The 144,179-nt window shown below is 37.2% G+C and overlaps 1 protein-coding gene and 1 pseudogene across 1 annotated transcript in view; one reads left to right on the top strand and one right to left on the bottom strand.

The window, feature by feature from the left end:
- The window catches only part of LOC128031219 (G patch domain-containing protein 8-like), a 96,454-nt gene extending 58,938 nt beyond the window's left edge, over positions 1 to 37,516 (top strand). Inside the window, exons 2-4 of the mRNA XM_052619501.1 lie at positions 16,558 to 16,701; positions 32,800 to 32,930; positions 33,083 to 37,516. Coding sequence (XP_052475461.1) covers positions 16,558 to 16,701; positions 32,800 to 32,930; positions 33,083 to 36,509 — 3,702 coding nt within the window. The 3' untranslated portion in view covers positions 36,510 to 37,516. The remainder of the gene's footprint in view (positions 1 to 16,557; positions 16,702 to 32,799; positions 32,931 to 33,082) is intronic.
- A 33,241-nt stretch (positions 37,517 to 70,757) lies between these two features.
- On the bottom strand, positions 70,758 to 143,339 carry LOC128030157 (uncharacterized; annotated as a pseudogene).
- Positions 143,340 to 144,179: the final 840 nt, after the last annotated feature.

Below are 144,179 nucleotides of genomic sequence, written 5' to 3'. Positions count from 1 at the left end.
GGGGCACTTATTTGTCTTAGGAACATCTACACAAAGTACATCAAGCATTTGAGCAGTCTTGTAATCTGTACAAGATAGGCTGACAAATACACTAATTATAACATATGATTATTTGTATTTTAAAATACCCAGACCTGTTAGATGTGTCTGCGATTTCACCATTTACACAAAGATTTTCCATTTATTTTCATTTCTGAATGTGAATATTTATCTGAAGACCATTGACAGAATGTCTTCTATAAAAAGTCTATTTAAGAGCCTTCGTCTCCTTGACTCTTTCTCTCTTTGTTACTGTATTTAATTTCTTTAAAGCTGTGCTAGTCCAGAGGACAGCTTTTAGTTTATCATTACGGTCTTGATTTTCCTTTAAGGTCCCTCGGTGTCACCTAGACAGTACTACAGTACTAACAGCAGTCGCCCATAAAACTGAACAGGCACAAAGCTCTAGGGTTATCATCTCCACCAAAAGCCTTTAGACTGTAGGAAAGACTGTTTATAGCAGGTCATGTGATTAACTCACATGAGCTAAAGCCATCTGGCTTCTCTTACTGATGCTTATAAAGTTGTGCTGAACTCTAGCTAAATGCGTGAGTTTGCTCTTGTGGTAAATTGCTGATCTGATCTGTGCGTATGTGTGAGTTTGTGTACACCGTGCATTATTATGTTTTGATACGATCAGGAACAGAGAAGGTCAAACTCGAGCGAGCTTGCTTTACGCACATTCGGAGACACGCACTCATGTTGTGCCACCCCTGTGAGGTATATTAAGCTGGTGAATAATTGGTTCATTTCCTGTGTCTGTGGTTCTTCTGTACAATCTATCACCCCAAGCACATAGACTCTCAGCTACAGTTTGACACATCAGGGGGCTTAGAAAGTGTGTGTGTATTATTCTATTGTCTTTATGCTATATTTTCGACGTTTTTACATATATGTGTATATATTTTATGCATATGTGTGTGTGTGTGAGAGAGAGAGGCCCCTGTGCAGGCCGTGTGAAGCCCATCTGGGTGTATGTTAGTGCAGTATTCATCAGTCTGCCTGTAGCTGGGGCCAGATGGTCGTGCCTCTGCAAGCCACTCAGTAAGTACATCACAGATCTGGGCATGTGGGCCAACCGCTCTACTACATCTTACTTAAATAGTCCCTCTCTCTCGCTCTCTGGCTTCCTTTGTTCCCTCATCTCTCTTTATATGTACAGTATATATCACTGTGATACTGATACATTAGTATACATTAGGGAAAGCATTTGTTACCCACAATGCAAACACATCACACTTACAGTAAACACAAGACTCATTTCTCATCACTTCTTCTTTTTGTAGTGATCAATGGGGGGGCAGTTTGACTGAAAATCTCATTTTAATCTGGAAATACATGTGTAGATTCTGACAAATGTGAAATAATGACATGCTGTGATGTAAGATGAATATAAAATATTTTAGATTCTGCACTATTTCTAGGCCAATGTGACAATCAGGGATGTAGTCAGGGTTTTATATCTACAGAGGTCCCAAATTCTGTCAGTCATGTAACATTTCTTTTATAAAACAGCTGACAAACATGAAATGCTATTTACATCTTATCCCACACTTTATGGGCGCTAACTGAAGCGTTGCATTAAAATTCATGCTATGCAGCCTTTGTGAACATAAAGCCCACCTACTTTGATTTGATTGGTCATCTCAAATATTTTTTTACATTGATGAGCGGTGACTGTCACTGTGAGTGACAGCTGAGGCAACTCAGATTAATCTTCATGCTTGGTATCTTTCCAGCACCAAAGAAGAGTTAATAGTATATATATATATTGTTACGACCCTTCTTTAGCTCTTAATAATCTAGGGATTGAGAAGGGGAACATTAAACCAGTTCGGGCACCTGTCAACCATATCACTGAATGAAATGAGAAAACAGAGAGACACGAGAATCACATGAAGTTAATTTTAATAATTGTAAAATAACCATTTTACATCAAGAAAACCAATATTTAAACAAAGATAATTTTTAGGAACTGAGGAGGACAAAGGGGAAACCTGGATTGTGCCAAATAAAACAACAATCAAAAAGGAAACTAACTAAACCATTTCCATCTACTCCTAAACTAAAAACAAAAGATCAAAGAAAAAGTCTTCAACGTCCGTGACGTCGTAACTAAACTACTCTAACTAATCAAACCAAAAATACAGAGGGTGGCACAAATCCCTAAACTAGTGTGCATAGACAAAATTAACTCTAAATGTGTGCAAATGTATGTCACGTGACATGCTTACCTAAACCCCTTTTTCTCCTTCCAACTTAACCCAGCTTTGAAGAGTTTTTTAAAACTTCAAAAGCTCACACATAAGGAGTTAAATCACAACAGGCAATATTCACATGACAAACTTACTTAACAAAAGGCACAGCACAAACAAAATCAAAGCAAAAAGTCTCTCTCTTGCACTGGCAGTAGCATCTCACTTAAATAGCTCTTCTCCAGGTGTCAGGCGTTGGGATGATTAGGATCACGCCCTCACAGGGCACATCCAATCAACTCGTCACAGATGATTGACAGGCCAAACAGCAAATCAGCAACGGCCTGTTAGCGACAGTGAAAGAGAGGCAAAAAGACACAGAAGAGAAACAAAACACACAGAAATGCTAACAGTCCCTAAGGACGTAACACCCCCACATTTAAAATCAAACTCATTGTTTGATAAAGAAAACAAAAAACACTAAACAAGGGAATTCCTATCATACCCACATACCTAAAAATCAACCCCTAGAAAGAGCATCGGCAAGGATGTTCTCCGAACCTTTCTTGTGATGAATTTCCAAGTGATAATTCTGAACAAACAGAGCCCAACGCATCAATCGTTGGTTTGCATTGTACATGCGAGACAGAAACACAAGGGGATGATGATCAGTAAACACAATTGTAGGTAAACTGGAAGAACCCAAATAGACTTCAAAGAACTGTAAGGCTAGTAGCAAGGCTAGGGTTTCCTTTTCAATGGTAGAATAATTTCATTGATGTTTATTGAATTTACGTGAAAAGAAACAAACTGGATGGTCCACACCATCTTCACCCTCCTGAATCAGGACTGCTCCAGCGCCTACTGCGCTTGCGTCGACCTCCAGCTTGAACGCACGATCAAATTGAGGAGCCGCCAGAACTGGACTGGTACACATCAAAGCCTTAGCATTCTCAAAGGCCACCTGACACTCTTCAGACCACACAAAAGTCTGCTTGGGGCTGAGGAGGTTAGTAAGAGGAGTTACTACGGTGGCAAAATTCTTACAAAAACCTCGGTAGTAACCAATCATACCCAAAAATCGTCTTAACTCTCGCCGTGTAACAGGTACAGGAAACTTAGTAATAGCCACCACTTTTTCTTCTACCGGCTTTACTTGCCCATTTCCTACCTGCTTTCCTAAATAGGTCACAGTGGCTTGACCGAACACACACTTAGCGAGGTTAAGTGTTAAAGACGCATGTTTTAAACGTTCAAACACCATACGCAACAATGACAAATGCTCTTCCCAGTCATTAGAAAAGATCACCAGGTCATCCAAATATGCCTTACAGTTTGGTACCCCAGCAAGGACGATCTGAATCAATCGCTGGAACGTAGCAGGGGCATTTCGTAACCCGAATGCCATAACCTGATATTGTAAAAAGCAATCCGGAATTACGAATGCAGATATGTCGGATGCCTGTGGGGTTAATGGAACCTGCCAGTAGCCTTTAAGTAAATCAAGTTTGCTAACAAACCTGGCAGAACCAATACTGTCGACACAATCCTCCATTCTAGGGAGCGGATAACAATCAGGCACTGTGATCGCATTGACTTTTCGGTAATCCGTACAAAAACGAAAAGAACCATCAGGTTTCTTAACGAGAAGACATGGGGAGCTCCACGGACTATAACTATGGCGAGCTAAATCATTCTCTAACAAATAGTCAGTTTCTGTCTTCATAGCAGTTCTCTTAATCTCGTTAACTCTATACGGATGTTGTTTTATCGGTTTCGCACCTCGAACATCAATATCATGCTGTAACACCCTAGTCTGGGAGGGGACATCAGAAAATAGAACGGGAAATGAGGTGATGAGAGCTGCCACATCATGTCTTTGCCCATCAGGTAGAGAAGATAACTGAGAAGTCAGATCGGATAGAATAACGGAGTTATCCAGTTTACTACACTGTTGAGGAGTATTTCTCACCACCAATCCATCCTCATCAGCATTCATGTCACCTTCTACAACAGACAAATCTTTTGATGTTATCAATACGGCTGAATTGTCAGTGACCAGCTTAACAGGTTTACATACATCCCGATCATGGTATGCTTTAAGCATAGTAATGTGGCAAACACGAGTCTTGCGCCGCCTTTCGGGAGTGCATATAACATAATCCGTATCACTTAGTTTCCTAACTATGTTATACGGACCAGTAAATCTAGCAGACAATGCAGACCCTGGTATTGGTAATAATACCACCACCTTGTCATCAGGTTGAAAAGACCGCGCAACAGCGTGTCTGTCAAATCGAGCCTTCATCTCCGACTGCGCATTTTTCAGGAACTTACATGCAAGATCACATGCACTATGCAGTTTCTCTCGAAATCGACTAACGTAATCTAGGACATTCGTTCGTTTCTCCGTTTTACTCTCTGTCATCTGTTCTTTTAAAACCTTTAAAGGTCCCCGAAGAGTATGTCCAAAAACCATCTCAGCCGGACTAAAACCAAGCGATTCCTGCACACTCTCACGTACAGCAAACAATACTAAGGGAATTCCTTCATCCCAATCTCTACTTGTGTCCATACAGAATTTTCGAAGCATGGATTTTAAGGTCTGATGAAACCTTTCGATTGCACCCTGGCTTTCTGGGTGGTACGCACTTGAAACCCGATGTTCAATAGACAAAGACTTTAGTGTTTGAGTAAAAACTCGCGACAAAAAATTTGTACCTTGGTCTGTTTGGACAACTTTAGGAAGTCCAAAGGTAGAAAAGAACTTAGTCAAAACTTTCAAAATGACAGGAGCCGTAATCTTCCGCAATGGAATAGCTTCAGGAAATCTGGTCGCTCTACACATTATCGTACATAGATATTGATTACCTGCTTTCGTTTTCGGTAATGGTCCGACACAGTCAACCAGTACCTCTTCAAACGCTTCTCCTATAACCGGGATAGGAGACAGTGGAGCAGGTGAGATAACCTGATTCGGCTTTCCTGCAATTTGACAAGTATGACACGTACGACAAAATTTGGCGACGTCCCGCTTCAACCCAGGCCAAAAAAAATGCTGAAGAATACGCTGGTAAGTTTTCGTTACCCCCAAATGTCCAGAGAGCAAATGTTCATGCGCCACACACAATACATGAGAACGATATTTATTTGGAACTACCACTTGATATACCACATTCCAGTCCAAATCCTCCTCTACCTTAAAACACCAATTCCGCATAAGTAAACCATTGCCTATGAAGTATGCAGTATTTTTTTTCTTTGCAGCTTCGGGGCTAATTACAGCTGATAAACATTTACTCAAAGAGGGATCACCGTTCTGTGCAATAACGATTTGAGAACGAGTAACAGGCAGATCTAATGAACTACAACTTTCAAGTAAATTATCAGAATTTTTCACCTTAGAAACATTTTCACCATTTATCTTAGTTCCACAGGGTTTCCCATCACCTGCTAACGCCGATCCCATCAGTGAGTCAGCCAAATCAACTTCGTCCAATCTTTTACCTGACTGAGCACGAGTAACTGCACAAGCAGAAAACACATCAGGATGCAAATCAACCACATCAACAATTGGACAAACCTGCGGAACATCAGTCACCTCTGGAGCTGGCAACACTTTGCCTCCAGCCAAATCGTTTCCTAAGATGAGTGTAATTCCTTTTATAGGGAGTGAAGTACGAATTCCAACTCGCACGACACCTGAAACTAGTGTACATTGTAAATGGACACTATGTAGAGGTACAGACACTACCTGCATTTCTATCCCACGAATCAAAATGTTTGAGCCACAATAGGATTCATCCGAGAACGGTAATACATCAGACAGCATAATTGACTGCATAGCCCCTGTATCTCGGAGAATGCAGATTTTTCTCCGATCCTCTTCCTTTCCAGATAACGAAACAAATCCTGGCATAACAAAAGGTTTATAATTTGTGTCACAAACATCAGTACAACATGATAATTCAGACGGTGGTAAAGTCTTCACTAATGCAACACTCTTGGGGTTCTTAGACTGCTGCTTACGTATAAGCACCGGGCAATCAGCAATCAAATGTCCAGGTTTATGGCAGTAAAAACAATCCCTTAGCTCTTTCGATTTCGACATCCCAGACTTCTCCCGAACACCCTGAGTTTGAGATGGACTAACAGTCACGCTCTTTTCAGTGCGTGTCACAAAAAAGACACCCTTATGAGTGAGCATGAACTCATCTGCTAAAACAGCAGCTTGCGACAACGAACTAACCTTCTGTTCGTTCAAATAGACAACCACACGTTCGGATAAACATCCCTTAAATTCCTCAAGCAGAACTAATTCTCTTAAGGAATTAAAATCATCAGTTTTAGTTGCACTACACCATTTATCAAAGAGAAGTGCCTTCTCTCGGGAGAATTCAACAAAGGTTTGAGAAGAATTCTTCTTATGGCCTCTAAACTTCTGCCGATATGCTTCTGGAACTAACTCGTAGGCACGTAGAATTGCTAATTTTACAGCATCATAGTTCAAACTGTCCTCTAAGGAAAGGGTAGAGAAAACCTCCAATGCTTTACCACATAAGCGACATTGCAATAACAAAGCCCAACATTCTTTTGGCCACCGAAAAGACATAGCAATGCGCTCAAAGGCACTAAAGTATGAATCTACCTCAGTCTCACGAAAATGTGGCACTAAGGTAATATTTTTACCAACATCGAATGACTCTGTTGCTACGGATGAAGCAGACGTCGGGGTAACAGTAGGAGTAGGCACTACAATGGGAGAACGTTCAACAGTGGCAGCGGGACTAACTCGAGGGAGATCTGGTAGCACAGCGGACCCTCCCACAATTCGCATTGCGTCAAGCTCCAGCTGTCTCATTTTTACCTGCGTCTCCGCCTCGATTTCAAACTTACGAATTTGTAACCGCAAATTCATCTCTGCCTGCTGAGCCTGCACCTTTTCCTTTGAGTCAAGTTGCAAACGGGCCAAACGGACCTTAAGTCTCGTTTCCTCTTTTGAGCAGACAGACATAGGGGAGAATGGTTCAAATGGAGGCAACCCCTCTCTGACCTCAGCCTCCGCCATAGGCGTTAGCTCCTCCTCACTCACATTCTCACTCCTACCAAAAGTATCCACCTCTACACTGTTCCCAACTGTAGCATTCTCCGGCAACACAAGCACATTCAACTCCACCAATCGATTATATACCACAGACTTAATCTCTTTTTTAAGAGCATTTTTATTTACTGAAATCTGAAAATGACTTGCTATCATCACCAAGTCATCCTTCCTACAACTATCTAACTCTTCTAGCGAGGGACTTTCAAGAAACCTTTCCAAACTAAACATAACCATCCTGATGACGCTGTTCAACCGCCATACAATTTCTCAATACACACAGTGATACAAGAGACGGTGTCCTGAACTGGTTCCTTATTAATTCAGTTGAATCCCGGACGAGCCCCCATTATGTTACGACCCTTCTTTAGCTCTTAATAATCTAGGGATTGAGAAGGGGAACATTAAACCAGTTCGGGCACCTGTCAACCATATCACTGAATGAAATGAGAAAACAGAGAGACACGAGAATCACATGAAGTTAATTTTAATAATTGTAAAATAACCATTTTACATCAAGAAAACCAATATTTAAACAAAGATAATTTTTAGGAACTGAGGAGGACAAAGGGGAAACCTGGATTGTGCCAAATAAAACAACAATCAAAAAGGAAACTAACTAAACCATTTCCATCTACTCCTAAACTAAAAACAAAAGATCAAAGAAAAAGTCTTCAACGTCCGTGACGTCGTAACTAAACTACTCTAACTAATCAAACCAAAAATACAGAGGGTGGCACAAATCCCTAAACTAGTGTGCATAGACAAAATTAACTCTAAATGTGTGCAAATGTATGTCACGTGACATGCTTACCTAAACCCCTTTTTCTCCTTCCAACTTAACCCAGCTTTGAAGAGTTTTTTAAAACTTCAAAAGCTCACACATAAGGAGTTAAATCACAACAGGCAATATTCACATGACAAACTTACTTAACAAAAGGCACAGCACAAACAAAATCAAAGCAAAAAGTCTCTCTCTTGCACTGGCAGTAGCATCTCACTTAAATAGCTCTTCTCCAGGTGTCAGGCGTTGGGATGATTAGGATCACGCCCTCACAGGGCACATCCAATCAACTCGTCACAGATGATTGACAGGCCAAACAGCAAATCAGCAACGGCCTGTTAGCGACAGTGAAAGAGAGGCAAAAAGACACAGAAGAGAAACAAAACACAAAGAAATGCTAACAGTCCCTAAGGACGTAACATATATATATATATATATATATATATATATATATATATATATATATATATATATATATATATATATATATATATATATATATATATATATATATATATATATATATATATATATATATACGATTGAACACATCCTTGATGAATAAATGTGTTTATTTATTGAAATAAAAATCTGACTATCCCCATACTTTTGAACAGTAGTTAAGAAATAAATGCAGCTGCATGGGGCATGTTCTAAGCCACATTTAAACATGCATTTCCCATTTGAGCACAATGGGCCCACATCACTGCACCACGGCTCTTCTTTTTATTTTTTCTTGTTTTCATCACCATCTCTCACCATGTTTCTCTCTCTTCTGCCACTCTCATCCTCAATCTAAGCTTTCAGGTTAGATTTGGTCTGAAGATAATTGGCAGGTGTTTTTTTGTTTTATTTTAATGCATTTAAGGGGTTGATATTGTTACATGATTTTGGCAAGAGAGGCCATTGGCATGTAGGAGATTCAGCTGGCTGACGAACAAACACACACACACACACACTCACACACACACAAGCTGAAAAACACAAACATACAGAAAGGCAAATTACCAGGGAAATTAGGGGCAGTTCTGGGCCCTCACCACTTAACCCAAAAGCCAATGAAAGAGAGGGAGTTAGGGATGAAGAGATGGAGCAGAGGCCTGAACCTGCTGTCCATGATGAAACAAGCCAGTGGAATTTAATTTCCCTCCGGTCAAGAGATGCCAATAAACACTATTGAATCCTGTTCCTGCCCTGACATGATAGGAATTTAATTTGAGACCCACAGGGATCTTTCTCTCTTTCTGTCTGTCTGCTTTACTGGAACACTGCCCCACTCTCTGTTCTGGATGTTTGCATGGGCTGACAAAGGACAGAAATGATTGAAATTCCTAGTATGCATCCAAGAACACACACACACACGCCCCACATAGGTTGGAAGGCATCTCACAACATACCCCTCAGAAACTCCAGTGATGTAGCCTTGATCTGGGCCCTTCAAAGTTGCAAAGAATGTTTTGCTCTGATATGATCTTGCTGCGAAAGTAAAGGGTGAAAAGCAGAAGTCAACCACAGAATATCAAGGAGAGCGACTAACTATTTTGTTTATTATTATTATTATCATCATCATTATTATTATTATTTTAATTATTATTTTAAAAGTGCATGATTACAAAGAGGCACTGTACTCTGTCTGCTATACTACTATGTAATTTTCAGAAATGTTCATGTTATGACTGACATTAAAATTATACATTATTTTGTCTAAATTATTATTTTTTTTAATTACATTTTAAAAATGTCAAATGTGAAAAAAAAATATCCAGTATCTTTAGTGTCACATGAAATCATATCCAATATGCTGATTTGATACATTTATTATTATCAATGTTGAAAACAATTGTACTGCTTAATATTTTTATGGAAACTTCATGCATCCCCATCCCCCCAAACTCCCGGATTTCTGATGAATAGAAAGTTCAGAGGAACAGGATTTATTTGAGATATAAATCTGTTACATCAATTGCATTGTCATTATTTAATAATTTTGTAATTAAAGTATTGTAGTTTTCATGTGGAAGATGCTGAAAGGGGGTCACTGTGAACCAGGGGGGAATGTTTCAGTGGAAACTAGTTCCTGTACTGGACTGGACATCCATTAGACAGAGTAAATTTCCCTTCATCTAGACACACCAGTCTGTCTGAGTATAACCAAACTGCCTTATAAAAAAAATTTAATGAGTTACTCATTAACTGGGACTTTGCATGCTCTGAAAATTTATTTTCACAAATCCTTTGAGGAGCATAACTGATGAGGCATTTTCTTGTCAAAGATTTTAAAAAATGCCATTTTTGATGCCATTCTTTCCGTTTTTAAATCTCAAAATTAGACTAAAGATAAAACTTAATGGCTTATGGAAATTCTTCTCTTTTTAATACATGAACCATTTCAAACAGCACAAGCAATTGAGCCATAGGACAGTTAGGAGAAAAAGAGTGAGAGATATCATTGTTTAATTACCATGGAAGTGACATGGAAAGCAGGCCGAATTTAAAAGGTACTCAGTAATATTTTTTGTCCAGGTGTTTGTACTTGTGCTTGATGGAGACAAAGTGAGAGAGAATTTGTTTTAATGGTTGAACCATGAAACCTGGTGCTCTGTTTGCTGTCAACCTGTGTTTAATGTGCTGAATGTGAGAACTGTTAAGGTCAGTGAGCAGGCAGAGAAAAGCCTCTCTCTCCTTCTGTAAAGGGGGATTAAAGTGGGAAATCTAAATAGTTGTTTTATGGATATGGGTGTCACCTTGTTCTCTTCTCCTCTACAAAGGTTGAATAGCACTGCTTTGAACCCACGACACCCCTAATTAGACCCTCAGCTCCACCTACATCCGGCCTCACATCTTTCCACATGTGCTCTCATTCACTCATTCAGATTCAGCTTTCATCACACTTTTTATTATGGGCACTTAGCGATCAGTAGTTGGCACCTATTAATGGCGTTCTTGGAAATGTAAAAAAATGAGGCATATTTTCTAGTAATGTTAAGATCTCCTGCTGTAGCATTGTGTTTATTCAGGCACTCATAAATGAAGCAGTAATATTATTAGGGGTTTTCAAGATGGAATACAGAAGTGATGGTTTTGATGAGTTCACAGATCTGAGAGGAAGCTATAAAGTCAGATGCTTGAGAGGAATTATGAGGATGAGAGAACCAGCATGAGATCAACTTGTCTCGCATATCTACAATCTCCCGGCCACATGGGAATATCTCTGCAGGACTTCCACACTTAGGAGAGCCACAGTCGGCCAACAGGTGGCATCGTAAAATGCAGTGTTACTGCGGCATATTATTATTCTTTGTCTGAGAGTGAGAGTAATGATACTGCACTGATTCACACACAATTTCTAAATGCCAAGTGCAGGTAGAATAGGTTTAATAAACCTTAATTATGCACTCTCTCTTTTCAGAAAAAGATGAAAGACTTGACACTTGATTTTCCATGTCTCGTATAAGAAAAGATGTCAGTGCACAATTTATTTTGGGAATAATTTGGTATGAGCGAGCTAAATCTGGCAAAACCTCATTTTGGGGGAGGTGCTCATTTGTAAAAACAAAACATAGTTAACAGTATATGTATAAACAAAAAATGTATATAAAATTAAGTATGTTTCTTTTCATTTTAAAATGCATAAAGTTTTCTGTTAGGGTAGTATTTATAATAAGCTGTATATCAAAGCAGTAAAAGTCTATGGAAGTTACTCACTTACTGTCAGTGTTGGGAAGGTTACTTTGGAAATGTAATAGGTTACAGATTACAAGTTACCCTGTTTAAAATGTAATAGTAGTGTAACTTTTTCAATAACTTTATTAAAGTAATGTAACTAATTACTTTTGAGTACTTTTTGATTACTTTTCTAAATTTGTGAACATTATAATAAATAAAAGCATATATATCAACTCAAATACAGTTATCTAATAAGCATGTGTCATATGCTGTTTAATAAACTCCTGAAACATTGGTGTTTTTTTTTTTTTTTAAAAACAGCTGTCTCTTTATATATGATATGATGATAGTTTTCTCAAAATAAGTAAAATGCATGAAGTGACAGAGCAGTTCTAGAAATTATGTGTATGTGCTCGTGTACTCATATATTGAGACGGCAGAGGTTGAAAACACTGCGAGCTTCAGTAGGCCTATGTGAAGTAAATTAAACTGCATGTCTTTGCCATTAATTTACAGGAGGGGCAGACTGGGAAAAAAAATCAGAATGGAAAATTCAAACTCATACAAACAAATTCATGGACAATACTATTTTTTGTATGGACCTGACATAAAAAAGGTTTAAATCTTTAATATGGGGACATGTCAAATAATTAAAAGTTCTCTCCTGAACGGCACCTTCACTTCCATTTTTCTCTTCAGTCTCATTATTTTGCCCTGTTATCCATCTTAATACTCAAGATTGAACAAAACTGTACTTTACAATACAATACTCTACAATACTACAATATATTTATAGAAAAATCCTAATACTGTACACGAGTAATGTTTTTCCCTTACAAAAATTTACCATGCTTTTATTAGCCTATATAAAAGTACAATAACCTTGTATGGTTTTTTTGTTTTGCAAATGGATTCGTATTTATTTTTAAATAAATAAATTTATAAAATAATTTTAAATTTTTGGTTACCACAGTTAAACAATAGTAACCATTTTCACTGGATTTATAGTAAAATAATAAAATGTTAATTTTCGTAAGGGTTGTGTCAAAAAAGCATCTTTACAGATTAAACTGACCTGAAACCCTGAACAGTAGTTCTGCTTCTCTGTTCTAGCTGTGCGCTTCCACAGTCCACTATTTTCTCTCTCTTTCGCATTGATTACTTGGAGTCTGATCCAAACCGTTTGGCGGAGGCGCGGAGAGCGCGCGAGTCACGACTAACAGATTTATTAGAGATTTAATTATCAAATGGCGGATTCGCAAATGATCGCTTTAGTACATTCGGCAGGCAATTATACAATAATGATATTAAAATATTGGGACAAGTTGAGGAAGACTGAGGAAGCTGGCAGGCCACCGGGAATTGTCCCGGTTCTCCCGGTGTCCAGTACGCGCGTGATTTCAACTGACACGCAGAACGTGCAGGAGTCATATATTGCATTTTGGGGGCTTGATATTCACAGACACCAGTCCATGTCATGTTTTGATTCAAGTGTACTTACCTACTTTTGATTTAGTCATCCAAAATGTGGCATATTCCGTCCGCGTTAGGCATTCCATTTTTCTGACTGGATTCTACGAAGCAGACTGTGTTTCCGCATCCCGGAAATTATTAGGGCGTATATCTTAGAATAGTCAGTGCAATTTGGGAAAGAAATCAGTTAAATCTGTATGTGGATGTGTGTAAATATTCAAATGTAATCCCCTTTGTAATCGTTAAAAAATGCATAAGTAACTGTAATTTAATTACTCATTTTTTCTTAGTAACTGTAACTAATTACAGTTACATTAATTTTGTAATTAAATTACGTAACGCCGTTACATTTAACTAGTTACTCCCCAACACTGCTTACTGTATATAGCTAAGTCAACATGCTTGTGTGTGTCTTCACAGATCTACAGACATTATTTATTTGTGTCTCTATCTGTATGCTTAATTAAAAACAAAAAACAAAATCAGTTGCTTGAAAATTGAAAATGACATGATAAGCCTTCAAACAAGTAACATAACACATATGATCCTTTTTCAACCTGTGGTTTAAATAAAATAAGAGTGAAATGAAAAGAATGAGAGAATTGACTGCACATTTAATTTGCTAAGATTTGTAATGGAGCAGCATTAAGAAGATAACCTACACATGCTCCATAAATGTATTTGCATGTGCTGTTACAAAACGCTTACATTTGCAAAAGTAGATTCAGGAGTAAAGCAGACACGGTACTGGTATGGCATGTATACATGGAAACTTTCAACATAAATGATACTGCTATATTGGCTGCTACTGTCTGACATTTTGTGAAAACCAGATGGACTTTGGAGACAAGTGCATGCATTACAATTAAGGAAGTGTTTTCAAAGTTTAATTTGAGGTCGCTTTTCACTTTTTTTTATAAGATTCATTCTTTCTGCTGAATGTTACTTGTTTAAGCTAATGGAGATACTAATTGGAGATACAGAAAGCTTGCGGTCCGGATGCATCCTGTGAACATGATGCTGTGTTTGTGGCAGAGGGCAGGTGGTTGTCAGATCACTCAGCCAATGTTCTGTCTTTTGCAACCCCACGACTGGGCCTGTCTGGCGTGGGTGTTGAGTAAGTGCAGAACACATATAACTAATTCTGATGCAAAATGCATCCAAAAGCAATTAAGAGTTAACATCTGTTGTTTTGAGTCTCAGGGACGGGGCGCGTGTTAAAATGACAGATGTACAGAAAAGCTCTTCTCAGCTCTCTCGTTTCACTCCGCCACACATCTGTGAGACTAAATTTAGGGTAACATTTTACAGGGGGCCTATGGGGGTGATGCATTTTGCGAATGAGTTGTAAAGCCCTGTGGGGAATTTCATTTGTAGGGATGTAAAATGAAACAAAATGTTTAAAAAAAATCGACTTACTAGGTTGCCTGAATGACTAGTCAACTTTAAGCCCTGTTTAACAAGACTGGTTTCAGGTTCACCGAATCATGACTAGATGCATTTTTAGGGAGGATTTACATAAGACACATTTGTTTAAAAACAGCTGCAGGTACAGTACTCGGAAAGCAACAAAATGCAGGATGCATTTTCACAAGTTTGACTTTTAAATTGACATTTCCATGGCAAGAAGCTTAGAATTTTTTTTTAATGTGTCACAATGGTTGGGTATATTAATGATGCTATGCTATGCTATGCTATGCTATGCTATGCTATGCTATGCTATGCTATGCTATGTTGTTATGTTATCACCCCAGCTTTCCGGAGGTCGTTGGTGATTTTACATTTTAGGGTTCATTTTTAAAGCTTTTATGATTTGTCTGTCATCAACTACTGTTGTTTTTCTCAGACAATCAGGTCGTCGTTGGTTGCTGATATCTCTGGTAGTTTCCAAACTCTTAATTTCTTCACCCCCTTTCTTTATCCTATAGTTCTAATTAACTTCCTATTTTCTTTTGTGTGCCTCATAATACCCGATGTCCCATTAACTGCATCACATCCACCTCATTCATGATCCACTCCCACACGCTGCAGGGCTGAGCGAGACATAAAGTAGGTCCTCTGGCCAATTGTGAGGCACATGATCATTATTATTGTCACACAAGTCAGCTTTCTCTGTATTATGTAGAAACTTGTTAACAAGCTCTATTAAACTGTTCCAGTGCTATTCTGTATACGAACTCTCTCCTTTCAACCCACACTATCCCAAAAGTTTCCTTTATCAGAAGCTCTGTCAAAAGTAACAAGAGTGTAGTGTTAAATAGCTGCTACAGAGTGACCTTTTCCACCTAGTTTTCCTGTAGTAAATGTTTAACCGTACTCTGGAAGCTCCGGTAATGATGCTCCAGAGAGATGTACTCTTTGTTTACAGTACGTGTGTCTGTGTGTACCGGATCAGTCCGCACAATGTGTTTGTATGGTTGATGTTGCTCCCTGAGGTCTGTATAAGCACACCTTTTATACTAAATGAATCGCAGGAGCCTTTGAAGTTACTGGCTTGCTGAATCTCATGTGAAGTTCGCAACAAAAAAAGAGATGGCATCCCTAGAGGAAGAGTTTCAGCCTATACTGTGTGTGTGTTTGCATCCATTCGTGAACATGTTATTAGTGAATGTTACATGGTGATATATCAGTCTCAAATCTGAACAGCTTTGATTATTAAAGGTGAATGTGGATATCACTTTCTGAATCTTAATTCTTAAATAGATTGTTTACACAAAAATGAAAATTCTGTCATGATTTACACGTTGTTCTAAAACCATGAGAATGTTGTTAATCGTTGAAACACAAAAGAAGATTGATAAGTTTCTGTCCCTCCACTGAAAATCCAGTTAACCAAAAATTTCAAGATCCAAAAGGGTTATAAGGCACCATAATTTTTTTTATTAGGCAGTGTAATTCAAATCTTGTGAAGTGATACAATCATATAAAGTGATCATATCTTTTCACAAGACTCTTCTCAGTTCATATGGATTCATTTACAACAACTTTCAATAGAGGAACAGAAACCTCTCAGGTGTCATTAAAAACTAGTAATTACAGCTAATTAAAAAAAAATTGGTTGTCTGATTTCAGTCTTGATGGTCAAATTCAGCTAGGATAAGACAGTCTAAAAATAAAAATGCTTAATTGATTTTATGTGCCATCATGTACACTTCCTTTTGTGGTGAAATCATTTATTCTTAGAAAAGATCTGTGTGATTGTCAAGTGTAGTTGTCTAATTAAATTATAGCATCCACATGCATAACCGATTCTCTCTCTCTCTCTCGCACACTCTATCTCTCTCTATCTCTTTTTTTAGGACTACCCTAAGAAAGAGAAAGCCATTGCAAAAGCGCTGGGGGATTTGAAGGCTAACTTCTATTGTGAACTATGCGATAAGCAGTACCACAAACACCAGGAGTTTGACAACCACATCAACTCATATGACCACGCACATAAACAGGTAAACTCCAGCAGCAGCTGGTCTAGCTCATTAGATGGAGAAGCAGGAAAGAATGCAGAAATTAATGTTTGGAACCGTGAATAAACTCTTTCCCTACAGTCTATAAAACCATTACCACTTTCAGTGGATTTTCCTGCAGATAGTCTCTTTAGTCGGTTGAACTGTGTGTGTTCTGGTAACTGATATCATTTTAGGGGAGGTGTTGTGCTGTTTGGGAGGTGTTCCACCCACAAAGAGGGGCCAAGTTTGATTGTTGCGTTAACAAAAAGTTATACAAAAATTCTGCACCTTTAATTATATTTCATTATTTAATTAAAGTAGCAATTTCCATAGACACAAGTGCTACACATTTTTATTATAGTCAACATTCTGATTCAATCTGATTCAAGCAAAACACGATCAAATAGATCTGCTGTATGGTTTTATGTGTCACATCCATCTGCTTTCTGCATTTTAATGGTTTTTTAGAGTGCTTTTGTCTATTGATCATTCATGTGATATGTATAAACAGAAATCACTTTAAAACTCTTTAACACTACCTTTCAAAAGTTTGAGATCAAAGGTTTTTTTTTTTTTTTTTTTTTTTTTTACAGTAAGTTACTGTAAGGACCTGTAAACTGTTAAACAGATTTATATTTCAAATAGTAATTGCTCTTTTTTTAGCTTTAGCTTTATGTGCAGTACTTTTATCCTGGGTGCTGTCAGACAAACTGAGCTTCTAACAAGGAACAGCACACAGAGCCATTAAACTCTCTTCATCCTTCAACTTCACGTCTTAATCATCATAAGCCCATCGCTGCATCATTACAGCACAGTCAAAAAATGAAAAATATAAAACTATACACTAATGAAACATTTCATATGTACAGTTGCATGAAATTCAAGTGTAAATCAGAGCGTGAGGGATACAGAAAGAGAGTTATGTAACTTATTCTGAGGGACTGCTCAGTGACAGTTACACCAATGACAGAGAGAGGGAGAAAAAATACTTAAACATTGTTGTGATGGATTTCATCTCAGTGCAAACATGGCTCTGATCAAACCACAGATGACTGCACACTTGTTCGCCATGCAGATGTGTCTGCTCCTGTTATTCAAAGTCAATGAATCAGAGATGAATGATGCCAGCTCAGCTCGAACATCCGTAATATTCCATAATCAATCATGAGAGTTTCAGTCGAGTGTTTCACATCTGTGCTTTGTCACGGAGAAATTAGCATGTCATTCTTGTTTCTGTTTAATTAATTGTGACCAAATATTGTTTCCCTTAGTGTTATAGGTTGATATTTCTCATCTTTATGCAAAATGTAATAAATAATGCTATTTTATGGCAGATACTGTAGTAAAACATCAATATGTCATCAGTATGACAAAATATGTAAAATAGATTCATTTGAAAACATGTATCAATACCTAATTGTTAATAATTGAGCTTTGTCGCTCATGCAGGAGACACATGTTAATATATTCTGATGTACTGCTATGTTATAAGATATGAAATATAATATCATAATACATAATAACAATTACATAATACATCACAATTATATTCTTATATGTTTCTCCTGCATGAGCACCAAATCTCAAAATGTCAGTATAGGGGTGACCCCGAATATTTGACGAATCAATGCTTTGATTCGTCTACCAATCTAACAGTTGAATATTCGTGGGGTGTTATTGATTATACCATTTTGACTATACGGGGAGCTCAAATGTCTACTTTCACATAGAACTACCGGTTTTATCCCAATAAGTTAATATACAGCTTATTATGATAAAGCTGCAAGAATCTGAAAAGAAAGAAGCTTCAAATTAATATTTTAAAGTGCGTGATATAAGATGTATTTGGTTTTTAGTCAAGCACTTCATTGTAGTACTACGGTTATATATACGGTTATACAGTTCAAACTACAATGCAGAATATTAATAACTATGACTGGGAATGTTATATACATACTATTATAATGAGAAGACCTCTATACTAAAACGCTACGAATTTTTAGAGTTTAGCTGCTGTGTTTCTGCAGATTGTTTCGTAAATAACACGTTCACAAAAGGAGTTCACATTCAGAGCCACGCAGATACGTTCATGTGCATTCGGGCACTTTTTGCAAATAGCCTTTAAGTCTTAATATTAACGTTATGTTGTATAAATAAGAAGCGTATTCTATATGAAATTATGAGTTGAATCCCATTGATTAAAAACTGAGCGCGCGCAGCCCAACACAGAAATGCAGAACATTAATTGCTAACATTTTTGACTAACGTTATAATGAGAGCTATTGTATATTATTACACTATTGTAAAAAAAAAAAATAAAAATAAAATTGTTAATTGTTATGGTTTCAACGACGTTAAGTGTTAGGTATCTGTTAATCAAAACATAAAACATTATTTACCCTGTTTATATCTGCAAGGTGTTCGTTACACATTTTCCCTATGTGTCAGTAATTATGTGAGTCGAATGTCTGATTTGACTCTTGTTAATGTATTTTGCCCCGCCCCCAAACATATGATTAGACTATCAGTCGAATATCGGCAAGATTTGAAAACTCTGATTCGACTATGAAAATTACAATTGATCATTTCATAATCATAAGCATTTGATTTTCATTTTCAGCTCATAAATCAGTGAACTTTTACATTTTTACCAATGCACATTGTTCAGGTACAAAAATAGCTGAATATTGTACCATTTGAGTGTTTTTTTTTTTCTCTCGCTTTTATACCGACCAACTCATTTTTCCAGCAAAATAATGTTGTTAATCTGTGAGCTAAATGCTAAGACTCTTTGAGACACTCTCAACTTCATGTTCAAAATTCAGTTTGGTTAATTTCATTTTATTTAATGTTTTTGTGGGAGGTCTTATTGAGGCCTAAGAGAACAACATTAATGGAAAGGATACCAGTCACAATTTTAAAACAAGGAATTTACTATTGTAGCTCCAAAAAAAAATCAGTTTTTCTGTCTGTCTGTCAGTCTGTCTGTCATTTTATCATTCTGGCATATGAAGATTAAAATTTATTTTTCAAACGGAATCTTTTAAAAAGGGTTTTGTCAAGCCAACAGTTTGTATTGACAAACTTTGCTTTTCTCATTACAAATGACTTTTATACTTTCTTCTCAAATTCAAGATGTGAATTGGAATTTGAAAGACATTCTCAACAGTTTTTTTTTTTTTTTTGAATGATGCCAAACATGTGATCCCAAGCTTAAAAACAAGAAAATTTCAACCTAATGTGAGGGTTATAATATGACAGAGAAAAGAAGATTAAGAAAAAAGAGAAGCAACTATTAAGGAGAGTCAAGAGGACATTTTTTGAACAATTACACTAGAGACAGAAGTGCAGAATCTGAAGGGAATCCCCTGCTAGACTCCCATGGCTGAGGTGGATTTCAAGCAATAGAGACCTGCAGATATGAGCTTGGAGATAATCCATTTTTCATAAGCTACAGTCACTGGGGAGGGAGTGGGGGGTATTTTAGAGGAAGAATTCAATCCAGTCTGAAGGAGTCCAAGCCGAGTCATGTCTGTGTTTCTATAAAAAAGTGCAGCAGGCTGTTGAATGCTAAAAAAAAAATAGCTGAGGGACTCATGAGAGTGTGTAAGTGTAAGGTCCTCAGGTCATTTAGTGTGTGAGGGTGGGGGCAGCATTGGGAGAAGAAAAAGAGAATGTATTTTTAATGCTGCACAAATAGTTCATTTGTCCTTCTATGAATGGTTTCTGTGTGGCTTCGCACTCAGGAAGTGTTTAAAAGAAAAAAGAAAAGAAAAGAAAAAGTAAAAAGCGGTGGCTGCTTTTCAGATGAAAGTGGTGAGTCAGCAGTCTGAAATGAATGAAAAGATAACAGATATAAGAGGACGAGGGGATAAACTCAGACAAATAATTGCACAACACTTCATTTGCAGCAGATGGAGGAATTTGTATGATTCCTCATGAACTTTTAAAAGCCTGAGGGTATTGAGAGCTGCTCTATTATGTAAACAAACACTTGAGATGTCCCAGTCATTACTTGAAACCGCATTGCTAGTATCTGATAATACAATAATATCTCTGCATCTTCCAGCAAGTCAATATCTACTTCTGCTAGAAAACTGAATAGAAATGTACAAGGCTTATATAATCGATGTGTTGTGATACTTGTTTGTACTAGCTATATTGACATCATAATATCTCTTTTCCAAATAATATTTTGAAATGTACATTTTACATTTTATATTCCTGTGATGGAAAAGCTGCATATTCCAGTGTCACATGATCCTTCAAAAACCATTCTAACATGCTGATTTGCTGCTCAGTTATTATCAGTTATTATATGTGCTCAATTTCTAATAATGGTTCTTATAGTTATCAATTTTCAAAACCATTTTTGCTGCTTAATATATATATATATATATATATATATATATATATATATATATATATATATATATATATATATATAGTCACAATTCGACTGAATGTACCTTACTGAATAAAAGTATTATTCTTTTTTTTTAAATAGTACTTTGAATCAAACCCAAACTTTAAATAGTAGATTCCTCAAAAATATCAAGCAACACAACTGATTTCAACATTGATAATAAGAAATATTTCTTGAGCAGAATCATCATATTAGAATGATTTGACTTGAAAGTAAAAGATGTTTCATAAAAATGTGTTACAAAACTCCCCAGTCTACTCAAAAAACCTTAGCAGCATCTTTCAGCCTGTGTGTATGTGTGTATGTGTGTACAGCAGGAGAAACAGCTTCTGTATGGATGAAAGCTTCCCCGAAAGCTCTTTACCGCACCTTCCTACAATATCTGGTTCCAAATTTCCTCTCCTCCCTCTCATACACTCACATCCTCTCTGCTTCAAAGGGTCTCCTTTCCTGATCCTCTCAGGCACCTTACGCACGAACTCATTACACCATTCAAACATATACAGAACACACAAATGTTACAGATCACATAACCTGACAGCCTGTCATCTTAGGAGCTGCTGAAGAGGGTCCGAAGGAGTTTTAGCAGACAGCTTTCAGACTGCAGCCCCATGCTAACACTGAACACATGAGCCCCGAGCTCGGAGAGCATCATTTGGTGGATACTGGAAATGTTTTTAATGGATTATCTGCCGGTGGGGATGAGGATAATCCACAGGTTGATGCTTTCCTGCTGGGGTGAATGAGAGTGACAGTTAGTCACTCACATACAGTAATCAACATTAAAGTGTTAGTTCACCCGAGAATGAAAATTCGTCCATCTGCTACTCACCCTCGAAGCATCCTAGGTGTACTGTATGTGACTTTCTTTATATTAAAAATTGTCTGGTCAAGACGTGAAATAAAGTGAGCGCATCTATAATAAAACGTCCCTCACATGGCTCCAGGGGGTGAATAAAGCCCCGAATCCATGCGTTTTTGTAGAACATAGACAAATTAAAATTTTTGGGTGAACTAACCCTTCAAGTAGAAACACCAGCCTCCAAATCTCGGCCCTGGATAGCATAGTTATTCGCTCGCGGCTGTCAGGAAGAGGTTTATGGAAGATACATTGTTTCAACCGGAACACTTTAGTTTGAATTCCTAATTGCTGGATATGTGCTTCTCATGTGTGGGGTTTTATTATATTTCCAGGAATTTTATTAAATGTCCTCCTGAGCCAAATGCTCCAGCTCGGCACGAAACTGTCCATAGCGATGGTTTGCGGGTAGAAAAAGAAGAAAGAGAGGGAGTTTTTCATTTTCTTTTCAAGTAAATGCCTGAGGCTTATTGCTGCATCTCTGCACAAACTGCAGTTGGCCACAGAGTCAGCATTGATGAGATTAGGCTGAGTGTGGTTTGCGCAGACTCCCAGCAGAGAGTGTTTGCACTGAAGGTGGCATAATAGGTAGCAGGTTTTTCATCTGGCAGGCATGGATTTAGAGATGTTGGAATGTGCTGAATAGATGCCACACAGCAGAGCAGAGGTAATGCACAGCCATTAGTAATATTTAATGGGCAAAGTGGCATGTTATCTGTCTTTGTTACAGATTTAAGTAAGTAGAAAGAGCCCTTTACTAACACACTGAATGCTAAATAAAACTTTTCTTCAGCAGAAGCAGCACTACTAGTGCAGGTACTCGAGAGAAAGGTATTTGACAAGATTTCTTCATGAACAATGTGATTTACACAAGCAGAACAAGTAAAGACATTAGCATTTTTACAGAAATTATATTTAAAATAAAATTGTTCTTTACAGTTTCCTCAAAAATACTAAGCAGCTCATCTTTTTTTTTTTTTTTTTTTTTTTTTTTTTTACATTAATAATAAGAAAAAAAAGTTTTTTTGAGTTACCACATCAGCATATTACAATGATTTCTGAATGATCATGTGACACCTAGTAATGGCTGTTGAAAATTCAGCTTCAGGAATAAATTACATAAAACCAGAATGTAAACTGTAATAATATTTTATGATATGTTTTTGATCAAATAAATGCAGCCTTGGTGAGCATTAGAGACTTTTTCAAAAACATGAATAAATCTTACTGACTCCAGTCTTTCGAATGGTATGTATACTTTTATTTTTATATTAAATATTTCTTGTAATGGAAAATTTTGCCATTAACTGTGTGACTGGGCAGTCATTATAAGGCTGTCTATTGATTAAAATCTATAACATTATATGCTGATTTTAGAGAGAAAAAGTGTCAAATCGAATAATAGAATATAAAGATAATATTTAGCATGGCATTAAATAACCTTTATCTAAAGTGACTTTAGTAATTAGTCAATTGTTTGGTTTATTTCAGTATCACTGAACATTTGCAATCGATTTTCAGTTTATCAGTCTGTCTTTGGCAGAATTAGGATCCATTCACAGGCATCTTTTCTGCTTTTTTTGTTCCATGAGTATTTTAAGATTCAGTGTAAAAGTCTATACAGCTGCTGAACTTTTCACAATGATTCTCTAAACACAAGAACTCATTCATCTCTCTCTCTCTCTATCCATGATTCTGTTTCCTGTTGACAGCCCTAGGAGAATAAGCAATACACAGTGTCTCTCTCGGTCTCTCCGTCTCATCCAAGAGGAGGAGGAGGAGAAGGAGGAGGATAGTGTTAGCAAACTGACCCTGCTCAATGACAAAGATAAAGTAAATAAGTTGATTCGTGGGCTGCAGGAAGATCCAAAGAAGGGGACTGCCTGTTCAACAGTGCAGTGCACTATATGGGATGAGTGGGAGAACGAGGAAGCAGTGCGCTGCTCTCTCTGTAGACTGCCAGGATGAGTAGGCTCTTATTGTCTTCTGCCCTTGTCAAACGCCTAGAGCTCTCCAGGGTCTCGGCAGCCCAGCTGAGGCTTTATTCATCTCCACCTGCCACATCCCGATAAAGGTACAAGAGAGCACAGTGTTAAAAAAAGAATCCGAGTCAGAAAGGTAGCGAGGGAGATATGACTCATTTTGAAAGCATCAGAGGACTAGCCGTAACAGGGGAAGAACAGACTGATGGAACGGTGTTAGACAACTTGCACATACAGACGCACACAGACACAGGTGTGCAGTCTATTCCATTTCAATGCTTCATTATGCAGAGAATATTCTTTCTGTTTCTTAACTCCGTTTGATGCTTTTCCTCGTCTGTGTGGAAAGAGAGAAAGGCAGTCCCACCTGTTTGTTGTGTGAGGTTTGGAGGCAGGCTGACTAATGTTGCTCTCCTGTGCTCAGTGGCTCAGGAGGTCCAGAGACGCCTGTCACAATACAGCAGAGTAAACCAGAGGAACTAAAGCATGAAGGACCTCACACACATACTCTCATACTCGTATGAATAGGCAGGTGTTTCGGGTTAACTCGATGAACAGGCTGTTGTAGCAGACCAGCTATTTATAAGTTAGCACAATGAGCATAAATTTAATGCTATAAAAATGGCATTATCTGTTCTTGGGTGAATTATATTTATAAACGCTTTCAGGAATTTAAGATTTTTCCAATTTTGCAGATACTGATACTTTTGCAGATAACTATTTTAAATGTTGAATTATAGTTTAGAAAATAAGTCAAATCTGATGAAAATGGACTCACCCTCCGGCTGTACACGATGTGCATGAGTTTACTTCTTCTTTGGAACAGATTTGTAGTAATTTAGCTTTGAAAAACGTGCTCAAAATGGCTAAAATATGAATACCCGTGACAGTGTAAAATGCACATCAGTTGAATTCAGAACTAATATGGCAAGTTGCAATGTTGTTTGGCCACCCTATAAAACCAACAGCTACAACACGTTAACACTAGCTGAGAGCTGCATGGTTTCAAAAATAACCATTATAATCAACAGAGACCCCTCAACTGAACTGAAATGTAAACAGTAGTTTTCTGCTTGGAGATTATTATAAACCATGCCAAAGATAGTCTTCAGTAAAAATGATATAGCAGAATCTCTCACTCTTGGCATGTAACACTGTTTACATACCACCCAAGTATGCAAACAATGAATTTAACCATCCCTTTTGTAGAAAGATCTGCACTGGAGTTACATAATTGAACAAGGCAGCCATGATTGGCACTGAAGCCTGTAAAGATGACAGCTGTCTGCATGACCCATGCTGAAGGTAGCAGATGAACCGCAATGACTTTTCAAAGTTGTTCAAAAATAAATAAATAAATCTGACAGAAATCCAGTTCTTTGCAAGCCTGTTCCCGGTGAAATGTTACAAGGTGACACTGCCATGTCTGGGCTCTGTGAGGTGGACAGAGATGTTTCAGCCAATTAGGGAACAGCCTGCTCGTGGCCCAGTGCTAAAATGGCAAATCTGCTAATATCTACAGTGAGCCTGAGTTCACAGTCAGTGTCAGCTGTCAGATCAGATTTCACACTACCATTGCATATGTATATGAATATGTTTGTATATGAATCAATGGTTAGTGTTATAAGACATGTGTGTGTGCGTGTTAAATGTTTGTTATGTGATAAAATGCTGCTCTATACTCAGTCAGGTCATATGTTGTTTTTGTACAGCATTACTCATTTATTTGGGAAAGTGAAGTGCGCAAAAGTGTGTTCATGACTCAACTCTTTTTCATGACACTGTGCTTGCTCAAGGTTGTGATATAAGGTGGAAGTTGACTGTAACTCTAGGCACAACAGTATATTAAGGCGGTATCTACCCGCCCTGCAGATTTGTTCCTAAATATTCCAGTGAGTAGAAGAAACAGACAAATATACAGAAAAAGGGTGTTTTTTTAGCTGCTAATTCACTCAAGCAAGGAATCATGAAAATGGTGCAAAAATGGCAACAAAATCTCTGCTAAACTGCATTTTTATTGCGCTAGTCCACATTTTGGACAGGTCATATTTTACTGGGATCCTTCACCACTGTGATTAAGATATTTGAACCTGCTATTTAAAAGTCCGAAAGTCTGCTCAACTTCATGGCACATCCAGATAATGTTCTTCTCCCTCATTTGATCATCATCTAATGAATTACTGCTACCACGATCAATAGAAAACATATATTTTAAATGAACTTCCATTTACCACATTCTGTGCACCTTGTTAGTTGTGGCAAGATTTTTCATTTGTAAAATAGTAATTTATATAATGTTCATAATTTACATAAAAATATTTTTATGTGTAGTACATTTGCATATGAAGTGCGTTTGTTGAAAAAGCTGACAGTTTCTTAATTGAAACACTTTTTCAGTGCATTTGGCGTCTAGTTCAACTTAATTACGGTCGAGTAAGATGCAGTTCCTCTTCAGGAACTCGAGCTGCGTCGAAACGCTTTGGGGAACGCGTTTAGCGTGAGCGACTCTGAATATGATATCTAATCTGTCTTATAGAAGAGTGTGACGTCACGGGCGAGGTGACGTAAGCGACCATGAAGCTATAAAGGCACGAGCCGCACAGCTGGCATCAGCTTCTGCGTTTTCAGCAAGCGCTCTGTGTATGCATGTCATTCTGTCTTGTCAGTCTTATTTATTGTTGTTTGTCACTATTAGCTCCTTGAAAAGTAAGCAATAGTCAAAGAGCAAAGCTAAGACGAGACATCTGAAAGGCGAATCCAGATCGCGTTTCAGATTGTGTGTTCATCACGAGTGAGAATACACGGTCTGTGCGCGGTCTGCCTGGGATTGAGGCACGCTGTTTCGGCTCTTGAGGGAGCCGACTGCCTGCACTGGTACAAGCCAGTGTGGACGCTTCGATCCCGGAGGACTCTCTCGAGGGGGAGTCTTCGCCAGCGTTCCTCGCGGTGTCGGTCCTGCTTTCGCCGAGGTGGAGCGGCGCCTGCACTCGCTGGGTTCGCAGATAGATCTGCTGGAGGGTGGGGAGACGGGCGCGTCCCTATCTCCTACCTCACCCGCCAGATCTGCCCGATTTCCGGGTGCGGAAGCCCGAGTGCTCGGTCCTTCCCCCCGAGTGACGGCCGTGACGCACCGCCTTTTTTTCTCCGAGGAGATTAAAACGGAGGGCGTCGATGAGATCGCAGTTGCACAAACATAAGCTGCATAAACATCAGCTGCACAGACAAACAGTTACACAAGCATCAGTTTCACAAACATATTATGCCTAACTGTATAACGAGCAGCATTAATGAGGAGCCAAGCTTACGCAGCCAGCTCTCGAAATATAAATAAAAATAAGGGGGCTGACTGTGCTTCTCGCATATCTAGGACGGATCGAAGACGGCTCTGCCTATCTCCACCCGTATTCCCTAGATTTAGAGTTCATCGAGGTTCGGAAGCACGCGAAACGGTTCCTTCCCCCTCTGTGAACTCGCAGCTGCAGCTACTTATCTCTGAGGAGATTTATATTGTTTGTGTGACTATGCGGCTCGCGTGTTGCCGAGGCAGCGCGTGTACTACATCATTTTCAGTTTTGATGTAAATCCAGAAGCAAACTCCTCTCATTAAGAGCAGTATATATTCCTGGGAAACAAAATACGGGAGCAGACATACTGTCGAGGCAGGGGCTGAGGCCCGGGGAATGGAGTCTTCACCCAGAAGTAGTGAAGCAGATATGGAGAGTATTTGGCAGGGCTCAAGTAGAACAATGCCCCCTTTTGTTCTCTCTAGTTCATCCAGCTCCTCTGGGACTGGACGCCATGGTACAGACTTGGCCGAGGCTTCGTCTGTACGCATTTCCCCCTATCGCTCTGCTCCCGGGAGTTCTGGCGAGAGTACGCCGGGACGGGGTCCGTCTGTTGTTAGTAGCCCAGTTCTGGCCGGGCCGAGTATGGTTCTCAGATCTAGTCTCACTCCTCGACGGCTCTCCGTGGGAGATACCGATCAGGACAGACCTACTCTCGCAGGCACAGGGTACAATAATTCACCCTCGCCCGGAGTTGTGGAAGCTGTGGGTGTGGCCCCTGAGGGGGAGCGCAACTGTTAGCAGCTGGTCTCTCAACCGAGGTTGTTGAGACCCTTCTCCAATCCAGAGCTCCCTCAACGAGGAAACTGTATGCCCTGAGGTCGAAACTCCTCACCTCATGGTGCAGAGACCGCCAGTTAGACCCAGCAAACTGCCCGGTTGGTACAGTTCTGGAGTTTCTACAGGCTAGGCTCTCTGCAGGGTTGACCCACTCCACGCTGAAGGTCCACGTGGCAGCTATTGCGGCCTACCACGCCCTTCTTGATGGCCAGTCTTTGGGAAGACACCCCCTAGTTACACGTTTCCTCCGCGGTGCGCTGAGGCTGAAACCTCCAGTACGGTCCCGTATTCCCCCGTGGGACTTGGGTGTGGTGTTAGAGGCTCTTTACAAATCTCCATTCAACCGATTCAAGATATCTCAGATAGACATCTGACTCTTAAAACTGCCTTTCTGTTGGCCATTACCTCTCTGAGGAGAGTAGGAGATTTACAGGCCCTCTCAGTGGCCCCTACCTATTTTGATTTTGCACCTGGCATGACCAAAGTGTTCATATACCCTCGAGCGGGATATGTTCCTAAGGTGCCCTCTATCACACCACAACCTGTAGTGCTGCAGGCCTTCTGTCCTCCTCCCTTTCGGGAGCCCGACCAAGAGAAGCTAAATTGTGTGTGTCCAGCTCGAGCGCTGGATGCATACGCCCACAGAGCTGCCCTGTGGAGAAAAATGGACCAATTGCTTGCATGCTGTGGTCCCCCCAAGAGGGGTTTCCCTGCTTCTAAGCAGACTACTAGTCGTTGGATAGTTGAGACTATCAACGCCACTCTGAGCCCTCTGGTCATCCCCCGCTGTCGGGAGCCAAGGTTCACTCTACATGGGGTATGGCGGCCTCCAAGGCCTTTTCTAGCAGGTGCGTCCATGCTGGACATCTGCAATGCTACGGGGTTTCCACGCCTTCTACTTTTGAAAGATTCTATGGCTTAGACATGCCAGTCACTCCAGGCACTTCATTCCCCTCGTCCTAAGCTGTGCTCTTCGGATACACACTAGGCAGGGGTTTGGTAGTCTGGCAGCGTTGGTACTCGTTCCCCAAAGCGTTTCGACTCAGCTCGAGTTCCTGAAGAGGAACGTCTCTAGGTTACGTATGTAACCCTAGTTCCTCGAGTGAACGAGACGCTGCGTCTCGAGGCCATACCCCCGGCACCCCTGCCGGCGCTTGCTGGTACTCGAAGCTGAAGCCAGCTGTGCGGCTCGTGCCTTTATAGCTTCCTGGTCGCTTACGTCACCTCGCCCGTGACGTCACACTCTTCTATAAGACAGATTAGATATTGTATTCAGAGTCGCTCATGCTAAACGCGTTCCCCAAAGCGTTTCGACGCAGCGTCTCGTTCCCTCGAGGAACTAGGGTTACATACGTAACCTAGAGACGTTTTTTTCCAATAAAATAATGTGCACAGAAGTGATGCAAGTGAGTTTGTCCCAGTGAGAAATAGAGAAAAGTAGTGGGACACACGGTTAACAGAGCATGTTTTTTTCTCCTCTTTATTTCTTTGTTCATTTACTCATTTGGTGAGATTCCACCAGGCCAGCACCAATAAACATGTCCAGTTTTAGCTTTTTTAAGAGGATTAACCATGAAAAAGAGAACTAATGAAAACCTTATGCTGTTTGCAGTTCATAGCGTTTTATTGTCTTTAAAGTGCCTTGCACATTGTCCTCAAATTCCACTATAGTGCCTTTATATCTCTGATACAGGCTCTTTACCCTGCACCATATTGATGGGTTTCCTTTAAGGTCTGTTAACATTAGGATTTTAGTAGCAACATAAAACCCTTTGAGGTCTGTTATCTCAACTGGGTGTGTTTGAGATGCAGATATATCAAAAGGCCCTACACTATATGAGAAGCAAGATGCTGCTTCATTGCTTAAGATTCTGAATAGCTACCCCTGCTAAAGGTTTATAAAAGTATCCTAATGGGCTTTTTTTCACATTGTGGTGAAAAGACACGTATGTCAATAATATGCTAAAGGATCTATCCTTGCACATCACATGCAGACAAACCTCTGCTCTTCCACATTGATTAATCCATCCGTGTTTGATCATTAGCACACAACAGAATTGATTTAATGGACTGAAGGTCAGAGGTCAATTACAGCATCTCATTATCTCCAATTCTCATTAATCCCAACACAACTCAGGGTTAAAGTATGTGTATGTGATTTGCCATCTATGCCACAGGACTAATTACTGTAATACTTTACAAATCCTAGGTTTTAAAAATCAGAGGATCCTTTTGCATCTTTAAATTAAATGTTTTTGATTCTTGCCCAAACATTCTGATCAGAGGACATGGGTTCTTTTTGACAGTCTAGAATACACTTTCCTTTGGATGGTTCAGATAATATTTTATTCTTCCTTATCTGTCATGTATTCATGAGGCAGATGTTTTATTGAAATTTCAAATTATCTTTTGAAGGACGAAATCAAAGGCATCATGAATATGAGAATATCCAAATGCTAATTATGGGTAGAGTGTTTAGACATGCTCATCAACATTAGCGACAAATACATTAATGTGCCTTATCAATCACATCACTCATGGAATAGGATTATACCATAAACATCTCATTCTATCAAAGACATCATAATGTTTCCAGGCTATAAGAGAGAGAGAGAGAGAGAGAGAGAGAGAGAGAGAGCAATGCTTTCTGGAGTAACACTTAATAACAGAAGAGGCTGACCTAGTGTTTTTAAAAAGCCAAACAATTTAGCATATTTCTCAATATCCAAGATGGCAAGGGTGATATAGATTATTTTAAATAAACTTATATTTCATTCAGTACTGATATAGAATTTAGAAAAAATTGTTCTGCACATAATTCAAATTGTATTAATTTACATGCGAATGCTCTCTATTTTCATTATTCAATTAATTCAATTCAAGTTTATTTGTATAGTGCTCTTTTGAATACAAATCGTTACAAAGCAACTTTACAGAAAATTACGTTTATACAATATTTAGTAGTAGCTTATAAGTGGTGACTGTCAGTTTGTGCACGTATGACAGGATTTTACAGAAATATTAATACAAGACGTAGTCAGCCAGACGATGAACATTATTAACCGCAATTATTATATGATGAATTCACACTTGTAGAAATATTTGTTAGTTCTATTTGTTGATTCAGGGTCTGTATGATTCTTGGAGTGGTACATTTTTAGCTAAGCAACATGCTAAAGCATTTTTTCCTTGTTCCCAAATGCAACACTAAACTTTAGAAGGCAATAAGACAGCGAGGCAAGTCTCTAGGTTATGTAACCTATCTATGCCATTAAGTGTTTTTTTTTTTTTTTTTTATAAAACAGCACTCACATTTGTATCTTTGAGTTAATATTTCAAAATCTGAAGACAAGGAAAATCTTGTCTCTATTGTTTTCTCATTCTCTCTGCCTGCCTTTTACACTCTTATTTAGAGTATTTTTATGAGCACATTAACGTTAATTGGTTAGGCTGCCACAAAATGATTCTAAAACTGTTGTTTAGAAGCTAAAGGCTACACCAATAGTTTTACATGAATAACAATTACATCAGCAGTCTGATTATGAATGAAGGTGTATTGAATGATGGAAGATTTAAGTTTTTCTGAGATTTTAATATTTGTTAATTGAATTGTGAGTTTGCTTGTCCATATCAATGTTGTTGTTTTTGGAAGGAGGAGGTTTTTATTCGAGTATACACTGACATTTCTGTGGTTCCACTGGTGTGTGTATACTGTGAAATCTTCTGTGCAGCTCCCTTGAAGCAGCCATCATTAGCGTCTTTTTTCTGCGTAAAGTCAGCGGGCTCTGTTGGGAGTTAGCTTGCTAACTTCTCACAGAGACAGTGTTTTTCCTGTCTGTGCTTGTCACCATGCAGCAGAGGAACTGTCCTCCTCTTGGCACTCCTTTCACACCCACCAACAAAATCTTGGTATGGTGTGTACATGCATGTGATTATAAAAATAAAAGTGTTTTGGAAGAAATAAGGTGCTTTGAATTTGTGACACACACCAGTGATAGCTTATCCCACATTTTGGATAATACCAATAAAAAAAATTAAAAAATATAAAAAACTGTGTTTGTCCTTACTTTAATGTGAGAGTGTTTTTATTACCAGATCAAATTAAACATGTATGTTCTGGGAGTATGAAGGGAATATAATGGTCCTGATGAAAGGAGGGAAGGGATGCAGTGCGTTTGTTACATTTTCATTGCCCCCCACGAGTCAAGACAAATATGGCTTCTCTTTTATTTCCCTACTGAGTGAAGTCAAAAATGTTTGGCTGTGTTAGTGTGACTTTCCATTCATGTCTGCTGAACAAATTCAGGCACCACTGACACTTTTATTGTTTTGTGATTGTATTTTGGCTTTGCTGATTTTCAGTTTACTTTGTTTCGATTTTTCCCCTCTGCCCTAAAGGGATGAAGTGATAAATAGACAGGCATCCATCGGTGTGGTCTGTGCCTTTTCAAAGGAGTCTTTTTTGTGAAAATTGATGGACTGTTCAGTCTCTATTAAGAGATGAAAGAGATGCTTTTTTTTATTTTATTAAAGGTGTCATAAGGCTATGAAAGGAGTGCTCTGCCCCAGTTGAACCTCAGGTTAGAGCTAGGTTGATGTTTCTTTTCCTCCTGACTTTTCTTCTTTAGGGCCTTTATCCAAGCCAAAAAAATGTTGTTCAAATTTAGAATTTCTCATATCGTTATGCCTGTTGTTTTCTCCTGACAGAGACTGAAAGAGTTGAAGCAGAGAGAATTTGCAAGGAATGTCTCCTCCAAGTCTTGGAAAGATGAGAAAAAGCAGAAAAGAGCTCTGAAACGACTGCACCAGCTCGCACAACTTAAACAGCAAAGAAACAGGTAAAACATTATATAATTCTAATGCCAATCTGATAATGTATCTTATAGTGCAGGATTTTTTTTTTTTTTTTTTTTTTTTTAAATAATGCATTCGCTGTATATTAGATTTAGCTCTGCTTAAGCATAATATGGTCTTCCATTCTTGCCAACAGTGATGACAGGAAAGGTCCAAAATTAAGGTCTACAAACAAGGATAAAGATCAAGTTAAATTCCCCTCTACTGGCAGTAGCAGGTTAGACACAAAACCAACAGCATTGTCAGTCCGAGACTCAACTGTCTCTTTGAAGGGCTTGTCCTCCACTCATATACCCACACATCAGCAGCTATGCCATGAAAAACAACCCTTACAGACTAAATCCTCTGCAGAACACCGGAGCAACAGGGCAGGGGTCTCATTCTGTTTCTCCAGGCGAGCTCAACTGAAGCTTGACTCCTGTGCATCTGTGTTTAGTGATGGACTTGAAGACACTAGTGACTATCAAGAGCTCCAGCGCCACAGGCACAGACTCGCCCTAGAGGACCTCTGGTCCTGCTCAAGCTCACCCAGAACCTCAAGTAATGATGGGCATGATCTATCCCATGATCCACCAACTCTGGAATGGGTGGATGGAGACTCTCAAACACTGCAAATAGAAGCACAAGCAGAACATGTGGAAAACTCTGAAATTAAAGCAAACTACAGCACAAGTGAGCCAGAGAAGCTGGGGTGTCCTGACACACAAAGTCCTAGAGCAGACTGGAAGCCAGCTGGTTCAGAGGACAGATTGCTTGATGGGGGGCAGAGGCCCAGGGCAGAGAGGGCTTATGGGGGATCAGAGGAGAGAGAATGTCTCAAGTTCCCCAGCCCTACTGTTTACACAGATGGACAAGGAACCATGGCCCAAGGCCAGCTCCAAATACACAAAGGCTTAAACCACCATACACAGAAAACCAGCAAACATGGTATTATGCAGAATGGGAAGGACTGTTTATCAGAAAAAGGGACAGAGGAGTATAAAATACACAAAGTGTGCAAGAATGAAATTACAGGTTCTTTCCTTAATGTACGAAGCAAGGATGGAAGTGTGATGAACTGGCCTTCTGAGCTGGTGCAGTACACTTCCGGCGAGCCACAGGTGTCTTATAGCTGTAACCCTCTATACCACTATTTCAAACAGAAGGAGGGCAAAAGCACAAAAGCTGAGCAGTCAGATGTATATGTTGTCGGCAAACTTGCAGGCCATAACGACAGGGCTGGGCAACAAACACAGGATGTTCCAGGAGGTAAATCAGGCATTTTAAAACCAAAGAGACCCAAACACAGGAGAAAGGGGGAAAAAAATAGGCATAAATTAGATGCTGTCAGGATCCAGGAAGCAGGCTGTTCATTCAAAACCTGCTCGCAGACAGAACCTGGAGGACACTTTGAATTCCAAAGAACTCCAGCTGACACGTCACAAAACAAGCAAGCATGCACTGAGAGGAGGCACAAGCTGGGAAAGAGAAAAAGATCAGTGAGAGATGAGACTTCAAATGAAAGTGACACCCCAGAGCACAGCCTCAAAAGCATTGTTGTAAACTCGCTTTCCGCCCCAGCACGTAAAAGAAAGCAATGTCAAACGATGAGGGGGTTTGAATTGGCGCTGCCCTGGCTAAGGCGAAGGCCTTTGCCATATTCTGTTCACAACACAACAGGAAGAGAGGATAATTATCACTGTTATGACGACAGCTATGATTCAAAGAGGGATGCTGCCTCAACTACCACCAGTGACAAATCTGGGTCATGGAGTGGCCTGTCAGACTTAAACTCAGATGGGGAATCACCTGTGTACCACATGGGGAGATGTTCCACCTCACCAAGATCAAACTATCTGTACCCTTTGAGAAAAGACCACAGTCAGTCCAGGTCTTACATTAGAAGTTCCCCTTACAATGAACCTTACTACAGTTACAGTCCATGCAAAGATTTTGAACATACAGGAGAAAGTTGGGATTACACAGACCCTTACGTCTACAATAACCAAAAATATTCAACAGTTTGTGACAGCCCAGATCAGCACGAGAGGAACAGTATCAGAAGGCACAAAAGGTTTATTGAGGAGCGTAAATACAGAGAGCACAGATTTCAGCATACAGGTAGGCAGTTATTTTATAGAGTCTATGACAGTCCTGAACCTAAAGAAGATGACAGGGACTGGTGGTATGAAAGGCTTAGCCCTGTAAGTGGGAAGCACCGGGAGAGAGAAGAATTTCCTTGGTCAAGTCCAGAAAGAAGTGAAGACATGTGGTATAACAAGCCAGTGTCCATTCATAGCCCTGGTTCCTCTAGTACCACTAGCATCTCTGATCTTAGTGGGAACTGGTTGTCTAATTCCCATGTTAGGCCATCTACTACTGGACAGAGCCAGAAACATTGCAGTTATTCTGGATGCCCACCCAAGAGATTGGTCAAGACCAAATCCTCCCATTCTCTTCTTAGAAAGAGGAGCCATTCACCCCCATTAGTTACAAGCAACCATGCAACTCAGCCTACGTCATTAAACTCAGGTGTTGGGATAGAATGTGTTAAACAAAAATCTAACCCAATGCCAACAGACCAGTTGGCTGAAAAAGATCCTAAAGTAAAGAAAGCAAATGCCACACCCATGTTTCCACTAATTGGTAAATTACCTTCTATTAAGAAAGGGGCAAGGAAAATGAGGATTAATAAAGATGATGCAAGTGCCTGTATTAGTAAACAGGTTCAAACAACTTCAACTGTTCCATCAAATCCACAAGTTATACCTCAATTTGACAGCAATACTTCAGAAGACTTACAGCATAGAGTAGGGCAAAGTCCCAGTGCATCACCAGTTTGTCTTGAAGTTGCCAAGAAGTATATATCAACAGAAACTTGTGCTTCTTTAGTTCTGAATCCAGACAAGACTTTGACACAAAAGCGCAACATCAGAAACCAAGGGGACAATGCAGAAATCGCTGGGATTGACTGTTCAAAACGCACCACCCCTCCCCTTTCAGAGCAACCAATCACCTTCACTGATGACGAGATTGAGAAGTACAGATTGCTTCAACTCCAGGCTCAACAGCACATGCAGCAGCAGCACCTTCAGAATCAAGCATCTGTAGACATGACACATTTACCAGTACCAACTCCAGAGCCACCCGACCAGACCATTCTTTCAGCCTGTCTGCCATACAGCATACTCAAGCCCTCTTCTACACCCTCTTCTATTGCTCCTCATCCCTCCTCTGTTACCCTGCTTACTCCCCTTCACGCCTCTATCTCTCAGCCCCGTTTTGCCCCTCCAATTCCTGCTGCCTTTTTTCCAGCGCTGCCTGCTACTATGTTGGCAGCTCAACCCCTCCACCTGATCCCAGCCTCATCCCTCCACCCAGTTCACCCTCACCATCATGTTCCTGGGTTAACTCTCCACCCCCTGCCTCGTGTTTCTCTGCTTCCCACGATGCTCAGTCCAATGCCCATGGCTGCAGCTGCCGCCGCTGCTGTTGCTGCTGCCAGTACTCTGCAGATCCACCCCCTACTACACCCTCTGTTCCACAGCCAAGACCTTCAACGCCACCCTGGACCAACCAGCTAGCTCTGTGCAGTGAACTTTCTGAAGTTTAGGTTCTACTTTCAGCCAAAGTTCATGTTGAGAAGTGATTGATTTTTGTTCCATCTCTATTTGTTGCAGTGTAGACTCAAGGATAGCGGGACTTTTTACTTTGTTGTTTACTAGTTGTTTACTGTTACATTATTTAGCCATCTATCATCTCCCCGCATTAATACACAGATGAAATTCTCCTGCCTCAGCACACTGTGATTTATCAGCAGTTGAGCCCAATCAGCAGTTGGCTGAAATTAAGCATAACCTGAAGTCAAATGCAAATGTTAATGCCTTCTTCAATTAGTAATAAGTATAATTAGCATATTTTTACAGTTAGGCTACCCAGCAAGTGTTCAAAAGGATTTTATTTATGAAGAACTTAGTGGAGATACCCTTGAGCAACCTTAAACTGACTAAGCAAAATGTACATGAAAATTCGAAATAATTCAGAATTAAATTCAGAGAAACATTTTTACAATATGTAAATGTACATCATTATTTGGTGCAGAAATAAAGCATGTGATTGAGCTATTGTATCTCTTAATGGATTTAGCAGTGTTCACCACTTTGGTTGAAAATGTCCCGTTTTTAATTTAAAATATTTTTTCTGTGTAGAGTAAGTTTGTTCTTGCTCAGCTGTAGTGTGGACATGCAATAATGTTTTTTCAATCTATTTAAAATGTAAAATCTTGAACAGTATTTATGTATTCATACTTTGTAATGTAAGTAATAACAAATAACATGCACTTGATTGTTCATACATGTTTAAGATGCTTTTTATTCTCTCTTATTTTGGTAGAGCCAGACATACTTTCATCTGTAAGATAATGTCATGGTAATAATAATAAATTAAATGTCATTCCAAGAAATGACAGTTTTGTTACTAGTGTCTTTGAAGTCTATAATTTGACTCAAGGCTTTTAAGGTTCAGGACTTTTATACTTTGAAAGACACAGAGTAGCAATTACCATTTTGCCTGGAGGAGGACTGTGGCTGAATTGGCATATACCTACCTCTAAAAAAAAACAAAAAAACAATCCTCCAGAAAATAGCATAATACATGTCAAATTCAGTGATTGTTAACGCCTTCATTTCAAATGAGCAGTGCTTCATTGCTTAGATCTAAGGGACTGGGAGTTTGTGTTAATGATGCTTCTCATTGCCAGCAGTGGCCCAATAACACAACTGTGCATTTGCACTAATTAACTCTCTAGAGTTACCACAGATTGGTGATTCATATGTCCAAACTCAAATCTCAAATTGTGTTGGGCCTGTCCTTTAGGAAACACATAATGAAGGCAAAGTTGTGTCCTGTTGGACAGGTGCCGTGGTCAATTCTCATGTAAAAAAGATTCTGAGAAGCTGACAAGATGTGTTGTTTGGTTCTAGACAACATTATGAGTTCAGTGAACAGAATGGTTTTCTCTTTTTGAGTGCACTTCATGTTGGAAATGCTAGGCGATTACAAAAGTTTCCAATGATGGTCTATTGATTATAAGGCACAAAGTGTCCTACACAACAAACATAGAATTGCAACCTTCATTACTCCAGCAAGCACTTTTGGTTGTTTGGTTGCTTCCACTGGAAAGTACAAACATGAAAATAGAAATGATGGCTGAGTTGATGGCCTTCTAATGATTTTGAGAGACTCAATTGATTTTTCTGACAACCTCAACAAGGATTCATGCAGATATTCGGCTACCTTTAGGGAGAGCCATAAAGGGAAGCAGTGCGTGGAATGGTTGCCCTCCCATGCCCCAAATACATCCTCTCTGCTGAAAAACCTGCTGCCACTTGCTCGTACTCCACAGGAAAGTAGATCAAACAGACTGTATGAAATAGAGAGCGGGGATAATTAGCAGATGTTACAAAATAAACTAATTCTATGCAACCAACCAAACTTACTGATTAATACTGAATTTTCCCACTTAAAAAAAAAATAAAAAAAAATTAAATGTGAAAAGGGAGTGGTGGAACATGAAAGATGAAGAGAAGATGAGATGTACTGATCAGTGAAAACAAGAGGAATCAAAATAGTTAGAAGCTTCGAGCATTTACATCAGGGTGAAGTGTGTTTGATGTACATCAGTTCTTCTGATATGACCACAGAAATCCATATTCCATATCACTAAGCCTTGGAGCTAAATATAATCACATAAGGGTTATATAATGTAAAGTTTGTACTTTTTCTGGAGCCAAACTTTTCCCTCATTATTAATTTCTTCTACAGTAACTATGAGGCATACAGTAAGACAGAAGAACACTGCATGCCCCTCACAGTCTAGTGCCCTGCCAGCCGCTTATTTAATATGCCATTGAAGTAGGGAGCCACTGCTTGCTGCTCAACGCCTGTGGGGGCCACTCAGAATCTGTTTAGCGTGTATCAAAGCTATAGGACATCACCATCTCCACTGCTAAATGCCCAGTATGGTGCAGACAGTGTACATATCTTCCTTGCTCATTCTTCCATTCTTAGCTTGCACCCTCCGGTGATAGTGTCTTACTGACACCACCCACAACAATCACTGAAAAATATAATCTATTCAGAGCAGTATTAAGCCACTTTTTATCACTGTGAATTATTTTTCAGTTATTCATGTGATTCTTTGATTTAATTTTTTATTATGTATATGTCTTCACATTTCCTCATAAAGTCCAGGGAGAGCAGACAGAAAGATGACCAAGGGAACTGACTCCCTGCGGTTTTTTGAGGGGTACCAAGCAAATTGTTTTCTCTGCTGTAATAGCCCACATTGTAATTGTGCACTGAGGGTAGGAATTAATTGCCGTTGATAGCTCTGTTTATTGCCACATGCTGTCTGAAATGTTTGATTCTAAGTGCTAGTTTGTCAAGGATGCAGTGGACAAACACAATATTTAACTCAAATGTATTTCAGCACATTTAGCTCCTGGTTTAACTGATTATTTAATAGTGCTGTTCAGTTATGATGTCATTTTTGGCAATTTTTTGGCTAAAATTCTTTTGATAAATTTCATGTTTTTAAAATGGCAGTTTTTTATTTGAGTAAAATGAAGGCTTTGTAGACCCTCATATATAAAGTATATATATAAAAAGTATTATATGTAGGATTGGTAAGTCTGATTATTTTTAGTGAATAAGATTGTCCTAAACAGAGTTCTAAAATTTAAGAGCTCTAACATTTTATTCATTCTAGTGAATTGGTTCCTCATTTTTTTTTTTTTTTTTTTTGTTGAACATTTGTGTTTTTAGAATAGCAGGAAATTAAAGTCTGTCGAGACTTGAAAAGTCCTGAACAGCCCTCTGTCTGATAAGTGCAATTGTAAAATTGTATTCATGCTAATGAATTGGTTCCTTCAGATGAACTGGCCAAAGAATGGTGTCTTTCATTATAGACAAAAAATTATTTAGTCATTACTTCATAAACTATTGTAGTGTTCTCTAGTTTTTAGTTGTATTTATAGAATTATATTGTTGATTTATTAGCTGATGTTATCACCTTTGAGAACATTTATTGATTTAATGCCAGAAAAATTGCAGCTCTAATTAAATTATAAAATTGTGTATTACTTCATATTGTAAGTAGATTTAATGTTGTAAGCAACTTTATCTGCTTGGATATTTTAATGTATGAGTAGCTTTGCAAACTACAGTGTAGCTTCCACACAGATTTTGTTGTTACATGATGCAGACAAACATGATGCAACTGTTCAGTTAATTCACCAATGGATATTGCCGATGGAATCTCTAATGGTTGATCTGTTAGAAACACCGTGCTATTAAATCTTACCTAACCAAAAAAAAAAAAAAAAACATAAATATGGGACATTAAATCAAAATGAAAGCCAAAGCCCATCTGCTCATAGGCTAGCTCTTAAAGCCAGGCAAAATCCATAATGCTCAGACTTACAGCCAAACGGTGGAGAGATCTGACAGCCTTGGTTTGAGTAATCATCTTCTGCGCTGGCAAAATTAAAGTTAGGTCAGGTAGAGCCTGTTTTTGATCCAGCTTTAAATGACTTCACCCACCTGTGGAGAAGCACTCATCTGATTATTCCTCTTTTCCTTTATGTAAACCTCCCTTTCTTCTGGCTCCCTCTCCATCATCCCTCAGGTGCTCGACTGAGTCAGTGACAAAGAGTGAAATAGGCATGTGTGTGTGTGTGTGTGTGTGTTCTTGTACATGTATTTCTGCTCCAGTCCCCTTGGTTTGAAGTCTCTTCCTTTTCACATCACATATAATCCATGACTCTATTGGGGCAAATCTAATTTTATATTGATATATGTTGTGCATGTAAATCTAAGCATTTATGCCATGTTTATTTTTCCTTTCTTGAAATTGATGCAATGTCTGACCCCATAATGACGGTGATGTATTTAAAAATATTCAGTAAAAATTACTCATTTTTTGAGTCAGTTGCCCTCACCATATCGTTTTCCCTCTCCCCCTCTCTCTATCTTTCTTCTGCCAGGGAAATATTCAATGAAACTATATACTTTTGAAAAGCTTAATTTGATTGCCTCCTACAAAGTAAATGCTGCAGTCAACAGTAATTTCTAGATTTTCAAAAGAGCGTTAATTGATACAGAGCAAACTGTGTGATTTCTCTCCAGCACTTTTATCCGCAACCTCCTTTTACTGTATGTTCCAGTCACATTCCCAGAATAATATACAGTTGTTTTGCTGTCTAAAATTATGACTGCTTTCAATGTAAATGTTAGCCTATATCTATGTTTTCTCTAGGTTGTTGGTTAAATGTTAGAATTAACATAAGACAATAATAATGAATGATTTATCATGGCTGTGAGGTCAGTTATAACACTAGTTATGAAATGAAAAAAATATATTTAAAATGCACAGAGAACATTATTCAAACTATTTAGATAGTAAGTATCAGCTCATTTTATTTTTTTGAATAATTTACTAATAATTAATAAGAATTATATTAAGAGTTTTGTCTCTGTTAGCCTCTAACAAAATCTAGCATACACATACATTATAGCTATACTCCTATAATTCAGCAGCAAAACGCGAGTTGCATGTTTGATTATGCATTTTTATCTTTTAATGCTCCACTCTCATTTCCAAATCCCCTTTTCAGAAAAAGCCAAAAAGAGAGAATGCCAAAACTCATTTTAATAAAATAACCAGATTAGTATTCCTGAGGGTTAGTGTAAGCTTTGCCCTGAAGTGATCATAACTCATAAATACATTTTCAGGAAGCCACTTAGTCCGCAGCTCTTGTGCTTCTGAAAGACCCTCTGCTGTGCTTTGTATACCATTAAAGCCATAGAAATCTGTGAAATCAAGTCTATATGCTCTGAAGACGTGGTTGCACTGAAACTAAATGATATACTAAAACAAAGTAATTACCATTAGCCTGTAATGATGCAACTCTACAAGTCATGCAACAAAAACAACTGACATAAATCATAGAGACTGGGTAAAGTATCTCTATAATTCACATTCTCTTTATATTTGTAATTTTCAGTTGTATATATCTTATATTAAAGAGACAAATTGCCCAACAATTATAATTCTTTCATAATTTATTCATCCTCATGCTTGAAACCTCTGTATTTCCTCTTTGGAACATAAAGGATATTTTGAAAAATATCTCTATAAAGTGAAAGTCAGTGTGGTTCATTGTTGTTTTGGACCCCATTGACTTTCACAGACTGGATGAAAACAGTTTTTCAAAACATCTTCTTTTGCATTCCGCTAAAGAAAGCCATTCACAAGTTTTTACACAGGTTATGCATATTTGGCGTGCGGTCCAAATGTAGGGCTCATAGCTCAGAATTTGGCCTGAACCCAGAGTACCACAATTTGAACGTGCTCCTCCTGAACTTTGTTATACATCATTACAAGCTTGGAACACATTAAGGTGAGTAAATGATGACAGACGTTCCTAAATCAGCTTTAGATTTGTTACAACACAAGTTATTCATCACTGGGCCATGTTTCCCCTCTCCTTTTTCTGACACAGAGAGAGAGATTTTAGGGAAACTCAAGCAGTAAGAACCTTATCTCAAGGCACCATGCATAAAAACGAACCATCTCTCACCACGCAAGAGCACTACATCATGAAAAAAGCTGCTCAGTAGTTCGCACACGACCACAGCCTGGGGTTCGAGCCAGCTGGCTACAACAGGCAGCATTAGCAATGTTCGGTTTAGTTATTCGGTGCCTAGTGCTGATGATTAAAGAGACCCAGGCAATGGGCAAGACCTGATCCATGTGCAAGCGTTAAAGAGAGCGAGCAAGAAAGAGGGCTGAGGGAAAGAAGAAAAAATCAACTAAGAATATAAGAGAAAGTAAAGCGCTCACTAGAAACTTCCTCCTTTGGATTTGGAGCTGTATCGCTGTAGATATGCTTTTGAAGTTTATTTTTTTTCTCTGCTCTGAGATTTCAGAGCCAGAGTTGTGCTAGTGGCACCGAGCGCAAGGCTTTCTTAGGCCAACTAAAGCAACTGCACGTCTGCCATCTCCTTGATACATATTCATACCTGTGAGCTCCCCTCATGAGAGAACAAGCTTTTGAACCCGCATCTCACTGATCTGCTCTCAAGTCTCAGACAATCTGAAACTATGATATGCTACAAAACTTCCAGGGAAAAAGAGGAAGTAAAAAAAAAATGGCTGACTATTTTCATATCTTAAAAGAAATGTAGACGCTTGCGTGCGAGGAAGGAAGAGGATCAGTAATCCCGCTGGCAGATGATCATAGTGGGTCGAAAGGTGTGGGAAGATGTTCTCACTTATCAAATTGAATGCGCAGCACTGACGGTGAGGCTCTGACGGCCTCTCGCTCAAAAATAACACTCGTATCTTCCTGCGATGGAAAGATGAATAAGATGGAAGTCCATTATGAGATGGGAGGGAAATAAAGAACACTGAAAATTAATTACTGAAAGTTTGAAAATTACACATAGTTAGTTGGATGTGACTTTATTAGTAGTAATTAGTAGTATTCTAACTCACACTTTCAAGGAGAAGTATTTTAAATAAAGACTGAGAGAGTTATCGGAAGCTTAATAAAGACATGCGCCTATGGTCTAGATGTTTACAGATTATATTTAGCTTTTTTCTTATTATTTATTATTTTTGATTATGTATTTATTCTTCAAAATTCATGATAGTTGTGTTCACATGTGAACATTATCATGAATAAAAAAACGTGAATCATATTCTTTTGTTGATCACAGAGCTTTTTCTGCAGTAATCCAAAAGCCAACTGAAAAATTCCACTGGGTTTTTGTGGAGATAACCAGTGTGATGCTAACTTTTACCCTGCTTAAACCAGTTTAAATTTGTTTGCTGTTCTTACACTCTTCAAAGAAAAATGTCTTTATTGGTATTGATGGTTCTATGAAAAACATTTAACTTCCTTGGAACCTTTCTCTCTCTCTATCTCTCTCTGTGTGTGTGTGTGTGTGTGTGTGTGTGTGTGTGTGTGTGTGTGTGTGTGTGTGTGTGTGAGAGCGTGCATCCACCTCTGATTAGAGTCTGATGGAGACCCCGGGGAGCTAATCAAAATGAAAGAGAAACTGAGTGAGGGAGCGTGTGTAAGAGAGAGAGAATGCTGTAATCAGAGTTTTTATTTGGGTTGATGGTGTGTGTAAATCATGCCCTGGCCTGGCTCTCGGAGCACCAGTGGAAGTCTTGGTGATCAGGGCTGTGAATGAATGCCTTAAGAGGGTGTTTTCACTGGGGGTGGGGTGGTACGGTTCTGCATCATGCTGGTTATGGAACATTAGGCACAGCGCCTGAACAAACAATGCCCGCGGACTGCTGAGGGTAGTTGCTCTCCTGCTTTCACGGGCACCTGCCTCGGAACAAACACAGCCCAAAGTCCTGGCTCTTAAAGGTGCCATATGCAAAAATTGAGGTAATAATATCCATAACATGACCTACACGCATCAAAAGAATGAGAAGAAATAAGGGCGATGATGTCATTAAAAAAATGTCAAGTTATAGTGCTGCAGAGATATCAACCTTAATTAGCATTAGCATTACTAGCCCCGGCCCGACAGGTGTCGTAATACCAGTTTCGGCCATGGGAGGCGGTATGCCGGCAACATAACCACCAGCCAACCTGCAATACACGAATAACTCGCACGGCTTGTGGGCGTGTACTTGAACCTGATGTCAATCGTGTGGAAAGTACAGCCCAGCACTTCATTTCAGTTCAGGGAAGAGAGAGAAATGATGTCTCAAGCCCTTGGCAAGAGACCCCTACCACCACCACCAGCTACAGGGAAACAACCGAGCTCGGAATCACAAATCAAATCCGATAAGAAAAGGAGCCAAATCAGAGTAAACATCGGCACTGCTTTCAATCTTTGGAGACAACTGATGGATCATAAAGAAATGAGGCTCGACTCGGAACTTGCAACATTTCTAACAGTAAGTTAGATGCTGTTAGTATTTCGCTAGAAGTTTGTTTTATATGTTTGTGTATTTGTTTTCGGGAAGTTATAACATAGCAATGTATCGAAGGCTGTTCGATAAACGTGCTAATGTTAGCGATGGCTAACCGTAGCTGCGTTTGATAATTAGCTAGCTATAACTTAACGTTACCCATTTTATTATATCATAACTAACCTGCTCTGTCTAGTATGTTGGTCTCCGTGTCCTCTTTGCTTCGTGGTTTTTCTGTGCGTGAAAAAATTGATGTGTGGCGTGAAAGCGTATGAAATGAGTCAATTGCATGTGTCTCACGGTGAATGCTTGAGAGTTGGCACATAGAGGACAGGTTGATTATTGCTGTTTAGCGTTTGTATTAATCTATATACAGGGACATAAAAAATTAATTAAAAGTGATACTGTACGTGGACCAAGGTGTCTGAGATTTGTTCATTTTAAGTAAAGGATCCTAATATTTCGTCCACAACAATATTTAATGAGGTTAACTTATAACTCCTTGTGGTTAGTCTGCACGAGATCAACAAGCATGTTTGCTTTGCGGCCGCTTTAAATGCAAAATAAGCATTCGATCTACGTTAGAGCGTCTGAGCGCTCACAAATCTTTCTGCAGCGTCGTGAGCATAGTGGCAAGAGCGATTTTTGATGCTCTAGACGCCGGCGGTGTGAACGCACTGTTAGGCTTCGGCTAGTGTTGTTGTGAAAGTAGGGGCGGAGCATAGAGACTATGCCGTTTCTCGTTTGTTACTCTAGAGTAGACCAATTCACTTTATTGAGGCATACTGCCCCCATCTGTTATGGAATGTGGAGTATGACTTGATTTTTTTTGCCAAACATTACAGATGGCACCTTTAAAGATTCTCACACAACAAAACAAACGACTTGCTTTTCTACCTTTTAAAAATATAAAAGTTGGTCTTTTTAGCTTTTTTATTACTGTTTTGTGGGCCTATTATCAGAAAAAAAGAATATGCTACGATAGCATAATGAACCTGAATTTTTAGAACTGTATTGTGAACAGTATTTCTGAACAGTTCAATGTGGTAAAAATTTGTGTATACTTTAGGACGTAACATAAAAGGGTTTTGTTACATCTTCCAGTGTACACATATTTTTCCCACAATTGGCTGATATTTCTTCTCAACAAGAGCCTACAGGCAGATCAGTAGGTAAAAGCTCTGTAAAGCTTTGCAAATCTACATTTACAGCGACAAATGTAACAGAGAATCAGTTATGAGAATAATATGTTTGACAATACTTAGTTAAAAGTGAAATAAAAGTGATCAAAGTTTTCCATCTCAAGCATATCAATTTACCGTTCTCCTGTGTGTCAAGGACTAGCGCTGGTTTTGTACCTCTGAGGCCTGCAGCTCTGCAGTTGTGAGGTCTTTGTGTGCTGCTGTTGCAGAGGTAATGGCTCAGCTTTACGTTGTTGCTTGACAGGAATGTGCTGCTGTATCTACTGGATTCAGTTAGGAAGCCAAAGCAATTCCACAATCACTACACTGGCTTTTTCACCCTCTCTCTCTCCCTCTCTCATTAGATCCCATGTTTCTTGTTGTCTGTCTCTTGCTAATGTTCACATTCGCTTCTTAATTCACTAACACACAAACACACACACACTAATGTTACAATGCGTTTTGCGTTCGGCCTCCCTCCTGCTGTTATCATTCCCTTGTCAAATTAGCTCCTTTTGTTTATGTGTCATTTCCCCTGTAAAGTCATCGGGTTCAGATCCATTTGTGGCATCGCAAATTGTTTTCTTAATGCAATATGATCTGACAAACAAAATCATGCAGATTCAACCATTTTTCAGCGTAAGTTGGAGGAATAAGAAATAGAGGGAAAAAATAGAGAAATTCCTTCAGTCTAAACCTTTCTCTTCGTCTTCAACCCTTTCTGACAAAGTGCCACGTACCCAACTTTCAGTTCTGCATCATTAAACCTCAGAACCAATTTACTGCTGAAAGTGCCTAATCACAAGGATAGGCCTTTCACTGCCACATAAATCACATGTCAGGAGGTGCTTTTCATTTTTCATCAGTGCTACTTTCTTTTTTGACTTCTCTTGCTCATTTGCTCAACCCCTCTTTCCCACCATTCCTGCTCATTTCCCTCTACATACTGAATATAGGCAATTTAAAGAATTTCATTTGAAGAAATCGACAGCAATATTTTAAAGCCTACCTGAATAACTTTATTACTAAGTAAAACCATTGCTACATCACCTCAGCAATGGCTTTACAGTCTAAAGCAAAGAATGCTGGTAATTAGAAATGCACTGTAACTCTTTTTTGTGAACAAGGTTTGAATGTTAGAAAGACCGTTACTGTGTGATCGTGAATCTTAAAAGTTAATTTAACATTAAAGGGCATACTGTAGGTAACATCAACTAGAATGGTTAACACAACTATAAACCTTATTAATATCATCAACAGCAATGCACTGGTTAACACAACTATAAACCTTATTAACTACCATCAACAGCAATGCACTGGTAAACACAACTATAAACCTTATTAACTACCATCAACAGCAATGCACTGTATATTTCAACAAACAGTGAACACAGGCACATACAGAACCGGATATACTACACACAAAAAAAACTATATATATATATATATATATATATATATATATAATGAATATAAAGTACAGTATACTGTATTACAGAATTAAAATAAACATATACAAAAATATAAAATTTATTTACAAAAAATATAACATTACATGTACTTCTCTTTACTGTCTCTCTCTCTCCTGTCTTCTTTTTTCTATACTTATCTCTTTCACCCACGTGTTTTCTGTCTAATCTTCCTCATTCTTTCGTCTTTTCTCCCAACTTCTTTCATCTTTTTAAAGTCTTTCTTCCTGCTTTTCTCTCTGGTTTACTTCACATCTATCTGTACTCTCTCATTACAGGGATTTTTTTCTTCTTCTTCTAAACACACCGTTGGCAGAGTTTTTGTTTGTGTCCCATTTGTGGCAAATATATTATGTTTTTATCTACTGCAACTCTCAAACAGTTTATGCTTTTTAAACACAATGGAAGGAAGTTTGTCACACAACAGTGATCCACCTGTGACTGTTGCTAAACGAAACGTGGATGAAACACTATAAACCAGATTTTATCTTGAAAACAAAAACATCTCAACATAATTTCCTTCCAGTTTGAGCGTAAACAAAGAGATATGTCTCTCCATTGTAAACATAGTCTCACTTTCACTCCTGTGCACAAGCTTTTATTATTATTATTTTTAACTTTAGTTTTTTTTCCTAATTAATTATTTTATAATGTCTTTTCAAACAAATATCAAATGTTTTACATTCAAACAAACTGATCAGTATTTGAGTTCAAATGCATAGGTAACTTAGTAAATGCTGGCAAATTATGGACATTTGGATCTTTTATTTTAGCTTCTCTAGATGAAACAAATTTTAAATGAGCTGGGTTATATAATTTTTAAAAAGCTATTAGTACCTTACTTTTCCAAGCAAACAGTTTTCAGCTTTCCCATTGCTCACATCTTTTTTCATTCTCTCTTGTGTTTTTATTCCCACTAAAGACACAAGCTGGTATAGGTACAGTAGAGGTGAGGAGAGGAGATGCAGAGCAAGGTGTGTGCAAACGAAAGAGAGAAGGTGCAAAGTGATGGAGGAGAAAGGGGAACAGGTGAAGGAGTGGAGAAAGAAAGGAAGGAGAGATAAATCACATTGTCACAGAGTTTCCTGCTGTCTGCAGATGACTGATTAAGTCATTCTCAGAACCACAGCATTGGGGCCCTCAGCATGAGCACCATTTTTCCCCAGCATTCTTATTATCCTCTCCATAATTTACTGCTTATGCGTATGTGTGTGCGTTTTCAGCTCTATACCAATTGATTGCTTCACGCCCTTGCCAAGCAGAGGAAAATAAAAGATTACTTCTGAAATCATATTTGCACAGTTTACCTGGTCTCTGATGAGCTTCCATGCAGAAGGAAACTTTGGAAGGCTGTAGTCCGGGGAGAATACCTAAAAACGAAAAAGCATTTTCACAAGCAAAGGTGAAGCTTTGAGTATACTGCCTTTTCTGCAATGGCCTGGTTTTAAACTGAATTGGCAATATAATTCAGACAGCACTAAAAGCTCCACTCTCCTTAGCACCTTTCAGGAGTCACTGGTCAGAGAAGACAGCATTGATCCTGCGGCCAGCAAAGACATGTTTATAACAACCCGGCTGAATGCATCGTCACAAAGAAACAAAGCCTTTCCTGGTAAGAGATGACATGATGCTTCAAATACAGCACTAGATAATTAGATTAATGTAGTGTCAAGGTGAATAAAAATTGTGCTACTAAAAAGTATTATTGCTTTCACTTTAATACATTTATTCATGAGCTTGGAGCTGCTCTGTCAGACATTTACAGTCATTTCAAACAAGAATGTAAAACAACTTTTAAAAAAAGTTGCCAGGGCTCTTATTATGAATGTGTTATAGTAACAGTCAAATTAAATGTAGCTTAAAAGCAAAGCAATAAACCATGATACATTTCACTTAAAACTTAATTTAATATATCTTTTAATAGCTCTTTTCACATTGCAAATTATTCCAAAGCAGCTTTACAAAAAATAGAGCGTTACAATCCCCAGTAGCAAGCCAAAGGCAATGATGGGGCGAAATAACTCCCAAGGATCTCATTTTGGTCTCATTTTTTGACAACAAATTTAGACAAAAATACAATTTATACAATTTATATATAAAAAAACACACAATAGAGGCTGCTTGTCATACTTTTTATTCCAGGCAATATTGCTCAGAGAGAGAGAAAAAAAAAAAAAAAAAAAACTGTGCTGTTGCCATGGAAAAATCTGATTGTTTTTCACAAAGTGAGTCCATCTTTAAACTGCATATTGTAGACTATTTCATGGCTTTTAAGCTTAATTTAAAACGCATATGTATAACATGTAATGATGTTGTCATATAGCATTTATAATCAATTTATAATCAATATTTAGACTGTTTTTAACTATTGGTGTTTGGAACCAATATCAAACCCACTGGCATGAGCTAAATAAAGACCAAATGTTGTTTCAAATGAACCATAAATTTGGTGATGCGTGTGTCTACAATCTGTCATCAGGGAACATGAACGCTGACACACAGAGACAGAAACACATGCAATCCTTCTGAAACTTCAGCTGCTGTGAGTGGCTTGATTGTCTGCCATTTGACACACTATATGCTGCTTTTCAATGCCAAAACCTTTTCATCTCTTCCATTCACTCATTCTCCATCGCTCTCTTTCATTCTCATTCACTTATTTTTCTTTCTATTCAAAATACTCAAAGACATTGTAATTTCACAGAGATTTGGCTGACCCTGGCTGCCTTAAGGGAGGTGAGAGCCAATGTTCTATGGCGGATATTGAATTAAGATGTGTGGAGCACCACAGACTGTGAGGGGGAAAATAGCTCCCCACATCTCATTAGACACCGCAATCCAGAACCAAACACTGAGCTGATAGAGCCAGTGAACGCATCAGCACCCTTTCACCATGAAATGAAAGGTTTCCTTTATTCCCATACAGTTTTTAAATTCAGGTATCAGGATCATCTCACAGACAAAATGTAAGAAGAAAAAAAAAAAAGCACACTTTAATTTTCAAAAATACTAGAACCGAATGACATTCTACTAATATATCCAGACAGTGCAGTGGCAGTGGAGTGCATGGAAATTTCACACATAATTAAAACTTGATAAAATGTCACCCAACAGGATATAGCAATATTTATACGATCCACTTTCACGTGAAAGGTATTCCAAGCTTCTGGAACTCATTACAGAAATGTTTAATATACGATTCTAAAATTGAATGTTCAGTATAATTAATAATTTACTACATTATAAAATAATATAATTAGTTGTGATCAATATTGCAACATGACATGTGACACAATTTATCCTATGGGTGAATATTATAGCGGAAGTTTGTCATTTTCTGAAATACTTATTAAACTGTGACTACGTTTACATACAGCCAATAACCCGTTCAAAACCGCGATATTAGCAAAAACCCGGTCGCGCACGGCCATGTAAACACCGGCAAAAACCGGGATATTATACATGGGGTACTCCTTTTCTAACCCGAATATTTGGTCTTGTAAACGCGTTTCGGCATATCCCCATCAAAATGTGTGTTCTGCGCATGTTCTATTCGCAAGGAATCTTGGTCTTTTGAGTCTTTGGATACAGGAAGAAGAATCAGAAATGACGCATATTGCGTCTTACGTTCAGACGCTAATATTGGCGACGGATTACACATTCCATGTATACAGGAGTAACTCTCTCTGCTCACGCATGTAAACGGGTTATCCCAAATGTTTCAGAAACCCAAATAGTGACCTTAACCCGACCATAACCCGAATTTTAACAGCTTATAAACGTAGTCAATGTCACAACACCACTTTTAAATCTTTTTTTTTTTTTGGATTGCATTTAAAAGCGTTATGCAAATCTTCCAACATGGTGACACAGACATGTGGAGGCATTTTTAAATGAGGTGTTTCAGGCGGGAATGGACGAGTCTCAACTTTTATAAAGAATATCTCTTTTTTGGGGGGTTTGAGACATTAGTCTTTGCAACTTTAGGGATTTTATTTATGCATGAACAGCTTGTAACACTCCAAAGAGAAAGGAAAATTTGAATTTGCATCGTATGACCCCTTTAAAAGCACAACATGTTAATGGCACTAAAATAGGAATTCATTTCTCATCTCTAGTTATGACATCCTCTGTGTATCTTCACAAGCCTGAGACACTGCATACATAAGCAGTTAAAATTATCACAAAATTGACTGTTGTGAAATCTAATTTATTGATAATAGCTGACAGATACGGCATTGCATGAGCAGCTATAAGTTTCATTTAGCTGCAGGTATTTGTGTTTAATTACTGTATACAGTTTATTTGTGGCACATTGTCTGGATGTGTTTTTTTTTGTCCTAACCTATCCATTCAATCATCTTCCTGTCAGCCATTTCTGCACACACTTGTGATTTAAATACCATTTCACTGCCAGTTGAATTGAAATGAGTGGAAAATCACATTGAGCTTGGTGCCTAGCTTCACACTTGCACTCTTTTAACTTTCCTTTGGTTACCTGAATGTCAAAGTGAACAACAACCATGCCTCCCTCTCTGCTGCTTTGCTCATGGTCTAAAAGATTTAGAAAAGCGTTTAAGGGATTTGATGTCTTGGCATTCAGACATTGCTGATGAAGAACGTAAGACACGCTTTGAAGAATGTAAATATGATCTGTCAATTTTTTCAATCTCCTGATGAAACGTCCCCATAAATTTGCATTGACAGACATATGTTTGTTTTCAGTTGTAATAAAGTTTGTCTGTAATTTACATGCATCTGCCATTGTTTATTGCTCTAATTAACTAATGATTCAGGCTCGCTTTATTATAATTTTCTGTCTTGACTAGCTAGCAACTTTTTCAAAGTCTATCACTTATTTATTTTCTTTTAAAGTTAAAGTGTGCTAAAGTGCTCTCTTCCAAGACTGCAAAACAAAAGCATCTGAAACATTCCACTTCATTTCAGACCGGTAGAATTAATTAATTTGCAAATGGTATTTTCCCCTAATTAAATACTTTATCTCTTCTTTCCGCCCCTGACACACATATGTACTTCTTCTAGGATTCCAGATGGAAGAAGAAAGGCAAGATGTTGACAGCCTTGAGGGAATAGCTTTCATTTTTTAAAGACACGCTCAGAGAACTTATTTTAAATATTAAGTATTCAGCTTGCCTATTAACTGATGAAGAGATACAATAAGACTATGAATGCTTTTGAGTATTTCATATTTGCATAAACACAAAGGCTACATCTGAATGTGTACACACTCTGCTAGGCCAAAAACATATATAAACATAATTTAATTTAATTTAATTTAATTTAATTTAATTTAATTTAATTTAATTTAATTTTCCCCTACCAATGCGACTTTCGGAGCTCTGCCGACAAGACAGTTAACCAGTTGATGTAAATGTATACTTTTTTACAATTAATTTAGACTTTATATAGTACATATATCTTTTAAACATTTATTTATTTATTTATTTATTTATTTATTTATTTATTTATCAAATTAATCCATTCATTTAATAAATGTATATGTATTTGTATGTTGTTGACCAACTTTTTCCTCTTTTAATTTAATTTCTAGTCAGAGGTTAATATTGTGGCAATTCAATATTTGCTAAACTGTCACCAAAGCTCACTTTTTTTTTAGCTGTAGATTGTTAGACGGTTATGCTGCCTCAGAAGCCTGTCTAAAATCACTTTTAGGAGACACAAGTCAATTGCCTTTCGGATGCAGCCAACATATGCCAGTGTCTGGCAGGCTTTATTTCGGCAGTTGATGCACATCATTTTACATATTTTTGTGTTTAAAATTGCCTCTGAAGCTCCTCTTTGAAAAATCAGTTAAACTGCAATCAGACACCGGGACAATCCTTACTTTGCCAAAGGTGAGAGAGCGAGCCCCTGAACATTGCTGCAGACATTGAGGTGAAAAAGAGGATGACAAATATGTCCTTGTTCATGCCCTCAAAGAGTCCAGAATGCCAAAGCCCCACACCAATTACGTGTCAAACTATAAGACTGACAACTCTATTAGCCTGTTTCTGTATAGCCACAGAGTGTATGCGGTTGTCTTGTACAGATGAATGGGCTGATAATAAATGCTTGGCACATATATATGCATGATTCAAGCCTCATGCTTTCTTTAAAATCTCTGCAGGGACATACCAAATGAAAATGTGTGTTTATTTTTATTTCATATTTTCCATCTTTCCATTCATTTTCACAGTGACCATGGGAATCAACTGTGCTTTCCTTTCACTCTTGGCATGTTCTTATAGTTTATTTTTGCTGAGCTAACAGTTATCCTGAGACAAATAAGTTGATATGTAACATTTTACTTTTTATGTTTTCTGAGGCATTGTACCTCGCAAAGAGCAAAGAGAGCTACACAAACACCACTTTAAACAGGGTTTTAATTAAGCTTCACTTTATTCAACCCCTTCAATCCAATAATAGTCCTTGAGGAAGACTTTTAATGTGTGTGTTTAAAAGAGCAACACCAAGCAAATCTTTTATGAAAAGCACTACACTGATCCTCCTGAGAATGAAATTGAGTAAAACAGATATTTTAAACATTCAGCTGTGAAACTGATTCATTACCCTATTTCACATCACATTTTATAATCACAGTCATTGGTATTACTGAGAGGCTTTTATAAATGCTAATTTCATGTGATGTGTAGAAATAATGGCAAACTGAAATGAGAATGAATCCTAAGAGATTTCATTTGGCCTGAGGATACTGAGGACACTGAAACCTATCAACCCTTAAGAAACCAATCAGTGTCCATGAAGACAGTTCAAACAATGGAAATAACCAAGCACGTTAAAGTTGAACACAGTAATTGAAAGAGGAAAAGCAATAACACGACCGTAGAATCAGATGTTTGACGCTAAAATACAATCTAATACAGCCGGACTCAAAGATTCTGACATAAAAACTAAGGCTTTCCATTGTCCTTATCAGTAAAAAAAACATTATCAATTGTTTGCCCAAAGCTATTGAAGGTAATAATAAATAACATACACTTCACAGAAAATGTCTGCTTTTCAGTAAAAACTGAAAAAAAAAAACTTTTGTCTAAAAGGAATTTAACAAAATATACAGTAAAGCACTTCCACACATGTAAATAAATACTTAAGATAATTTGTTAATGAAAAATGCCCTACTATGTATTTTCCAAAATCTCAAACCTGATTACCTGAGGTTTTTAATGATTAAAAACATATTTTCATTTGCTATCAGAGGACATTATGTAAAAAAAAAATATTAAATATTTTATTCGCTTTCTAAAAGCTTGATAAAAAAAATGTTTATAGAGGGAAAAAAATCAGTATTACGACTAGAAATGGGGGAAAGGGGGTCAGCACATACAGGGTACACAATGCTACACAAATGGTACAGTAGTTGTATAATGTATGGGCAATGACATAGATTTTTTGACATTAAAATTTATCATTTATCAACCACGTGACACTCCTTCAGGACCAACCAACTAATTTCCTTGTTGTTTTAGCACTGCTGGCAGTAATTGATATTTACTATGAGCTGATGAGTGACCATTAGTGTTTCATTGATTAGAGGTGGAGAGGAGATAGACATGTGAATATCTGATAATGAGACAGCCAGACAAAAATACAGTTTGTTTAAGACAGAATAACACTGGAAATATGTCAGCATTTAGACACACTGTATACTGTAAGACCGCACAATCCTGCATATTAATGTTGCAGGTTACTAATTAAACAAAAAAGAAAGAGTTTTCACTCTAGTTTTCATTTAGCCGGTATTGGATTTTAATTTTAAGGAAGATTTACGATTCGGTTTTCTAATCCTTTTGGGAGCTGCCATGATTAGCTTGGTAATTAACTCTTTGATGCAGTTTCCGCCTTAAGATAGCACTACTGCCTGCCTAATGCACTTTGTCGATTTAGTTATCCGGTTGTTGTGATGACACACGCGTCGTAATCCTTTAATCCTTAAAATATTCATTCTTCCCCCAGTTCTAATTAAACACTAATATTTGGATTAATTGGAGGTTGTCTGGGTCTCTGCAGAGATAAAAAAAAAAAAAAAATAATAAAAAAAAGAGCTGTGTGGGGCCTGAAGCTAAATTTGTGTGGAAGGATGTTTCAGCGGCTACAAAAATGATTAAATTGCTGGTTCTATGAACTGTGATGTGCTCGCTGGTGACTTTATACCCAGAGGGATTGGTCATTGTCCTGTAATGCACTCATGGTCGTTGGTTGAATGGTAAATAACACATTACACAAAGAATATGGAGTTTACTGGAGAGAAAATATGATAGTGAAGCCTTATTTTCATATCCTGTCATAGAGAGATACAGACATACAATTTCATGCTGTCACAAAATGTGAAAGGTGAGGGATGGTTATTGTGTCTGTCAATTTCAACTTGCCATTGGATTCTGATTTCCGTCAAATATGCATTGGCTTGGAATGAGAGAATAAAACAAATACGACACATTCTACATTCATGAGAAGGGCCACTGTCATCATCTGACAGAGCGGAATATGACATTTACAGCAAAAATATTCTTCAGGGTATATTCCTCATTTTCATTGGAGCATGTGTGTTGATTTTGAGCACTGTGTCTAGGCTGAATATACTTTTTCCTGATGTAATTGAAAGGCTGTTACATCCAAACAAATGGAAAATACATCGAGGACTGTGGTGTTTATGTCGTGTAAAGAGAGGGACAGATGGGCGCAACAATCCCAGTCTGTAAAAACAAATTTCTGACAAGCAGAAAACATTACAGTTGTAACACTGCCACACTCTGCCTTTGGATTAAAGTGGATCTCAGTTGCCATGCGTCTGTATTGTAAACTGTCTAAGTAATTTGTTATCTAACATGAAGCAAAGAGACTGGTCCATTTTTTGTAAATCGAGCTTGGCTTGTGATGGATGACTGGGTGATAATAATTGGTTTCACAATGGCACTGACCATTCACATGCATGAAAAAGGCCAGTGGGGTAGTTTTTTTTTGTTGTTGTTGTTGAGGTGTGTCTGTGACAGAAATTCTCCAGGGGGCTGGAGTCAAACCAAAGACTTGTCAGTAAAGTTCTCCGAGCATCAGCTCTTGTGCACTCCTCACCTGCTGCTGGTTACTTAGAAGAGATCTCCTGTGGCGAGGAGAGACGGAGCAAATCCTCCTGTCAAAGCTTCGATGTTTGACACAGTTTCATTTCAGAATGCAACTTGGAGCACAAACAATCTTGCACATTGTGGGGAGGGGAAACTCTTGAGGTTTTGCTCATTGACACCAAAAATGTTGTTAAAAGCATTGAAACTTGACTTCAGCCACCTTTACGTGTCAGCAGACAATTCTTGTGTCAGTTAAATATAAACTATAAATCAAGTCAGATACAATTAAACTAGAAGTACATAACTTAAGCCAAAATTCACTAGACATGTGGTAAGATTTTGAAGGATGTGCATTAATAAACAAAACTATGTAAACACACACCAAGAAAAATAAGCTGATACAGAAAATAGCTTAGCTTTAAAATGGCTTTAACTTTAATCTGCTTAAATTTGATTGCTAGGCAGGGGGCAACAAGTCACTGGCTGCATCCCAATATGCATACTTTCCTACTATATAGTAGACAAAAAACAGTATGTGGAAAAAAGTAGTATGTCTGAATTCATAATGGCGGCCGAATTCAGTATATAAGTATTCATGAAACAGTAAGAGAAAATAAGTGAACAGATTCTAAAGTTGGCATCCACTTTATTAACCCATGAGGCCATGGAAGAGGATTTACTGTATGAATTACAGTTAAGTGACATAACTAACACGAGTACAGTAGGTCACATGACAACATAAGAGATGAAGTATGTCCAGACTACATTAATACAACACAAATTCATACTACTTTAATGGTCATTTTGATTGTTTTGGATTGTAAATATGTATTACTTACAGAAAAGTAACTTCCAATACTGTGTCTAAAATGTTGCTGACTTAATATTAACTTTTTTATTAAACGGTTTTGTTGTACAGTAGATAAGCAATGTAATTCTATATTCAATAAATAGCATTGATTGTAACTGAAAATGTGTGAAACTAAAAATAAAGAGTAACATTAGAATTTGAATATATGAGTAACATAACAAACATGTTGGCCCTTTCCCCTAGTTTCCGTGTAGAACAAATAAACAAATTAATATTCAAAAGGGATGAATAGCATTTCAGATTTTTTAAAAGATGGCCACAGTAACTCATTTTAAGAGGCTAGTTTTTAAAGAGGCCTTGGTGATTGGAGCACTTGCCATTGTTTTCATTCACACAAGCAATAATTTAGGCACATTTATTATGCTGACAAGTCTGCACAACTGTGTCTTCAATACAGAAACACAATGTTCTGAATAAGTGCATGAGTAATATAAAGCACACGAGGCTACCAAGACAGGTTTTTCTCTGTTGAACATGACTCTAGTGCATCAATTAGCATCTTATGAAGCAAAAGGCTGTGTGTTTGTAAGAAACAAATCCATCATTAAGGTGTTTTAACTTTTAATTGTTGCATCTGGCTAAGTCCATGCCAGTCCATAATCTACATTAATGCTTTCTCCAGTGCAAAAGTCCATCCCTGTCCTTTCACATCAAAGTCCACTGGTAAATATTTAAAACTATTATGGATTTGTTTGCATATTTCTCTCCTAATTCCGACAAGGCAACCTTTTCACTGGAGAAAGTAATATTACAGATAGTTAAAACGTCTTAATGATGAATTTGTTTAACGCAAACACTCAGCTTTTTGCTTCATAAGACATAAATTAACATACTGAGTAAATAGTTCTAGCAAATATTATTAGCATGAGATAGTCAGAGTATGAAAACCAAATAGTATCACGTGACAGACTGGAAGACCATGCCAAGCCTTTTACGCAGAAATAATAATAATAATAATTTAAAAAGATGCATGAAGCATTTTCTCCTCTTATCATTGATTTCATGATCACTTAGTGCTGCTTCACATGATTATGGTATAAAACATGCTCTGCCCTCTCACATCTTTCCCCCATCTTAAACAATCCCTCTCTAATTCCAGTTCCCTGTAAAAGAAGGCTCAATTAATTATACAGTCTTAGTTGGCCTGAGTAAAGTTGAAAATATGAATTATTCATGTGTAATTTCTTGAAACACTGTGTGTGTGTGCATGAGAGAGAATGAATTTGAAGGGCCAACTCTGTCACCCGTCGAGGCTTCATTCAGTCTTATTCTGTAACCTCGCATTGTTCCCCTCTCACAGCTTTCATCCTCTTCCCTGACATTTCTCAGCATTGCCCTTTTCAGTTTCTTCACTTTTCAAACGTTTTCTTGCCATCATTTCTGTTAACTATTTTTATCCTTTAGCATGAGAAAATATCTGTAACCTGTAATTTGTTTTATTAGATACATTGTGATTAATAGAGAATTAGGTCACTCCAATGCTAGCCTGGGAATAGATACAGTGTACAAAATGCTCAAACTTGTTGTTTATGTGATTAGTAGAATTAAAAAGATTGTTTACCCAAAAATGAAAATTTCCCATTATTCAAACTTGGCAGCTTATAATGACAAAAACACTATAAAATTAGTCCATACTACTTAAATTCAATAAACCAAATGTGACTTTCAAGTTTCAAAAGGCTGAAAATATTTTAAACACAAAAACAAATAAATGGAAATCTTATTGATTAAAAATACCCATAGAAACCAGCATCTACTGAATAGCAATCAATGGTATTATTCAATTCAGTGACAAAACAACAAGATATCTTATCTAAAGGTCTGGAAATGAAGGAATAATTGGCCCTTTAACAAATAGTCCAGTAATGATTGATTGAGTTGTCCATGGATGAATTGCCCATAGAGTTCACAATCCTTGAGCAAAAATAGCCCTGACTGAAAATACTGAGTCACATTGAAAGGTTCAAAAAATATGGAAACAACTCACAATGACTATGTATACATGTGAATATCAGTGAAAGGCAAACATCTTCCCAACAGTGAATGATGAACAGGAGTGTCAAAGCCATTGGCTGTATGAAGTACTGCTGTCTAAAACCTGCCTCATCTAATGACATTCACTTCATCTAGCAGAAACAAGAGTATTACAGTGACTACAATCTCATTGTTAGCAACAGTAACTTGCATAAGCATAACTTCCTCTTGCTGTTCTTCCCCTTGGATGTTGTTTGTCATTTATTTATTTGTTTAGTTGTTAGATTTGTTTATTTTCCCCTGGAAATATTGTGGCATCTCTTTTGCATATGCCTCCTGAATGTGTGCGACTTTGCCCGCAGCAATGTGTTGTGCAAATGTATCAAATTTAAATATTCTCATCGCTAAGGGGTCTGTGCATTATGAGAGTAAAATATGGCAGATGAATATATTTCCACAGACATTTCCACATTTATGCATTTTAAAAAGAGCCTAGTGCCCTCTACAAATTTCAGATATACAGTAGTCAGCATTTGAAGTGGATCAAGAAAGTTCATCAAAGTGGTCCTAAGATCATGAATATCAGGAAGGCGATTAACATATCCTCAAGTTATGCAGAGGTCAGACAGATTCGGCCGCAATATCAAAAAGAAGATACTATGTCTAAGCAATTGATAGCGAAATTTTGGAAGAAATAGTGCAGCACCTAAAATAATCATCCTGCTATCTTGACACACTTCCCACATCACACATTTTTACAAAAGTGTGCTAAACTGTTTAGAAGCAGATCTATTAGAAATGTTGAACGCCTCACTTCTTTCTAGGACTTTTCCAAACTCGCTGAAAACTGAATGTGGTTAAACCCCTTCTGAAAAGGAGCTTGATAACAACATTTTGTGCAATTACACTAATATCAAATCTTCCTTTTATAGGCAAAATCATAGAAAAGCTAGTTTTTAATCAGCTGAACAACTACTTAAACTCACCTGGACAATCTGGTTGCTGACCACATCACAGCACAGAGACAGCACTCATTAAGATAATAAATGATACTCGCTTAAATTCTGATTCTGATAAAATATCAGTGCTGGTATTACTAGATCTCAGTGATGCGTTTGACACTGTCAATTATAACATACTTCTTCAGAGACTGGAAAACTGGGTCGGGCTTTCTGGTATAGTAGTCAAATGGTTCAGGTCATACTTGGAAGAATTTATTATCTGAGTATAGGAGAGCAGAAGTCTAAGTGGATGTCCATGACATGCGGAGTCCCACAAGGCTCAATTCTTACACTGCTCTTGTTTAGCCTGTATATGCTACCACTAAGTCAATAACGAGAATGAACCAAATTGCCTATCACAGCCACTGTATGGGGATGATAGCCAGATTTACCTAGCCTTATCACCAAATGACTACAGCCCCATTGACTCCCTCTGCCAATGCATTGATGAAAATAACAGTTGGATGTGCCAGAACTTTCTTCAATTATATAAGAAAAAAACTGAAGTCATTGCATTTGGAAGCAAATTTGAAGTTCTCAACTTCATGCATACATTGAATGCATACAGTACCTTGACTCTAGGGGTCTAACAATTAAAAATCAAGTCAGGAATCTTGGTGTGATTCTGGAGACAGACCTTCGTTTCAGTAGTCATGTCAAAGCAGTAACTAAATCAGCATACTATCATCTATAAAACATTGCAAGAATTAGATGCTTTGTTCCCAGTTAAGATATAGAGAAACTTTTTCATAACTTTATCACCAGCAGGGTGGACTATTGTAATGGTCTCCTCACTGGCCTTCCCAAGAAGACCATTACATTTAGGATTGATTTTAAAGTACTTTTCTCGTTTACAAATCATTCAATGACCTAGGACCTAAATACATTCCAGATATGCTCAATGAATATAAACAGACCAGTCAGATCATTAGGGTCGAGTCAGTTAGAAATACCAAGGGTTCACACAAAACAAGGTAAATCTGCTTTTATTTATTATGCTGCCCGCAGTTGGAATCAGGTTCAAGAAGTTATCAGATTTGCTAAAACATTATGCACTTTTAAATTTAGACTCAAATTTTTTTTTTCTTTATAATTTTAAGCTTTGCTATAACAAATTTACTCTAGATGTATGCATAACAGGACATGACATACAATTATGCATAATATAAAATATAAAATAAAACTGAAACAATTCATTACAATATTTTCTGAAAATAAGCCTAATAATAAGCCCAATAATTATTTCCAATAACAACAATAACAACAATCATTTATAATAATAAATAGAAATGTAAATGTTATATTATTAATACTTGTGTTAATAATAATTTTATCTTGTTTTAAGAATTTTATAGATATTTCTGCTCAAACACAAACCAAAAGCACTGATTATGAATATGATTTCTAGAACTCTAGAACTTTCTTTCATAAATTCACATCTAAATTGGCTATCGTCCATCTCCATGCTCTCGACTCCCAAATAAATACTACTGGATTTATTTTCCTCTCTTTGTCCCTGCATCTTCTGCCACCTTTCTCCTCTCTGTCACCTCTTGTAGCACCTGCATGTCCTTGTCATCACACCCGCTGTTTACCCCAATCATCCCCTGTATCTTTTCCAGCAGAAATCTGACCTGATGCTCTCACCCTTGGCCTTATTATTAAAAACATGATACCTGTTTCCTACATCTGTCAACAAGCCACTACAGAACTTTTCCTTCACATTCAGTGTGCTGATCAATGGCTCTGTCTGCGAGGAGCTCCCCAAAAGTGAACAGAACTATACTGTGATCCCAAACCGAGTAGCCCAGAAGCCTCAAATGATCCTCTATTGCCTTCCATTCCTGCTCTTTAAAGAAACAGTCAGCACAAAGAACCAAAATGTAAGGGACTGGTCCAGAAATGGATAGAGATGCACTCTCGTCTTTATTCAGTTCAGAGGTTTGTTCTATGGGCAGATGCTTCCACCAGCCAGGAGTGTCTATGATGCTGACCTGCTGTCCTCCCACCTCTCCATGTTTCTGAACACACTGGGCTGTTCTTCTTGACCTGAATATCTGTCTGCCGAGGATGGTGCTCCCTGCTGAACTTTTACGGCTTCTCCATAACCCAGCAGCGCTAGACAAAAATCTGAGAAATGCTTTCCAACATCTAGAAAAGGATATGAAAAAAAAAAAAAACTTGTTTACTAATTGATCTTCAGTAAAAACCCACCACCTTTATAGGAACAACATTATACAGTATAGCTAATTAGCTCAAAGTGGAAATGTGTATAAGTAACTACAATTAATTATAATTAATTACAATAATAAAAAAAGGTTGACTTGAGGAATGTCAAATGTTTTGGAAAATTAGTTTTTCTCAACAAAATTTGATTAAAATAAACAATTCATTATCAAATATCACATTCTTAAAACCTTGACTGAAGTCAAAGTCTCTGCATAATAAATAATGCAGATCGAATGACATAGAGTTTCTGTGATGAACTTTCTCATCAAAATTAAACAGTGTTTTTCAAAGAAAAACTTAGAAAAAAAAATAGCCACAAAAGAATAAACTCAATTTGCAATTTGAACTCTGCGTCCCTCTTCCATCACCACAATACAGTATGTATTAAAATACTTTCAATGAGAGTAGCTCTTATCTGCATCTGGATCATCCATTTGACTTTTTGCTGTTGTACTCTTGTTCCTTTATCAGCTGTTAGTTGCTAAATTAGTACTAATAGTACATATGTGCACAATCAGGTAGATACACCAAAAGGTGTGTGTAAAATGCAGTGGTAACACCAACATTTCAACATTTTGTTTATGTAGTAGAAATGTGTGTATAGCCAGAAATAATATGTAACAGCTTTTTTTGTACTAGCATTTTTTTTCAGCACTCCATTTTGCTTTTAAATGTGCTACTGTATATAATAAACAACTTGACACATTCAGTAAAAACAAATATGAATGTTGAAAAATAATATCAACAGCAGATACTGTAATGATAACTGCGACAACAATTTTAGTAAATGAATACGGAACTTAATCTTGTGTTCGGTTTTAAATAATAATAATAATACTATTATTATTTTATATGTTGGGGGGTAGTTATGTATTTTGCATCTCTCCTTTGCATAGTAGAATAAAACTTTTTACAACTAAATTTGGAGAAAAAAAAATTATCTTACCTTTCCACTAATGTTACTTTTGTCTGACAAACTATTTGTCAATATGAATGGACAGTCGAATAGCTGTTAAAGTATTGTTTTAGCATTTGCCCTGGCCCCATTGGGGTATGAAACCGTAAACTGTAATGATATCAAAGCATGATATCTGTGTCCACATTTCTCCACTATTCAGAGCTGAAGAGACTCTCTTTCACTTTTAATGTGCTTTCCTAAAGTTTGTTCCTGTAGCTGGTCTCTATACGTGAACACAACTATGGTGCGATTCCAGACTCTCTCGCTCAAAAGTTCTAGGTGTTCGTGCGCCGACCTCCTGTGTTTTTCTTTGAAAAAAGAATTGACACGTATGATCAGCAGAAATGCATGGGGCCCTGGAGGACAATGAGCAATGCTAAGCACAATCTCTTGTTTTTGAAATTCAAGGGTTCCTTTTTTAAAGGTAGTTCTTCCACCATCCCGGCGTATCAACTACAGTGACCTGCCTTCCGGCAAAATCTCCATGCATTTTCACACACTGAGCCATTCTCCTTAGATGAGACTCTGCATGACCTGTTATAAGGTTTGCCAATTAGGTTTTCCCTGCTTCTCTGTTTCCTAATAACACAATCCTCAAATCAAAGAGAAACTGGACTCCTGCAAATAAGAGACAATCTATTCATAATATTAAAAACATGATTTCGTGTTCCCTGCTGTCTATTCATCTAGATATCTTTGTACTTACATTTAAGGTTTACTGAAATACATAATCCCATTAGAAATGCTGAAAAACACCAATGTGTTAATCAGGGAACTTACCAAATTCACTTGCTTAACATGTAGCCATTGCTGCACTCTCTTATTCATAACTCTGCCTAAAATATTTAGAAATAATGTCACTTTTGGTCTGAATTAGTTTCCGCACCATTTAAATGATACAAGAAGGTTAATAAAATGACTTCCGTCTTCAACTTTGTATTAATGTGTTTTTGTCGGACCAAGATCAAACTAATGGATGAAGCTTTTAAAATGACAAGATTACCACCTCATACATTTACAACGCTTTTCAACAAGCTTTCAGAAGCCATTAGCTATCTGTGAAAGAATGAATAAGTGAGAAGAAAAAGGAAAAAAGGTTTTACCTTTGTTCTCATCACAGCAGAAGAGCTGACAGTGAAATTAAGAATATTTTTTTTTCATAATATTGTGTACACAACAACTATGAGCAAAACTGGTTAGTCGGGCTGAACAAGTGACTTTTCTGAAATCTTATAAGAAGGGCCTCTATTTCCATTACATTGACTAATTTAATGGATACATCGATTAAGATCCCCTTGTACATGTCCATCCTGGATATTGTAATGTATTAGTGATTATAATGGCCATAATGTATGAGTGAAACATTTTGATTATTTGACTTGGAAACAGTCACTAATCTGAAAGTGATTTAGAGTAGAAGGAAACAAAAATGCATCGACAGAGGATTGTTTAAAAAAGTTTCTTTTTTAGTTTTAAATGTTTTTTTAAAATGCATTTGCATGCTGTAATGTAACATTGCTGTGGAAATTTTCTCTCTGTATTCTATGTTTAAATATTCAATGCTCACATTGCAAGGAAGGTCTTCAAATGAAAAAGGATTTTCACGCTCTCCGTTGACAGACATCACAAAAGATGAATATATATATATATATATATATATATATATGTTAGACAGCAAAGAGAACAGGTGAAATGGGCAGAGAGGTTGTACAAGGGATGACTCATGGACAGTGTCAGAAAATGCTTGTCTGGTTTTGATGTACAACACTGAGGACAAATACAGCCATATCAGATTTCACACAAATAGAGGGGAATGCAGAAATTGCTTATAACCTTGAAAAGACAGACCTTGAGTAAAAGAAAGAGAGAGAGAATTATGTGGAAAGAAACCATACAGTGAATCCTTTGACAGCACTCTGGATAAAATGGCTTTAAAAGGCTTTTTGGGGATACACAACAGAATCATTTTCCAGACTTCGCCAGTAGTTTTACCGTTTTGGAACTTTTTCTGTAAAAATGAAGTCTGCAAGGGTCTATCAAATTACAGATGATTCATATGGTCTCAGAGGTCCCCTTCAGTCTATAAATCTAATTAGCACTTCTGCACTCTCAGCCACACAAGACCAACGTTCAGTTTGGTACAGAAGATCTGAGCCGTTGTTTTTCAGTCCGTATAAGCCTTTAAAGTTGCATTTAGCTTGTACATCATCACTGTTATCTGTGTGTCTCAGTGGAGGATTACTGCTGGTAAAACATGAAAAGTGAAGGTTAAGAACACAATAACAGAGATTAGAATCTGTCTTTATCTCTTAGGAACTTGCAGGCTTAAACAGAGCTAACTCTCGGTTTATATGCCCGTGTGTCAGGTAATTGGAAAGTTCTGCTCGGCTGGAACCTGCGCTGCCTCAGTAATGTTGGTCACACTTGTTTCTCTCTCATTCTGTAAGGAAATAAAGCCTCTGTGGGTACGCAGCCTGAGCCCCGATAAGGAGAATGTTAGGAGGGCTCATGATGGTACTCGGATTATACTTCTACAATCCTTCGATCTAGACTTATCTGAGGACAAACCGCCTAGAAAACCTTTCCAAAGCCTTGCTTCGGCTCTATTCGTGTTCTTTGGATTGCAGTATGCCAGAGGCTAATCTGTGCCAGGATCTCTCTGCTCCGAGATTATGTTCCCACACAGTGAATGTGAATTCTTCAAAGAGATGAGGCAGATTATTTGGGCGGTATCTGGTTGACATGCACTTGAAATACAGCTGTGTTTAATCTGTATCCACTTACTTAGTCGCTTTAGTTTGAAGAGGTTTTGGCATGCCGTAAGCCCCAAAACCACTTATTTCACTTCTTAGAGAAGCCGCCCTTCGGCTTGCTGAACTCAACTGAAGGAGAGTTGATCTACACTAACCATCAATGTTTCGACTCAACAAAACAAAAAGCCTGTTCTCTTGAAAACCAAAACAAAACTTGAGGCAATGAATAAACAATAGCAACATAATAATTTGATTGTGGATACTGAAGAGTGATTATCTGTTTGCAACAAAACAAAGAATATCTCTAAACAATGTGTGCCTAATACTTTCATTTGACTGCGGAATTAGATTTTCACTTTCTCTTTTCAATTCCCATGCCTTCCGGGAGCAAAGACGAAGCTATTGCTTGTTTTGATAGAGCACTTCTGTAATTAAAACTAATGGCAATATCTGCTGCTTTAACTTAAAATAGAAGACACCACTAAGAATAAAATATTTGAGATCCATACAGTAACGCCTTATCTACTGTAAAACCATTTATTACCTGAACAGTAGATAGTTGAGTTTTATAAAGGAGCTTTAAAAAGTACTTTTGTACTTTAATGCAGTTTTGCTCTTAATAAATGAGCTGCATGTTCACTTAGTTAGTATATTAGGCTGTGCAGCCATTAAACCCTGTACAGTACACCATAGAGGAGTTTCTCACACAAAACTAAAAATATCCCCTATTCCAGCCGAGCTCTCATTAGTCAATGGAGTTATTATTAATGTGCTTCAGCCTTTCTACTCAATCCTGCATATAACCCACGGCTATACAGTGTTTGTGACGAGTAACAGGGAAAACCACAAACTGCACTTTCCACGAGTATGATACAAAATATAGGCTTCTTTTTTTTTCAACATATGGGGCCCTATTTTAACGATCTGAAACGCAAGTGTCAAAGCGTGAAGCGCAAGTAACTTTGTGGGCGGGTCTCGGCGCTGTTGCTATTTTCCCGGCGGGATAAATGGCTCTTGCGCCCGGCGCAAATCTAAAATGGGTTGGTCTGAAGTAGCTTCATTATTCATAGGTGTGGTTTGGGCGTAACGTGAAATAAACCAATCAGAGCGTCATCCAACATTCCCTTTAAAAGCAGGTACGCAAGTTCCATTATGGATTGCTATTATGGCGTATTTACCAGGCGCACGCCGGGAGCGGTTCACAGCCGAGGAGACTGATGTTCTTGTAAGAGCAGTGAAAGACAGAGAAGTTGTGTTTTATGGGGATGGGAGAAACCCACCCAAAATAGCGTCGGTTAAACAGGCGTGGGAGGAAATAGCCACAATTGTTTCATCGATTTTTTTTCCTGGTTCCTGACGGACAAACCAATTTGTCAGATGTCCTTATATACATATATGACCTCAAACATGTCTGATCCTTAATTACTACAATTAGCCTGAATAATTTGTAAGCTAGATTTATGCCTATTTTTTCACATCTTCGTGGCACACCACAATGATTTCCGTCATCTCAAGTGTTAATATTTTTTTAGTGTAACAATTTATGATTTGCAAAAATAACTGTTGCATCTGTGTAGATTACATGGGCAAAGTGTATGCGCGTTGTGCACGCTATACACTATGGTCAAGCATGCGCCCTTAAAATAGCATAATGAACAACGCGCAACGCGCCACTGACTTTAGACTAGGTTTTTTCTGGTCAGTGGCGCAATTGTTTAATGGAACAGCAAAATAGCACCAGTTGCAAATTTAGAGTTGCAAATTTAGGCTCATTAAAGCTATCATTAGGTTGGGGCTAAATGTTGGTTTACAGCTAGTGAGACTGTGTTAGTGTCACAACTGCTTTTATAAAAGTCATAGGCCACCAAAGTGTACCGCATTTGTGCACATTACTGCCCAGTTCTGTCCAGATGATTAAACATTAAACTTAGTAAAGCTTATATGAAAGACTTTAATAGTAGTTTTGCCCTTGACACTTTTACTCCACAGCCCTATTTCAGATAATAATTTAACATGTTCTCAATGTTCTTCCTGGTGGAAATCGTGCTGCCATCTTAACTTTGCATTATTCTAAAAGCCCAAGTGTAAAACTGATCCTTCGATGGATGAGGGGACGAGTCAACAATACAGGAGGAGAACTCAAGGGAACATATTACCCATAAGGCATAGCATGCCATCACATTTCTCTCAAAAAACATCAAATTGACAGGAAGGCTGCTGGTAAGTGAGAATCTATTTGTTTAGTGATGCCAACTGAATATAAAAGGCGTAAACGGCAGCTGGTTTTGTCTGATTCAAGTATGTTCCATGACACACAGTGACAGTGTCATGATCAAAAAGTGACAAGTCTTATGACATTTAAGCTTTGTGCTGCCAAAATATGAAGGCAATCAGATGACTAGCCTTTATAATTTAAATCAGGACCAGTACAAAGCTTAATCTTGACCCTCAGGAGGAAAGTTAGCTTTAAATGTATCATTGAGAAAGACCTGACAAGTACAGACACAATGACGACTTCTGTGAGTTAGACCTGCTATTCAGGTGACCAATTCATCATCCATCTTCCCGTTTGCCTGTTGTTTTCTGCTGATTTTCTGTAAGAGAGCTTCCCATAACAGCCTTCAATGCATAAGAACAAAATAAAAAATCTATTTTGCAGCCAGTGTAACAGAGGCCAGCGAGTAGTGATGTGCAGGTAAACCTCATGAATGGCTGTAGCCATTTAGCCTCCTTGTTAGTGCGTCTGCCTCCCATGCCGGAAGACCCGGGTTCGAGCCCCGCTCGGAGCGTCAGAGAGGACCCGGGTGAGAGGGGTTACACCAGCACATTCATTTGTCTTTCAGGAATTCTTAAACATATCACTGAATCATTAGAACAGATATAACATCTCAACCTTGACATGCTTTTGTAATCACACAATTTTAATTTTTATAATAAACTACTGTACACTGTTCTGGATGATAAGGATGTCTTAAACTGACCAAATGTGGCAGTAAAGATGTACTGTTTTTTTTTTTTTTTTTTTTTTTTTTTTTTTTTTTAGCATTGACAGTAATATAAATAAAAGTTTCTTCAGAAACAAATTCAGCATATTAGAATGATTTCTGAAGAACCATGTGACAATGGCTCAGCCATCACATTAAATTTTAAAATATGCGATTATGTAATAATAATATTATTTCACAACATTACTGTTTTTAATGTGTTATTGATTGGACATATTGTAGCTTTGGAAGGTATTAAGAGGTGTGTTTCAGAAAATATATATTTATCCAAAACTTCTGAACTGTAGCGCATGTATGAGAGGGATTATGCAAATTTTTATTGGCATAGGTCAGAGTTACATGAAACTTGAGAGAATAAAATGAGAGAGAGAAATGGTTTAGTCAAAATGTGACTCTATTTGATCCAAGCTCTCCATCCATGAGAAGCTAAAAGTCCATAAGCTTAATTAAAGCTTGAGAATCTTCATTAGGGCAGGGAACTGGCAGGCCTCGTGTGATCGGATTATGAGATTTGCTTAGGATTCATAAAATGAAACCAAATGTCTCGTTTGAACTCAGGGGGCTTGTTCTAGTGTCTCTGAATTATTCGATGGTAAAAACAGAGGCAGTTCATAAGGACACTTCTCTGTGAGGACTGGAAGACAGACAGACACCATCGGAAAACAAAACAACAAACAAACATCAAGGCTCATTAGATTAATGTATTTTGATGGTGGGTACTATTATACCATATTTTTGAGGTCTCCATCAGGATCAACAAGACTATTTCTGCACAGCCATAACCAAAATGCTCCTTCAGTTTATCCCTAGGGCAATGACATTAACAAAACATCTTCCAGCTAGTGGTTGATTCTAGATTATGACATTACATTCACAATCAAGATCTTTAGTAATAATAAAGTTTGAATAAGACAATGTTTCCACACCACCACCATCATTGTCATCATCAAGGCAACATGAACATGTATATTGGCATTTAGCTGCTTTAAAAAAAAAAAAAAAAAAAATAAGCAAAACGCTTTGCAAAACAATATATATATATATATATATATATTTTAATATAATATGAAATGTTGTATGGATATGTGTATTTTATGGAATTAAAATGCCTTTATTTCAATAGTTTTATTTTGGCATGGTTAAATATTTGCAACACTTACAAGTACAAAAACAGTAAACAGTACAAGTTATTATGAAACACAATCTTGATCAGTGTCCAAATCATTGTGACAGATGTCCTGATGGTTCGCATACGCAGTCCCAGCATGTAAAAAACAAAACAAAAAAAAAAAAACAGGCAAAAATACATCCCAGCTTTAGTTTGTCTTATCAAAACAGTATGGAAAGGGAAGGAGGAAAATAACTGGGAAGGAGGAAACTAGGAAACTGTTTGAAGATTGAGCCATTTGCTCTCACTTTAATATTCTGACTGGACGAGTCCATAGAAACAGTTAGAATAAACAAGAGTGAGGCTCATTCAGTCAGTGATCCATTGCATCTTCTTCTTCATCACTGCTCTGAATAAAATCATCCTCAATGTTGTCTAAAGATGGTCCAGCTTCATCATTATCATCATCATCATCAGCCCCATGCTCTTCACCACCCAGCTCTGCTAACAGCTGCTCCGTATGCTCAAACATTTGTGCGTCCTCACAGCATAGCTTCCCATAGAGCTATAGATTAATAAACAATAGTGAGAAGAAGAAAAAAAACAGATCTTATGATTATTATCAGAGGAACAGCGGCAGTGTTTGTTTGGAGAGTAAAAAGAGAAATCACAGCTTTGACTCCAGGCTTGGCATGTTATGCAGTCGCCACTAAATCAAAACTCTCTTCTCCTATACATTTCTCTTTTATCTAACTTCGCTTTTCTCCATCTTTCAAGGACTCTCTCGTTCTCTCCCTCCGTTTTTTTTTTTTTTTCAAGAAGGTCCGCTGCCAGCAAAGTCAGCTGGCAAATTCCACAAATTAGTGACTCTTTCCAAGCACAAACGAAGCGAGTTCTGCATCGGTGAGAAACTGTTCAGCAAGTGCTTGCCAGGAGAGGAAGAGAAATTCAATCCCCCCACTGTCTCAACTCTTATCACTGTAAAATATACCCTGATAAAAAAAGCAATTCTCAATGTGACTGCCAAATAATATATTGCCCCCACACTTTCTCCCTTTGGTTAACATAAAAAAGCTTGCTGGGGATTTCTTCCTGTTTCAGCAGGGGAATCAGTGCAATTAATAACAGAACATTTCACAGCTTCAGTGCAACTGTGACTATAAGGGATACCCATGATTAATGAGTGATCAATTAATTGTCATTTTAACCAATTAAGCTCAACAAGTTAGTTAATTAAATTACAAATACATTCAGATGCAAGCAGATGTAAAAATTAAGCAACCACAACATAATGAGTTTGAAATTTTCTCTACCAATAAAGACTGAATTGAGTGCAAAGTAATAATGTATTAAAAACAACATTTCAACAATAAAAACTTAAAATGACACCATGATTTGACAAATTCCAGGTCAAAATAAATGCACAAAAATTCTGTATTAATACAGAAAGACAAAAAGTTATTATTACATTAGTCGAATTACAGATAAATACTACTACTAATAAAAATTAATCAATTAATAGTTTATTTGAATGATAAGCAACACTGAAAATTCCTAAAATATTACTTGAGTGAGTACTCAAACATCATTGCAAACCGGACATGAATAAGCAGCAGTAATTATGTATGTAATATAAATGTGGCTAATGACGGCAAGGGTAAAAAGAGTGTAGACGTCACACTAAACTTCCTCAAAATTCAGAAAGAGTCATGCGACAATGACTAATTCACACATTTTTTAAAAGGTCATTTCTTGTGTGGTACTGGCAGCGTGTTTGGTGAACAGACCTCTCTTCAGTGAACTGAAATCATGCAGATGCACAAGTTTCGTCCACTCTAACAACCAGACTTTAATTAAGAAACCACATTTCTTATTAATACTTGAAAGAGCAGTCATTTAAAAAGCTGGAGTGACCCCACAACTTATCAACCTCTCCTTTGCTGTTCTTTTCTCTCGGTCCTTCTTTTTATTTAATGAGTTTTAGCACCATAGAACCTTATTTAACTCCCTCAGGAGTGAAACCACAGAGTCCTTCACACTCACAGACTAACCAGGTCATCACACACACACACACACACTGTCAGTGGGTAGCCCGTTGCTCCCTTATATCACCCTAAGAGCCGTGGGAACGGTCGCTAAGCAACAGCAAGTGGCGACAGGGCTCTCTGGGCCTCGTGGGATCTCATTTACAGACCGATCATAAGACCTCAGGAGAGTCTGAAACTCCTACCTGCTCTACAGACCTGACCTTCACACACACACAAACACACACACACACAAACGTTGCAACGTTATTGGCCACAAAGCTTTAGTGAGACCCATGAGGGCGTTTTAACACAGTGTTGATGTGTCTGCATGTTCTGTTGGGCCATTTCGCTGCCGACATCAAGGTTAATTGTGATGATAAAGCAACGCTTAGGCATTTAATTCTTACAGGCTCACAGGACCAGAACATTTAAATGTCTTTTGAATAATTTGTTATATACTGGTAAATGCATAACTACTGTGAACGTTCCTGTACATTTCATTCCAGGTTAAGCACTCAAATTAATAGACCAATTTATATAAAATAACAAACATTTCTAGGTAAATGTAACATGCCTGGTTCAGAGATTTAAAAATCCACTTTACCAATCAGAAAAAAAAGCATAGGTAATTTATATAGTCTCTTATATAAAGCATTTGAATAAAGAAGAACCTTTTAAATGTTATTCGGTGAAGCACATTCATTAGCTCACTTGCATTAGTCACCTAAAAAGTGACTAAAATATGTGAGTGCTTGTGTGATGGGGCTTGGAAGAGAAAGAGAAATCAGAACAAATAATTTATAAAAAATATTTACTGCAGTGCATTTAACTGTATGAAATCAATGAAATGCAGAGCAAATATACTGCACACACATGAAGTATGTGCAGTATATGTATACAGTATATATGTTTGTAAAGTTTATATGGACGGATGAAACAATAGAAAGAACAACAGAATGATAGACAGAACGATAGATAGAAAGAGACAGACAAATGAATGGATGGATGGACAAATAGAGACAGACAGATAGATAGAACGATGGATTGATGGAAAAACAGAAAGACAGAAAGAGATGTGGAAAAAGCAAGAATGGATTTAATAAAAAGACTTTTGACAGAAGAGATTTTTTGACCGAATTTCATTAAGTAAGGTGACATACAGCATCTACAAACATGGGAAATTCTGTCTCCTCTGATGGGAAAATTATTAAAAATCCTTAAAAATAAAAATTCACATATTTGCAATATTTTGTGCAAGTATATCTCTAAATTCAACACATAATCCTCATGAGAGCAATCCACTGAGATGATTTTCCGCAGGGATAAAAAAAAGCATGGCATACAGAGAATGACCCTGCCTGTACCACTCCACCCACTCCCTCTGCCAATAAATAAATTGACTTTGAAACACTTGTTCCACAGCTCCAGTGATTTGGATTCACAGATCTGAGTTGTGTTTATTTAATCATTCTAGAGGAGGACAGCACTCCAGCTAATGTGTTACCTCAGCAACAGCCACCATCTGGAGTTCAACCCTGTAATTACTGAGACCTGATCTCCAGTCCCGATAAGAGTTACACTCCATCATCTACTGACACACACAGTCAAAAACACCTTCCACAAACCCACAGTTCACCCATCACACACTCAATCTCCTCATCTTTACAGCCTCTAAGCTCTCAAACATATACACAGTGGAAATGTTCAGCTACTGCTGAACGGTATCTCCCCCTTTTTGCAAGTAATCCCTCCTTTATCCAAGACTTCTACCTTCTCCACTGATGTATTTCTATGTTCTGAAATAGCAGCTTTACAGAGAAGTTCTGTCTGGGGGAGAAGGTCTGTGCTGAAGAATATTGGCTGGAGGTGGTGTTTGTGTATAAAAGGGCAGAAAAGAGTCTGCAATCTTCTGCTATGGCCATCTTAAGCTGTGGTCACACTAGACTAGGCAAAATTCGTTTGGACGGTGCTGTGAAAAGGGACAGGAGCAGAATATGACATCACGCACCAACATATCTTCACTAGTCATAATTATTTTCTATTTAAGTTTTTATGGTGCATTCACGTGCTATCGCAAATTTCCTATTTCCCACTTATGAAGTCGTAATTATGAGCTTGTCGTATTGAAGTGCTTTAATGTTGGAAAGAATCAAATGTAGCATCCCATTGGTTCACTATCATAAACATTCACCATTCTATACATGTTTGCTGACAATTCTGGAATTTCGGTCAAATACACACTTATTTCACTGCTTATAAAACATACAATATGCTTTGAATGATCATTCATATTTAGCCTATAAATACACTAGTTTAGCAACAAGACAATGGGATGTAGTTGTTGTGAGAACAGCACTGGTAGCAGGAATGGTTCTCCCTACCGCCATGCTTAAAGATTATGACCTGCCAAAATCGGAAACTCTGGTATCAAAATTATTTCTGAATTTCCCAGTAGTAAATATAACTTAAGAGTCCTTCACATCAAATTTCTAATTAAAGATAATCAGAAATGAATTTCTTGTATTAATTTCTTGTATTAACGATAATTCCGATTGTATGTGAAGGCAGCATTACAATCAGTCACAAGTATAGTTAATCTAGAACAGTATACACACGCACACATACAAATCTTATGTAATAGTAACATAAAATTAAATATTTCACTGTTCAATCATTATATATATGTTCATTGGTCCCAGAAAGCGTGTGGCAGGCATAGTGTGCGCTTGTTTGTTGAAAGCAATGAAAAGTGATTGTGTTGTGTCTGTCCTTCCCTCTTTCTCGGCTTTCTTTCATCATTCAGATTACCATCAAGGACTCCTCCCACTGTCCTTAAATCACTCTCTTCAGACCATATCTCTCATTCTTGTTCTGTACCTCTTTCCTTTGATGAATTACTGGGCTGGACCGACTTCTGATCCACAACTGGCCTTACTGTTCAGCTGACAGATAGTCATTTATATCTGCACAGTTTACACACACACCCACCCACCCAACCGTGCACATTATTTTCTTTCCTTGGAGGCAGACAACAGTGTTTCCTTCACTGCTAAACTACACTGTGACGGCAAAAGATTGTTGTAACTTTGCAGTCTGAATTTTTAGAGTGAAAGACCTAAATGCAGCACATATAAATATATACAGGTATTTTTATTTTTTTATTTGCATTAATCATCTGCTGCGGGCAAGCTGGCAGGGGTCTTCACCAAGATCTTTAACCAGTCCCTCTCTCAGGCTGTTGTTCCATCCTGCCTGAAGACCTCCACAATCATCCCAATCCTGAAGAACACCATCAGCTGTCTGAATGACTTCCGGCCTGTTGCACTCACACCTACCATTACGAAGTGCTTTGAGAAGCTGGTCTGGACCCACATAGTCTCACACCTCCTACTCAGCTTCGATCCTTACCAGTTTGCCTATAGAGCCAACAGGTCCACAGACGATGCCATCGCCACAGCTCTCCACTCGGGTTCGTTCACCTGGGGAAGTGGGGCAGCTACAAGCAGAAGCTCTTTGTGGACTTTAGCTCGACATTTAACACCAAATATTATTTTGTTTAATATGTAATTCCACTGGACTTCAGAGAAAAAAAACATATTTTAGTAAATAATATACGACTAGCATATCCATGACTCTCAGTGCCCTGATTCTTCACTTTCTATATTACACACACACACAAAAGTTCAAAGAAAAAAGGTCAGCTTTCAAATACTTCTTTGTGTCAAAAAAGGAAAATATGAGTGGCAAAAAAGGAAACAGCACAGAGTGATAACAAAGGGAAGGATGGTTTCTGTGTGAATCTATAGACGAAAGTGACTCCAATCCTGTGTGTGCTCGTGTCTACAAGAAGTGATTTCTCCAAGAGCAGTAATAACACCTTCCAAGAGATGAGAATGGCTCTACATCGAAACTACAGACCTGAGCTAAAACAACAAACAAAAATAACGAACTGAACGAAAGATGCTCTGCAGCTCTCACTTAACTGGGAGCACAGAGATACAAGCAAACACACCGGATGGTTCTCTAGACTAGAATACATAAAACATCAATCTACTCTAAAAGTCAATCTGAATTCAGATATTGCACACGCTATAAAAAAGATAAGATTCTGTTGCCGGGCTAAAAGTTTATCCATAGCTGGCTAAGCGGAAGCATGCTATTTGATCAAACCAGGGGGCAGGGTTTCATATTTTATTGAAGCATCCCTGGGCGCCACCATTGGATAGCGGACCCCCACCTGCTGTTAGCATTCCATTGACTCCCATTCATTTTGGCTTCACTTTGACAGCGAATAACTTTGCATCTGAGCCGTTTAAAGACTCCAATTGTCCATTCGATATTTCTAAAGAAACACGAAAATGTATAAAAGGCCCCATTACCTTGTATCTTACGTTTTTGCGCCGTAGAAGCAGTTTTTGTAAAAATAGGCTAATGATTGCGTCATAACATGCGACTCTCTCACACACAGTAGAGAAATTACCGTATGGACAGGAGGAGAAGCTCGCAGGCAATCTTTTACTGTTTATGAGGCTATCGGGGGGACGTGGAGGCATAAAGTCAAGGGAGAAGCCCATAGAAAGTCCATAAAAGCAACGGGACACAATTATTCAACAACGTCTACAAAATTCGGTGGGTGATTCAGATTTATCTTGGCACAGCGATTAGAAGACTTACAATTGTCCGACAGGTTGCTCACATGATAGCTACATCATCAAGCTCAGTTTGAGTCTGCACAGTATGCTCGACCTCCAGGGAGTGCGCGCTTCTAATTGACTTTACTTGTCGCCGTTGAATCCAGGGGGGTCGCTGTGTCCATTTCCATGTCTATGGATCAAAAAGCCAAGTAAACAGCTACGGTACGTTCAATATAAAAAAAAAAAATGTCTGAGACAGTTGATATTTTATATTATACCCATCGTCGTCTTCTGTTTATTGTATTTTTCACATCAAGAGTTGTGTCTTTTTTTCTGTTATTGAATGAAGTAAATATAGGATAAAAAAGGAGTCCCAAAAAACAGAAATACACGGTGGCCGAGAGAGCTCAACACGCTGCTTAAGAAAACACATGAAAACTGAAAAAACACCAGCAAATGAAGAAAACATCTTCATCATTTTGACAACACAACTGTTGCAAATCATCACAACCTATGCATATAATGAAACGCGTTGCAAATCCTCACAACACATGCATGTAACTAAATGCGCTGCAAATCCTCACAACACATGCATATAACTAAATGCGCTGCAAATCCTCACAACACATGCACATTAAGAAACAATTAATGAAGCATTGCAAATTTATTATCATTAACCTTGAAATTATATTTAGCAGAGGATATTATAGTTAGCCATCTTAAGTAATGTTTTACATTTAATCAGGTAATTATTCAGCTTATTTAGGCTAATAGTATCCAAAAGATAAAGGAATCATGCAATCACTGGTGTATCTAATATAATTTTAACCTCACTGAGGAACTCAATGCGAGGGTTAATCAAGTGATTGATGTTTGTTCTATGCAATTCCACATATTGCTGTAAACTTGGGATTTCATTTCATTCTCTTAAACTCATCCTTCCCTAACTTTCGATCTTCCTGCAACTTGTGTGAATGTTTGAATGCGTGTGCTAATGTGTTAGATTAGTTTATATGTCTTAGATTTATCTAATAATGCCTTATTCATATTGAAAAGAGAAGTATCAAGTTAATGTCTTAAACTGCCAATCTTGTTACTGTGCTAATTAATAGTGTTTTCACAATACTTTGGATATTAATATCCATTGCAGAGTTGATGTTATACGGCTCGTTCAATGAATCGCTGGCCGTCTCACTGATCAGCCGTGAAACAGTGATTCTGTTCAAATTCCCTTTAAAATCTTAAATGATTCCCTTTGAGTTAAATTGACCTGTTTCCCTTTAAATGATTATACAATGCTTAAACCTGAGGAAAATAAAACCAGTAACAATCAATACAGGATATAAATAAATAATATATGCACATCTTTTCACAGTTGTGATTTTTTTTTCTAAACCTTTACAGATAAAAGACCAAACTGGACTGGAGAGTTACACATAAAATACACATAAAACTATCAAATCTCAGACAAAGTCTGCATATAAACACATTTAAAACTAAAAACACTTTTGCATCTCTTCCAGGAAATGTTATATTCATTCAAATACACTGGAAGTGAGACACTTTACTAACGCTGCAGTAACAGTGTGACACACAGGATCTATATTGCCACACAAAACAAAAGCTGATGAAATGCCTTCCGCATTTTTCTTTCCTCAGTTTCCCCTTGAGGATCAATAAAGTGTGACTGCCTATTCACGAAGCAAGAGGCTGGAGTATATATGCATCATAACATAAGCATGATAAATAAGTAAATGTAGGATTATTAATGGCTGAAAATGTGGTCATGCACTCAAAGCTCAATCAATGCAGTCCAGATCAATACAGGACAAAGGACGGAGGTAATGAAGAATAAAAAGAGATGTACTGAGGGATGAAGAAGAATGAGCTGGTGGAAAGAAATAAGAGATAATGACATATGAAAAGGAGGAGAAAAAGAGAAAAAAAATAAATAAATTGAGAAAGAAAAACAGGCCAACTCATTAAAAAACGCTTCAAGTTTCTGATCACAAAACTACACTTGGAGGTTCCTTGGAAATGGCAAAAAATGCATCTGTAACTGCTAATGTAAAGCAAACAAACTAATATACAGTCCACACTACCATTTAGAAGTTTGGGCTCAGCATTTATTTAGTGAAAAATACCATAAAATGTAAGATTGTGAAATACAAATTCAACTCAAAATGTTTTTTTCTATTTTAATATACTGTATTTTAAAATATATTTTATCCCTATGATGGCAATGCTGATTTTTTTAGCACCATTACGCCAGTCTTCAGTGTCACATGATCCTTTAGAAATCATTTGAATATGCTGATTTGGTGGCCAAGAAACAATTCCTCAAATTATCAATATTAAAAACTGATGTGCTGCTTAAATTTTTGTCTGTCAAAATTCTCATATCTTTCCCAACAAGTATATGATTTTCCTTTTTTACCAAAAGCAAAATTCTTGAGTCAGATTATTTCAATGAATTTGCAATATCAAAATGATTTGTTAATGAACTGAACTGATCTTAATCCTGAGAACTTCTACACTGAAACCATCTGAAAAATGGGAAAAAATGTAATACATTTTGGTCTGCTCCTCACAAAATGCTATTAGGTCTCAGAATATGGACCATGAATTATATAGATGATACATTTTTGATACCTTTATAGTTATTTTACATACTTTTTAAAGCTTGAAAGCATTCTTTATATTTTCATTGAAAATAGTGAATAGAAAAGATATTATTAAAAATGTTCTGTGTTCCATAAACAGAGAAAAAATCATGAAGACCTGGAAAAACATGAGGGGGTACAATTTCAATTTTGGGTGAACTAATCCTTTAGCACCAAGTATAAGCAGCAATAAATCTCAGCTGACCATTTGTGATCGAAACAGCAAGACAGATAATTGTGAGTATAAACAGGACCACACACAAAAAAAAGCATCGAGGAAAAGAGGAAGAAAAGAGTTAGCAAGGAATAGATGGAAAGACAGGTAGTGAGGAATGGCAGGAGTGAAATAAAGAGAAAAGAGAGGTAGTGATGTACAGTATGTATATATGGAGGGGGAGGAGAGGTGGACTGAGGGATGGATGTGTAAAGAGCTGGACATTGAGCAGATGGCAGAAAATCAATGGTGATCACATATTGCTTAGTATTATCACTTTTAATACTAAGCAATATACTAGTATCTCATTCATAACTGGCAGTATATCTCACAGTGCAGAGAGATGACCTTCAAAAAGGCTAATTAATAAATAATTACTATTTGCTTTATTATGGCCATATTTATAACACAGCTAACAAGCTTGGCCAACATAAGACACTGATTAAAGAGCAGATTAATAATTGAGACATTAGCTAAAGTAGTTAAATATTCACAAGTCTGAAACAAAGCCAAGAGCATGACTCTCAGGTCTTATTTACATGTTTTGTGCTAATGAGCTAATTTCAACTCTCAAATTTCCTTTTAGAACATTCATAAGGCAGCACAAACAGAGATTCTTCTTCACAGATTTAAACAGTAGACAAACTCCAAAGCCCTAGGAAGTCCTTCTAAATTATGCACATGGAGAAATACTCTTAAATGACTCTGAAATAAAAGAGCATATGTTCATTTATAAAGGAAGAAAATAATACAAAAATATATATTAAATAAAACATATTAAATTATGACAATTTTTAATTCAATCATATTTTACACATGGGGTCAGTTTTTGCTTTATGTTTCCTTATCCATTTGTATATCCCATAACTTTTAATTTATTGATGAGGTTAAAACCCAGACAGGTTTTTACATGAAGTGTTGGGTGCTGAGACAGGGTCAGAGTTTGTATTACGACTCGTCTGGCTGTTATAATTTGAAGGTTTACATGTCTGAGACTTTAAAAGGCCACTGGAATCAATAAGTGTACTGAGATAGATGTCTCCTGCTTTCCTGTTGGCTGGCCGTAACTACCCATCAGTAGCACATTCTGCAACAACATTAAGCATGTAAGACGTAGAGACAGAAAACTGATGAAAGAGGAACAAGAGAGACTACATGCAGTGACCAATTGTTTCTTCAGAGAGAATCAATGTCCAGTAACAGAGAAAAAGCTTGAGGAAGAGATGGAAATGGGGAGGAGGAGTAGAAAACAAGAAAAGGACAGGCGATGGTAAAAAAAAAAAAAAAAAAAAAAAAAAAAAAAAAAAAAGAGCTATATGTATTGTCATACCTCACCCTGCAATCTATTCCCTCTCTCATTTTCTTTCAAACTTTGGCTTTCATTTTCCATTTCTATAGCACTCGGACACCAGCGGCGTTAGAGAAATTTCACAGTAGAAAAAGAGCTGACGGCATGCTGAGAGAGCCATGACAGATGGAAAAAATGAGAAGGGACCAAGGGAGGAGGAGAGAAATCAGCCAGGTAGAAAATGTGTGTGTGTGTGTGTTGGGGGGGGGGGGGGGGTGCACTGTATGTGGGGGAGAATGAAAACTACGCCATGATGAAATCAGATGGCCTCATCATTTCCAAAAGAACGGTATGTATATGTGCGTGAGTTGTAACTTTTTGGCCTTGCTAAGGTACATCCAAGATTTTCTGAAGTTCACACCGTTGCTTGTCATGTCTGGTTTATCCAGCTGCAAATAAAACAGCCATTCCAACAGATACCACACCTGAAACAGAAAAATTATAAAATACATATACTGTACATGAATGAATGTATAAAATAAAAAATAGATATATAATATTCAAAAATATATTGTATTTATAGGCTTAAACATTGAATAAAAATGTTAGTTATCTGGCTAAAAAATAGCTATATATATAATTTATTTATTTATTGCCATGTAAATCAGTCCCATATTTCACATCAGTTCCAGATAGCAGAGTTGGAGTTACTCCAGGAAGAGGGTTTGGGAATACTGGCCTATAGGATAAATTATGTAAAATCTGGTACATCTTACCCCACTCTTGCCTACAGTACATACATACAAACAGGGTACACGAGAGACAGTCTGTCAGACACTTGTAATTAACAAAACAAACCTAAAGCACTTCCTGTGCACTCTGTCACCACTATAAATATTTGATTTCAGGCAGGATTAAAAGAACCTTATTTTGCGGCAAACAGAGAGGGAGAAAGAAACAATCGGGCAGCTTTGTTTGAACCCAGGAAAATGAGAATATTGAATAAGGGGAAGTCACATGCAAATGGGCTTTTGGGAAGAGTTGTGTGCGCATGCTTTTATTGTGCTGTGTTGAAGTGCTCTTCACTTTATCACCTACTGTTACACTCTATATCCTCCTCTGATGTCTCAATAACACACCACAGAGAGTTCAAACATCTCTCACTCCCACTCTCTCTGTCTCTTTGTTTCACACTCTCTGACTCTCCTGAGCCAAATGTTCAGAACACTCTCTAAGTGCTCTCAATCTGTCAGATATCTATTAGAGAAAAAGAGATATAGTGTGTGTGTGTGTGTGTGTGTGTGTGTGCGTGTGACTGGACTCATCAGATCGTAGACTAGGAATGGGAATCAAAGGAATTTAATTGGCCAGTTCCAATTCCAACATATCAAAGCATTCAGCAGGACTGGTGATAAAAGTTCTAAAAAATTAAATCTCTCAAATCATATGTTTCATATTCATTTGTTTAATAATGTAATGGCTTCAGTTTTGCTAATTAATTATGCATCAACTCAGGATGTTGTTTGTAGTGTATAAATAATTTTTAATCTAGTCTGAAGAAAAGATCAGTATGCCTTCTTCTAATTGAATAATTTTGAGGCACCAAAGCAAACCATCATTTATGTGGCAATAGGGAGTGGGAAAAAGATGAACAATGTGTGTGCATGCTGGTCCATCAATGTACAAAGCCACCCTAGCATTGTGATCAGAATTTCCATAGCTAATCATGTAAGTGAAGAGCACAGCACTTCCACACAAACAGACTACGATTTCAGCAGGATACAATGCCAAATATTATTAATCCAAGACAATGAGCAATGTATCAAATGCTGGTGTAAAACATCCTACCAGGTGGAGCTGAAAATACACAACCACAACAACAGGAAACATACACCTTAAATGTTAAAATCAAGTAATTCATTTTCTTTTTTAACATCTGTCAGTCTGGCATGATTTATTTAGATTAATCCAATATCTGTCTAACTTGTGAAATGAGTAACTTCTTCCATTTAAAAAAGATAATAAACTAAACACACACCTCCACAACTTCGTCACCCTTCTCCAGAAGATCCTCCAACACCTCTGTGGCCATCTGGAAAAAGAAAACAGCTCTTCATGCACTGAAATGTGACATGCAACTTTTTGAATTCCTAATAATTCCACACATTCTCGAAAAGTCAAGAGACATTTGACTTGCATTAAAGAAATTGCATTGTGACATTAATTAAATTACATTATTTAGATGACATTAAGCACATCCCTCTGAACGCATCTAGCATTTCCTATTAATTTTAATGCTGATTTTCAGTAAACTAGCATATATTATATATAGATTAATGGTAGGATTTCTTTATACTGCCTTTAAATTGACATTTAAATAAATATAGCTTTGAATTGTGTGTCACGGTGCAAAAAACGTTAATGGTCCTAAAAATAGGCTTAAAAAATGCAATTACTTTGGGGTGAATCTCACAGTAAGTTTTCTGATTTTTACCAATAATCTGAATCATAGTCTACAGAATCAATAAAGTCTGTTTATGTTTGGCTTAAAGTCAACAGCAGTCTTTTTCCCGAACTTTAATTAAGTGTTGACTGCGATCTGCTAGCTGGTTCTCACGAGAGAGAAAAGTGCTTATAATTTAATGATTTTTTTTTACTGCTTTATCACCTTAGTTCTTATGTTAATTTGTTAAACACCATCTTTATCTCTCCTTTGAGAGCCTGAGATCTTCATTTCCCTGATCTGAGTTATTGATGTATCTGCCGTCCTCCTCTGCCTATTAGCTTAACCCCTTCACCCAGAGTGTGTTTTAATTAAGCATCATCAATACATCAGAACAAGAGTTGACAGACAAGGTCAGTTAAAGTGAAATATTGGCCCTAAAGACACCTCATCTCAAAGTCCTTGAGCTTCAAACAATCAAATACAGATGAGTGCCACAAACAGCTGTACAACACTTATTAATCGTGTCCATACAATGTGACCCAAGTCAACACTTAATTCTGTATTGTACAATGATTTTTGTGCAGATTTTTTTTCTCCATAAAAAACATTTAAAGACATTTCGCAAACGTTCAGATCTGCTACAGAGTGCGACTTTTAGACTCCCCAACTTTTACAACGCACAAAAAGCTCCTTGTACGTTTCTCTCGATCGATATACTGAGACAGGCTCTTTTGTTATTCCCTCAGGAGGGTCGCGGCTTTGGCCAAGGGCCGCGGTGACCCCTAAAGCCTCTGTGAACGCCGATGTCAGCCACTCTCAGCATCCCGCTCTCCTCTCATCCCGTCACACTCATGCCATCCATTTCAACCAGGGCCACAGAGTCAAGATCAAGCTCTCGTATATGTACGCACTGAAAGGGAGGCGGAGAAAAAGAGAGAAAGCAAAAAAGAGAAAGTAAAGCAGAAGAAAAGTGAGGACAGATAGAGCACATCGCTCTACGGATACGTAATTTAAGGAACTGACCGACCAATTTACGATCCTGCAAGGCCATAAAATTCAGCCTGGACTTAATAATAGCACATTTAATGTGACACCTCTGACAATTCCAATCTAGCACAACCAGACTCGCCTGCCTATCTGTATCTGCTTTTGTGTGTGCGTGTGAGAGACTGCATGGCAGAAAGACAAGACTGCGTGCAGGAGAATTTATACTCCTAGCCAGGCTGTGTGAAAGCAGAATACACTAAAACACATACACTTGCTTTTGCACACAAATTTTATTAGTTGCACCGTTTATCAAAGGCAACATGGCTGCCACTGGGAGCTGAAAACTTCACTTATATTCAGCCTTTTGGAATGAGGAGGAGCTGAGATAATTACTTTAGGGATTGATGCTGGTGTTCGCGTTCGCTCCAAAGCTGCATATCACTGCCTGATGCTGACTCGAAGCTCTCAGCAACAGATAAAAGGGACGGATAAAGTCAAATGCTCAGCCCAGAGGAAAACTGCTAGGGGCACTGAGGGATTCTCCATTTAAGAAGTTCAAATTGAATGCATAAATCTGCTTGAATGTTTCTTAGATACATACACGATTATGGACGTCTGACAGCAGCTGGCGGACCAGGAGTTGGTAACGTGCCTGAGCCCCGGTGGAGGTGTACAGCCCCTGGCAGTGTCTGCATTAACACAGTCTATGTGGTGAAGATACTCAAGAGAGGTTTAAAAGAAAATTTGCAAAAAGTAATGTGCAAAGCTTTAAAGGGACTCAAAGTATGAGTTTTGTTTGCATAAACTGAAAGTGAATGGAGACTAAATATTGTCAAGCTTTAAAAAGGCAACAAGGACCATAAAGGACCTTTTCCTGATTTGACACAATTCTGATCTGATTACATTTCATTTCGCTTTATGCAAGTTATCCAGTTCCAATTCTGTAACATATTATAGACTATTGAAAGTGATGATAACTTAATGGTGATTCAGAAAGCACAAGATTAATTTACAGGATTCCGCACACTAATTCATATGGTAAATTCTGATGTTGTTTTGTTTGGATCAACTCAAAAGACGAGTACCAAAGAGTCCTTTATTTATAAATCAGACTAAGAGTGCTTCTCACAGGGAAGGATGCATCTTTATAAGGCTGCATATCCAAGCTGCCTCATCATAAAGTTCCATCGAAGGACGTCTCAATTTAAAAAAGATCTTTAGTATGCAGTCTTTGCATTGTGTCCTTCATTCAGATGAAATAGGCGTATCCTTTGCATCTTTCAATCGCTCACAATCCTTTGCACAGATTTCAATAAAAAATACATTCGTTAGCTGAAAATGAATCGACACTTGAGCTTGTTAAATTTCATAAAATATTAGGTAAAGGCATTATGTTTTCTGGTGTTTGGTTGTAAAATGAATCAAACGAGGCCAAAGACGGTTGTCTTTACCTGCACTGGTTTCATAGAAAGTTGGTTAATATAAAACTATTTTCAATGTAAAGTATTCTTTACATTATTGTTTTAATAGTTTTTTCATGCCTTGACCGTGGAGGTGGCTCATTAGAAAGAATTGGTTCATAGGAGTCACTTTTTTTTTTTAGTAAATCAGATCTTGACATTCTAAGAATCAATCTTGACATTCAAGAGGTACAGCAGTGGGAAAGATTAGACTTACAATAAAAATAAAATAAAATAAAAATACAATAAAAATACAATAAAAAGACTTACAAAAACAAAGCTGTTGTTTGGCTTTTAAGGACTTGAAATACAGCATACATGTTGCATGGACTAATGCGTGATGTACTTCTGTAGTGCTTTTTATTTTTGAAGTTTGATAGCCTGTGGTCACCATTCAGTTGCAATGTATGAAAAGAGCATTTTCTCTGTTTCTGATCTAGTGAATAAAGTAAGTAATATGGGCTACGAATGACATGGGGGCAAGTCATGTTTTATCCATCCTTTCACAAAGAATTATCCTAAATCTTTTCTCTGAACTCCTCTTCTGTTGGCCTGAATATGAAAAGCTGTGAAAGGGAAATGTTGAATAACACTATTGCATTTGTGGGGCTGTAATTGTCAGGTCAAATAAATGTGTTGTTTGAGCGAGCCAGGAATCAGAGGAATGCAGCCATTAATATTAATATGTTCACACTCAGTAGGAGGCCTGTTCATTGAAAAGCTCAAACCCTGCTTATGCCTCCTCATATTCTTTTCCTTACCAATTTTCCTATCTTTCTCTGTGCCCTAAATTACACATCCATTTGTGTGTAGCCTCACTAGATGTGTTATTACTTTACCATATGTGACCCTGGAGCACAACACCAGTCTTAAGTGTCATACATATTGTGAAAGCTGAATAAATAAGCTTTCCATTGATGTGTGGTCTGTTAGGATCGGACAATATTTGGCCGAGATACAACTATTTGAAAACCTGGAATCTCAGGGTGTAATTACGTATATAATAATTACGTTTTGACATATTAACAGTAGGGAATTTACAAAATATATTCATGGAACATCATCTGTACTTTTTGGCATAAAAGAAAAATCGATAATTCTGCCCCATACAATGTTTTTTTTGTGCTATTGATAAAAATATACCAAAGCGACTCAAGAGTGGTTTTGTGGTCCAGAGTCACATATGTATCTATTATATACACAGTATATGACATATACCAATAAACACATAAGTCATCTACAATATAAGCTATATTTCCTTTACTAATTGTATAAACTGGCTCTAAATTCTACTCTATATTAAGACATACATGAAGAACTTCAGGTTTATTAAGCTACCTGTGATGTTATTAACATTACCAAGAGCTTAGTCATAAACCACAAATCTGTTAAATCATGTTTTGGCAAACTTTCACACTCAAGATTCAGTACGAAGCATCCCAGGAAGCTCCATGAAGTATTGCAATTCTAGAGAACATGTTTAATAATCCATCACTTTTAAAGGAAAATTGTCTAAGAAAATGAAAGTATCCCAACTGTGTAAAGAATTCAATTGTGGCATGACTATGCCAGAGGAGATATATTTGGAGGCAATTATATTTTGAATCAAATTTTTTGAATCCTTTCACAAAAATCTGTCCTTCAGATTCATTCAGTGACCTTTCCTGTTTGCCAACAAAATTAGTTTTGAGTCCTGTTCAGTGCTGTTTGGTCAGCAAGTCCCTCGGAATGAGATGCAATGCTGATCTAATCTTGTTAGAGTCTGACCAAGTTTAAGCACCCTGAGCATTTTTGCAGATATTTGACATTTTGCTCTCATTTTGCTCTCATTCTTCTTGGGGAAGACGTGGCCTAATGGTTAGAGGGTTGGACTCCCAATCGAAGGGTTGTGGGTTCTAGTCTTGGGCCAGACGGAATTGTGGGTGGGGGGATTGCATGTACAGTTCTCTCTCCACCTTCAATACCACGACTTAGGTGCCCTTGAGCAAGGCATTGAACCCCCAACTGCTCCCCGGGCGCCGCAGCATAAATGGCTGCCCACTGCTCCGGGTGTGTGCTCACAGTGTGTGTGTGTGTTCACTGCTCTGTGTGTGTGCATTTCGGATGGGTTAAATGCAGAGCACAAATTCTGAGTATGGGTCACCATACTTGGCTGAATGTCACTTCACTTTCACTTTCACTTTCATTTTCAACTGCTGAAAATTTACCAAGCTACAGAAAACACAATGTAAATCTTATATAAATGTTAAAATAAGCACAAATATACGGAATATCCAATAGACAACTTGCAAATAAAGAAATAATTCACTTCAAAATTAAAATATGGTTATTATTTACTCATAATAATATAGAAAAACATGGAAAATGAATATTTTGAAACACCAAATTCTATTGCAAATTCTTTTCAAATTCTGTCTCTTAAACACAGACACAACGCATAGTTTCTTATAGTTTCATAGTTTTCACAGTTTCTTTAAATGTCTAAATGGGTGTCTCACAGTCAGAATAAAAAGCAATGAGGACCAGACACTATGCCTCGATTAAAAAAGACAATTTCAGAAAATTTCAGGTACACAACACTAAGCACTAAGAAAGAAAAACAGGTCTGAGAAAGCTTTTATTTAAACAAAAATGAAGAGATTAAACTGTGTGTAATTAATAGTTTAATTATGTAACAGGCTGTTAAGTGTTGGAAAGTGGCGGTATTGATTCTGAATTTTGAGGCCTTTACAGTAAACTGGATTATTGATCTGATTGAAGTTAACCGCTCCTGTAGAGGAGCAATGACTTTCACATGGGAATAATGGCTTAATTATACTCCAAAATATGAGCATATGAAATTCTCTGTAACTGATGTAAGACAACGAGTAATACTGTTATAAAAGACATGCACAAGTGACTAAAAGGTCAAATCACAAGAAAATACAGTGGATTCATGTTGGAATGTGCATACAGTGTGGAAAATAAGAGAGTTCATAATATAGGCCAAATATCATAAAATAATACATCTGCCATAAAAGGAGACTATATTCTAAAATGCTCACTTTAGTTTAATTTGGTCACCCCTTTAGCAGCACACCAGGCTAAGCCTGGCAATGAAAAAGCCTATTGTCTGACTCTGTTAACCGCTGGCCCACACAACCCCTCATTATGACATCATTAGCCAGAGAAGACCGCAGCTCTGCTAAATGACCTTTAGAACAATGCCGACCCATCAGTCTGTTTCAGAGCCGCAGCGCCGGCCTGTCAGGAGAAACAGCGGCGGGCTGCGGGCCGCATTGTGCTAGTCGTCTCGGAGAACGTTTTAAACAAGCTCTGGATATGATGAGCTCTCTGACAGATCGCCTTGTGTGAACAGAGCAGAGAGGGAGGAGAAATGCTTTTTCTTGTCTTCTAACAGAGGTGAAATTGCTTTTTATTACACATTTAAGAAAGTTGAAGGTGAGATTGGGATTGTCTCACACATGCACAATTGTTCTTGGTGTGTGTCAGTACAGCGTCACTGCAGCAGCGCTATTGATTTTCAAGAAGTGATTGCAAGGGTACAGATGTTAAATCAGACGGGGCAAGAAAAGAAGCTGAAGAATCGCTTTACACACATAGGTGTAATAACACATAATCCTAACGGAACCAAAATCCTATTTGAACATTCTACATATATGACTTTGCCTTTAGGGGACGCTACTTAATTACAGAAAGAACGGAGATGAGAGGCTGGAGGTTGTGGATATAGATGTTTGTGAACCAAGTTCCTGCAGTTACCACACAAGGTATATGGTACAACAGTTCTACATTCAGAAGACTCTGCTCCATTTTTCAAAACTTAAACAACACAAACTCCATAAGATGTAGAATCACTCATGGACCATAGTCCATCTCTCTGAAGTCACACTGTATAAGGTCCCAAACAAATCAATACAAGGATTAGTATGTTAGACTGACCCGGTGCTGTCTCTGTCTGTTGACTTTTCAATAATACATGAAGGCCTATCCCATGATAAAATGGCTTGGGTCTCTTTATCAGATTTTTTTGTTCCAAGTTGATTTCTGCTAACAGTGGGTTACATTCAACTTTAAAAAGCATAATAGAGCATCACTTAAATGGAATGTCATGGAATTCTGCAATGGAGATCTACAACCTTGATTTTGTAGAGCATGGGAGAACTGAGGGAAATAATAGTTTATGAATTTCATTTGTTTAAAAAAGTTAATCTAAGAAGTGAAAGGACAAGGTGAAAAAAAACGTTTTGCATAAAATATGCAGTAAATTTAGAAAATGTATTTTTTGATCAAATTAAATAATGTAGAATTAAAGAATGAAAACTTTCACCTTCAGAATTTTTTTATATTTGTCCAAGTATGGAAGCCCATTTCACATGAAAAAAACTAAATCATAATTTGTTTTGGTAAACCATAATTGTGACATAAAAAGGCAAGTTATAGTCATGTGATAATATGTCATTATGTCATAAAGCTGAAACATATAAGATATTTGATATATTGCAAAATATCACAGTTCTGAGATAAAAAGTCAATTGGCAATCATGCCATGAGAAGTCTTTACAGTCATAATTGTTCTTTATGTGCAGTCAAACACTTATAAAGGCAACATTGCATTGAAAATTGTTTCTTTAGTCATCTTCTGAGCATCAGAGACTGAAATAAGTAGTAATATCACAGGGGGTTAACATGGATCTGCAATCACAGTGTGCTGAAGTAATTGCCTATATGCTTATAACATAGAAGTCATTCTGACCACCTGTTAACCACATGCACACACACATCAAAAGCCATGGACAGGTTGTCAGGTAGCCGATCTGACAGCAGTTTACTGAAGCCAGACATTATTAAACTCTCATTAGTGCTGAGAATGCTTTCATTCATTCCCTCACTCTTTTCCTGTTCTATGAGGTCAGCAGGTGTCTCAGGCTCTGTAGGGCCTGTCTGGATGTAATTAAGATCAGCTCGTTAAGATGTTGCTCAGACCGGTAACGCTGTTGGCATAGTGACCACCTGCTGAGAAGCTGTGCTGATTGAAACCTCTTAGTGATGTCATCTCAGCATGATGCTGTTGACTGAAGATAAGTGAGTGATGTCATCACTGTGTTTCCACAACTGATGAGTTAAATGCCCATGTGTGTTACTCCTTTTGTGGAACTGGGGGTGGGGAGGGTTGGGTTGAAGAAGAAGAGCCCTAAATGATAATGCATGTTTTGCAGCACGATGAACCTTCGCTATGACTCACTCCTTTAATGTGAACTCGAAGTGTTCAGCAATTTGTCTTTTGAAAATCATATTTCCCATGTTACAAAAACTGACAAATTCTTCCATCTTAGAAACATTGCCAAGCTATGAAACATGTTATCTGTTTCTGATGCAGAAAAGCTAGTTCATGCATTTATGACCTCTAGACTGGACTATTGTAATGCTTTTCTAGGTGGTTGTCAACAAGCTACAGGTAGTCCAAAATGCAGCAGCTAGAGTCCTTACCAGGTCAAGAAAATATGATCATATTACCCCAAATTGCACTGGCTACCTATAAAGTTCCGTATCAGTTACAAATTATCATTACCTATAAGGCCCTAAATGGTTTAGCTCCTGTGTACCTAACTAGTCTTCTGCCACGTTATAATCCATCACGCTCCCTAAAGTCACAAAACACTGAACTTTTGGTAGTTCTTAGGACAGCAAAGTCCACTAAAGGAGGCAGAACTTTTTCACATTTGGCTCCCAAACTCTGGAATAGCCTTCCTGATAATGTTCGGGGTTCAGACACACTCTCTCTGTTTAAATCTAGATTAAAAACGCATCTCTTTCACCAAGCATTCGAATAATGTATCTCTTAAATTGTGAGTGTAGTTGTCTCTGATCAAATGCACATTCTTATTCTTTGGCTTGGGTTAAACTAATTAATTTTACTTTGTTGGAACAGCAGCTATGCTAATGATGTCTCTATTTGTTTCTATGTTTGGTAACTAGGATTTATACAAGCTCCAGTCCAGAACACCTAAGAAGAGATGACCCCAGATGGGCAAATGGGTGAACTTAGCCAGGATGCTGAGGTCACACCTCTGCTCTTTTCAAAAGACATCCTGGGATTTTTACTGACAACAGAGAGTCAGGACCTCGGTTTAACGTCTCATCCGAAGGACGGTGCTTACTGACAGCATAGTGTCCCCGTCTCTACGCTGGGGTGCTAGGGCCCACACAAACCTCAGGGTGAGCACCCTCTGCTGGCCTCACTAGCACCTCTTCCAGCAGCAACCTAGTTTTCCCAGGAGGTCTCCCATCCAGGTCCTGACCAGGATCAGCCCTGCTTAGCTTCAGTGGGTAACCGATCATGGGCTGCAGGGTGATATGGCTGCCGGTATTAAAACAAGCCCGAAATTTTTTTTATTGGCAGAATATTTATATCTTTGAAAGTAAATGAGAGCCAGTTCAGCCTACAAGGAAAACAGAATGGACTGATTTCAAGGGGTTTTTGTGATTCTTACAAAATGTTGGTACTTCAGTCTATTGCAAAGTCTTATGTTGGGCTTGAGAATCATCCAGACTTATTATGGAGCAAAACATACATCTACCTTTTTTTCCCTGAAAGGCTGAAAAACCTCTCTATTTCTATTATTTCTACTATTCCAAAGTTTAAGTTTCAAGTATTTTTTGTCTGTTTTGCTAAATGGCAGTTTTATTAGTCTTTCATACTGTAACTACACAAATCAAACATATGAATGCATTCTAAAGCAGGCAAAGAAACAAAAAAACACATAGATGAGATATCTAACCTTCAGCCAAAAGTGTTTTACAACAACTCTGTTTTGAGCAAGTTTCTTTGACTGACAGACTGATCAAATTAACCTCGCTGCTAAGAGCCCAATGCTATGACAACTAAGACTGCAGGAATGATCATGATTTGGGGGAGTGATTCATAATAAACAGGAAAAGACCTGCAAATTAAACATTTTCCAGATAAAAGAGAGAGTCAGCAACAAACAGAATACAATATTCTATGACAGAGCTCTGCACCCCCCAGGATCTGATTAGATTTGCTGAGGCACCGGACTAAATGTATAGTTTGTAAGTGTGAGCGAACAGTATTCCTAAGAGTTGTCTGCAGAAGCGAACAGTCTGAGAGTTGTTTTTAATAAAGCATATGTGAAACACCCTTCTCAGGTCCCTGTAGCGCTGAGAAGTCTGACCTGCAAATCAATCTTTTTGAACTGTTTGATTCAGTGGATAACATCAAAACTCTGATTCAGTGATACAAATCATGTTAGAGTGTTAACATGAGTCTTTTTCATTTCATAAGAGCGAGAGGGTCAGCAATGAAAGAAAATAATGAAATCGAAATCGGGGGGACACAAACTGAAAACTAAGAAACAGGATGAAAACTCTAAAAATGCAGAGTGGAGAGAACATTGTGATACATGTAATAATCCTTTTGAGAAGAGTGTTGAATGGCACTAATGTTGCTACAATGATCCTCTATAAACATGCTGACGGACAATAAACGCTATCATCAGTCAACAGTGAGCAATGGCATATTGTGCCCTGTTGGCAACGCTGAGTGCACATCTGCTCGGATGTCAGGTGGCGATGATCTTTAGGAAAGATTACAGGTTCTTCCTGAGATTTTCTGCCTCTAATTAAAGAATTTTCCAAACTGAATGAGATGGCTCTGTTGCCCTGGTAAATAAGACTTCATTGGAGGAGTGTGATTTTACTTTGCATAATGTGAGGAGAGTGGTGAATTCAACCCCAATCAAGAACGTTTACCGCTTTACATTTATGCATTTAGCAGACGCTTTTATCCGAAGCGACTTACAGTGCATTCAGGCTATACAATTTTTACCTTACGTGTGTTCCCTGGGAATCAAACCCACAACCTTTTGTGCTGCTAACACAAAGCTCTACCACTGAGCCACAGGAACATAAGCTTTAAGATGCAACAGTCACAAGGGATTGATTGAAAAACACTTTCAACATGAAATAATTATCCTTCTCTATTCATCTTACTCCTGCATAGATACTGGTCATTAGAAGCATTTCTGACCAGTGACCACACCATTTAATGTAGCCTGGCTTTAGGACAAAAAGAGAGTGAAATTATGTCTGTGTAAATCAATTTATATGACTAATATGATCAATTTACATGATTTATATGAACAATTTTATTCAGCATAAAACTTGTTTACACACAAGAGAGAGAGAGAGAGAGAAAGGGTGAAATAAAATGTAACAGTAAAGACTTTTAAAATTTAATATTACAAAAAATATACTGTTTTAAATGAATATTTCAATTAAACTATTTATTTGAACTTTCTTTTAATCAGATTTATCACCATTTCCACATATATATATATTAAGCAATACAACTGTTTTCAAAAACAATAATAAGGATTTCTTGAGCACCAAATCAGCATATTGAAATTATTTCTGAAAGATCATGTGGCACTGAAGAACTGAAAACTAGAGCAACAGCTTCTAAAAAAGTTATCTTAGCTGTAAAGGAAATTATTTTTTATATTAAAATAGCATTATTTCATTAGCAATTCAATAGCATTTCAGGATGTGGTCACTTGTTTATTTGCATTCCCTCTTCTCTCTGCTTGTTGTTGAGCCACACCATGCTCCTTCTAATAAATTGCGGATTAAACACTAATAATGTGTTATCATCCACCACACATTCTCTAGTAGTTTTAATGCTCATAAATGTGTGAACATACTTCCAGGCTGCCAGTAAAAGCAAGCAAGCTTTTAGAGAGGCCTGATAAGCTGAAGAAGGGAATACAGCTCCTTCATGTTTATGATTTAATACTATTCTATAAGGCATCCAGCAAACCCTCATATGAACCCTCTGGCTATAGCTGCACATATGATAGAAAACTCCACTATAAGCTTATGTTTGCAAGCTTGTACAGTATAAACCAGGGCTCAACAATAAGGATTGCCCAATGGGCAATGGCCACGGGGTAAAAGGTTTCCATCTGGGCAAGTTAAAGGGATAGTTCACCCAAAACCAAAATTATGTCATTAATAACTCACCCTCGTGTCGTTCCAAACCCGTAAGACCTCCGTTCATCTTCAGAACACAGTTTAAGATATTTTAGATTTAGTCCGAGAGCTCTCAGTCCCTCCATTGAAGCTGTGTGTACGGTACACTGTCCAGAGAGGTAAGAAAAACATCATCAAAGTAGTCCATGTGACATCAGAGGGTCAGTTAGAATTTTTTGAAGCATCGAAAAAACATTTTGGTCTAAAAATAGCAAAAACTACGACTTTAGTCAGCATTGTCTTCTCTTCAGAATCTGTTGTAAGTGAGTTCAAAACAAAGCAGTTTGTCATATCCGGTTCGCGAACGAATGTAACCGGATCTTTTTTAACCAGTTCACCAAATCGAACTGAATTGTTTTAAACTGTTTGCGTTTTTAATGTGGCTGACACTCCCTCTGAGCTAAAACAAACCAATACCCCAGAGTAATTCATTTACTCAAACAGTACACTGACCGAACTGCAGTGAAGAGAGAACCGAAGATGAACACAGATCCGATAGATATATATATATATATATATATATATATATATATATATATATATATATATATATATATATATATATATATATATATAAATATAAATATATAAATAAATATATATATATATATATATATATATATATATATATATATATATATATATATATATATATATATATATAGAGTGCCCTGCACAAGCACATGCTCTTCTTTCTTTCATTTAGTGTTTTTTTTTTTTTTCAGTGGGTGCAAATATGTACCTTGTATTTGCATTTTATATACTTCATTACAATTAAAATAAATTTTATGAAGAAGCTGTAAGAAATGATCGCAAGGAATCAGTTTTATATATTATTGTTACTGTAAATGTCAAAAAAGCTTTCAAGTTGGTCATTAACCATGCCAAATATGTCTCCTATTACATGTGCACAAGTTCTTTTCATAAAACAGCATATGCATCTGTATTCAATGCACATGATGACAGTAGGAAGAATGTAAGAGACACTTTTGGCCATTTGTGAAGTCAGAATTAGACTTTGAGAAGAGATAATAAGGCAGAAAGAAATCAGAATGGGTCAAGACCAGCAATTCCAGATTGGAGACTGAACATCCCAACCATTCAACCATGAAGACAGTCTTTTTAAAATGTTAGCCATTTTAATGATTAGAATAATGCCCTGCCTTCAACTTTTCACAGACAGATAATTTCAGATATCAGACAGCCAATCAAGTCTTAACCCTAATTCAACATTATATAAAAAATACGGAAAAAAGAGAAAGACTTAAATGTCCAAAGGAGCAAAGATACAAAGAAGGATAAGATTGTCTTCTAGAAAGAGGGTATTAAAGGAAGAGGTCTGTTGCAACTGAAGCAGTAAAAGCTGTCTCTACAGTGACATGCAGAGATCTGTCATTTCCTTTAGATGGACATTTGTATACGTGACTGGCTGAGGCTCTCAGATATACATCTGTATTCTACAACCATGCCATTGATCACATCAAAAATTCCAACTATCACCAAGTCCTGTTACCTTTCATTTCTTAGTAAACAAACTGACAACTTTTTTGAGTGCAAACTTGAGGACTGTAACTTGTGATAATGCCATATTTTGACTGAAATCAGTAAGATAATCAGGACGTGCATCAGTTCCTTGGCAGGCCTGCTTGAACATCTGTGGAATGACCTTTTGAGAAAACACATACACCACATTAACATTGAAAAAAGCATTGCACTTGTTATTCTGCAAAGTTTACCACCCTTCCACCTCGTTCTCATGTTGGTTCACCACTAATTTATCTAATATAGGCAAATATATTGGCAAATATATTCAAAACAATGTCATACTAAAATAGCCTGATTGCATCTAGTCAGATAAAAAAAAAGAAAAAAAAAAAAACAGCAGAGAAAAAATAATGTCCTTCTCTAGAGATGCGTCTATCCGTGCTTCAGTCAGATTGACATATTATGAATTCAGAACATATTTAATCAGCTTTTGTTTTCCTCGGTAGAGCAAACAAACCAAAATGAAACAGAAGGATGGAAAAACAGGATGACAGATAATTATGTGTTAAGTTTGTTAAGGTTTGTCATAATTCTGTTTGATTAACTGGAACTCTGATGTGAATCGTGACAGCAAAAAGCAACAGATGTTTTTGTTTTGTTTGTTTTTAATAGATGGGTATTACTAGCCAGTGTAACAAATAATCACAAAATACTATGGCATGTATACAATATATATCAAAAAGGCTTGTGGACACCCACTCCTACTAAACATTTTTCAAGTCCAATAACAGTGAAAACAAAACTTAAAGATGGAAATCACAATTTATAAACTCTTGTTAAAGGTATATATTTGCTGGGCAATTTTCTACACTTAATAGTCATTCCAGAGTGTGGAAGAAGGTATTGTCTACTCAAGAATGTACACTAATTACTGGACCTATATCTGGAGGCTGACATTTAGATACTGTATGTAAATACCACTCTTGTCAGTATTCACTCTTGAAGTGATAGATGGACAAGTATCAGCCCATTTGTGGCTCTGGTTCTCCTGGGAACAGACCAAAATAATACATCCAGACACCTGCATGCACATGCAGCATCTGAAGGCACAGGTCAGCCTAGCAATTAGTCTTTAACTAGGACTATTATTTAAGGTTAATTAATGTTGTGTAAAACAGGAGAAAAAGCCAGAGTCTGTAAGCGAATGTGTATAGTTGAGCTTCCTTATTTTGGTCAGTAAGATAAATTATGACTTATATAGTCTGAAAGATTCTGGGGCACCACATTATGCGCTAATCTAGCATAATTCTTATTATACTCTCTGGCCTCAGAAATGTATTGGTAATAAATGAGATCATGTTAGATTAAAAAAAAAAAAAAACGAATCAAATATTAATTTGATAAAAGTCATTCGAAAAGTGTTTACACAGATCTCACCCCAAAATGTAAATCATTTACTCACTTTCATATCGTTTCAAACCTGTAAGACTTTTTTTTCTTTGGAACAGAACATATTTCAGCTGTTTTTGTTATACTTTTCTTTTTGTTTTGTTTTTTACCTAAAAATATAATCCAGATCACATGGATTCATACTCAAATGATTATTTTGGTCGCAAAAAAATTTGGCGAACAATGGTGAAAGTGATCAGGTGAATGTGAAATCAGTGCTTATTTTTAATTCTCAACACTTTATCATATCTGTAGTGAACTGAGCTTTCAAACAAAGCTGACAGCACATGCAAATAAACATTTTTAGCAAGTGCTATTCATTCTTAGTGAAATATCCCCCTTAGAGACCTAAACACTTGTGCACACACATTTTTTAGTATACCAACTTATTGATGCATCAACACACAACAGCCATATTTATGACCTTTTAAAGTTCTAAAAAGATTAATCTCTGATGAAATGTGATAACAGAAGACCCATGTGTGACAATTTCCATAAGCCTCAGCCTGAGGAAGTCCACACTTAACACAAACAACACCTCTTTTGGCCGTCTAAATTTAAGATATACGCATTCCCTGCCAGTGGCATGTTGTAAAGTTGATAACATAATGCGATTAACATTAATATAATCTTATCTGGGCAGAAACATGATTATGGAAAGCATGTTAACAGTGGGATTTGCTTCCGTGCACACCACTTCCTGACATCCTTCTAAGAATATCTTTTTTTTATCCTTCAGCAAAAAGAAAGGAAGACAAAACTGCACACATACACATACACAGACCAGTGGACTAAAAACAAAGCAGCAGAGGGTATGGATTGAATCATTTTTCACTGTAACTGGACATGCACGTTGCGTGTATGCACACTAAATTGGCAATGTGAACAGGGTACTCAGCCATGGATACAAAATACAAAGACACTAGCCAGAAACAACAGTATTACATCTTATATCTCACCAGCACATTTTCTATGACAGGAAATGATAAAAATATTTCCATGGTTCTGCACAGTTGAACCCAGTGAAATGGAAAACTGGAAAGTGCAATATCTCTTTCAATCTAGTGCAGAGGCTGTTCAGAGATTCAGAAATGCTGCAATTCACACACAGGAGAATTAAAGTCCGTCTTATTATTAATGAGTTTTACTTTAAATGTTAAACACTTCTCAAAACTTCAAAGACGCAAGCTGCTCACATTCAGGCATATCCGTCAATGCCCTGTCAAGATACAGTATATCGTGTTTATTGATGAAGCGCTAATAAGTGATGATTAACTGCTGTAACTATAGAGTATTGATAACATAAATTCCTTCGTCTACATGTTTGGACAGCAGGAAGTGACTGGAGATCTATACATTCACTCACTCACACCTGCACCCACACAGAGCATCCCAGTCTTTTTTCCTCCACACACAGACTTAGAAAGCGGTCCTTATTCTCTCTACAAAACACCCTGCATTGTGGGCTCATTCATAATGGATTTGGATTGTGGAAGGATGAATGAATGTCTAACCTTATGACGCAGCCCCCCTCAGATCAGCTTTACCCTGTCATGTATTTTTCATGGAACCACAAGTTGTTTTATTCATCTTTGTTTTTAAGATGGGGTCCTGGAGGCCAGGGACACTATGGAGGTTCAGGTCACTGAGATGAAACGCTTCAAACATTTGCTTTCACATAAATGTTGTTCAGTGAGGTTGAAATTTGTGAAAAGAGAGTCAACAGTTTACAGAAATGGGGATTTATTAAACATCTTGCTTCACAGAACTTGAGCCCTCCTGATGATACTTCGAGAAGGCAAGAGGGTCCTTTCAGTGTCGTAGAGTGATTTATAGTCTAGTTAAAACCTACAAGAACCTGCAAACACATCAGCTCAGCTCTATGAAGCCCTGCGTGATTATAACCGTCTACCAGTGCTGGTTATGACTGATGAACATATTTACTGTATTAGGCTAGTTAGTAATGTCTGACTTGTTTACTGAGACAAAAAGAGTCTTAAAATGTGTCAGGACTGTAATCAAAGTCATATACAAGCACATCCTCTATCTACTTGAGTTAGTTTTTTTTTTTTTAAATGTAATATGTAAAAAATACGATGGATGAATTATTTGGAAATTTACCAGGAGTGAAATGTTACAAACACTACCGTAGAAGGTGTTTTTTTATTATTATTATTTTTTGCTCACTAAAGATGAATTTATTTGACTGAAAATTCAGTAAAAAGAGAAATATTGTGAAACAACTTTACAATGTAAAATAACTGCGCTCTATTTTAATACCTTTTTAAAATATAATATTTTCCTTTGATGGCAATGCTGAATTTTCAGCAGCAATTACTCCGTCAAACGATCCTACTGAATAAAAGTGTTAATTTCTTAAAAAGAAATAAGTTTTTTGAATAGTAATGTAGATTATTTAGCATAGATAAATGCTAATTCTGCATTTGTGATGCCATTTTAATGGAAATCAGGCTCCGATTAGAGAATAGTCCACCTGTCATTCCTTCTATGACATTCTATTTTTCTAATTATCTAATTTTCTGTTCCACAGAATAAAGAAAGTCATTCAGGTCTGGTATGGTATGAGGGCGAGTAACTGATAACTGTGAACTTTTTGGGTGAACTATATCTTTTAAACGACCAACAATGCTGAATGTGTGTCTTGGATTCACATAGGAAAGAAGGCTGATATAACAAACTGAGGCATGTTTGTAAAAACTGTTTTTAAATCAATTCTAATGATAAAAGGGCACCACTTCACTTCCCACTGAATTCTGACATCCCCAGATCATCTGCTGCAGCACTAACTGGGGAGATGGCTCCGGGTAAGAGACAGAGAATAACAGAAAAAGGAGGGGCTCCAATTTGCATCCCCAATATGGTGCGGCCAACCATAATGTTCAATAACATAACATTACCGTCCCTCTCTTTTCTCCCTCTCTTTCTTCGTCTATCACCTGCTGGGCAGGAGAACATGTGTCACTCAGCATGGTGGCACACTAAGGGTGTGAGAGCAGATTCACGGGCAAACACATACAGTCGAAATGAAGGATGCTTTGTGCCTAGCTATTTATTGAGCGAATGAAGGTGTGCGGGTGCATTTACGTGCGCGTTTGTGTGCGTACTTCTCCAAGGATTTCTGAGAGGCCACTCAAATGACGTTTATTGCTCTCCACTTCAGAGGTGAAGCGCTTTCAATCTGCACTGAGAGAAAAGAGGCAATTATGAGAGCACAGAACACATTAGAATAACCATCATGTTATCATCAGCTCGGCTCAAACAGCAGGTGATAGCTCTGACCCTTCTCCCGCTGGCTTTCATCTCGGGCTCATCTGCGTATGATAGGTGACGTGTGATGTGCTTTCTGGTAATGCTGTTGAACATCAGCTATCTTTGTTTTTAATGGAAAGTTCTAAAAAGTAATCTAAAATGGATGTGCAGCATCTTGCTTTATGGAAGGGTGAGACCCTAAACAGGAGTCGGTCAATTGAGCCTCTGCCAAATCTCCTTCAACAAAAGAAGAGTGGCCACACAAACACTCACAAACACACACTCACATCGGCCAAATTAAAAATTGATCCTCTAGGCTTGAGGTCTATTTTATTTTTTTGCTTGCTTCCGTCCTCAGTTAGCCTTCCCATCTCTCTTTCTGAGTGAAAGACTACTGCTGGAAATGTGGATGGATTAGGTTAGTACAGAGAAAGAAATACAGCCACACACACTTCGGTATGGGAAATGAGATGATGCACACAATGTGACACTGGCCTGATATTAAGAAGCAGGGTTGGGTGATGCATCAGATTTCACAATATATTCACCATGATTTTGCTTGCAATATTAAACTTGTCAACACTGTACCACAACAATTATAATGTGCTTTTCTGGCTATTAGGACCAAGTATAACAAACCTGCTTGCAGCTCAAGAGCACTTAGAAACATTTACACTTACATTTATGCATTTAGCAGATGCTTTTATCCAAAGCGACTTGAATTCAGTGAATTTAAGTCCAGTACGTGTGTTTCCTGGGAACTGGAGTCTTAATTGAATTGAAGTGGATTAATTTAAGTCTTAAGACTTAAGAGTGTTAAAACAGAAGTTTTATACCATCTCTGAATCAAAGTTATATTGATTTTTATTTATTAAATACAATTATATTGAGTTCATTCCAATTAATCAGGTCAAACCGCATTTAAACAAACCAATTCAACAAATCAAATCCAATTTTAAAATGAATTGATTCGAAATTATTCACTTCAATCAGTTATTCAAAAAAGTCTCAAATTCAAATATTAATATTATTTGTAAAAAAAAAAAAATATTTAAACTGAACTGCAAAAGATCGTAAGAAATTAATAATAAGAAAGTCAGTTATACAATTAATAATAAGAAAGTCATACAGGTTTTGAAATGACATAAGGGGTAGTAAATGAAAAATGAAAAATCTAATTTATTCATATTTTTAATAAAATTATGATTAAATGTTGATTCATATTACCATTTGACATTTAATTTTGAAATGTTAATTTACAACAGATGCTTATTTTGAAACAATGGTTCCTCTGATTAAACAAAAATATCTTTTAAATATTTTAGATACAATAAATATCCCCAAACGACTGAAAAATACATTTAAAAGTCAAAATACAAATTAAATGAATCAATAATAGGACAAACCACTGCAGGAAGACACAGATACACTTGCATCCAGATTTCAGATTCAAACATTGCAGAGAGAATCCGAAAAGTAAAGAATATAGTGGATTAGTCACAGATGAGTCCCCAGCAGTGACAGTTTTACCATGGTGACATGTTTTTGCCTGAGCAATCGGTTGGTGTGGTGACAGGTTCGCCACGATGATGGTTACCTGGCGACAGGTGAGCCAGCACTCTGCAGGGATTGGTCCCTGGGGGTCGGTTCAGCCAAGCCTCGTTTATCACTGACGCACACCACATGGAGTAACAGATGCCCGAGTGTAGGCAGCAGCGGGGGGAAAACGTGTGTATGTGTGAGAAACAGAGAGCAATGAATGCAGTGGCGGAGTTTCCTTTTCCACTCTTTGTGAGAAAGCCTGCAGTGTGTGCAAACTCCATAACTTGCATGTGAATTTTGCTAAATTAAAAAAAAAGTTAATTTAAATTGGTCTGAAATTATCTGTGGCATATTTATTTAACTAAAACTACTTTTTCACAAAGCCTTGACCGTTTAACTGGTCATAGGTGTGCTCAATGTTATTTTAAGCTTTATATTAATCAAAGAATCCTGAATAATAAAAAAAATGTATATTACTGTAGCAAGAAAAAGAAATGCGTTTTCTGAACAGCAAATTAGCATTTTAGAATGATTTCTAAAAGATAGTGTGAGTCTAAATAACTGCTGAAAAGTGCCTGATTACTTGTTCAATTCATATTACTCCTTTAATGTATTAATTTTTAGTTATATAAAAGCATACATGTATTAATTTATTTAAAAAAATGCAAATAAGTCATTGCCTCTTTCTTAGTATAGGCACTTTAAATGTATTTTATCTTGCAATAATGATTTGTTAATTTGACTTGGTTATTTGTTCTTTATATTTCAAATTGAATTTTTTTTTGCAAAGACACCCCTCCCCCCCCACACCGACAGACCAGGAAGGGCAGGTTACTTTTGACATGAAAAAGTCTGAGCATTCAAATGTTTGAATTTCTTTAAAGAAATTCAAACAATAAATACTGTTTTGTGGCGCTTTAATGTGTAGTAAATGATCACTGTAGCACCTCAGTTCAAGCAACACGTGATCCGGTCATCTCTTCCCTTTTTACTATTCATAGCATGAAATAAACATGAATGAACTGTAGAGGGCATCTTGCATCAATCGCGGAAAGACGTCACTGCACACCTTTATTGACGTTCAATTAAAACAAATAAAACTGAAAGAGGACAGAGATGAGAGGTACATACAGCATGTGATGTTTGTGGTTTGAGTGCATCTGGGGATGTTTATGAAATTTGAACATGAGGATGTCATAGAGTGTGTGTGTGTGTGCTCCTATAATTGCTCTCTGATCCTTCCACTCTTTTGTCTAAAAGCAAGATCCATCTTTCATTTCATTTCCTCCACTTCACCACAAATTTGACTCTGCAGCAGGGCTAAGCACAAATCCTCCAAAGCCGACTTTGTATGTGTGCGCGCAGACATCTGAAAGCCAGCGAGACAGGGAGAAAGACAATTCTGCTCTATTGCAGCATGTCATAAGCATTGATATTAAATAAAATATGGAGAACCAGTCATTCATAGAAACCTGCTTAGTTTCCTGTTTCATATTTCATATTTAAATGGCTCAGGGGAGTTACAGAAAATTAAAAATGAGTTCTGGGACACCAACAAGGTTGTCTAAACACAGCAAAAGTCACTCACACTAATGAAAGTTCCTGCACCAAAATAAAGCAAGTCACCACACCCTGACCCTATGGGAGTTTTTATGTGAACAAGCTTTTTTTACATTCACTGATCATTTTATTGCTCTACTGTATTTCATCTTTAATTTAATAGCACAGTGTATATTAGAGCTGCTCCATGACAGTTGCTCAGTACTGTAATCAAGACGTTTTCCTGCAATAATACAGGGAAGCAAATTCATTATGCTTTAAGATCCTCATCAATTCTTTGGCCCTTTGCAGATCTGTAGAAGGACAAAACCAGAGCAACATATAAAAATATTGCAAAAGTAACATTTAGATGCTTATTTGATTTAAAAAACTGAATTAGCAATAAATAAATTAAGAATTTGGATAAGTGTATGTTAAACTCTGCCTGACTATAAGCACTTTTTTGTAAGTCAAAACTACACTGTTCTTTATGTTCTCTTTCAGGAAATCAAGTGTAGAGAGAGACTTTAAATGGGGAGGGGGGGGGGGGGGTGAAATGCTCGTTTTCACTCAATATCCTGTTAATCTTGAGTACCTATAGAGTAGTACTGCATCCTTCATAACTCCAAAAAGTCTTTAGTTTTATTATATTCATAAGAGAAAGATAGTCTGTACCAATTTTTCCCGGAAAAAACCAGACCGGCTGGAGGTGTGACGGGTGGGCGGAGCTAAAGAATCTTGTTTGTAAAACAAGCATCCTCGAAATGCAGGGAACAAACAAAAACACTTGCACAACTCCGTTGAGGCTCTGTAAAAATAAACTCCATCCACTGGTCCCTTAATGCTGTTTTTTTTTTTTTTTTTTGGTAATCTGTGCAGGGTTGTCTTGCCCTGGCAACCAAAAACACACTTCTGTGACATTTTGCGACGCTCTCGCTCTGATCAGTGAAATGTCTGTGCTCAGCCTCTCAGTGCTCTGTTATACGGGAGCGCGCTCTTCCGGCAGACGTGTCCTTAGGACCCATATAAGGAAATTCCGCTCCATCTAACGTCACACAGAGCCATACTCGAAAAAAACTTTCCGAAACTTGTGACAAACCGGAACAAAACTACTTCTTCAAACGTACAAATTAATTTTTGAAACTTTGTCCATGTTTAGCATGGGAATCCAACTCTTTAACAGTGTAAAAAACTTAGTATGCCTGAAATAGCATTTCACCCTCCCTTTAAAGGCAAACAGACTAATAATTCATCTTTTTGTCAATCTCCTCAGTGTTTTGCTGCTCTCTTTTTTTGGCACGTACAGTAGATTGAAATTGCAGCATTGTCTTGTAGATATAACCAAAAGTTCAAAGGTAAACAGAAATTCCCAGTGATGTTTTCTCAAAGTGTGTGTTGTTTTTGTTCCTATTCTTCAGTGAGAAGAGAGTGGAAAAGAGAGAATAATAAGGGACGGGTATGAGTCAAGAAGCTAATAAGGCCAAAGGAGGATGAAACATGCTAACATCAAATTAACCCACTTAAGCAAGAGTTGACCAAACGCTCTTCAATCCAGCCGGCAGGGTTAGATAGATAGAGGGAAATTTAATTAGAAAGCCATGTGACAAACCAAATTCAACCAAGTAGGTTAATTAGGAGCACTTGTTTCCTATCCCTCTCTCAAACTTTCCTGCATGCATACATGCAAATGCACTCTCAAATGCATCATATACATGTGAACACAACTGCAAAATCAAGCATTAGCAGAACACTGTTGTGCATTAAGTGTAAAATTAACAATGAATCCCTGAACGGACTGTGTGGGTATGGAGTGTATGCAAACATAAAAAATTCTGACCAATCTCTGATGAGAACACATGCAAATAATAATGATGATTGAACATGGAGTAATAATGGCAAACTGTCCAACAGGCTGATTAATTATCTCCATCTCCAATCCATCCTCTCCAACACCCCACACAGATTTACTCAACTCAAGTGTGTCAGCGAAGTATTTAAAATATTTAAAGATTACCTACCTTTGAAAATAGCCAAATTATAATTACTAAAATTATGCATATATAAATTAATTTAAATTCAAACAAAGTACACTTCAGTTTCTATTAATCGAAGAATCCTGGAAAAGGCACATGGTTTAAATATTAAGATGCACAACTGACGACTGGAGTAATGTCTGTAGAATATTCAGCTTTGTCATCACAGGAAATGTTAATTACATTTCAAAAAAACATTCCGATACTAATGTTTTCTGTGGGGCTATAGCATTCTCATTTATTGTACTGGTCACACAAATGTTTCAGATTTGAAGCAAGGTGGTGTAAATCTTTCTGAAGATTTTATATAATCACTAAGCCACACTTAAATCGGTCAAATCACAATTGAGATTTTTGCTCCCTCATGAGGTTCACTTTTAATGTTACTCATAATCTTTCAGTGCCATTTTAAGTGTTCTTTGACCTGTGAGCTGTTGTGGGTGGGTCATCTTGAACCATTTTAGACACATTTCATGCCATCATGCCAACATGACAAACAGCACCATGTCTCTTTCAAAACACATGGTGTGTCTCTCACACATCATATTGCCCACTCACAAACAGCAAACTCCTGAGCTGTGATTTGTCATGTAGGGTCAATTTGACACAGTAACAACTATGTTAGATCTTCAAGTGCTAACAGCACTTTTGAAATTTTACACTACTACGAAGGTATAGTTCTGTCATCTATTACTCATTTTAATTTCATTCCAAACCTGTGTGACTTATTTTCTTCTGTGGAACACTGAATTCATGGCATTGCCATTCCAATATTATGCAAATCTGGATGAACACAGACAGTAACAAACTTGATGCAAATGTTAGATTATGAAAACTTCTTTAAAGCAAAACATGAAAAAAGAATGACATACAAATGATAAAAGAATGAAATATTAAAAATATATCCTTCTTGTTGATTAGCTTAATACGTCACATACTGTCTTGGATCTTTTTACCAGCCTATTTTATTAACTGTTCTGAGGCCTGGATATCAACATAAACAGCCAACAATGCATTCTTGATATTTATCGTTTTTCACAATTTAAGGCACCCCTAAAAGTTAAAAGACTCTCATAAGCGTATCCACATTTCTGACCCAAAAACATTCTTTAGATAGTCATCCTACATGCCTCAAATGCATCTGTCTTCTCTCAATAGATAAAACATCAACTCATTTTTCAGATTTGGAACAATAAAACTGCCCTGTCTTTGTTTCCCGTGAGTTTCCAAAAGAGAAAATAAAAGAAGAAAAAGAAAAAAAAAAAACATTCAGGTTCAAAGCTCTTTTCAAGGATTCAAGCATTAAAACCATTTAGTTAGAGGTCGTATGAAAGTATAAAATGAAGATCCAACTCTTAATCAGAATTACATGAAAAGGTCTTCAGAATTACAGAAAGCCTACAAATATTTAAAGAAATGTAAATGTGCACATCAAAAAAAGCTTGATAAGTGAACACTGGGTCACTGGATAGCAGGTGCTGGAAAATTGAAAAGCAGAGAGATGAAACTGTGCAAAAAGCCTGTCATTCACAGCCAGCACAAAGGGACAGACAACACAACACTCAACACACTCTCACTCAGAATTTGAAAGTGGCACAGCCTCTTGTGACGATCAAAGTAACACGATTCAGTGTCCTCTCTATTTACTTTCCCAACAAACCGTCACAGGACGATAACTGAATGGATGATAAGCAGCCTATTTGCAGCATCAAAGGTAGACAAAGGAGCTTTCCTGTCAGGAAATCAAATCACGTTTTCAAGAGGAAAAAAAATAAATGCCAGAAATAAAAAGATGCTATTGTAAGAAAGGCAGTTCATGGCTCTTCAATAGGGGTCAACCAATATTGGTTTTTTGACAGTCGATGCCGATATCTTGGAAGGCAGGGGAGCCAATAGCTGATATAAAGCCGATATCATTTTTATTTTATTTCAATTCATATTTAAGAAATTTGAATTCATTTGACAATGGATTAAATATATATAGATATTTAATAATATTGACATTGGATTATATATAAAAATATATACTTTATACATTACTAAAGTATTTTTCACAAATGAATAAATATTTATTAAAAAATATAATAAAAAGGCAGTAAACACTGTAACCAACAGGGCACTCGGTATTCTGGGAAGTTTATGTGCATCGGGAATCATATTTTCAAATAAAGCCAGGGTAACGCTCATTTTACATACAGCAACACAGACAGAATTAGATTAATATGACAGTGGGCAAATGCATAAAGTGCAGCATAATCTGAATTCACGAGTTTAAAGTTTAGAGCATTCAATTCACATGGACCGAGCGTCACACAGAGAACACGCGATCATGCTGGATGAAAATGCACACTTCACAAGATCTCACAGCTGGATGCGAATAAGTTTGCAAGGTTTGTGAAATTAAATATTAATCTGTCATTCAAAGATTTGTTTAAATTATATAAATGTATATTTGCTTAATGCTTACGGCAAACGAGAAAGTATTATAATGTTTGCTTTTCTATTACTAATAATATAAAAGCAATCGTTATAATTATTTTTGTATACATTTTGATTCTTAGACAGACTTCTATCCATATTAGACAGGACTGTTAACAAGGACAGTTAACAAGAGGGATGTGTGAGGACTGTGAGCTCAGGTGCTGCCAATTTTAGCACCGTCAAAATAAAAGTCCCGCTTCAAACACATCGGCTGAGCAGAAAATAGTATCGGACGGTGCCAATATTTGAATAATGGCAAATATGGGCCGATATATCGGCCTTGGTGATATATTGGTCGACCCCTACTTTTCAACCCTCTTCAGGGTGAAAAATATTCAAATGGATTTGTCCATGTGATGGGTTCAGTGTGTATTTTATAATTAAAAACAAACTACTAATCATGGAGAAATAAAATATATTTTAGTTTGCTCTGAGGCACAGAGTCTTGAGGGACATTGTAATAAGGTAAGCAGAAAGAGAGGAGGATGAGTCTGAAGACAAGAACAGCAGCCAAATGAGATAAATTAAGAAGAGGAAGCCAAATGTCAGGTCAGACATAATTAGACTGGGATGAGAGAGAGAAAGAGAGAGAGAGAGAGAGAGGTGGAGAAAAGGAGCAAGGAAAAAGGAATTAAATGCTCTGGAACACAACATGAACAATGCCATGTACCCACTACATGCCGGCAGGTGTTTCAGTATAGCACTTCCAGAGACAGGGTGATTCAAACAAATGTACTGCAAGACTGAATGGCATCGTAAGTCGTTCCTGCCTACTGTTATTATGTTATTAAGTTGAGTATGTTTAGATTTTAATGTTATTCATTGTTGTATTATCAGTATTTGGTATAGTATGTTTAGAGTGTAGTATGTTTTATGGGAATATTTTAGGAATGTAGACAGGTAGGTAGATTGTTGTTGTCTGTGTGTAAGATCTGAACATGACTTCTGCTATTGTAACAAACCTAACTTCCTCTGAAGGAGTTTTCAGCTCCATAAAGCTGCAAGAAACAAGTCATTCATCTAGACACCACATTACTACTTTTCACTTTAGACAGACATAAATACTCAGAATGAAAATGAAAGAAGGATCCTGAATGTTAGAGTTAGAACAAATATTAAGGTTAAGGATAAAGTAACGTGTACAATTAGAGGTCAGGCTCACACAAAGAAAGATTAACTAACTGTTGGCACCGAGGTTTACCAATTAAACAAAATAAATAATTTAATAATAAATATATCTTTTAAAAAAATAAATCAAACCTGTTTAGGCTAGGTTCAGTGGGCTCCCAATTCCTGATAAATTCTCTGTCAACTCCCAGTTTGATTGTGAGTTTGATTCACTCTGGAGTGCATGAAAGTAAAAGAAAAAACAGTGAGATTAGGAGGTGGCCCACAAGAGGATATGAACTTATGGAAGATGATTTTGGTTTATGTATATTTACATAATAAGAAAATAAGCTAAAACATTTTTAAAAAATCTAAATATTTTCTTTTTTCTTTGAAGAACCAGGGTTTGCACATTGCACATTAATCGTATTTTCTTAGATTAATATACTGTAAGCCTAGATATACAAGGAAGCGTAAGTTTAAAAGTATGATTTCTAGACTTGGAAAAGTCATGTACAGTTGATCAATAATATCTTACTCCATTGGCATTTTTTATGAATATTAAAAAAAATAATTATTGGGTAGATATTGTGAGTAAAAATATTTAGCAAAAAAATGTTTATGCTTATTCCTGTTGGAAAACATACACACAGTCACAAAAAAAGACAAGTTATGGGTTTTCTATCACTGTGGCAAATGTGGGACTGTGAGACAAAGAAAGAAAATGAGACAGAATTGAGTATTTCCATTAGAGGGAATAATTCATTAGATTGCGTTGATGAGAGGCGTATTAGGGGAGACCTGATGAAATCCTTATTAAGCCAGAGAGCACCGTAATGCAGGAGAGAGCACATGCCGAGAGGCGTGGATATGGGCTGCTGTGTCTGCCATCGCGAGCTCAAGAGAGGTTTTCAGAGCAGATACCATAACAAAATATCACGAATGACTGTGCACATCCAGACCACTCATGTTGAGCCCTTTCTGAGAGAATACACAAAATAACAAAATAATCTGATATATCCAGAAAAACTTTACCCAGAAATTTGCAATTAAATATAAACACCATACACTGGTCATTTTCATGAACAATAAAACACTAAGAATGCTAGCAAGAACAGCTGAGCTATAGCAGCACATTATGTGCCTGCTTCAGTATAACAGACACATATTACTTCCGCTCTCATTTTTATATTTCCTTAACCTGTACATTTATTTTAATTGTCAATTATACTATAATTAATTAATTTTAAATGTATGATGCTTTGTACCATTTAAAGGCCCTTATACAACAAATGTGATAAAATTGTATTCAGCCCTGAAGCAAAACAGCGTATTTAATAGAAATGGAAAGCGATACAAATATATATATATATATATATATATTAAAAAATGGTTTTGTAAATGTGTGGAAACAGAAAATGGGAGTGAAACATACAGTAAGTGTCAAACTTACATATATATACAGTACAGTAAATTCATACCATTTTCTTAATACCACAAACAAAAGAAAAAACTGTTCTAAATATTATAAATTAATTTAGGAATCTTAACTTTATAATGTACAATATGATTTTTTTTATTTTTTTTTGTTTTGAGATTTAAAGATTATTTTAAGAGTGTTATTTTTATAAATATAATAATCAATGTTTTTAAATATTAACTGATGAGTGTTAGACGACGTAAAAAAAGGAAATGAGTAAGCACAATTAAATATTCAATATTGAACATAATAAATAAAATCTAACAGAAAAAGAAAGAGAGTTAAGAAAGAGGAAAGTTACCCAACGCCATTGATCTTGTTAACAATGAAAGTTAAGTGTGTTGTGTGCTGTACATGAAAAGAGCATGACATAGAAAGCACCAAAACACAAACATAAAGCATTCCAGTCTGTAAACTGCTTTTACAGTTTTTAAGTGAATGTTTGATCTCACTTTTGGTTAAAACGGTGACAGACTGAGAGTGACAAACACACAGGACAGATAACACAAGGCAACCCCTCTTGTTATCTGCTTTTAGGATTGTGCATGTCTGATCTTTTTCGTGGCCTCTGCTAATAGAGGCATTGATTGAGTGAGAAAGAGAATGCAGCCCTGTCGCTCCTCCAGATGTGCTGTGAGTCTCACTGCATCTCTGTGCTGAAGCTGTAACAGGTTACACACGTGTTTCAGCATCTCTCTCTGTGTGCGTTTGTGTGTTTGAAACAGTGCCTTCTCTGTTCTCTAGACTAATTCAACCTACGTTTTCTTTCTTCTGCTACTCCTGCAGAGCTTTGACGCTAGCACATGCCCTCCCTGACCTCTGCCGGCAAGACAAATAGATTTCCCTCTACCTGCATCTAAGCATACACTCGTACTAACACTCAAAGACCTTATTAGGATTAATATTGATGTTCTGTCAACATGGCGCCTAAAATACACTAAACCCCACAACCTTGTACACTGTTCTTAACTAAGTGCATGTGCAAAAGAGTAAGTGCTTGTGTGTGTGTGTGTGTGTGTGAGAGAGAGAGAGAGAGAGAGAGAGAGAGAGACAGAGAAAAGTTAAAGAGAAGAATACAAAGAGAGAGAGAGAGAGAGAGAGAGAGAGAGAGATGAGAGATTTGACAAATGGAGAAGGGACAAATGGAGAAACTGAAGCAAGGCAGTAAAAAAAAGTACCAGGGTAAATGCTTTACTTGTATATGCACTATATAATTATACACAGGGGTACACATAGGGTATGCAGGTGTGCATGTGAGACCAAGATAATAAATGTGATGTGTAAATATGTTCAGACCACTCGTTTGTGTACCGACATTGTTAACAGCTGTAAATGCACAAGCACTATTTTAAATCGACTAACAATAATACTGTATAAGATTTGCACTCAAACTGTAAGCAGAAATCAAGGCTATGTGCTGCCGATTTCAGAACAAAATACAAAGTGACATTTGATTCACTAACATACTTCACTCAGCAGCGCTTAAGCCGGGAGGGCATATGCTTACTTGCCAATGCTGTGCCCAATTCTGGCCCCCTCCAGATAATAATTTGGCAGGGGGTCAAAATGGACACAACACCCAACCTGCCAAAATAAAAGCTTGAAAATTATGAAAATTATAGTTATTATAGTTAAAATAACTATATTTTTATTTTATATTAAATAATGTATTTTTATTTTATACTCAATTTACTTTTAAATATAATAGTACTATCACACTGATTATTGGTTTTATTATTTTATTTATTTGATTAAAATGCAAAACAAATAAATGCAATCATTCACTATTAATAATTATTTTAATTTTTATGGTTATATTTAATGAGTCGCACTATGTGCAGTGTGAGTACAAAATCAAATCTCCAGGTACTCTCATGGAGAGACTACAAGTAAATTTTAAATACTAGCATTTCCATCTGAAACAGTCACTGTACCATGGACACCACCACATCACTTTTGTGAAAAAAGGATAGATGAAATGACCACTATTGTTTGTTACGTGGTATTGACCTACACAAAAACATAATGTCAAGACAAGCTTATAGTCCACTCATCTGTTCAGTTCAAAATCACAGCAGCACTTCCTCAACATAGGAGCAAGAAACGTTGCTAGAAAAAAATAGGATGTCATTTTTTATACCCCACACTGTGATACAAATAAAAGTCTCTCTTCAGCCATTCCCAGCTCAATCGGAGTGTTCAGAGAGTGAAAATATATCTGTGCTAAACTTGTACTTAGCCTTCAACTCACACACTGAAAAATCTGAGAATTTATTAGCCAGTGGCTAGTTTTAGACATAATTTAAATTTAGTCATTCAGAGTTAAGATTTATTCACATGTGAGTGATTTACTCGCAGTGTAAAGGGTTGATTTATACATGCATTGCAGATGGATGGGCATTCAGGGTAGTTTTATAGTCAAAAACAACAACAACAACAACAAAAACTAGTATTTGAAAAGTATAATGGAACATTAAATAAATATATATATTTTTTCATATAGATTTAGTTTTATCAATTCACAAATTACAGAATCACAAATATCAAATAATCAATAATGTTGTCAAAATAAGCTAATAACTTACAACTTTAATGTAAAAAATAAAATACAAATAAAAAGTAAATTAATCTAAAAAATAATAAAATACACACACACATACAAAAAACAACAACAAACAATAAAACATTTTTAAAATGTATGCTTTTTTCCAACCTAGAAAATCTACCAGTTGATTACACATGCCCATCCCAAGTGAAAAGTGGCAGAAAATGACTGTGGAAAAAGAGGGGATGTGGTTTGAAAATGTTCCAAGCTGAAATCAAACCTCACCATCCATGTGAGCACCAGAACTCAATGTGTGCTGAATTAGGTAAAAAGACACACATGCCTTCACCTTGCTCTGTAACGAAACAAACACACTAAGAGACAAACAACTACACATTCCCTTCCTGCTCTCTGAGACGCATTCAATGCAAGGGTTTGATTTCAGCAGCGGCGGAGCTGTCAGCCGCGTGCCGCAGCTCTTGTGACGCTGGAGTAGAGCTGAGTGCTCTGACTGACAGCCAGGAGAGAGCAGACGCTTGCTGACAGGACTCCAAACAAAGGGAAGTGTCAGTTTGCTTGCATGACATGCCGGCAGCTTACACGTGGCAAAGAAAAGCTGAAGATGAAGCACTTGTGCCAATTTAGAAGCACTGCCAGTCCTAGGAGATTTTAATCTCATCCATGAGATATCAATGAGAGGCTGTCAAAGAGATGGAAGAATATTCATCTGCGCTCTCTCTTTCTCATACACACAAACAAACTCTGTATCACAGAGATAAAAGCATTAGCCCATTGGGAAGACACCTTTTACACAGGATTACATAAATTATCGGCACATTTCATTTGACAGATTCAAAGTGGCACAGACTTCAGAAGTGTTAACAAAGCAGCAACCTCATGCCTAAAGACAGAGGGACAAAAATACAATGTGCCAATGACAGCAAATTACTATTAAGTATGAAGTCTTTCAATCACATCTGAATTATATATTTTTTATTTAAATGTATATATATATATTTTTTTTTTCTGATTGTAGAAATGCACTACACACTGTGAAAGAGGATCAAGCTGATCATGTGACCTCATGAGATGACCCACGGCATGTCAAATAAAACTGCTCTTATAAGACTACAGACACAATTATTTTTCCCCATTATAAAAATGCCAGTGGAGTAATATTTTATCATTATGCATGACTTGACTAAGTCTAGACATCGCAATTTGAAAATGAGGCTCTCTCATTTATCCAGGTTGTTTAAGACTGTGGAAATCCTGCTTCTGAGAGGCTGTTTAAGGAAAAAAAAAAATCTAAGGGTTGAATTAAAATAATAAATATTTATATTTTTGTTGTTGTTTTGGCTTATTTGATATAAGTCATCTTGGAAGTTTGCTGAGGCCCCCTAGTGGGCCCCAGCCCTCTGATTGAGAACCACCACTTTTATGAGTGTACATGATTTTATTTTTTTAATCCAAAATATTATCCCTTTCAAGTTAAGTACAAAATTCCCAGGAGTAATTAGAGGCAGCATTAGCCAGTGTTACTATATATAACACTAAAACAACCCAAAAATTGCATATTAATAGTTCTTTAAAAATGCTTTGCATACAAATCATCTTGGGCAGCATGAGCCCACTTGCCACACACCTGTGGATGTTAACTTACGAGAATAATGTGATGCTAAATTATATCAAGTTCAGCTAAAAGTGGATGTTGGTAAGTTTCTGCAAGCTAGATGAAAAGCCAGTAGGGAATCGAAGTTCCTCCTGATGCTGTAAGTTGGAGGAAACCCAAAGCTGTGCTGTATTTCTGGAGCTGATCTTCTCTGCATTCACATCAAAGGCAAAACAACTCATTAGAACTCTTTGAATGACTGACAGGGCTATACTAGAACAAATGTGTTGCCATGACAACTAGTCAGTTATTGGATGACAAGGGCATCATTGACAGAAAGATTAGAGCAAACTAGAGCCAAAGGAAAACACAAAGCTAACAACAATCGATCGGGAGTTTGACACAAACACACACAAACCCAATAGCACAGACAAATACAAGTCATTAACTTAACAAAAAAGACCAAACATACCAATACACAAACTCTGAAATATAATACTTAGCATTTGTTCCTTTTCTACCACTATCGCATATTCACATTATCAGAAAAAAAAAACAATAACACATGCATTCTTTCACTATTCCCCCGTTTCAGAGGCTTGCGATGCACACACACACACATTAACTCCTACAGACACATGCACACACAGGCCCTCATCAGCGGTAGTTCATTAGGCTGGGTAAACAGAACATTAATGATTCATTAGAGCCAGCACTGTTTATTATTACACAAACCAAGACAGACAGAGCCTGTCTTATGCCCTCCCCTCAGACATATATTTTGTTTAGACACACAAACACACTCAGCACAAAGCACTTCCAGACAGACATTAAAACAATACCAGTAAAAACAAAAAGTCCATTCAGAAATAAAAGAACAACACCTGAGACCAAGAATTAGAATTTCAGCAAAAAGTCTGGTCCATATTACAACTTATTCTGGCCTGTCGCCCTCTCAAGACAGGAAAAGAACAACCGAATGACATGTAAAAGTGACTAAAAAGGTAACCATACGTTCAAAGGTGTTTTTTTTTCATAATCTTAATATTTTTTTAATTATATTTCGTATATTCAGCTTTGCCTATACAGTAAACATGTTTTAGGATACTTAGATATTTTTACTGAAAACACAATTTTTTTTTTTTTTTTTTTTTTTGCAGTCTCAAAACACTTGTCTGAGATCAATTTGTCACAAACAGAAGATACAAATAAAAAAATAAAAATAAAAATAAAATAAAAGGACATCGGACATTCTATATGATGATAATCAGGTACAGTAAAACATTAAACCAGAGATGTCAGATCCTGGAGCGCCAGAGCCCTGCAGAGTTTAGTTCCAACCCTGCTCCAACAAAAATACCATGTAGTTTTGAAATACTGTAAGCGGAAGGACTTGATCAGTTGGATCAGGTGTGTTTTAGGGTTGAATCAAAACTCTGCAGGGCTCCGGCCCTCCAGGAATTTAGTTTGACACCCCTGCATTAAATAGATGAAAATAGAAGAAAAAACTTTAATATAAATTTCACAACTCACATTAAAGACAATAATTATTTGCCTTGTAACATATGGATATATCTGAAATCATATAGAATTGGATGGTCAGGTTGGTTGCCCCAAGTTAGACCCGGTGGAAGATTCCATAAATACAGCATTATAAAGGAAAAACACATTTTCCTGCACTGACAGCAATTAAATAGTAGCCAAGCATTCTGACAAATGTATTTATTTATTTTTTTTTTTTTTTGCAAGCAAAATATAAACTGCAGATATTTCATTATATTATAGTAGGCATTTTTCCAGTGCCTAAATGAAATGTGTTGGGATCAAAAAAGAAAAGAAAAAGAAAATAATGTTCGCTCAGCACTGACTGGCTGAGGCTGCCACAAGATTGGGAAGAGTCCTGATCCCTTCACTAGCAACTTTTCAGCTGGTTTATGAGCTGAAATGTGAAAGCAAGCAAACGGGGAAAAAATAAGTCCATTTCACTTCTACGATATTATAATTACATTTTTGCTTTTTATATGCGGCTAGCGATGAATATATTTTAGATGTATGTTAGAATACTCAGATACTTTTATAAAAGTACTAATTTTTTGTTGTTGTTTTTCCTTTTTTTTCACCAATCTTGAGATATATCATATTGGCAAAACAGATCTGGCAAACTATCCAGTTAATATTTGTGTTTGTGCTCTGGAGAGCGTCAAAAGGTTTATTTACATCTTGTTTTCTGCAGCACTGGGCAATGTAGCCAATCGCAGACATATTTGTTGATTTCTTGAATTTTCGGAAAAAAACATTTGCATATTCATGCAGAATTCAGACTTGAAAAAACTAAATATGCATTAAAATGTACGTGTACCGAGGCTAGAGCACACTCGCTAATTTCTGAAACACTCTATTTAGTTCTGGAACCAGACCTAGATAAAGCTGGGTTTGAGAAGTTTTCATGCGATACATTCGTTACACAGTTCCCCTGAGTGTAAATGTCAGTATTTACAACTATTGAATGTCTGACTAATTGACTCTTGTATTTTGTGGTTCCTGTGTTTCTGTTCACAAACTGAATTCTCCATCAAATGACCACAGCCTATCGTGGGTCTCATTGGTCCATGTTGGCTTAAGTTGTCCCTGCTTTGGTCAGGTGGAAATAGAGTAGGCTAGTGACAAATGGTCAAAAAGTGCTTTAGTTTTCGAGATACCCCTACCGGAGGTAGAACTAAACCCAACAATGTTTTTCCTCATCTCTAAGGTCTCCCATATATGAAATGGATTCTTGGCTAAAAATATTTTACTGCTAAGATTGTTAAATTAACAGATATTGTTATACACCACAAAACCAATAAAGGACTAAAATATAGCCTGTCCGTATGGGAGTTAAGGCATATAAACTAATGCAGATCAATCACACAAGCTCTGAGAGCTTTGAAACTTGACATGTTTGTAGTCAGGAAGTTGATTTAACTACTAGAAAAGACTGGATGTGAATATCTTGATGTATGGAATAAATAGAGACATATAAACACATATCTAAAATAAGCGGACATGCACAAATTTAATATCTATGCAGAATGTTTTCATTTACTTTATGCTTGCTTTGCCTGGCATTATCATAGAAACACATATGATGGCTTGTTGGAAAGGTGGGGTTGTGCTGAATCCAGCAATACCAAATATGTAAATATATGATAAAAGAGAAGTGTTCTGTCACTCAATGTATGATGTGTCCAAAATGAATGAAAATGGAACACTGACATAATTGAGTCCAAACCCATTCATTATCAGTGGTGAGAAGAATGTTGAGAAATTCAAATATAAGAGACATCAAAAAATATTTAATATGGCACCTTGTACTATATGGAAATCGAAAGATAACACCTTACCATAGCACAAACAGGAGACCAGGAGTTTGAACTTTTTAATAAAACTATAACTTAACTTCACACAACACAACTTAAATTATTAATATGTAAATATATAATAAAAGAGAAGTGTTCTGTCACTCAATGTATGAGGTGGCCAAAATGAAAGAACACTGGACAAAATAGCCTCAAGTCCAAATCACATTATCAGTGGTGAGAAGAATGTTGACAAATTCATGGTTACTGCAAAGTAACTTACATTAGGTAAGTGCTGATCTATATTTATGATACATTTACTAATAATACATTTCATAAGGCACAGTATACTATACAATTCATATGAACCACAGATCCAATTGAATCAGGTTAACATTGGAATGGAACACCTTTATTAAAATATCGTCACTGACGGGCAGAATCCTTGCATGTCCAAATTTTGTCTATTTCATATTTTTTCACAATTCAATGCTATTGGTCAAACCCCACGTGGTAAACAATCTAAAGTGTTGAAAATAGATTGAGAGCAAATCTCTTAACTCCATTGGACACTTCAACTGTCTGAGAATCCTCGTAACTCCACCTCTTCTTCACTCCACGGCAGGAGCTTCCACGCCATTTTGTGTCCTCAGGATTTAAAGTCGCAACGATTGAGAAATCCTCGTCGAGCAACACATAAAGCAAGCCTTAACTCAGATTTTATCTATTTTAAACTATGATATCAGTTATTGATGTATTTTAAATGTCTACTTATTACTAGGTAAGGCAAGGCAAGTTTATTTATATAGCACATTTCATACACAATGGTAATTCAAAGTGCTTTACATAAAATAAAGTAAAATAATCATGAAGAAAAATAATAAAAATAAAGACAAGCAATTTTAAAACTTTTAAAATTATGAAAAAAAACTACTTAACTAAAATGAATTTAAAAACAGTTAGAAAATGATTTTACATAAAAAAAAGTGAAAATATAGTGCAATCAGTTCGGACATTGCACAGTGCTCATTTAATAAATGCACAGCTAAACAGATGAGTTTTGAGTCTAGATTTAAATGTGACTAGTGTTTTAGCACATCTGATCTCTTCTGGAAGCTGATTCCAACTGCAGGCAGCATAGTAACTAAAGGAGGACTCCCCTTGTTTTGTGTGAACCCTTGGTATTTCTAACTGACTTGATCCTAGTGATCTGAGTGCTCTGTTAGGTTTATATTCAGTGAACATATCTGCAATATATTTCGGTCCTAGGTCATTTAGTGACTTATATACGAGTAAAAGTACTTTAAAATCAATCCTAAATGTAACTGGAAGCCAGTGTAAGGACCTGAGGACTGGTGTGATATGCTCAGACTTTCTGGTTCTAGTCAGAATCCTGGCAGCAGCGTTCTCGATGAGCTTCCCTTTTTGGTAAGGCCAGTGAGGAGCACATTACAATAGTCCACCCTGCTGGTGATAAAGGCATGAACAAGTTTCTCCATGTCTTGGCTGGAAACAAAACCTCTAATTCTTGCAATGTTTTTGAGATGATAGTATGCTGATTTAGCTACTGCTTTGACATGACTACTGAAACTCAGACCGGTCTCCAGAATCACACCAAGATTCCTGACATGATTTTTAGTTGTTTGACCCCTAGAGTCAAGGTATGCATTCACCTTGAACACTTCATCTTTGTTTCCAAATGCAATGACTTCAGTTTTTTCCTTGTTTAGCTGAAGAAAGCTCTGGCACATCCAACTATTAATTTTATCAATGCATTGGCAGAGGGAGTCAATAGGCGGATCTTTTGTGACGTCATTGTTTATGTTTGTCGCGTTGCATCATGGGAATCGTGTGGCAGGAAACACCGCTAGATACCTGTAATTTGATTGTTTTGCACGTTTGGAGGAGGATTTAGAGAAGAGGATGGTTCACTCTTGCTGTGTGGTCGATTGTATGGTTAGTTGGGGGCCTGATAAAAAGTTTTTTCGAATTCCCTCCGAAAAGGATAGCGAAAAATGAAAGAAATGGTTGCGTGCAATTAGGCGATTGAACCTGGACGTTCCGAAGAAAGCCTGCAGCTTCTGAACGAGTTTGTGAGGCACATTTTGTTCATGGTAAGTCTTAGTGACTATGTATTTATAGAAGATTGAATAAAAATAAATAAAACTGAGTCAAATCAACCGAGTCATATGTTTTCGCTTTCTGATTCAGGTGTCCCAAACCGCAATCCACAGCACCCAGACTATGTTCCTCACATCATTCTGTAGCTGTGCTTTGCTGCAAGCCTCACTAGTACATGCAGCATTTGTAAGTCCTATCCTGACAGCTGCTTCTACTTTAAACATTAAAGCTGCTACACGACTGCATGTTTCTCCAAGACTGGATTTGAAAGAAGGAGAAATGTGTCTATACATGTAAGCTGTGATATACAATTTTTCACCATTAGTACAGACGCCATTGAAAGTCTCACACTGAAAACAATTGAATTGGTACAACAGTCACTACATTTTCAGTAAATAAATAAGTAAATAAGAACATTGATCAATGAAGACTTACCCGGATTTGCAGTCGCAGTGAGCAGTGATTATTTCGCCGTTCTCTTTGGCGATCACCCACGGGAGATGCGAATCATGCTGTGACTCTGCTTGGCCAGGTCTAACCTCTGCTTTTAGCACGATCACTGCTTTCTGCTTGGCAGAAAAGACTGGCCCAACTTTTCAAGAAACAAAATAATCATAGGCCTTCAGACTTTTGAAAGCCTTTAATCTTTCATGAGTAAAGGGTCCAGGGGTTTCTATTAAATAAGAATAAATGTCTCCCCAGCAGATTCGTGGCCAAGACACGGGCGAGTCGGACCAACGTTTTTTGTCATCCCAGATCTCATATGGGCTTTGAATAGCTTTGATTTTGTCACCAATACAAATTTTGAGCTTCTCTCCAAACCTCCTCCGGTCTTCAGATGTTAAAGTGCTTATATATTGAGGATTTTGCCCGCTAAAGGCCCGTTCACACCAAGCACGATAACTATAAAGATAACGATAAAGATATAGTTCTAAAAATCGTTCTCAATATTAAAGAATAGCAGAGTCCACACCATAACTATAACGATAAAGAAACGATATCGTTGGAATCACTTTCAGAACGATTTTTCCACCTGATGAACGATAAAACATTGCCAACCAATCAGAATCAATCCTGCTGTAATGAGCTCGAGAATTTAAAGCAGCAGACATGCCGCGTCCGCTTCAAATACACAGACAATATCGTTCGCTGGTGTGGACGCTAATATCGTTATCTTTATAGTTATCTTTATAGTTATCGTGCTTGGTGTGAACGGGCCTTAACTCACTTGAAAGTGCTCGTTGCGTCTTTACAGCCTGCCATACTGTTTGTTTTGTTGCCACACAACCACTCGCGTATGCGTACAAAGATGTCATCAAAGATCCTCCTATTGGGCTGTAGTAATTTGGAGATATGGCTAGGTAAATCTGGGTATCATCAGCATATCTGTGATAGGCAATTTGGTTCTTTCTCATTATTTGACTTAGTGGAAGCATACACAGGCTAAACAAGAGTGGTGCAAGAATTGACCCTTGTGGCACTCCACATGTCATGGACATCCACTTAGACTTATGCTCTAATAGACTCACATAATAGCCTCTCCCTTCTAAGTATGACCTGAACCATTTGAGTACCATCCCAGAAAGCCCAACCCAGTTTTCCAGTCTCTGTAGAAGTATGTTATGATCGATAGTACTAGGGTTATTATTACTAGGCTTATTATACATGTGCATTGAAGTTTTAAAATGTATCTAATTTCTAATTCTACTTGTATTGAATTAAATGTTTTGGATACCAGCATTAAATTATTGTTTTTATTATTATTTTACTGACTCAAAGTTGGCACTGTGCATGTAAAATGCCCCAAGTAGGCTAACAGGTTTTATTTATGGGAGAAAAAAGGTCTGTCTACTGGCGCCAAGTAAGCCTATCTTTGCATAACTCTTTTTCATTTCTTACAATAACGAAAGAAAATCGTTAGGTTAGATACATTTGAGTAGGCTTGTTTTGTTAAAAATCCATAGCTGTAATGCTTCGGTAATGCTCCACACAGCTCACGCTGAAAAGCGACGCAGTGCCTTACTCGGAGACTGGCCCATTCTCTCTTGCACGGCTGCTTCGCTATCATCATCGGATGCCTATCAGAATCCGGGAGTTAAGACCGCAGTTTGAGCCAGTGGCTTGAATTGATATGGCTCAGGCCCTGGCCCTGTGTCCTCAGACACCTCGACATCCTCCACTTCAGGTGAAGGTGGGGGAGAAAAGTCCTCTACTTCAAATGAACGCTCTGTAGCAAAACTACTTGCGTCACTAGAGTCACTCTCCATTTTAGCGACTCTAACAGCAGCTGTCAATTAATCTGTCACTGAGGGTCTCAGGTTCACGCCCCACCGGCTCAGCCCTGCCCTTGGTTTGTCCCCTCTATCTCCGCTGTGCTCTGCCCACTTTTCAGCATTTTTCAAATATTGCCAGTGGGTGGAGTCAGGCTCTGACCAGGGGTTTAGTTACCCCTTAAAGCCTTATCTCTTGTCAAAAGGCTCGACACGACCGCAGACTTTGATGAACTCTGCTGGCAGCAGCGACGTCTGTGTCTGTATCATTCTTATCAATGAGTGCATAACCTCGTATCTCCCCGCTCCCAAGTCATAAAAATCTCGTATCTCAGATTAAACATGATTTTGTCCCACCCTCTTTGTTTTTTGATGATGGAAGCATAAAGAAGACAACAGCAGCTGCCAAGTGTAAAAGAACCATCAGCATATATCATTGATGGCATGGCTCTTCTTCAAAGTCTCAATGATTCAGCCTTTCAAACGTTCAATGACCTGGGTGAGTGTGTCTGGAAAAAGATCGCAATTTTAATGGGAAAGGAAGGTCACAGCTGTGTCGTTATAGTTTTTGATAGATATTACCACCAACACTCAATCAAAGATCTTGAAAGACAAAGAAGAGGCACCAAGATGGGCATCCTAGCACCAACCTGGATGAGCTGAGGTGTCAGCAGCAAATCTACCCCCAACAGAAGATGGCTTCCAGCAACATGTGCTGAGAGCCGTGTACCAAACAGTAGTGTGGCGTCACAGCCACCTGGCCAAACCTCTTCTCTGGAACCCAGTTGGTAGAGGATGGAGGCTCAGAGAAGGTGGCTGCATTTAATCTGTGATGTTCCAGAAGGCACCAGCACCTAAAGGAGTTAGAGACCTCACCCACCTCTACTGTAAAGATGGAAACTGCACCAATGCCACCAAATGCCAGTGTCTTTCTGTGGGCTTGACCTGCACAGGGTTTTGCTCTTGCCCTGACTGTCCAAATATGACCCACTTTGTCACTGGTGACAATGTGGATGAGTGGTGTGTTGCAGTTGTAACATCATGGGGGGTTGACCCCAAAATGTTTCAAGAGGGTCTGGCTGCAGGCTTGTACTTGGACTCTCAGACTTGCACACTCAGACATTTGCACTTCCGCTAGTGACATCATTTGCAGTCTTTATTTTTTATTTTGTTTATTTTTTTTATTACTTTTCGTTTGAATTTCCCAACATTTTATAAAGCCAGGTCGTGAAGACAAGAAAAAAGAAACTAAATTACAATGTCACTTGCAATTGCTACTTGAACTCTCCGCTACCTGTGACTTCACTTGCAATCAACACAAATCGTGCATGTTGCCAATGGAGACAAGACGCTGTGGTGGTGATTAAATTATTAAAACTAATTTAGTACTATAACGTACAGGGTCCTGCAAGAAAAAGACAAGATCGGCAAATCCATGGCCAGAACACCAGAATATGAACATTTGCATAAAGTCTCTAGCTAAGCATAGAAAAAAAACACTTAACATGGCTTAATATATTAAGATGCTATTAAAATATCAAATTAAATATACAGTTCATTAATATAAGGAATATGTATATAGTATTTTCCTCACATACCGCAAAATGTGGCATAATGGACATAGATGAGAAAGGCCAAACTCATGCTTCTCTACTTTATTAAAATACATAACTAATATGTACAGGCAAGCATGTGAGCCCAGAATAAACGAAACACGCAAAGTTTCACATTAAGCATTTTTCCATATAGAATAAACTGTCTACAACTTGTTTATATCACTGTCTTTGTCCATTAACCTACATTATGTGTTTTATTTATAATGATTTTCTATAGGAGGAAAACGTTTAATGTACAATTTAACGCACTGCGTTCTGTACTCGTCTGCTTGCCTGTACGGAGTTGATCCTTTAAAATCACTTAATGCATAATGCCCGTTCATATTTGCTGGTCTGTATATACTTAGAGTCAACAACAAGACATATAGGCTAGCCTAGGCCTACTAAATTGTCTTTATCATCTTAGTCTGTTATTAGGCCACATTAAGCGTTATTGTATGGGAGGACAAAGTTTGCACATTGTGTTCATAGCCATCTGCTTGACTTGCAGTACATTGAATAATAACTATATATCGAATTTGATCTTTTAATTGAACTTAATGTGTCTGAATACATTATGCCATATTAAGTGTTAGTTTTTTTCTACAGGAGGAAAACGCTTAACGAAAGACTTTGTGCATTGCGTTCATATTCTGCTGTTCTGTGGCCAAGGTCTGTGCTTGTCTTTTTCTTGCAGGACCCTGTACGTTATAGTACTAATTTAGTTTTAATCGTTTAATCACAACCACAGCGTCTTGTCTCCAGTGGCAACATACACGATTTGTGTTGATTGCAAGTGAAGTCACAGGTAGCGGAGAGTGCAAGTAGCGATTGCAATTGACATTGTAATTTAGTTTATTTTTTCTTGTCTTTGCCACATGGCAACTGTTATAAAATGTTGGGAAATTCAAACAAAAAGTTATCAATAAATAGAACAAAATAAAAAATAAAGACTGCAAGTGACGTCGCTAGCTGAAGCAGTGTCTGAGAGTGCAAGTGCAAGTCTACAGCCAGACCCTTCTCCAACGGTTCCCAAAAGCAGTTGATGCTCCAAATGGTTGCTGCTAGAAAATAAACTAAACAGCCTGAGAAGACAGGGCTCATTTCCCCGAAGAGTGTTTGTTTCTTTAGTTAGATTGCCATTTGTTTTATTTAAGACAGTAATTTAAGTTGTATTGTGTGAAGTTAAGTTATAGTTTTATTAAAAAGTTCATTAAGTTAAAACTCCTGGTCTCCTGTTTGTGCTATGGTAAGGTGTTATCTTTCGATTTCAATCTTTGTTTCCATATAGTACAAGGTGCCATATTAAATATTTTTTGATGTCTCTTATATTTGAATTTCTCAACATTCTTCTCACCACTGATAATGAATGGGTTTGGACTCAATTATGTCAGTGTTCCATTTTCATTCATTTTGGACACCTCATACATTAAGTGACAGAACACTTCTCTTTTATCATATATTTACATATTTGGTATTGCTGGATTCAGCACAACCCCACCTTTCCAACAAGCCATCATATGTGTTTCTATGATAATGCCAGGCAAAGCAAGCATAAAGTAAATGAAAACATTCTGCATAGATATTAAATTTGTGCATGTCCGCTTATTTTAGATATGTGTTTATATGTCTCTATTTATTCCATACATCAAGATATTTACATCCAGTCTTTTCTAGTAGTTAAATCAACTTCCTGACTACAAACATGTCAAGTTTCAAAGCTCTCAGAGCTTGTGTGATTGATCTGCATTAGTTTATATGCCTTAACTCCCATACGGACAGGCTATATTTTAATCCTTTATTGATTTTGTGGTGTATAACAATATCTGTTAATTTAACAATCTTAGCAGTAAAATATTTTTAGCCAAGAATCCATTTCATATATGGGAGACCTTAGAGATGAGGAAAAAAATTGTTGGGTTTAGTTCTACCTCCGGTAGGGGTATCTCGAAAATTCAGGGGCATTGTCACTAGCCTAGAGGCCCTGGTCTGCCTATACTATACATACAGGTTTGATACATATACATACCTGACCCGATGCAGTGCAAATGTAGTAAAATAAAGCAGGGCTGACATGGCATAAAACGCTTCCAGGCAAGATTTAATCCAGGCTTGTGTTCTTGGCCCAGTCAAAACGCTTTGTGAATGAGAAAATGAGAAAATGTCTGGGAAAAGAGCTAATGGCCCATCGCAAGTCTGCGGAGAGTATGTGAAAAGGTAACCAAACTCAACGTTAACCTCATTCATATGACCTTATGACAAGACACATTCTTCTAATCTCCAAATATGACTTATGGGGTTGTTACACTGTGCAAATACACATATGTGCCTCCATGCACGAACACAGAAGAATATATTAATCATGAATATTGTCATTAGCCTAAAATGTCCCACAGTGTGCAGGCCTGCAAATGTACAGGCCAATAACACTAAAATGTCCCACAATGCAGCAGGCCTGTACATTTGCAACACATACACTGTCCATTTAATCTCTTTAGATCACTTTATCCCTGCCTGGGCTCTAGTGCCATGTTAAAGAGCAAACGAGCTTTCTTCCCCAGCAATCACTGGAGATAGGGAAGACAACGAATGATGAATGATTAGGGCCAGCTTGTTTTAGTAACGTGGCTTCACTGGGACCGAATATTCAAATGAGAAGTTATGACTCATCAGCAGCTTCTAATTTAAGCCCACCATTGCATTACTTATCAGCTGTTTACCTCAATAGATAAGAGTGTGTTTGTCAGGTCAGTATAACGAAGTGAATGCATAGTCCTCCTTGCTCTCTTAAACTGAAATTCAAAGTTAAGAGCTCCTTGCAGAAACTTCTGATTAAAGATATGAGATATTCTGAACAAACTTCTTCCATCTTTAGGTCATAGTTCTTAAAAACTAAATGCATGCGTGCACGTGCGTGTTTTCTCATCAAATGGTGCATCACACAAGCCTTTCAGCTCTCTCCAAAGCTTCAAAGTCATATCAAATAACAGTTTTATTTGTGCTCAATAATTCAGTGTCAGGGCCTGATGAACATTTCATTCTTTTCATCAGCTAAAAGTTCCTCTAACTGCTAATAAATGTGTCAGCCGATCATTCCAGCTAAGAGCAGCCGGGAAGCATTATCTCAATTAGAGAAAAGCTCAGAGTGGCATTAGACTGGGAGTGAGCCTATGAGTCCTACATGAAGGGATGGAAACACGTTAGCAGAAATCTCTCTCTTTGCAGTTCGCACTGCTGACAGAGGTGAAAATTTTTGGTTTTATTTAAATGACCTATGAGCTTATAATTAAAACACCATCACAGCACTTTTTTCAAAAAGACAAGCATCTGAAAAGAGAAACTAGAGAGTAATTAAATGTGTAAAAAGTCTGATAAAAGTGCAGTAATTAACAAAATATTGACTAACTAAAAACAATGAAACAATACATATTCATAAAGAGTAAAACTCTCAAAAAGTAAACCAGAATGAAACTGGAGATTTTTGGCCTTATCCAAAGTTTTAAAAAAAATTGTACTTGGCCTTTAAAAATTCTTATGTTCTCATTATCTTCTAAAGAGATGATACATCTACATTATCATTCTAAAAAAATATAAACTATATATATACACACTATTTTGTCTAAATATTTAATTTGGAATTAATTTAAGTGAGTATTAGATGATAGGCATCAGGGTAATTTAAATGTAAAAATTCATGCATGCATATTATTTATCACATTTTTTTTGCCAAAAAGCCACATTTATTGTGAGTAGTGGAAGACATTTCGCAGGTAGTTTATTTTAAGCAATTTAAATAGGTTTTTAAATATAAATACATATTTAAACATTTCGTCATCCCTAGCAGTACTAAATGAAATGACTCAAATAACAGCAGTTTCAAACAGATTTCGCGAACTCTCCCATCACCTACCATTGGTCAGTCAAAACAACAATCCCGCCTCAAAATGATGTCATAGTAGAGCCAACGTTGCTGTATCGGGCTGGTTGGGATGCTCAAGCAAACAGAGCAAACCTGTTTTGATATCATCTCAAGAGACCAAAATCAAAACAATCTGTCTGTAATCAAACGTAGATGCAATTCTTTTTTGTAGCCTTATTACATCACGGCAGCAATCACAGCAGCAATTTGCAAGGAGCTACAAACACTCAGAGTCATCTCTCACTGAAGGAACAGGAATTTTAAACAAGAAGAAAAAGAAGAAAAAGACTAAAACATATTATCAATAGATGAAAACTAGACAGTTTGAAAAACAAAAAGTGAACACCAAAGATGACCTCAACCTTTACACACATGTATGGCTTATTAGGTTCTAAAAAATACTCCTCAGTCCTCATTTTCAGCCTCCTGAGATTGACGCAATGGAAGAGAATATCTTCCCAAATTCTCATTCAGAGCCGGTCTGAATTACTGATGACTCTCTCGCTGAGCTCCGACAGACACACACACAACAAAAGACTGGAATGAGAAAGAGATGGAAAAAAGAGAGAACATTATTCATACCCAGTGGAGATGTGGAAATGTGTTAAAGACTTAAAGCCAGCTTAGGCTCTAAGAGACTGTCATATGTTCCTTTACTCAGAGGAAAATACAGAAGCTGCTTCTATAGCTGACACGATGTTAATCCTGTATAAAGGTGTCATGACATCAACGAAACCCTTAGAGTAAGAAATTCTGACGAGTACAAATCACATCAGAGTAGCATGGTGTAGCAAGCCAAACCAAAAGGTTATATGTTCAAACCCCGCAGGAGGTGTTACATGATTTCTACTGTGTGCTGTATTAAGTATTCTAAATCATTTACAAAGAGCCTAACTGAGAGCTAACTGACAAACTATTGCTTGAAAAATAGCGTGTCCTTGTGTGTTTTCAAAGGGACAGTTCATCCAAAAATGAATGAATCATTCAGGCTTTGTTAACAGGATGAATCGATTCATTGAAAACATTTGGCCCAAAAGAGCTTCAAGTGTTGGTGCATCAAAAAAAAGTGTTAAGTAAATGGTGACAGATTTTTCCTTTATATATATATATATATATATATATATATATATATATATATATATATATATGGGTGTGTGTGTGTGTGTGTGTGTGTGTGTGTGTGCGTGTGTGTGTGTGTGTGTGTGTGTATGTGTATATATAATAAACTCACATTTGCTCCATAAAATATTTGGTCACAAAAGCCACAGCTAGGATCAATCTGAATGAATCCCTTTCAGTTGCAGAACAACAAAAAAGAAGTGAAACTGAAATCTGAAAACAAATGATCTGGATCCTTACTCAGCATTTTGATGAATTAGGTTTAACCAAGTTAGGTTCAACCAAAACCAACCCAAATGAAAAGACATTTAATATTTTGTTATGCAGTGCAATGACATTCATACATTTAAGTGTGGCTTAAGTATCCAGATACTTTTTGGGGTTACTGCACACTTGTCTGAGTTGCAAGCTGCTGTGTTCACTGATAAAAAGTTCATTTGTTTTATTTGAAGTAGTTCGCCGGTGTGTGGTAATTAGCTCCAATAGTCTAAATAGCACAGGGGTCTAGGTGTGTGTATAACATTGTGTGCTGGTCCCTAGTGTTTGAGTTTATTTTAAATAGCTCCCTCTTTACAGATAATTAACTCCTCCGCTACTGACATTAAACAGTACAGTCGTCACTTTTAAAAGGCAAAACTAACTTCTCCTCCCAACTACTGCATTTCAAACAACTATATCTCTTACAGCTCTCTCCATCCCTCCCACTCATTCCACTGGCTGTGTCTCTCTTACTCTTCTCCCTCTATTCAGCCCACTAGCAAAGCAAGACATCAATCTTGTGCTGTCACAGAGTGTGTCAGGCTTTGACCCAGCTGGAGTGGAGCAGGAAAAAGGCCTTGCTAATATTGAGTTACCTCATGAAGCATACACTGCCATTACAGACACTCTCTCTTGAGTCCTCAAAACTCATTTTGAATTGCCACTGTCTGACAGTTACATACATAGCCAACCAAACTAATACTAAATGTGTTCATGCAGGACATTACAGCACAAGGGCACTCACACATACTCTATAAACTCCACCCTATAATAAGAACAGAGTTTTTTTTTTCCTTCCCTCAACTCCAAAGAATAACATGAAATAAAAAAAATTAAATAAACAAAATCACTATTTTAATTTATTGTAACATTTTACCTAAATATATGGTGTCTGAATGTTAAAATGAATGATAATTTTAAAGATTTGTAATTTTTTTTTTTTTTTTTTTTTTTTTTTTTTGGTGTGTGCCAATGAATCATTTAAAATATAAGGACATATATTACAAAAATAGTTTCTTCGAAAAATGTAGGCCTTATTTTTTATTATGCTGAATGTTCAAAAACTGATTTTGTTTTTACACCAGTATCTTCCATCATCGTTTTCTTTCCTTCTCCCTTTCTCTCTGTTTAGAAGGGCTCACCTTTCCCAGCTGTCCAATCAAAGTCCCTTGCTACCGGGGGGCCCGGCTTCTGTCTAAAGACGCGCTGTCGCAAAGACGACCCTGCAACCTTTGGCATCATTTTGACAGACAGCCAGGTGACTGGTTTTAATATTAATATGTCCCCCATGCTGAGAGGAGATTCTATTTATGTTCGTCTAAGGAAGAGCAGACGCTTTTTAAAAGTCAGGCTGCAGCCTTCAGTCCTTCACTGTCTCCTCAAGATGAACTGAAAAAACCTAAGCAAGTGTGAAACAGAACTAAAGAAAAGTGTGCTCCTCACAGCTGTCAATTTATCATTCTCTCTCCCTCACAAACTGACTTTCACTTCTACAGCATCTCATCCTGGTTCTGCCTTACTTCATTCTGTCTCTCAGCCCCGTCTTTCTTCCTTTTACCTCTCCGCTATTATTTTAATTCTCAGTTCTCTTACTTTTTCTGATCCCTTTCTCTGAGTGCTGGACAGGTGTCAGGCCATTCACTACTGCACACTCACACTCAACTGCAAAGGTCACGATAAAGTGCAAATAAAATACCAATCCTGCATTATTCAAAGGACACCTTAGCACTGATAGAAAAAGGAGAAAAGGGTTTAAACAGAAACAAATACTCTTAGCCTTATTAACTGTGAACACTGTTTCGATCAGAGCTCCAAAAGAGCTGTGGGACACCATCACACTGATACAAAAGACAAAACTACTAACAAACACTGAAGGACTAGACAATTCACCTCAACTTTTGAATGATTGTGTCTCACCAACAAGTCAACTGCCTAGCTAGACAGCGTGAATGGCATTATTAAAGTGTTCGCATGCACTCAACAGGAACAAGAACACATGCATTCAAAATCTGGTTCTCAAAAGTGTTTATGGTCCCACTTTATATTAGGTGGCCTTAACTACTATGTATTTACATAAATAAATAAGTACAATGTACTTATTGTGTTCATATTGTATTGAAAAAACACTTTTGCTGCTATTGAGGTGGGATAGGGGTAAGGTTAGGGAGAGGGTTGGAGGTATGGGTAAGTTTAAGGGTGAGTTAAGGTGTAAAGTATGGGTCAACAGTGTAATTATAAATGTAATTACATAAATTAAATACAGATGTAATTACATGTAGTTTTTTATATACATAAGTACAATGTAAAAACATGTATGTACACAATAAGTACGTTGTACTAAATTATTAATTAAAATGTAAGTACATAGTAGTTAAGGCCACTTAATATAAAGTGGGTCCGTGTTTATTTAATAAAAATAATAATAATAATAATTCCTTATGGGTTAACAAGTGTAGCTAACTGATTTGTTCACCTCACCATCCTCGCGACAGCCACAGAAACAATAAACATCTTTAGGTCACTAATAGCTAGTATCTCAACACAGTGGGTGATGGTTTACTCTACAGCTGAAGGAAAGCATACATTAAACCTTCACATTACACACAACACTGACAGCTTTAAGCCTGTTTGTTAGACATATAGCTAATATTAGTGTGCTTGTACAAGATATATTCTATAGGTCTTTCAACATGCTTCCAAAGTAAGAATGGATTGTCATGGATTAAACTGTGCTGACATCGGATAAATACAGACTGACTCTAGAATGGAACCAATGCACTTTATGAAATCATTTCTAGCCCATTAGCTTGAGAACAGCTCATCAGCTGAATCTGTGTATAGGACAAGATTATAACCACCTCAAAGAATTGCTGACAGGTACTTTAAGCTCCACTTCAACATTTACTAATGCTTCAGGTCTGCCTTGCTGAAGAGCATTCAAGTTCAACATTCTGAAGCATGAATTCTCTAAACAGATGAAACATTTGAAATGTTCTGCTTAAAAGATTTGATCTAGAGTAGACCATCATCTTACCTCATACTGCTCAGCCTCGATCAGAAGTTTGGCTGTTGTTATTCTGGATTCATAAGGCATGATGTTGCTCTAAAAAAAGAAACAATAAAGTAAATATAAAAGGTTAACTTCTCAAGGATAATAAAAGTCTTGATGTGATTTGAGAAGGAAAATTATGAAAACATTTTCCATAATTTCTGAAATTGATAATTATATATATATATATATATATATATATATATATATATATATATATATATATATATATATATATATATATATATATATATATATATATATATATATATATATATATAAAGACCTCCCTTTAATGGCTAATTTACAAAAATGAATAAATAAAAAAATACACTATTAAACATTTTTAAACCATTCAAAATATATGTTTTTACAGTTTTTGACAAAAGACTCTGTCACGATCATTAGATGGAGTGGCCATAAACTTCAGTAGAGGGCACTCCACTCAGGACCATTCCACCCATCAACCACCAGATGTCACCATATCATCACTTGGACACTAGCACCTCTCATACTGTTGCACCACACCCGAACTACATTCCCCATGAGTCACTGCATCACAATCACCTTGCCACACCTGCACCTCATTCATCAGCCAATTTCCTTGCCACATCTGCATCTCATTTACACACACATAAAAGCAGTACAATCACTCTTACTCACTGCAAGAATCCCTTCAGAAGTCATTACAATATGCTGTAGTGCAAGAAACATTTCGCATTATCACTGAAAACAGTTTTGCTGCTTAATATTCAATTAATTAGCATTTATTTAATACACCAATCTTTAGTTTTTGCCTAAGTAAAAATCTTTACTGTCACTTTAGATTTTTTTTAAGTGTTCTTGCTGAACACAAGTATTTATTTCTGTTCTTTTAGTGTACATTGTTCATCACTGATTATTGTTTGTACTGCAGGTCTATGAATAAAATTATAAAACTGACAAAGAGTTGTATGTTAAGTTATACAACAAAGATTTTCACTCTTTAAACTTCGAACAAAGCATTTAAGCAGAAGCATTCATGTTCACGTCAAAGGTATTGTCAGTAGTAATCAATGGCATGCCATAAATGCTTTCGATAAACCTTCTCATTTGTTATTCACAACACTGCTTGAATTTGGTAGATCATTTTCTTCATGACATTACAGCAAATAATACAGTTGTTTGAGAACTACTTTAGGACAGAAGAAGCCAAATATTTTATTATCTACTTGCAGGAAAAGGGAAAAAACATCTTTAGATGTGCATTAGACTAATTAGCCGCTAAATAAATAAGTTCTGGTTGTGACTGATTTTCTTTCAAGGTCTCAATGGACATTTCAATAAGCCATCTTTACAAACACTATTTTCTCTTTCAATATATCATCAAACCATCAAGGCCACTTGCATTAAATGTAGCCTGTCTTTGATGTTATCAAGCTCATTTTTGTATTGTATCTAAACAAACAAAATCTCTAGTCTCTATACAGAATAAATGGTTTCTAAATCAGTTTTTTAAAGAGAGTTGATAAGTGCGCTGAGCCCGATTACATCACGCTTCAAACAGGCTATACTCTCCCACCTTCCAAGAAGCTGCATCTACATATGTCAAATTTATGTTTAGTGCCAAGCAAGTTCCCTAAAATTTTAACCAGCAGGAAAGTAAACAACTTTTAAACGAGTCAGTTCAGGTGAGGCTTGTTTTCTGTGGTTTCTTCAGCTGCGTAGCGCGCTACTTAACAGATGAACTGCAAAAATTCATTTAGGCACACGGAAATGAAACTATGTCTTTGAAAAAGCATGAAATGTGTAGCCTTAAGCCAAAAACAATGTTCTTAAGAGTCGCAAGACTGTCAGCAGGGAATCATGATCACTTGATGAGGGATCTGTGTGTGTGTGTGGCCCCAGGGCCAGCCTTGCAGCAGACTGCACAGCCTTGGCCTGGCATTGAGAGAAAAATGGAAAGGTAAAATGAGATACTTTGTTTCCTTTCTTCCCTTATCTTGACTAAAAACTTTTTTAAGCACAGTACTATTTCCTTCCATGCCATCAGAAAGAGGTCAAGGGACAGGTCATGATGCATCCTATCTTTATTTCTCTGATGCCTTTGGAACAAAAACACCTGTGCACACACCTTTTTCTGATCTTTTTCTTCCTCCATGTCATGCTCTGTGCTCGGCAATGACTCTTCCTCTTTCTGTAGGCTAGGTAACCATGACTACACACTCTTCTTCAGGTACTCACACCCCTCCTGCATAAAAACATGATAAAATAAAGTTGAAAGAGCCTCTTCTCTAGGTATGATATATGTAAAAATACAGGTACATGCTGCTTTCAGAACAAGGTATGGGATGAGATTAATTAGGAAGTACAATAGGATGACAAGCAGTAGGATAGGACAACAGGAAGCTCTAAAAGAAGTATAGGATGAGAGGAAGTTGGATAATCGGTAGTGGTATGAGATAAAAGGAAGTAGGATAGGATGAAAGGAAGCTGTAAAGGATTAAAGGGAGTAGAACATTTTGAGAGGAAGCAGGATAGGACAATAGGAAGTAAAGACAGTCTGAGAGGAAGTGGCATATAATGCAAAGAAGCAGTAGACAGCGAGGCCATTGAAAAGTGGTATAGGCTGAGAGGAAGTAAGATGGTAGGGGTGGGCGATATGGAAAAAATATCATATCACAATTTTTTTATGCATTTTTTTATATCACGATTCATGATTCATGTTGGTTTTAGTATTATGCAAGTTGTCTGAGCAGTACAGCCAAACTTATTTCCCTATTATAAAGACAAAGCCTTTCAGGGTAACAAAAAAAAAAGAAAACAAAAAGAATGGTGGATATTTAGGCCAAAGAGGGTGAAGATTAAAATCCTTGTTCTTATTTTTTAATAACAAAGATAAAAGAATGACAAAGATACACATTACAACTACACATAATATACAAATAAAACAAACAGTGCTTTATTTTCAGGTACAATAGCTGTATTTAGCAGGAGCATTCAAGAAACTGAATGAATAAATATGAAAAATCAAATACTATATAAACTGATTCCTAAAGCAACTGTATTCAATTTCTTCAGTCAAGAGCAGTGAGTGATTTTTCTTTGTGTTTTGTTGGTTTATAAACGTTAAAGGAATAGTTCACCCAAAAATAAAAATTCTCTCAGCTGTCTGTCAGTTCTGTCATAGTGTTATATTTTTACACCACCATTTACTCACTCAAAAGTGAATGAGTTTCTTTCTTCTTCTGAACATAAATGCTATTTTGAGGAACGTGGAAAACCAAACCATTGCTGGTCCACAGTGACTTCCAGAGTATTTTCTATCAAATACAATGTGGACAACTGTTTGGTTAGCCATATTCTTCAAAATATCTTCTTTTGTGTTCACCACAAGAAAGAAATTAATACAGGTTTGGGACAACATGACAGTAAATAATGAGAGAAAATACATTTTAGGGTGATCTATCCATTGACAGTAATGGCAGTAGGCTGCATGTTTAATAGGCCTATACTGTCCCTTGTCTACATGTAAACCTTGTGTGTTTTGACAGTATTAGCGCAAAAGATAACTTAGTTCAATAATCAGGCACTGTTTGACAGGTTTTAGCACGTTCACTTTTGGTGTATGCAGAACTCAGAAAATGCACAGGGCAGACCAGTGTTTGAATGAAACTAAAGCATAAAAGCACATGCAAATAATGAGAGAGTAACTCTACCATTGAGTTAACACTGCTGTGAATGCATGTAGCGTTGTACAGTATATGACGGGGGTGCCAGAACTGCAGCTGACAGACTGTGCACTGTAGCACGATACTACGATATTTCTTCAAAAGCAGAACGTGGAGACATTTTTATCATCCACGATCAAAAATCATCCTATTGCACACCCCTATGAGATGGGATGAGAGAAAACTTGTAACAGAGAAAATAGGAAAGGAAATAAGGAACTAGGAACTGGAATAGGATGACAAGAAGTAGAAAAGGACAACGGGATGCTCTGTAAGATGAGGGCAAATGGTGTAGGATGAGAGGAAATGAGAGAAAGGAGGATAACAGGTAGTGGCATGAGATGAAAGGAAGCAGGATAGAAAGGAGTAGAGGAAGTAGTAAAGGATAAGAGGAAGTAGAATATGTTAAGAGGAAGTAGATGAGAAAAAGTAAGTTAGGTAAGAGGACGAGATACAGGGTTTAGATAAAGTAGTTTAGTACTGTATATGATGTAAAGAGGTAGGAAATTGCACGCACAATGTGCAAGTGGTAAAGGATGAGAGGGGTTGACAGTAAAATAACAGGTAGTGGTATGAGGAAGTAGAATACTTTGAGAGGAAGCATAATAGGATGAAAGGAATTAGGTCAGGGATAGAGAAAATGAGATGAAGAAGTGATAAAAGATGACAGGAAGCGGTATTGTATATAATGCAAAAAAGTACTGCAGAAAACAGCATGAGCAATAAGAAATGGTAGACTGAGAGGAAGTAGCAAAGCATGAAAGGAAGTGAAAATGTAGGATAACAGGCACTAGTGGTACATGAGGAAAGAAAGTAGGATTAGAGGAAGAAATATAAAACAGGAGGAACTGGTATAAAATGCAAGGAACTAGTAAAGCATAAGAAGACAGGAGCAGGATAAGAGAAATTGGTAAAGGACAAGAGGGAAAAATATAGGATGAGAGGAAGTAAAATGGGATGAAAAGTAATAGAGAGAAAACTGTCTAGGAACAGAGGAAATAGGTAAGCATATGAAAAATTAGGAAGTTTTACGGATTACAAAAGGTAAAATAGGACAACAAGATGTTCTATAAGATGATAGGAAATGGTGTAGGATGAAAAACATGACAGAAAGTAGGCTAACAGATGATGGTTTGAGATGAACATGGGAAGGATAACAAGAGAGGAAGTGAATATGAATAGGATGAGAAAGAGGAAGTGGTACTGAATGAAAGGAAGTAGTAAATCATAGCAAATAGCATGAATAAGAAGATAGACAGGATAAGAGCATGTGGTAAAAGACAAAAGGGAGGAGCATAGGAAGAGAGGCAGTGACATAGGCTGTGATGAAAAAAGTACAAGCCTGAAAAACGGTTGAGGTTAGAGGACACAAAGAGATTCAAGTTAATGACAGTTGAGTTAAGTTTCGCTGTCAGCTCTCTGAAGGGAAATGGAAGTGTCTTCTGAAGTGAAAATACCCACAAATGTTACAAAAGCTTTAAGCTGCAGACTGAAGCTCAACTCAGAGAATCACTCAAGATCAGCAGACATGCTGGTCTTAAGTCTGAACCCTAGTGGTTCAGTGAGGAACTGCATCAAAGCATGTATGTTTGAACTAGTAATAAATCTGTCCCACATTGAGTCATATTCAATAAGCCTGTTCTATTAATGGCTTGTAATTCATGAGCTGAGATCTAACTCTCTCATCTGCCATCTTTGTCTATCCCTCAAACAAAAACAAGCAGACATGCCCAAAACCTGCCTTTCTTACTCACTCGTTCTCTCACACACAATTTCTATCGGTCTCCTTCTCAGAAATACATGACTCAGCTCTCCCAGCTGTTCTCCACCTACACTACTTATGACTGCATAATGGCCCACTGCTCAGAACGCTGCAGTGAACAAGTGAGACAGTGAGGGAATTCTGGGTAATTCACTCCGCAGTTGTCCTGTCGTACCTCAGTTTCCTCGATGCTGAGCAGGTAGCTGGCCATCAGCTGGAGGGCTTCAGGGTTGTGCTCATCGTACTGTAAAGCTTTGTCAATGGCCTCTTTGCAGCGGTCAGCAGCCCCCTCTCAATGCTGTCAAACAATAAAACAGTTATAAAGCAATGTGAAGCCCATAAAAAATCAGTCATTGTGTTATTAAAATTATTGACACTAACCATGTTTAGGTACAGTACATATTTTTGCAAATGTTTTCAAGTAATTATGATAAATCAATCATATCTTAAATGCATTCCCAAAAAAAATTGAGGATAAAATACAGAACAGGAAAGCAGCAAATTATATATGTTAAGAAATATAGGATGAGAAGAAGCAATATAAGATTAAAGGAAGAAGGATTAAGAAAATGTAGGATGAAAGCAAGGATGAATGAGAAGGGCTGGACAAAATATCGAACGATATGATCATGCATATCTCGTCAGTAAAGCCGGTTCCATGATTAGCGGTAAATCATCATCACCTGCTTTCAAATGGAGCACTTTATAATTTTATATTTTCACACAGACAATAAGAGTTTCTCAATATGTGTTCTTGTCTGTTCTTGTGGACAAAAACCCGCACAGTTTTCTAAATATTACTGTTATTGTGTTTCAGGCGCGAATGTAATTGTTTAAAACTCAAATCTGTGGTTTATTTATAAAGAATTTGCTATATCAATTTCGGAGTTCCGGGTGCTCAGATGTCTCTGTAACTTAGTGATTAAACATGAGATACAGTTCATTTGTTCCTGGTCATATCGTTTTGGCTGAGCACAAAGTTAGGTTTATCTTTATATATATATATATATATATATAATTTAAATTTTACCCTAGTACAGCGTTAACTTTGAAGCATACGTTTGACTGAACTGTTTGCTTTTGTCTTCATTTCCTCTTATATAAGCCTTTATACTACATACTTATACTTTTATTATGGCTATTATTGTTCATTAAAACTGACATTTAACAAAAAAGTTAAGAGTTGGGCTTATTGTCACTGTTCATTGTCGATTGCTACTTTCCGTCATACATCATGCCTACCAAGTAAAGGTACTATTTTGGCAGTGGAAACGCAGGCCTGATCAGGGTTACCCGTACTGAATTCTACTGTACTGTACCGTACCGCTAAGTGGAAATGAGCCAAAAGTAACATACACTGTGTAGCTTTGTCTAGGTACAATGTCTACACCCCCCCCCAAAAAAAAAAAAATTACAAGTTTGACCAATAATTGAACAAAACAAGAGTTTCCACAGCACCCAGGGGCATCAACACTAGTGAAGAAAATGTTATTTGTTAGCACACACACTCTTTTCTGCTCTTGATTTTACAGTTATCGCCTCCAGCAAACATCTACCACAACAACAACCCTGATACACACATACAACCATATACTGTAGTACATCAAGAGGAAAGGCACAGAGATGTACTGTACTTTGCTAGAGGCTACTGCTGTACCTTCATAATGTACACCGATGTGTGAAATGGTATGGTGCTTATTTATTGTCAATAAACATGACCTTTCCCTCATGCTTTGAATTTCAATCTCAGGGTTTGAATGAAGTCATGTCGTCCCCAAATCCTCGGGAATCCAATCCAAATCTCCGTTTCATCTCTCTCCAACCACTACTCCAATTCTGAATTCCCAACCCTCTCCCTCTTTCTATCCCTCTATCAACCAGTCTGTGATTAGATCTTTTCTGCAGGCCTCAGAGCAGATGGGCTCCAGTCTTCAGCATCCCAGGTGTGTATGTCTGTGTTATGTCTCTCTCTGTGTGTGTGTGTGTGTGTGTGTGTGTGTGTGTGTGCCACATCATCTCATCAGGTAGAGGAAGCCAAAAAGGTGGAGAAATGAAACGAGAGAGAAAGGCCAGAGCAAACATAGATGGGCAGAAGCTGAGAAAAGGGCCAGCATATATCTGTGTAAAAAAAGAAAGATATTTACCAGAGATCTGTGAAGAAGATCTCAGCGATGGAACAGAAGGCCACAGACACATCCTTCTTTGTGACAGCACACTCAAATGGAAATGCAGCCGCTCCAAATTCATCCTATCAGGCCAAAGAACCACACATGACAATGACTTATAAATAAAAAACTTAGAATGATAATAATAATAATATTTTACCAAGTCACTGTTGACTCACCTTATGTTATTGTAAACTGTCTAATGTTATTTTTTAACAGAAACAAAATTTTCATCCTGGTGACCACTGGCTATCAAACTCCATTAAGGACAAATCACCATAGAATCATGCACTATATTCCAACATGACAGCTGTGAGTGATAAACACCGAATTTGAGTCATTATCCACTGCTCTACAGAGACTCTCAAAATAAAAACAGCTATCCTATGGCTTCATATATCCCACAAAAGATTATATATTTTTATGGCGAATTATAATATTTATTATGATTTATAATATATTAAACCGTATAATATTTATTAATTTTGTATTTATTTATTATAGCTGGCCTTTGAATACTGTGTTCGACAATGGTAGCTCTTCAAGACAAAAAGGTTGAGAACCTCTGTCCCAACAGGGTTTCATTATCTGCTTATATTTTATTGCCCTCTAGTGCTGAAAGATTGAGCTGCAGACTTAGCACTGAAAAAACCCCAAGATTCTCTGTTCAAACTAATTACAACTATCCCTCAAGACAAGTTATTTAGACCACTAAGGATCTGCCCAATGCTCAGAGCATTATTCACAGCAGCTGAATCCAATACACAGTAATGTATGCAGGGCTTGTGTGGTCATTGCAATTGATCACAGTTTGCTTTGATGTAAAACAATGTCTGTGACCAGCTGGATTTTCAATAGCTCCCTACCTATAGGAACAAGACACATCTGTCCTTCTGTCTTTTCAATTTACTAGTCCGGTGTAGACAGACGTAAACAGGCATACTATCAGACCAGCTCAGCATATCTAAATGCCTCCTGCTATTATGTCAGTGCTAATTTTGTGCCTTCCAGAAAGCATTACTCTGATTCAGCAGCTAACTTGGTAATCAATCCAAAGAAAGTCCTGTCCACTGGGAAAATGCACCACAATGATGGAATGCATCCATTATTTATCAGCCAAAGCTCTGAGGGTTCCCAACAAAATGAAAATTCCTTTGCATCTTAAGGTAGTAAATGCCTGTGTGAATCTGCGAATCTGTGAATCTGGTACATGTACTTACTGTGGCCGTCCTCTGGACTGAGCTCCACAGCCTTCAGATACATGTAGACCCCTGTCAAGGACCGTAACACTCAAATACAATCATTCTCTCTTCAACAAAATGCAAAACAAGGATAAGGATAAACATTCAAGTGATTTCTATATCAAAGACTATTAATCTGTGGCAGTACAGTAAGTGTAAAGGATATTTGTTTAGCTTTCTCTGTTTCTCCCAGCTCAGTGCAGATGTTCCCCATCATGTCCAGGATAGTCAGGTTAATGGGTTCAATATCCAGCGCTCGCTGACAGTAGAGCCTTGCCATGTCAAAGTCAAAGTTGTCTATACACTCTTCAGTCTGAGAGGAAAAGAGAAAGGGTACAGTAGTGCAGTCTGAAAACAAGCACTAATATTTAGTATCCACTATAGACAGATTACCTTCTCCACTAATTGATCAACTGTGTATTTTTCAGCTGTTTTCTTTTTGGCTCTTTCCTGCATCTTTGCTTTCATTCTCTCCTGTGGTGACATCAAGGCACCTGAACATGAAGAAAAGATTTTCACTACCAATCAAACCTTCTTGAACATAGTTCAGCTACAAAATGTGTTTATTATGAATAAGTCTTGGTTAAGCATAGGTATGACAAGTTTGACAACCCTTCTTCAATAAACTCAACATAACACATGAATCAGATGCTTTCATGAAACCCATAAGTTATTGTCAAAGGAAGCAACAATGACCACCACTGTCCAGTCTATATCAAGAAACAGGTTGACCTTATCTGGCATTTAAAAAAAAAAAAAAGTGTTTTAATGTCATTATTTTCGTGAACTAACAGCCATATTACCAGATAGTTAGAAACTATAGATTCCTAAATCTGACATATCTCCATTTGGTTTAATGTATTTTCTTTTAGTTTTGTTTTTCTTGTTAGCTTTTGACTGTTCGCCCATTGTTGTTAGATACAATCTGTGAATTTATGTCACTTTTAATACAGAGAAAAATACTTCTCCACTACAGAAGTGTTCACTTTCCAGCGTGAAAGTACCATAGACTGTATGGAAAGTACGCACGGGCTACTACAACGTCAATCAGATAGATTGACTTCTTAAGGCACATCTTTAACAAAATAAAAGTTTTTTTGTAATTTAACTCATTAAATACAGTTTATTTTATACATTTAAATATTTGTAAATAAAATGTGAATAAATAAAAACGAATATAATTTATATAGTTATACATTTATATAATTTTAGAACAAAACGTTTTTTTTTTTTTTTTTTTTTTTTGCTCGTTTATACAATAATTTCTTGATGCAAAAGTTGTTTCACTAATGCTGACTCAGGTTTTCAAGGCTGAAACGCTCAGTTTAAAAGATATACATCCATTGCTTGTATTGTAAAATGCAGTAAATTACCTGCATCATACAGTAAGTGTACAAACTCTCTTTCCACACTTTGCCACTTGTGTTTCTATTTTCTTAGGTCTTCCCTAGCTTACTCTTTCCTTGTGTTGCAAATAAGCAAATTCCAAGTAGAAAACTCCAGTAGTGCAGAATCAACTAATTTCACAATGACAGGGGTGGAGCTTTAACCAGTTAGCCAGCATCCCCCATTATGGGAGCACAGCTGAAAGTGCCCTACCTAACTTAAAATTGTAACAGTTCCTTATTTAAGTGTGTTACACACATAATTTTGGTGTTTTGGAAAGAAGACCCTTTGGGCTGTACTTTTTATCAGCCAGAGATGATAATGCTCAAAAATATTAAAAGTTATAGACACTGAAGTGCCCTA

This window comes from Carassius gibelio, chromosome A16, assembly GCF_023724105.1.
Source record: "Carassius gibelio isolate Cgi1373 ecotype wild population from Czech Republic chromosome A16, carGib1.2-hapl.c, whole genome shotgun sequence".
Classification (NCBI taxonomy): Eukaryota; Metazoa; Chordata; class Actinopteri; order Cypriniformes; family Cyprinidae; genus Carassius; species Carassius gibelio.
This window is presented reverse-complemented; position numbering and strand designations above follow the sequence as displayed.